The sequence below is a fragment of the Polyodon spathula genome, chromosome 2 (assembly GCF_017654505.1).
Source record: "Polyodon spathula isolate WHYD16114869_AA chromosome 2, ASM1765450v1, whole genome shotgun sequence".
In the NCBI taxonomy this organism is placed as follows: Eukaryota; Metazoa; Chordata; class Actinopteri; order Acipenseriformes; family Polyodontidae; genus Polyodon; species Polyodon spathula.
In genome coordinates this window covers 92,362,227-92,506,405 of record NC_054535.1, presented here as the reverse complement: position 1 = coordinate 92,506,405, position 144,179 = coordinate 92,362,227, and the positions used below count along the sequence as shown (strand labels likewise).

Genomic DNA, 144,179 nt, shown 5'->3' with positions numbered 1-144,179 from the left:
ACTGTGATATAAAATATTGATCAATAAATGATTCTTCTCTTGAGCTGTTTGCAAAAGGGGGTTATAAGTGTGCAAAAAAAGTGAACCTCACATTATGCGATGATTGACCTTTGACTGTTGTTAGAGGTCACGTCGCAACTGAGGACCTCCGGCCAAACTGTCTAACCATTCCAAACTTTAGGTTACTTACCGTAACCCTTGTTCCCTGAAAGAGAACATGACCACCGACATATTTATGGGCTATGCCTGCCATAGGTAGGTATTTACTGAGCATTTTATGTCACAGCTGCTGATAGACCCTTCCATTTTCTCTTTTGCATCGAACCCGTGAAGGCAACTGATGCGACCTCGTTGGTTGGTGGTCGTCTTCTCTTTCAGGGAACCGGGGTTATGGTAAGTAACCTAACGTTCCCTTTCAATACGAAGATGACCACCAACATACTTGTGGGAAAGTATACCAGAGCAGTCATGAGAGAGAAGGAACGACAGCAGATGAGGAACGCATCAGAATCGCATAACTCAAGGGTTAGCGGTGCAAGCGAGCAACCTCAAGGACTCTTGTGCCTAATGAAGGCAGGGAAGGATCTAGCACATTAAGGCGGTAGAACCTGGAGAAAGTAAGTGGCGTAGTCCAGATAGCCATAGTACAAATATCAGGCAATGAGGCCTCTGAAGAGGGCCCAAGATGTAGCCAACCCTCTGATAGAGTGCGCAGCTACCAGCCCAGGTGGGGGCAAGCCGGCATTGCCATACACATTGCCATCATTGCCGGCATTGCCATCCCAAATATGCATACAGGAGCTGTACACTGACAGCGCCTGCAGCTCACTGACCTGCTTTGTGGAGGTGATCACCAAGAGGAAGGCTGTCTTCATAGACTATATGGAGTGTATGGGCTCAAACATGGCTTTCATGAGAGCATCCAGCACAATATCAAGGTTCAATTCAGGGAGAACGTCCCTCCGTGGAGGGCATAATTGCCAAGCTCCTTTGAGAAAACGTGTCACCAAGAAATGCGCACCCAGAGATTCAGAATCAATGGGGGCATGGCACGCAGAAATGGCAGCCAGATATACCTTCAAAGTAGAAGCTGACCTGCCAGCATCCAGCAGTTCTTGTAGAAACTGCAATAACTGACATAGGGCTAAATATGGGGTCACGACCTTGTAGGACCGGTCACAGGGTGAAAAACTAAATTGTCCTCGGCCATTTGGGGGCCACTAGGAGAACTGTCGCTTTCTCTAACCGGACCTTCTCTAGGAAGGTCGGGAGAAGCGATATTGGCGGGAACTCGTAAAGGAGCGATGAACAGCTCGCAACTCCAGCACATTTATGTGCAGGGATATGCATCGGCCTCACCAGGACCCGCTGAGTCCTCTGCCGGCCTAGACTGCACCCCAACCTGAGTTGGATGTGTCCGTCATCACAACCTGATGACAGTGGATTACCCACATCCTTATACTATCGCGCATGTGAGAGACTCACCTCCACCAGTGCAGGGCTTCCCAGCATACTTGAGACAAAGGTCAGCAGACGGTGTGTGTCGCATTTGGGATGCATCCAGAAGGCATTGAGCCACGCCTGAAGCGGGCGTATATGGAGTAACCCCAGCTGGAGGGCTGATGAAGCCATAGCCATCAGACCCAGCAACTTCTGACACAACACCAAAAGTACTGTCGTCTCCTGTTGAATCAGGGAATTGCAGTCAACTCAGAAATACTCTTTCAAAAACACACGCAGTGTAGTAATACTGAAGTTTTCCTTACCTTAGGTGAGAGGCAAAATAGAAATGGTCTCCACGGGTTGAGTATTTAAAGGCATATCCCATAAGTAAATAGATTGGATATATTATAGAGTTCAATACATTATTAGAACATTTTTATTACATACACAATATATTTTGTCAACTAATCTATAACTACTGGCATATTTTATTTACTGATACAGATTATAGATGTTATACAGATCAGGAGATCAGCATTCAGCAAGAGTGGCCTCTTGTGGAAAACGTTTGGACATTTTGTTGTCTGCAAAGTATTTTACAGTCTGTATTCCTTTATAAGGAGATATTGAGAAGGTATATGTAAGTACTTACATCTTTTGTTTGTGGTGTGTGTGTGTGTTTTGTTTTTGGTTTTTTTTACTCTCGTAAGTCTCCGTTTTAGTTTTTTTACCATGACTCTTTTGTCATATTCTTTAAAAAGTGACTTCTTCAGTCTTTTCCTGCTCTTTTTAATAAAAGACTCTTCCCTCTAACATATTCCTGGTGGAATCATCTGTATCATTTAGATATGGTGAATTCAGGGGTCTGTGTTTTATATGCAAGTATTACTCTATATTCTCTTTTTACAAAGCAGAGAGTTTCAGCAAATTTGCCTTTTATTAGTGTTTGCATTACGAATTTATGGGGAATGCTAGCGTTAATGAAAGCCAGCCACTGAGAGTAGGTAAGACTACTTTACAGTGAACTGCTTGGAGTGCATATTGATCCACCAGCAACAATTACAAGTCAACGATTACATTTTAAATGTACAATTAGTCCTGCTTGTTTATTTTCAACATTACATTGTATGCATGTATTTCCAGCTCTATATTCTTACACTGGAAATTACACCAACGAATGCTTCCACATGCAATCAATAGATAAACAAATCAGCGACTAGAAAATGTATATATAATGACTCTGTTCAGTACTATTAGCTCAGTTGTGTGAGTTATCTGTACTCACTCATCTGCCTGACCACTACCACATCAATCATTATAGCTCAGAACTGTCTGTCCTTTTTGGATAAAACTGATTATCAGGGAGTTCTTTAAGAGCCATATAAATATATCCATATTAACACTGAAAAGCTAACTAAATAGTATCAACTACACTAAGGCATTGCTTCAGTAGTTTTCTGCTCATTACATATTCTGCATTTTGTACTTGCTTCTACCTAAGAATACATGTGTCCTTTAAATCCTTTCAGTATCTATTAAAAAAGATACAATTTCTTGGACAACCCAACTATAACATTATAGATATGTTCAGTAGATAAAACAACTTATAAACAATTTAATCTAAACATACATAATTGAGCAAAACACTTCTAATCAAAGCTCAAAGGGACATATTTTAATAAAGGTTTAAGGCAAGTGTTGTAAAAACAAACAAAAAAAAAACAAACATGTAAAGTGAATGTAATTTAGTGTAACATCACTGTCCCGAGTCTTGAAAAGGTGTGCTGTGGTTTCAAGATGTGTGGTTCCCAGAATATGTGGTGAGTACAGTATTGACAGAGGCATAGATTCGCTGACATCATTATTAATATTTCATACAGACAAGGCTTCAGCGCTGCTGTGCGGATGTAAATAAGCGAACAGCATATGATATTTACCCCACTATAAAACATTCAGGAGGACTGTGCTATTTAAAAAGAATACATTCAACTCTGTATTTACTATAGGTCAGCTACCAGGGTCATACATAAAAAAGGTTTCTGGTCTAATGGATAGATAACATTACACTCTAAAACAAATACTGCTTAAGCCTGGTTCAGCCTGCGACAGAGATACACCTCAGAATGATATGTAAGGTTCAGTCTTCATAGATTTTTTGTTTTTATAGAGGTTCCTATAAATACACATACTGCTAAGGAATAGATAATCCATAGCAGTTGTTCTTAAAAGCATATGAATATACCTCTGAGAATTATCTGGAAAAGACGTAACAGCATCCAGCAGACCAAAACTTACTGTGGGCAGACTGTTACTGACAACAATGCAGTTTTTAAGGTTTATGCAATAGAAACATACAAAAGAAGACTACTATTACTCCAAAGCAGCACACCTTAACTGAAATTAATATTTTAGAAGTGACACTATTTTAATTTCAGAAAAAAAAAAAAAACACTTTGCTCTCCCTTCTTAGGGTTTTCTGTTGCCCAACAGATTAGGAACAATTGATGTGAAAATTTCTCATTACAGTAAAACCGTTATTGTAAATTGTGTGAAATATATATATTTTTTTTTATTAATTTTGCATCTGTAAAACTCCTCAAATGATATAATACAACCCATTTGCCCTTTGAAAACAGTCATCGCTCATTCATATGAATTTCAAGGGATTAGCAAAAAAATGTCTTCTCAGTCATTCTTATTATGAGGAATCTAAGCCAAATGCATACTGTCAGTTTTTATTGAAGCTCCTGTCAAATTTGTATTACAGTGCAATGAAAAGTGTTATACATTTATAAGTACTGTGCAGTTTTTTAAAAAGTTAAGTTTTTAAAAGTACATTGCAAAGGATATTACATGTGTAGTACTGTACTTTTAAAGCATTCAAGCCACCCTGAGCTGCATTTGAAATATGCATGTCTCAGCTGCTGTGCTAGTTATTCAGCTTTGTGTCTTAGAATGGTCCTAGATACAGGCACATTCTGATCACAGGCATTGTTAAACCACAAAATCAAGGTGTCCTCAACATTTGTCAACCAGAGTACTATTGGAATGTACACTGGGTATATTTCGATATATCAACGCTATCATTTGGTACAAATGTACCCTGATTTCAAGTCTCATTTAATCAAACAATTTGTGCTGAGGTACACTAGTTTGTTCAGCGGCAGCCATGTTGGGAGCTATAATGTTATGTCTGAGCGGAAATGAAGGGTTTGCGGCCATTGCTATTTCTCACAAAATTTGAAAAGCAGGGTACATTTGTCTACAGGGTACAGTGTCTGAAACAAAGTCAACAAAGACCTGTGACAGTGTGCTGTTCATAGGGCTGTATTATTATATCACTTTTTTCAGAATGGTTGAAAAAGTGTTTGTGGGAATGGTGAAATCTGCAGCAATATCCTTCTTGCACGGTGGTGCATTATCCACCTCTTTCAACACCTGTACTTTTGTCTGCAAATATAATGCAAGTTTTCTCCACCGGTCACTCATTTCAGTTCTTTATGGAAATGGCACTGATGCATGAGCACTAAGGCAACTCGAAATGCATCATAGGATCAGTAGTCCCATAACAGCACTGAAATACAGAATAGAGGCGTTAATCTGTTGAAGGTAATACATTTCCCATTATATTTTACTCTCAGCTGTTTGAACTAGGGCAAGTCATTTTATATAGTTTTTTCTTCCTGGGGGGTCTCCAAAGTAATTTGCACAAACAGGAAATTTGTGTTCAGTGAATTCATATTGTAAAAAAAGAAATTTACAATAAGCAACTGCTAAATTTGGCCAGGACCATGTAGAGAATTCGTAGACTCAGGAAATTTGTGTAATCCGAGTTCTTTTAATGAGAATTGACTGCATATAACATGCAATGCAGTACAGCACTGAGATTGAGCTCCTTTTTCATGACAATGGCAGAAAAGCACAGCACGCAACGAGACAAGCTACCAAGGGTCTATTCGTATAACAGAGGTGTTTGGACAATGAGAGGTTTTATTTTGTCACACTGTTTTTTGTTACAGTAACTCATTTCTTTATCCATTGATGTATTGTGCAAAACAGTTGACTATTTTCTAAGATATTTCATAACTGAAAAAAAGCCCTCAAAAACCAAAATCAAAGCATATTAGGTTTTTAGAAAACAAGCACATTGTACTGTCACTGATACACCACACACGAACAGGCACTATAGGATATATGCATGTTTGAATGTTTTGACACAGGGGTAATGGAGGGGGGTGAAGGGCTTTCAGATTTCTTTGAGGATGTCTGTTTGAAACAGTAGAAGGTGAAGGTCGATGAGCTTCTGGTTTCTTTTGCATCAGCATTAGGAGGGTCAATGACTCCTGCTGTCCACACAAAGCATTAAAGGACCTTCTTGTTAATAGAGTAAAAAAAGGGCCCTGGTAGTATTACATCTTGATCAACAAATGACTGATAATATTCCGGCGCACATCTTTCAGGCCCCTCGTTTGAAGACAAGCACGGCCTGCATCCCACATCCATTATCAGTGCCCTCCCTCAGGCAAGAGCATCAATAAATCACGTACCTCTCGATGGATGCCGCATCCCTTTTAAGCAGACAGGACACTGTGGATAGCTGGTGGGCATTTCCATGCATTGCACGTCATTACAGCCCACCAATCTTTCATAACTTTCACTATGGACTGATGGTGGGCTTATGCTCTTTTAACCCCTTCCCCTTACTGGACCAGCAGACCTGAATGTGAATTCCAAGTGAGAGACAAGCTTCAGTTGATTCTCAATCTTAGTGTGAGGACAGTGCTGCAGGTATTGTTTTCTGTAAGTAGTCTTTGTGGACGAGACAACAATCAGCACAATCTACTGGTATGGTGTTTCTATGTCACTTTGGGTGCAATAAATGAAAGGCCATGTCTTCCTAAAGAAAGAGAACAGGAAACACCTATACACTATACCATACATACATACATACATACATACAGTACCAGTCAAAAGTTTGATTACACTTGCTGGAAACTAGGTTTTTTTCATAATTGACAATGTTTTACGTCATACACGTTTCTGTAAATACTTGAAAATGAAAACAAATGTTACAATATACAAAACAAAACATAAGGATTATCAAAGCAATGTTCAAGAAAATTGAAAATTGTCTCTAAATCTTTGATTCCTCAAAATAGCCACCCTTTGCCTTAATAACAGCCTCACAAACACAAGGCATTCGGTTAACAAGTTTCAGCAGGAAATCACCCGACATGTCTTCCCAGCTCTTCTGCAGCAATTCCCAGAGATGTAGGGCATTTGTGGGTAGCTTTGCTTTGACTATTCTGTCCAGTTCGTCCCATACAAGATCTATGGGATTGAGGTCTGGAGACTGGACAGGCCAGGTCATTAGATTGAGTTGTCCTTCACTTTCCTTCTTTGCCAGATAGTTCTTGCACAACTTTGAGGTGTGTTTCGCATCATTCTCTTGCTGAATAATGAAGGACTACCCAACTAGCCGTAATCCTGATGGAATGGCATGCATTTGAACTATGCTATGTTAGCCAGGCTGGTTGAGCTTGCCATGGACTTCGTAAAGATCACCAACTCTGTCACCAGCAAAGCAACCCCAGACCATGACACTGCCTCCTCCATGCTTGACAGTGGGAACCACACATGCAGAACTCATGCGCTCACCCTCTATGCATCTTACAAATACTCGGCGGTTGGACCCAAAAATTTCAAATTTTGACTCCTCGGTCCATAAGACCGACTTCCACTCCTCAAACGTCCAGTTTCTGTGTTTTTTTGGCCCAGGCAAGTCTCTTCCTCTTATTCTGCACTCTTAACAATGGTTTCTTTGCAGCAATTCTTCCAGTTAGACCAGCTTCACGCAATCTCCTCTGAACAGTTGATGTTGAAACATCTGTACTTCTAGTAGCATTTAGCTGAGCTTGTATTTCAGGGGCAGTTAATCGCCGGTTTCGCAGATTTGTGACTCGAATTAACTTGTTCTGTGATTCTGAGGTCACCCTTGGCCTGCCTGACCTTGTTCGGTCCTCATGAGAGCCAATTTCTTCAAATCTTTCTTGTTCTTGGCCACAGCAGTTACAGACACTTGCAAAGTTCTTGGAATTTCTCTTAAAGATTGACCTTCATTTCTTAAAGTAATCTTTGCTTAACTGAGCGTATTTTGTCATTTTCTGCTCCCTTACATTCAGGAATGACAAACTTGTACCTATGCTACCTATATTTATAGTAATCATGGACTTGAGAACATAAGAACATCAGAAAGTTTACAAACAAGAGGAGGCCATTTGGCCCATCTTGCTCGTTTGGTTGTTAGCAGCTTATTGATCCCAGAATCTCCATTTGTGACTCCTGGTCTTTGTTTCTTTTTTCAGGTCGAAAAAGTCCCTTGGGTCAACATTGTCAATACCTTTTAGAATTTTGAATGCTTGAAGTAGGTCATTGCATAGTCTTCTTTGTTCAAGACTGAATAGATTAAATTCTTTTAGCCTGTCTGCATATGACATGCCTTTTAAACCTGGAATAATTCTGGTCGCTCTTCTTTGCACTCTTTCTAGAGCAGCAATATCCTTTTTGTAGCAAAGTGACCAGAACTGAACACAATATTCAGGATGAGGTCTTACAAATGCATTGTACAGTTTTAACATTACTTCCCTTGATTTAAATTCAACACTTTTCACAATGTATCCGAGCATCTTGTTGGCCTTAATTATAGCTTCCCCACATTGTCTAGATGAAGACATTTCTGAGTCAACAAAAACTCCTAGGTCTTTTTCATAGATTCCTTCTTCAATTTCAGTATCTCCCATATGATATTCAAAATGCACATTTTTATTTCCTGCGTGCAGTACCTTACACTTTTCTCTATTAAATGTCATTTGCCATGTGTCTGCCCAGTTCTGAATCTTGTCTAGATCATTTTGAATGACCTTTGCTGCTGCAACAGTGTTTGCCACTCCTCCTGTTTTTGTGTCGTCTGCAAATTTAACAAGTTTGCTTACTATACCAGAATCTAAATCATTAATGTAGATTAGGAATAGCAGAGGACCTAATACTGATCCCTGTGGTACTCCATTGTTTACCACACTCCATTCTGAGGTTTCTCCTCTAATTAGTACTTTCTGTTTTCTACAAGTTAACCACTCCCTAATCCATGTATATGTGTTTCCTTGAATCCCTACTGCGTTCAGTTTGAGAATTAATCTTTTATGCGAGACTTTGTCAAAAGCTTTCTGGAAATCTAAATAAACCATGTCCTGTGCTTTGCAATTATCCATTATCGATGTTGCATCCTCAAAAAAATCAAACAGGTTAGTTAGACACGATCTCCCTTTCTTAAAACCATGTTGACTGTCTCCCAGGTTACTGTTACCATATAGGTAATTTTCCATTTTGGATCTTATTATAGTTTCCATGAGTTTGCATATAATAGAAGTCAGGCTTATTGGTCTGTAGTTACCTGGTTCAGTTTTGTTTCCCTTTTCGTAAATGGGTATTACATTTGCAATTTTCCAGTCTGTCGGTACAACCCCTGTGTCAAGAGTCTGTTGCATGATCTTGGTTAGTGGTTTATAAATAACTTCTTTCATTTCTTTGAGTACTACTGGGAGGATCTCATCCAGCCCAGGGGATTTGTTTATTTTAAGAGCTCCTAGTCCCTTTAACACTTCTGCCTTGGTTATGCTAAAGTTATTTAAAACTGGATAGGAACTGGATGACATGTGGGGCATGCTGTCCGTATCCTCCTTTGTAAAAACTTGTGAAAAGTAATCATTTAATATATTTGCTTTTTTTTTTCTTCATCTATGATTTTGCCATTTGTATCTCTTAGACATTTAACCTCCTCTTTGAATGTTTCCTTGCTGTTGTAATATTGGAAAAACATTTTGGAATTGGTTTTAGCCCCCTTAGCAATGTTCATTTCTATTTCTCTTTTGGCCTTTCTAACTTCCTTTTTGACTTGCGTTTGTAGTTCCGTGTACTCTTTCTGTGTACTTTGTTTTTGGTCCCTTTTTGTTTTTGAGCCCTCTCCTGTTAACAGTAATTGGTGACAAAATGTTAATTAGGAAACATGCTAGTGAACTCAGAGAACATCTAACAAAGACACTTTTATATTTAGGCCAGTGTTCTAACACTGTGTTATACACATTTCAGACTTTTAACTGACTTGGGCTTCAGACTGAAATCCCCTTGCTTTGGGTGACCATTTCATTGAAATTGACAAGATTTACATTTTCATTTAAAAATTTAATTTTTGAATAGAATTCACTTATGACTTTCAGGTTATATAAGTGCACGTATCATATAATGAAATATTAAGTGTTTACAGACAAGTTTATACAGTTTAAAGGATAGATGATCATGAAAAACCTGGTTTCAATCAGGTGTCCTCAAACTTTTGACAGTACTGTACATATTAAGGTACATGTTAAGTATAATGATCAGCGTTTGGTTTTGTTGTGATCCTAGTATTTTCTGATATGACAACTGTAATAAATGAAAACCAAATGGTGAGTTTTTTTTTTTTTTTTTTTTTGTACCATTCCCCCACTAAAACATTTTGAAGAGTTTATTTAAGTTAAAGGGGAGTTTTCACTTGCATGCGCATAAAAAAATGTCAGAAGTAAACTACAGTAGTGATATTACTTTATGAAAATGTGTCTTTTGCTGTTTTGTTTCTTGTGCAGAAATCACAATACCATGGATAAAATAAAAAGTCTACTTTTATACTGCTTCTGCCTGAAAAATATTTTTTTCTGGAATAGATCATGGTAATTAATCCACACAGAAACACAACAGAGAAGCACACAGAACATATTATTGTAAGATAAGTAAAGTACAAAATAAATAAAAGAAACAGGGATATATGTTCTAATCCAAGGCTGTTATTGTAGCATGGCCAGGTCCTGTTGTAGGTGAGGGTCTGGAAAGTATGGACCTGATTGCTGAGAATACTATGGAGCTTAAAATGGCCAAGCACATTGTTTGTCTTAGTTGTGCCTGTTACATATACATTTGAGGGGTATTTTAGCCCCTATTGTGCATTGTTTGACTATTTGACCTTTTTTGTAACTATTTTTTCATAGCACAGTTGTTTTTTTTTATATTTTTTTTTATATCATCCCTTTTTTAGGATATCTTGAAACAATTGATCAGCTAATTTTTAAGGCTTATTTTGTATTTATAAATGTATCGTGCACCAATATGTATACATTTTTTTAAAAGTATTTATTCATTGGCACTCAAATTGTCTCAATTTTTAAAATGTTTACACCCAGCTGTGCATATGAGTACCTGTACTTTTTTGTCGAGAATTTCACCCCTGCTGGTATGTAGCATACAGTATAGTCCATATTATCTATAAGTTATCTATAAGCTGTAGTGTGATCTATGTACAACTGTAATGTGCCATACTGTAGTATAGTACACCATTGAAAAATTTACAATGCTATGAAATCAAATGAATGTAATATTGTATATATCTCTTAATACTCAGCATTAGCATACTTGTGGGAACCACAGCAGGACATTATTGGATATCATTATACTGTGGTGCATGGGTGTACAGTGTGGATAAAGGACATCTAATGTAAATGGATGTAGCATAGATATATGACTTCCACTAATTGTGTGATACTGCGCCAATAAGATTATTGGTAAACTCTCCCAGTATGGGATCAACCCATTTAACAGCAGCATGTTAATAGCTGTCCAAATAACTGCAGTGATTACTTCCCCTTGTTTTCACTGTCTAAATGATGTCTTCAGCCACATGAATGTTTTAAGTGAAATATAATGCAGTTTGGCATCTTTCCAGCAAGACTTGGCTGTTGTGTTTTTGTTCTAGGACTGCATCTCATCCACGGCTTCTATTTGAACACCTATAGCAGATACACTATCTAATGGAGGTCTAATGGAGGTCTGTGGCTATAAAGTGGAGGATGGTTTTTTGTATAAGGTTTTGTTGTTAATAGCTTCATTTAACTTTTTAAATTTTCTTCATTTTTTTTTCCCCCAAGGAAAGAACTTACAGTAACACAACTTGAATTGTTCACCAGTTGATACAGTAATGAAGTATTTAAGTTCAAACAACATTGTGACTAATAAGATATATGCATGAGCAACATTTTCCAAGGGCTCCCTTTTTATTGTCATGAAAAATCTTTTTCTTAGCTTGTGTTATTTTATTTTCATTCCAGATCTTTCAATTACAGCCCTACACATCTAAGAAATTAAACTGAATCTTTATTCCAGGCTTTTATTCACTTCCTGTGCTAAAGGTCAGATGGTCTGATTGCATCTAGACGAATGGACAGAAATTGACGGATAACATGTAAAGTGATTTGGTACCCATTAGGCACAGACATTTTAAATTCTATAATATGAAAATATCCCATAATTTACAAGGCAAAATCCAAAATGCATTCAGTACTGTGTACAATGTAGTAAACTAGACATAACATTTGTTATAATCCCTTCAATACAAAGCACAGTATAAATAAAGTAATAGATTCCCTTTCAATTCAAAGACCATCACCTAAATACTTTTGGGATATGCCTGCCACAGGTTAGGTATTCACTGAGCATTTTATGTCAGAGCTGCCGATAGGCCCCTCCGGGGAGTGACGACTTTGGTCCCGCCTCCTGAGGGAACAAGTAGTCACTCCACGGAGCTCACTGCTTCTTTTGCTTCTCACCACAGGTAAGGTAAGGTACTAATCTGTCCAGTTGCTGTGACTGAATCTGTATGAAAAAACTTTCACTCAAGTTTACTGCAGTCTGACCAGCTCAGTTGGAGTCACAACGGGATATTTAAATGTTGGTGGAACTACTCCAGAACTCAATGACTCAAAGTGACTATTTGTTCCCTTGGGAGCCGGGACCAAGGAAGCCACTCCCCAGAGGGGCCTATCGGCAACTCTGACATAAAATGCTCAGTGAATACCTGACCTGTGGCAGGCATAGCCCAAAAGTACTGTTGGTGGTCGTCTTCTCTTTCAAAGAACCAGGGTTACATCTGTAACCTAACGTTTTCACATTATGGCTCAAATTGAAGGCAGATAAAATAAACATTTTAAATACAATATTATATAAATGTGTTATAGTTAGGAGTGTTTGAGTGTGTGTATTTGCTCACATTTTGTTGAATGTTTTATTTTGCATCAATGCAATCTCAATAAAATATTCATGAAAAAGGGAAAGATTACGAGACTTCTAATGGTACGCAGGGTTCTGGCTCGCTGTACATTATTGCCAGTTTTTACATGCGTTTTCCACAGATTTGAACTGACCCTTGGCAATGACCTTCTTCAATGAATAACTTGATAAATAGAGGGAATATATATTTGAATCAGTCTGGAACACAGTCGTTTAATCAGATAAGTACTTCAACGCTATCTTGAGAGGACACTGGTTATTGTCAGTGGCCTAGATTTCTTTTAGAATGAGTCTGCGCAATTAATTCATATTTAATATTACAACATGTAAGGGCCTTTATTTTTTTTTTCATGTCTGTCTCTTAATTTTCAGATGTTAAAAAGACCATTTTCATCAAAGCCAGGACGAAGGCTGAGAGCCTAATAGAAAACCTGTTTCTTATTGCTCAGTGTGTAATGAGTATACCTTCCACCACCTGAGACCACCAGGGACCCATTCAGCCTTTACTCTTGTCCAGGCCTTTCATGTCTTATTTTGCCAATGCACGTTTTGTTTTGCATTTAGTTGTGGCAGAAAATGTATATTTATTTTCCGTAGATAGGGACGACTTGAAAAAAAAAGAAACCTGTAACTCCTTTTTAAAAATGAAATAGTAAAAACAGAGAATAGGAATAGGAGATTTAAAAAGATGTCAGATTTTACAGGTGCACCTCAAAATGTTAAAACATTGTCTTTAATGTGTATTTGACTGCTGTCTTTTTTGTTTTTTTTAGGATGAGATAAGCATGTCACCTTAAGTCCTAAAACAGAACACTGTGTATGTTCGGTGGCACATAGACAGTGAGAAGGTCCCCACTGAGTTCTCTAGACATTCCAGTATCCACATACACAGCCATCCATTCCTAATGTATGGCAGGAGTATCATAAGATCACAGTTTGTCTTGTCTAACAACAGAACAGCGTCTTGTAATAACACATCCATCGCCATATATATATATATATATATATATATATATATATATATATATATATATATATTTATAATATATAATTTACCACTTTCAGCAGAGCATGCCCTTGGATTGTAGAATATCAAACAGGTGTTTTGACTCCTACTTCTTATGAAAGAACCTATTCTGTTCCAGTCATTACAGTGTGCAACAATATCTCTTGTAACATGTGCAAGTTAATTGTTTTGATATTATTCACAAGAGCTAAACCCTGGTATTTGTAAGCAACAACAACAAAAAAAGCTTCAGCTTACAACTATACTGTTGCCAGTCTTCAGTTTACCATCTTGACTTGCTCAACAGGTGAGAGGAGCTATCCTGGGTATTATGAACCCCATTGAATAATTTGACAATACTGTGTGGTCATTCATGAGCTAGTCATCGAGTGAAACTATTGTGTACAGTCATCCTCATATGTGGAATAAACATGGAGCAACCATCCTGGTGGTTCTTTACCTTTATTTAGTTAAAGGTGTATCTATGCAGTATAACACAATTATTAAGGAGGCTGTGTGGTCCAGTGGTTAAAGAAAAGGGCTTGTAACCAGGATGTCCCCAGTTCTAATCCTTGCGTACTCACAGACTCGTGTGACCCTGAGCAAGTCCGTTAACCTCCTTGTGCTTAGTCTTTCAGGTGAGACGTTGTTGTAAGTGACTCTGCAGCTGATGCATAGTTCACACACCCTAGTCTCTGTAAGTGTCCTCAGATAATGGCATCTGCTAAATAAACAGATAATAACCTGCCAATTGCCAACCATCTTTACCAATGAAATTAGATCAGATATTGTATTTATTTTAGTTCAGCGAAATATCTTATAATTTGCATGTAAAGGATAGGGGACCTAAAGTTTAAAAACCCAATTTTCTGTGGCTCTTATTCCATCATATTTTAATTGTGTGCGATAATGTTAATAAGAAGTTCCTGGAGGAAACCACCAATTGCATTAATAGATTGTTAAAAGGTAACGGTACATCGAACACTGTTCTGATAATTTTAAATACACCCCAGGCATGCTGCAGCATTGAAAATGTAGCATTTAAAATATAAAGCATACTAAAGGGGCAAACTGACACTGCGGTGCTCCATCTAAGTTTGTTGTTGTTCTTAGTCTGCTTTTTACAGCATATTTATTAACACTTCAGTTTATTTTTATATTTAAAACCCACCAGGTGAGATCTGTTATCCATTTCCAGTCACACTTTATATGCAAAGGTTGTTAGTCCTGTTTAAAGAGCAGTTTTTATTTAATTAATTAAAACCAAAATCTGTGAACTTTAAATTAGTCTGCAGTAAAAAGATCTCATTTTTTAATTTAATAATTAGCATCCAGTAAAGTAGGGATATTAATTGCATTTATTCCATGTTCCCGGGAGGTCGGAGGCTGGTAGGGTTAGTCATTTCTTGTTCCTGAAATAGAGAATCCTCTGAATATAAAGGGAATAAACTTTTTCAAGTCAGTAAATTACTATAGGGAATCCACTGGAACCTTTAATTAGCCTCGCTCTGATGTAACATTGATTGAATTGCAGCACATCAATTATTAAATGTAACAGTTTCTTTTCTTTTAATTCTTTAAGTGGAAGAGGGTATGTCGAATCACTTGGGTGTTACCTTTGAGTAAATGGTAATAATGAGACTGCTCGGGTTAGCGCAGCCTCAGCAAGCACAAACAGATGCTTTAGACTTCAGAATGAGGTACTTACATATCTGTCCAAATCATATACAGTACTGTCATATTTCATAAGTATGAGCTTTACAGACCTATGCATTGTCAGGTTCGCATTGTAATTAACTTATTTTTTAAACCCAAAAAACATAGTAATAATGGATTTCTAAATCCTCTCTTTGATGATGTATAAACTTTTTTTTTGTCTGGGAGAATTATATTTTCATTCTGGCATTTGTCACTGATAAAAATCAAGATAAAGGTTGTATATGTAGTTGGTAAAACCTTTTGGTAAAAACTGTGTAACTGATCTGGGGGAATTATAATTATAACTTGATATCTGAATATCAATTTACCTAAAATCATATATTTCTAGGTTCACATATGAAACTTTTTACTGTGTAATTTGAATACAAAACAAACTAGAAACAAATAATAATAACTAAGCTTTAATGTTTTATTAAAGTGAGAATATACAGTTACATTTTTTAACATCAGTCAGTATTGGAAAGAAATTGTCTATTTTTAATGATTCAAACGGTACTCTCTATTTAACTGAACTTGCTTTTATCAAGGTGTCATTTATTCCCCTCTGTAGTTACATCAATAAATCAATTACAATACAACATTCAGTGGACAAAAAAAAAAATATCATTACAACTTTGGAATTACCATATATACCTCAGTAGTCTCTACCTATCTAATGCCTTGAATTCTCACTAACATTGCTAGTGCAATTCAGGGTTAAGTAGTTTATTTAGGGGAAGTTGCAAAGTGAAACTAACAGCAGCCGTGATTTGGCACTTGCATGGATGGATAAAACAAAGAACCACAAGCAGATTTGAATTAATGTAAGCAGGTCAGGTGGATTCATCATCCCAAAGGTGGTGGGTCAAACATTGCATGGAGAGCGGGGCAGCTGCCAACGCCTTCCAGTAAGTGGTTAACAAACTGGCAGCAGCACGCAGCTTCTAATATAAGCTTGCCTAATTCACTAAGAAAAGTTCTAATTAGGAAAGCAATAATTATCTGTGTAATTGCTTTAAATTACCGTGCTAACAGCGAGTGTGAAGCAATAATTCCACAGAACACAGATGTTGGAGGCTGCTGACACAGTACAGTATTCCCTGATCATTGCCTTGCTCTGCTGCCACCTAGAGGTAAATTGAGAGTACTGCTCGTTTCCTATTATCTTTGACCTAGCAGTCAGTTTACTGAGATTAGTCAGTTAGAAGTAATTAGAAATGTTATTGTGGTATGTTTGAGTGAAAAAAAAAAAAAAAGTGTCTGTGTTTCTTTTAACTCTTTAATTCCTGGGTCGTGTTCTTAGTCTGACATCATTGCCGTGTTTCAAAACTGGACACAATAGCAAAAGAAAAAGTCCTGTCTATATACCACTTGGATTATGCAGCGATAAAGTAACTTACAATCAAATTCACTTCACTGTTGTTAATAACACCTAACTGGCTAGAATATTTCTAGTTATTGTCATATCACTCACTAAAACAACTGAATTCCACACCACTTAATATCATTTTGGGAGATAAAAGCATATCATTACAAGTCTTAAGATAAATAGGTTGCAATATAGCATTTATATGTTCCATATAACCGTAGGATAATACTGAATACACTGAAAATTTATACTGTATTGTATTTCTGTAAATTACTAACCAAACCCTATTGTTATCAATGGAATACCTATTGGCAATACGTAGTTTATTATCACAATTTTGCTCTGTCCCATGATAATAAAAAGGTTTTTACATGCTTCCTCAAACAAATGTTAATTAGTTTTTCTTTGATTGACATGCAGAAGCCTAGCCAGGGTTCAGTAACTGCGCAAAGAGCTGCAAAGGACACCGTTCTGAAGAGCCACGTCATGGCTGACTATATGACTTTTTGTGTTCTTAAGATCCTGGTCTTTGTGGCAGCCTGCGTTGAATGGAAAACTAATTTCAGCCTGATTAATTTTTTGGTGGGCTCTCATCCTCAGGTTACAGGGTTTCACCTTTGCCAAAAGGCCAGCAAAATATAACCCAACAGTATCCACCACTTGACACTGGCCAAGCCAGGAGAAAGGAAACAAAAGAGTCCAGTGGAGCTATTGTGTTGTCTTTTGAGTCAAGCATAGGTTATGACCTTAATTAGAAGTTATAACTTATACATGATTGTGATTCTTCTTTATGCTCATAAAATTAACAAAGCCCTTTTTGTGTTCTTGTGGATTTACTTGGCAACCAACAATTTAGTTTTATTTTAGAAGGTCATTCATTGATGTGAGCTGTGGCACTGTACTATAGAAAGGCAGATATCTTGTTCCATCAGTCTGGAACCTTTAAACAATACATCTATTTCATATGTGTTAGCTGGTTGTTGTTACACATACAATTAGATATATCGATTTTATTGTAGTTTTTATTTTTTTTAAATTTTGTTTTGTAGACCGTGATTAGCGTCATTTTAAACAAAACAGCACAAAGTTAAATAAAAACATGCTCCAGGAGAATGAAGAATAAGCATGGATCTCCACTCTTTAATGACTGTTTGGATCATTTTGCTTTAAGCCATTGGCATTGCTGCAATTGATTGTACAGGCTATGTTTGCCAAAATCTTTAAGAAATCAATTATGCATTTCCTTGTCAAATGTACTTTGTATTAAAATGTTTGGCTTACCTTTGTTTCAAGTCCACAAGATCATTTTAAAAAGTAGCTTAATATGGTAAACAGGTGATAACAATGCATTTTTAAAATATGTACAGATCTGTCGAGATTATCAGAACCAGGATGAGCTGATAAGGTTTAAAACTCTATCACAAAATACACAGTGTGCGCAGAATATGAACACCACTGTCTAATTCTACAGCTTAAAACATTTCTGTGATGTCACCCTTTGATCTTTTGGCTGATTAATTCTACTAATCTTCTAACTAAAAGTGGCTGTGTGGCTTTGAAGAGAAGTGGGTGTTACATTTAAACTCAGCTTTTCATTTCTTTCATTTAAACATTGTACAAACAACCTTACAGCCCGATTCAACACCTATCTAGGGGTTCAAATCATTTTGAAAATTGGTGCTAAACTGTGCTAAATTATCAAACCCTGACCTAATCAAGCCCCATCTCGACACGAAGGGACCTCTCCGAACGACGTGCTTTACAGCTCTTTGCAGCTGTCAGTTACTCATCCATACCTATGAATCATTCAGTAGTAGTGCATTTAGAAATATAAAGGAAACTTGTTCAAACTAGAAGTCTTTTTTAATGTCTTTAGTTACTGAAACCTGGATAGTCAGTCAATGAAAAATGGATTTACATTTGCAGATGTTTGATGAATAAGGTTCTCTATCTCTGTGCTATTTGTGTTCCACCTTATAACGAGAATGCAAATGGATTGTGGCCAACTTGGCTGAGTCATTTAAGAAATAGCTGGTTGTTAACAGTCATGTTGTTAAGCACATAAAAATACATTGTAGCTGAGGCCTTCTAGATCGCTCACCATTATGCAGCATCCACTCAAAAACTCTATTAAAGCTTTGAAGGATGTTTACACTTAGATTTGTTTCCTCCTACAAAGTCTTTTACATTAAGTAATATTTCCAGCTTCCGGACATAAGATCAGAGCATAATTGTTAAAGGCAGGCCTTTGGGCAATTAAGAAACCACTTACATCTGTTGTAAAATGCCTTGACGTTGACTGGAGTTGTCCCAGTTGAATTAATGCTAACACTCAGGTTCTACTCTAAATCTCAAAGATCAATTAAACAAGGGTCTCAAAACCTGTGCCTCAGAAGTGATTTTACATCAAGCCACCTTTGCTCTTGAAGTATCTGTGGGATATAAAATCAGGCTGAAGTCAATACTCAAAAATATATTTGTTGTTAGTCTTTAACAGCCTATTACTTTTAATCATACAAAAAAAAATCACCGAAACTGTACAAGTCATAATTCCATCTTCAGTTTCTAGTGACACTGGTCAATTAACCTATATCATGTGACCAGAACCTGTGATGCAATTAAAGCCTCTTACATCAGGTCATTAAGATATAAGGACTGCTATAACAGTTAGCAAACATAACTGCCTACCGCAATGTCACTCTTTCAAATGTACCCAATAAGAGCAACAATATTGGAATCTGAAAGCAATACATATTTCAAAAAAGAACCAGAGAAATTGAAAATGGTGGTTTGTCATGTCACCAGACCCACAGTAAGGATTACAGCAAGGATTTATGTTCATTATGTCAGCAATAACACTTCTCAGTGTGTGCATTGTAGTCTGATACACCATGCCAAATTTCTTGGGAAAAGGCAGAGAGTGTAGTGTAAAGGAGTGTTGTGTGAAGGAGTGTCAATACAAAACGACTTTCAAAGGCAACAGCTATTTATGAGTATGTTTATGACAAGTGTACCAATAATGTAGCAAACAAAAACACTGAAATAATAATAATAATAATAATAATAATAATAATAATAATCACATTTAAGTATGTTGGCATCTGATATTTTGAAGAGTGAAAAGGACAATTAACTTTTTTTTCAGGATATACAGTATTCTAGGTTTCTGGTGGGCATTAATGAAGTATTTATTGTTTTATTGTTTTTTTATATGCTATAATTCACAATTGTTATATTATACACAAAATAGTAAAATAGTCCTTGTCATTTTCATCTTTATTTTATTAGATCATTTTCAGTCAGAAATCTATGTTTCAGGTTATCAGGCTCACCTTTAGTATTATTCAAGATATAATGTCAACCACATTTACACAAGATAAAGTGTACTTACAAAATGAATGAAATGTTCACCATTACCAAATATACCGGTATGTTTTTATTAAATACGACAAGTATATTTAAAAAACCTTTCGATTCAAACCCAACTATTCTTATGAAACCAATATTTTTTTTTTTTATTATTTTTTTTTTTAAATGGTGCTCAGTAATAACAACATATTAGTTTAAGATCCTTTCTTTAGTTACTGATTAATATTCTGCAATGATAACCTTTAAAACTCAGCCTATTGACTGGCAAGACTCTTGCTCCCTCTAGTGTTCTAGTTCAGGGGATAGCCAGATACACTCAATAGACCTATGTTACTCTTTCATTGTACTAACTACCAGAAGAGATTTTCTAAGATGTGGTCCTTTTTAAATGTGTTATACAGGCTGATCAGTACCACAATAACCCTGCTAAAAAGGAAATTGGCCAAGTGTGGGCAATTGGAACATGCATTTATTAGCGTCTTACTGGACATCCAGCCACTATATAAAATTAGATAAGGGTTACAGAAAATGACTGTAGATACACCATACCTGCGGACATGTATGTATTTATGCAACATGCTTGATTAAAAACAGAAAATGGCATGGCTTGGTGCTGGAATGCACAGTCAGATTTACATTGAGTTTAGGTAGACTTACAAATCGTGACAGGCAGACAGGTTTTGGGTTATAAAGGAGATCACACAATTCATTTCATTTGGGATCTGGACAGGACCCAAAAATGATGCTGAATTATAAAACAGTGTTGGTTAGTAGAGGGGCTGGATTAGACAGATTTTACTAAATTAATGAGCACTGGTGATTTGGCCACATTATCCCACTCTGGCCCCTTGCTTGCTATATATTTTTTTTTTGTTTGCCTGAATAGATAACGATCCCTCCTTCAAATAAATACACAACATTTTAACAAATAACACACCCCACAAATGCAATGGTACCCAACACATTTTGTGTTTACTACCAATACTGAATAATTGTGTAGGACATATGCTGTAAATTGCATCCAAACATGCAAAGGGTTCTACCACTGTTACAATGTGGTGCCAGTCTAGTCTGTATATTCAAAAGTGTTGACACCATCTATTCAATGGAAAATTAGCTAATTCACATTGATATTATTAAAACTTTTTTTTATTTTTTATTAAAAAAATCTATTTACTATATTTGAAAATTGAAACAAATTTGAAATTATGATGTGACAATAAACAATGAAGTTTTCACATTCATATTTTGTTTCATAATTTTGCACAGTATTTTTTATGCAGAACACCAGGACAGTGATTTTTTCCAGCCCTGACTGTCCTCTGCCCGATGCAATGGGTAGGCTACACTGAACATCATGAAAACATTTTCCTTATTTCAAATATATATTTACATTAAGAAAAGCCAATTTTTAGTACCCCCATATACACCCAGCTCTGTAGTCTTAGTAAAGTTGTAAAGTGGAAGAAGTATGTATTATGAAATTTGCATCATTTATAGTATCTGAAGTGTAACAGCAAATATAGGAGACATACTAGGTCAGAAGTCAAGTTCAAGGCCTGCATATATGAACTCGCTATCTCAATGGTCACTAAAATATAAGCCTGTTGGCAGTGTGGAGGAGCCATAAAAGGGTTAATATTAACAATCAAATTTGACCTAGAGCTTCAGATTAAAGATTTGTATACTGGATGTGAAGCTATTGTCTAAATTGTTATCATCCAGGAATCACAAAGCTTCATGACCACACCATGGCAGGCCACAGGTCAAAGTGAAGAGTATTTTTATACTGAAAATATGGTCAGTTTCTGTTTATTAGACTGATGTATTAAGGAAGTCAAAATATGATTTACATAATCATATAAACTCCTCTGATGATAATAATAATATTAATAACATTATTATTATTATTATTATTATTAATAATAATAATAATAATAATAATAAATAATAATAATAATAATAATAATAATCTTGAATGTTTACCAGTATTAAGCACTGTATGATAAAATAATACATTACTTTTATGCCCATTAGGGGGCATTACAAACTACTTTTTTACAACGTAATTTGGGTGCAAAGAAGCTCAATTGTTTTCATAAAAATACAAATAAAATGTAAATCCATAGAACTCATTATACAGGCAGATGGTGTCATGTTAAATCCATACATCTCACAGAAACAACTACTGTATATGCACTGCAACTACTGCATATGGAATTAGTACTGTATAAATGTTTTTAAAACTAGACTACATTTCTGTTTTATTTTACTTTTACAACTCTTGTATCATTTGTCAGCTATATTTCACACTATGATACATCCGTTTTTATTATTGTTGTTACTGTTTAATTAGTAACAGTTCAATTTTATTTGGTTGTAATAAAATGCTATAGTATATGTTCCTGGTTCTCTAGAGACCAAAGCCTTTAGGAGAGTCTTGCATTGCGCAGCTGAACTTTTTAAAAGTAACAAATCAGTTTATTGCACATCTTGGACTCATCAGTTTTTTTCATCCTTTTATTCCAACATCTTAAGTGTCTTAACAAAAACACAAATGTGTTGTTTTTTTTACTTCATTAGACTGTGTGCCCTGAATCTACGTGAATGAGTGTTCCCGATGTTGACCTATTTATTGATCTAGAATTGCACTGCTAACACTGTACCATGTTGCACTGCGACTATCCATCTTTCAAACTCCCATTCAATTTGTTTGTTGGCAAAGTGAAGTCTGTTTCTGAAGGGATGCTATACAATAGTATTATTAAACTTAATATCAAAAGGTATTACCTGGTATTAAAAGTATTCATCCAGAACTGTATCAGTCATAAACTAAAACTTTAGTCTTCTCGATGGACGTTTGACAAACTTTTCAAAAGAATATTGTGTGCAATTCATTCAAGGACAGTGTTGAGGAGTAAGGCATTACTGTAATTTTCAGGTAACTGAATGTGGTAATGCATTACATGCTATGGAAAGATAACGTTACTTTTAAATACATTAAAAAAAAAAAAAAGTACCATGGCTAGTGCATAACCTGGAAATCATAAAACGATTACATGAATGCTTGTTCTATACCATCTTGGTAGAAAATGGAGCAAGAGGGAAGTGGGTTCGATAAGCTGTATTTTTTAAAAATTAAAAAAAAAAATTTAAGTTGTGTCCCTATGGATCATGGTTTTGTCTTAAATCTGTCATTCTCCATTCATAAGACCTTTTTTTCTACAAGTCAGACAAGCATGAATTCAATACACTCGAAATAAACAAGAACATTGCAATAGAGAAGTTAATTTCTGCAAATAGTTCCATTAAAGCTCAAAAACATCATCTATATATTAAATAAATGTTAGGCCATTATTTGTAGGCAATATTCCCATCTGACAGTTTCTTGTCTTTTACTGTAGTTTAAGGTTGGTTAAGCCATAGATCACTTTACAGGTGCCTGCTTAAAACAATTACCATTATTTGATCATTCAGTTTGTTTTAAGTTAGTGATAAGTCTGTGCCAAATGTCATCAACAGGGTCAACACTTGCATTACAGGAGGGTTACTGTTTCTAAATTCTAGTTACCGCATGTTCTTTAACATAAAATACTGTAAGGTGTTGCTGCTGGCAGTCATGTAGGACAGATGGAGGCTGCATTTTCATCACATTTTAACAGCACTTAGGGTTTCAGTGTCAATTGTTCACCATATTCATTCCCTCTTAAGGGAATCAATATTTTCTGAACTAGTTAGTTTGATCATATACTCTGCATATTTTTCAAACTTCAAAAAGGATAATTGCTTTAAAAATAAATTATACATTTATATATATATATATATATATATATATATATATATATATATATATATATATATATATATATATATATACACACATATATATATATACACACACACACACACACTCACAATAAAAGTATTTGATTTGTGTTTTGGGGAAGTGAAACACATTGGTGGAGCAGATTAGGTTGTTGGGCAATTGGTAGGCTAGGGTACTACTCAAAATGATGTTTGTCAGTTTTTACATACAACCCTCATTTTCCAACTGTATGATCACAGGACTTCGAATGAAAAACTTTTTTTTTGTAATTCTGGGAAGAATTGCAAGGTTTGGATCATAGAGTGCTACCTTTGCTCCAAACTAAACTTCTACATTACTACTAGAAATGTGTTTTGTATCTGTGCAGCATTGTTTTGATTTAAGGTGATGCTTTATGAGAAATATTGTTTAAAATTTCAGTCATATGTATGCCCAGTGAGTAAGGAGCCAAGCAGGCCATAAACAGCTTCTGACACATGTGCCACTAATCTCACTTAGCCAAAGACTATAAGAACATAAGAACATAAAAAGTTTACAAACCAGAGGAGGCCATTCGGCCCATCTTGCTCGTTCGGTTGTTACTAGCTTATTGATCCCAGAATCTCATCAAGCATCTTCTTGAAGGATCCCGGGGTGTCAGCTTCAACAACATTACTGGGGAGTTGATTCCAGACCCTCACAATTCTCTGTGTAAAAAAGTGCCTCCTATTTTATGTTCTGAATGCCCCTTTGTCTAATCTCCATTTGTGACCCCTGGTCCTTGTTTCTTTTTTCAGGCTGAAAAAGTCCCTTGGGTCAACACTGTCAATACCTTTTAGAATTTTGAATGCTTGAATTAGGTCGCCACGTAGTCTTCTTTGTTCAAGACTGAACAGATTCAATTCTTTTAGCCTGTCTGCATATGACATGCCTTTTAAGCCCGGAATAATTCTGGTCGCTCTTCTTTGCACTCTTTCTAGAGCAGCAATATCTTTTTTATTCTAGTGAACAAAACTGCTGCCTTTTTAAAAAAGGCTCCGAGCTCTATGAACCTGTAACAGAAAAAAAAAAAAAAAAAAAAAAAAGCCAATACAGGATGCAGCTGCCCTAGGACATTTCCTGATAAATAAGATTTATAGTACCTATAGTAACTATAGTACCATGTCCATTGTTCTTCTGGAAGGAGTATTAAAATAGAGGTTTCATTGATGAATCAAAAACATGGGATAGGCACCAATAAAAATAAATATCCAATAGTTATATCTACTGTAGCAATTGCACTAATGTTCTGTATTCTACAAGTCCATTACTCAGAGTTCATAGGCCAAGCTGTGGATTTAAACATCTACTGCAGTCAGTCAGTATGGTTTAAAACATTTACTAGAATATATAAAATAAGAGAAAGCTAAAAATCCAAAGGTGTTAATTTCAGGATATTAACAGTCAATGACTTTTATATTTAGACAAACACCCAGAAGACACCAAGGTCATGAGAATTAAAACCTTTATTAGTGTATTCATGTAGTCTGCATATGCAACACGCTTGAAGCTTATTGTCCGAGGTTCACATGTTCTACCAATACATCATTCTACTGGTAAAACAAGCTCACAAACTGTTAAATGCTTCGCCAAAAAGGAAATTTAATATATATATATATATATATATATATATATATATAATATATATATATATATATATATATATATATATATATATATATATATATATATATATATATATATATATATATATTAATATATATATAAATTAAAATCTGGCCCATTTTCTTTGCTATTTGGTATCATTTCCACACCCATTCCTTTATGGCAAATGTAACCTTCTCTTGGCCTCTATACAACCACTGTGTATTAAAAGCTATAACACTGGCCACATTTTTGTTCCCCAACACTAATCACCACTAGTTGCACTTACAAAGTACAATTACTAGTGTAATAAGATAGGAATCAACAATGAAAAGATGAAAGACATTTAAAAATCTTGCTACTGCCACAATAGGGAAAGAAACGACAGACAGCTAGATCACAAGAGTCATTAGTAAGGTGTACATAAGTTATTTTTTTACAAGTTACAGAAAAACCCCTTTCTGCAGTCTTAATATTCTTCTTCGTCCCCTAGGCAGACTGCTTGAACATCAAGATGACTCAAATTTGCTCAGTGTCTAAGGCTTCACAATGGGTACTGTATGAAGATAAAGGATCTAACAATTATTTTGAAATTGCCATTACTTTATCACAGTTCATTAAGAATCTACTTCATAAGGCAACATGCCCCATGTTTAATACACATCTAATTATCATTTATTCTGCCAAGTAATAGAATAAAAACGCAGGTCAAAGGCATGTCAAGTTAATGGAACTGTGAAAGACCTTTTTATTGCACATTATATAAAAAGAGGAGAAAAGAGAAAGCCAATTAATTCTCGGAGATGTCGGGTTGCCAGTAAGGAAAAAAAAAAAAAGTTGGCTAACTAGGCAGTATTCAATGCTACTGAAAGCACACAAAAACCCACAAGTAGGCTTATTTCAAGATGATTCATACTTGTATCATTTGTTTGCTTCCATTTCAGCAGATCCTTTTTAAAAAAACAGGATGTGGTCTAAAAACATGTTTAATAAAAAGGAAAAAATGAATTCGACTAGCTTTTATAAAGAAAAAATAGATAAAAGCATTTTGATTACAATAGAAAAGGGTAGCCTTAAGGGAACTTTACTGGGCACTGAAGGTACTTAATACAAGTTAATTGCCAGCTTTTGTGCTTACCCCAACCTAAAGGATCAATATAAATACTTAAAATTTGAAAATAACATGCCATGGCATTCAAAATGAAAAAAAGGGGCAGGGGATAATTGCTTTTTTTTTTTTTTTTTTTTTTTTTTTTTTTTTAAATATATCGCATTTGACATTTGTAACACTTTTTTTCACAACACATTTATTTGTGAAGGGGAAAAAAAAGGCTAAAAAAGGTAGACCTGAAAAGTTCATCTGGATAATTATCCATCAAGTTTACCACCTTTATTGTTTATCCATCTTAAAATTTAGATCCAAGTTATAATACAAATGTAAAAAAAAAAAAATAATAATAAATTCAATGCTATGCATGTACTAAACACGATCACCCTTGCCATGTCCACCCCAACCCAACCCCATCCTTTTAAGTAGAGTTATAATTGAGTTCTAGAGACTAAAACATTTAATATTTAGGGATTTGGGGACAGAATAAAAACAAGGTGCATAAAGCTGATGGGACATCAAGTGCCATTTCTGTTTTTAACAGTGAACAGTCTGTGGGGTCACAAACAAGTACTATGAAAGAAATTAAGCCTGTTATTTGGACTCCGTTATATTTGTCTCTGTCCAGAAAAAAGTACTAGGACATGCTTGAGCAGCGGACTGAGGGGGAGCCCATCTGTGTCAACACTTTATCCAGCCATTGCAGAGGTCCGTTTAGGTGAAGTTCAATCCAGCAAGGAGTGCTCGTCACTGTCTGTCGTCTGAAATAAAGGGTAATGTTAGACAAAAAATATCCTCATGAATGCAATGAAAGGAAGCGTCAAATCCAAGTGAAACAAGACTGCTGCAAAACTCTGCTGCAATAAAAAAAATCTTATTGCATTTATCATCATGATACAGGTTGATTTTTGTAATATATTTTCTTGACTTGTTAAATATGTATTTTATTTACATAATGTAGCTTTTTGACCACCCAAATACAGAATCAATATACTTTCATGCAAAAAAAAGTCTGCTTGAACTACGAAGTCACACTTTGGAAACTGCTTCTTTAAAATATAGTAGTGCCAGCAATTTCATTAATTAGTGTTCTACTGATATGGTCAGTGGTGAAAAATTTGAAAACAAATTGAACAGAATACAATTGTGTACCAACAATAACTTAAGTGTTTTGTCTCTAACCCAGAAACTGACGAGACAGTACCTCAATAAGACCACCATACTAAATATGCTATAAAAACATGCAACTCATTAAAAAAAAAAAATTCAAAACTGATACTGATGATATTCATTAGCTAAACACACCCAATAAAAATACAAATTCCCATATAAACAAAGTATATTTGCAGTCCATTCTTGCTTGCAGCATCGGAAATAGTGAATATAAATTTTTTCTGAATGCAATTGCCATTTAAACTCGCTATCCAGGTCAAATACTTCAGAAGATTCTACTTTGAATCTGCTCAACTTCTTACAAAATAGGTATGCATAGTATGTGCAAACATCCAGCAATTCTAACTTTAACTAAAACAAACAAAATAGATAAAATGACCTAACAGATCACTCACCTGTATTCTGCACCCCATCCTTTGACAAAACTCATCCTAATAGTGCACATCCTGGTTAATTGGTAAACTGCCTCAAATCCTTGGTTCACTGACTGAGCAAGAAGTGCAGCAAATTCTTGGTTGTTAAAGATCTTTAGGTTACACCCTGCAAAGACAAAACAATCTGTCACTTTCCGGTATATGGAAATATAACCTGGATATTAAAAGGTACACTTATCTTACCTGGTGGAATTTTACAAACAGTTGCAGGATGCCAGCCGTATCTCTGGTTGCAATTGGGACTCTGGACAAAGATAGCGCTGTCACTGAGACACTCTGCAAAAACTTCTCCGCCAATGTAATACAGTCTCACTCCTCTCCCTGAAAGTCAAGTCAGTAACCCAGGTTTAACGAAGTATCAGGTAACATATTATAAAAACACATGTAGCAGAGAAAATAATCTATCAAAAAGACAGACATATTGTTTTTTGGTCTGTTGTATTAAATTGGTGGCAAATGTTCACTGAATGCTTGTATTTAACATGTTTTCTTATATTAAAAGTGTAGGCTGTGACTGCATAAAAAACAAACACTATTAATTGTATTGTAGTAAATCAAGAACAAAGTAGTCCCATAATAATAATAATAATAATAATACAGTACACCATCACTATAACTAATCTTTGGCTATAACAAGCCTGGCCCTTGGACCAAATAAAAAAGAACATTTAACATAGACACACTGTCAACATCCCGGTCTGTACGCACAGGATGCCACCTCAGCAGTGAAGTCAACTTATAACTAATACACACGCTGCGTAACTACGCCTTTCCACACAGGTGGAAACTATATTGATCGTTGGAAAAAAAGAACTATTGCAAGCATATCTGTGACGAATATAGGTTGTCAAAAAACCCTTTTTTGGCTTGTTCAGCAACCATGCGGCAAACCAAAATTGATTAAAGAAAAAACAACAACAAAAAAACGTGAGGATCTGATGAACTTTTCATGGTCAGGTTGATTTGCAATAAAAGCTCAGTTTTTGATTCTTGCATGTTGGGTTAACATTTAGTGCACTTTGAAACAATTAGTGAGATTCATTTTGAATAAATATTCAGCTTCAATTCTGGATTCGTGCTTTTTTTGTACTGCGTTTTAATTCAACGAACAGGATAAAGCAAAGGCAGAATACTTCATACATGAGACAAACAGGTACGTGCACTTCTACTTAACTTAATCCACAGTTTAACGTTCATTTTGACTGTCCTTTTGCCATAATGAACCCCTCAATAACAAACAAAAGGCTTGTTATAGTGAGGTTGTACTGTAATAATAATAATAATAATAATAATAATAATAATAATAATAATAGCAGCTTATAGACACACATATCCAGTCACATTGCAGTTAAGATCAAATAAAAGGCTAATTGAATGCAACTTCTTACCTATGTGTCTTCTGGTCATCTCAACGGTTGCATTTCTGTTCACATTAGAGAGCAAACCAAGGCAAAATCTTTCAGAGTTGGATGGGTCTGTAAACCCATCTACAGTCAAGGAGGGTTGAGATGCATGGAAAGTTTCTCCAACTCGCTGATTTAACTCATAATATGCTATTGAACACCAAAATGCTGGTTCTGAATAAGTCACTGGCTGTAGATCTAAAAGCAAGACAAAAACAAAAAAATGATATAAAAATCTCACAAGCAGCAACTTAACATACTACAGAATAGTAAACGGCCACGAACCACTATGAAAATAAGACAAAAAATTTAAAAACATTTCTTGAAGTCTTGGAAATATGCGATTAGAAGTAGTGGTGTACTAATTCATGCAGCACTAAGTAAGGAGTGCATTTTTTGATATGCATGCTAATGTGGTGTAAGGTCCTGTTCTACCGGTATTGTTGAACAGCACTGCAATGTCTGTTCACAATGAAGTTTTTATCGGTGTGGTACAGGTATAACTATCGATACGAAACCCAGAGCATGTTTCATACCGGTACAGTTGCGATATGACTCGGAGCAGTTCCGGTGCAGACAGATGCAAGTATACTGATATAATGCAGCTTATACTGGTCTTCAAGCGAATTAGAACAAAAAGTGACATTGTAAATCAGTATATTCAAAACTGAAACAAGTTACCGGTATCGTTCGATACAAATGTAAACAGGGCTTTATATTGTTCGATTTAGGAAGCATATACAATACAGTACTTTAACATGGGTTACTGGGTCATACCAAGTACCCTCCATTTGTGAGCTGTATATAGTCATTGGAGACTTATGTAATATATATATATAAGTTGACATAGTCTGGAGTCAATGATCAATGTGTTGCTAAAATAAATACCAGAATGAGATCTTCATAACTTTTGTACTGGAAACCGAGAAGAAAAAAATGACTGTGCTGCAAGCAGACACTTAAATCACTTGATTGGCACAGAATGCACCATGTACAGTGCCTATAGAAAGTCTACACCCCCTTTCAAAATTTTCCCCTTTTATTGCCTTAAGCTTGGAATTAAAATGCATTAAAAAATAGTTGTTTTCTTCATTTATCTACACATCCTACCCCACAACTTTCAAGTGAAAAAAAAAATCCTATAAATTTGTAGAAAATTAAATAACTGAAATAGCTTGGTTGGATAAGTGACCACCCCCCCTTGTAATAACAATCCTAAATTAGCTCAGGTGTAACCAATCGCCTCCACCTGTGTTAAATTGTAGTGATTCAGCAGTTCCTGTATGTTCCCTCTGCTGGGTAGTGCATTTCAAAGCAAAGACTCAACCATGAGCACCAAGGCGCTTTCAAAAGAACTCCGGGACAAAGGCACAGATCAGGGGATGGGTATAAAAAAAAAAAAATAATAGTATCAAAGGCCTTGAATATCCCTGGGAGCACGGTCAAGACGACTATTAAGAAGTGGAAGGTGTATGACACCACCAAGACCCTGCCTAGATCAAGCTGTCCCTCCAAACTGGATGACTGAGCAAGAAGGAGACTGATCAGAGAGGCTACCAAGAGGCCAATGGCAACTTTGCAAGAGCTACAGGTTTTTATGGTCAAGCCTGGTCAAAGTGTGCATGTGACAACAATATCCCAAACACTCCAAAAATCTGGCCTATATGGTAGGGTAGTAAGAAGGACGCCATTACTCAAGAAAGCCCACCTAAAACCCTGTTTGAAGTTTCTCATCAGCAGAGACTGGGGCACATGTCAGAATAGAAGGGGAAAGGAATGGAGCAAAGTACAGAGAAGTCCTTGAGGAAAACCTGCTGCCCTCTGCAAGAAAGCTGAAACTAAGGGGTGGAAGTTCACCTTTCAGCATGACCATGACCCAAAACACACATCCAATGCTACACTGGAGTGGCTAAGGAACAAAAACGTAAATGTCCTTGAGTAGCTCAGTCAGAGCTCCAACCTAAATCCAATCAAATTTGTGGCATGACTTGAAGATTGCTGTCCATCAACGCTCCCCAAGGAACCTGACAGAGCTTGAATAGTTTTGTAAAGAAGAATGGTCAAATATTGCCAAACCTAGATGTGCAAAGTTGGTAGAGACCTATTCTAATAGACTCACAGCTGTAATTTCTGCCAAAGGCGCTTCCACCAAGTATTAACTCAGGGGGGGTGGAGACTTATCCAATTATGATCTTTCAGTTTTGTATTTAATATATACTTTAATAAAAACTATTTTCTCCTTAACCAGTGTGGAGTATTGTGTGTACATGTGGAAAAAAATTCTCATTTAAATGCATAAAACTGAGGCACTGAACAAAATGTGAAAAAAGTTCAAGGGGGTGTAGACTTTCTACAGGCACTGTACATCCTACTGGAGTAATGCAATGACACAATTATCTAATCTTTTACATTTATTTCCCTTAATTAACCTTGATTGTTTGTAATTACTTGTAAAGGGACTATATGCTGCATTCAAATGAACTGTGGTCCTTCTTTCCTGCCAGTTCAACTGTGGCACTGTGCTGTTTACTTCCATGTGGGTAAGGACTTTTAAAAGTAAAAATGGATGAGGGAATGAGATGGATTAAACTCCTGTAACAGAATGCCATCTGCTAGCATAGTACAGAAAATCACATGTATTTTTAATCTAGAATAGTTTATTTTGCAAGAAAGTTATTTCCTTTTTTCAGTTTGCATTGGTTGAACTAGCTGCCAGATCACAGTACTGTGTATATCAAATAGTTTTCATTCTAAACTTCCATCCAGTATGAAGTAAGTGGCTTGAACTTACTGGAGATATTGACAGGGATGAACTTAATGAAACAGTGTACACAGGTGACTAATTTTAACAACTATATTCACCAAGTGTTAATGAAAAATGAGACTAAAAGAAATCAATTAACTTTTAGACCTTAAATAAAAAAATAATATAACTGCTGGTAGTCAAGGTATATGAAAGTTGCACATGGTTTACTAATCCCCTAGAGGGATGCTAATAGATCTGCTAAAATCCTTGTTTGCATGAATTGTGCATAAAACAGGAGCACACAAAAAGCAGCTATTTTTTTTTAAATGTTAGCTCTTACCCATACTGTGATTGACAGGTGAAAGAGTGCTAGGCGACATTTCTGCTGGAGAACCTGAAAACAGAGGAAGAGTGTAGAAGTTATTCTATTTTTAAATAACACAAACTCTTCTATTTCTACCTTTGGTAACCCTCTTTTGGTATACAAACCTAAAACGAGCTTCCCAGCTGACAAATATTCAAATGCATTCATACAACATGAGCTACCCAGGGATTTACTTCTGGCAACCAGACTTTCCAAAGCTGCCAAGTTTTAAAATGTTCCAGTACATGTCTTCATTATGGTTAACATCTAGCACAATTAATGTTTTCTACAAACAATATTTTTGCAAATCTTTAACCTGCAAGTCTAACATGTACCTGTATCCATACTCTGGTTCATCTGCTGATCACTTGTTTCTCCATCTTCACTGATATATCCAGGAGGTGGTGTTTCTACAAACACACAAACAGAAAACACCATCTTAAACCTCCAACATCTAGTTTAAATAACTGCATACTTAATTTATGTAACAGTTCAATTTACTAATGATCATAAAAGGTTTAACCCTTTGCGGTCCATTTATTCGGCGCCTGTCAGGCACGTCAGGTTCAATTTATTTTCACGCAAGCTGTTTATTTTACATGAGCTGTTTAAAAGTAATTTTATTTAAAGTAAAACAGATTTAAAAGGCACTACACGTCAACTGGACACTCAGTACTGCATCTCCAGCCACACCAGTTGTTCGCTGTATTTATCACATATCTCTTCATAGTAGTGCATACTGATAAATCATATACTGATCACTCATTTTATCACCGAACTCCTCAATAATGCCATCCAAGTCATTATTTTATTAGTATAACATCTCAAAAAGCTTGGCAAATGTCAGCAATATTCTTTGAGTGCTGGATGCAGAAGCTGCTACCTTGTTTGTTTATGTCTGTGTTATTCTTTGAGCGCTGGATGCAGAAGCAGCTATCTTGTTTGTTTATGTCCGTGTTATGTCTGTGATATTCTTTGAGCGCTGGATGCAGAAGCAGCTACCTTGTTTGTTTATGTCTGCGTTATTCTTTGAGCGCTGGATGCAGAAGCAGCTACCTTGTTTGTTTATGTCTGTGATATTCTTTGAGCGCTGGATACAGAAGCAGCTATCTTGTTTATGTCTGTTATGTCTGTGGTATTCTTTGAGCGCTGGATACAGAAGCAGCTATCTTGTTTGTTTATGTCCGTGTTTTGTCTGTAACATTCTTTGAGCTCTGGATACAGAAGCAGCTATCTTGTTTGTTTATGTCCGTGTTATGTCTGTGATATTCTTTGAGCGCTGGATACAGAAGCAGCTATCTTGTTTGTTTATGTCTGTTATGTCTGTGATATTCTTTGAGAGCTGGATACAGAAGCAGCTATCTTGTTTGTTTATGTCCGTGTCTCTGGTGAAGGGACTATGAGTATTGCTCAGATCTGCCACCTTTTTTTTGGCTTCTCTCACCCTCACTCGGCCATTGAAAGCTTTTCTCTGCTTTTTCTGGAGGGGAAAAAAAAAACTAAAAAAAAACTAGGGACCTGTGCTTGACATCCTTTTGATCAGACCAGAAAGGAAAATTTGTAATGTCTGACCTGGTCCAACATAGGACCGCAAAGGGTTAAACTGCCCCAACACTTGCTTCACTAAGATGATATATTGTATGCCAAAGTTATTGTCTCCCTTAATTACTGTTCTATGGTACAAAAAAAATCACTTCTCTCAAAAAAAAAAAAAATAAAATAAAAAAACAACAATTACCTGGGATGTAATTGTTTGGTGGCTCAATTCCTGCTGGAAAATTAGTGTTTTCAGGTATGGAATGAGTGTAGTCATCAAGTGGAGGCAGTTCTGTTAGAATCTCTGTGTGTCTTGGCACAAGAACGGGCGGCAAAACTGAAACAAAGACATCGGTAAGGGAAAGTGCTAACTAATAAAATGTTCTTTCACAATTGCCTTTGAAAGAAATTCCTAATTTCACTGTTAAATTAACACAGGGTTAAAAGCAAGCCTACAAAAATTACATTTTCAACCCCCTCCCCTCATTAAGTGAAAACAAATTTAATAATTTATGTTCATATTCAAAGTCACAGTAAGAGATGAAAAGTAAAAATCAGAGCTTCACATAAAACACTATGTGATTATCCTTTACAACCCAGCAACATATCCGTAATTTAAAGCCACCAGGTTTTATTGGACTATTTTCTATTTCCATCATCCTATAAACCACAAATACTACAATTAGCTTCATACCTCCAAAACAAAGCTTGACAAGCACTTTACCACCAACTAAATAAAAGCAAGTGCATTACTTTAAACTAAAAAAACAGCTGTGATCAACAAAAATTAAAGTTCAGTAGAACAAATACATTTATTTAAGAATTCACTGACAGAGGGAAGCACATCATTAAATCTGTTTTGCACTGTTTTATACCTGGCGTTTCCACCCTTTGGTAGTGATAAGGGTTAACACACACTTCATCCTTTTTAAGATTAAAAGCATATTCACAGGTCTCAATTGCTCGTAGCTCGTGATGACTGTGCAGGTCTGGCCACCTCCACAATCGACAGTAGATAACATGCGGTAAACCCTTACGGTGAGATACCTGAAGTCGGCCATCAAGAGATCTGAAATTTAAAGAAAAAGGTGGAAAAATAAATAAATTGCAGAGCTTTAGTTGATTCATTCTGTTCATTAATCAGTGCAATACTGCTGTTAGAAGGAATAAAAATATATTAATATATTAAAATATTGGGACCAAGTGGTCTCCAAGTAAACAATTAATTATTCATTAAAATGACCTAATAGCATCATATTTTCATAAACATTCTTAATTACTTTAGAGCTGCATTAGCCATTACACAACTACATCTCTTACTGGCCCTTTGCTGACCAATCAGCAGCTTGCTGCCAAGGCCAGGAGGACAAATAAATAAAAGCATAAGATTAGCAAAAGGAAAAACAGTACACATTCTCCCATCTTCAGACTGAAGAGTTTGGTATTAATTCTGCTGTATAGTTTTACATTTAAGGCCGAGAAGGTATGACTGTCTGGGCTTTAACTTCTTAATCTGTGATGTTCATTAACAATTCCCTTGGGAACCTAAGGAAATACTACAGTAAATATTTTATACTTGTCTGAAATTTGTTGTAGGCAGTGAAAAAGCCAATTTTTTAATGAATTATATTGGAACTGTTTTGCTTGTCGACATGATACAGTAAAAAATGTTTTTTACAAATAGGCAACTTGAAGGAGAAGCTTAATTTTTGGTTGGAATTCTTTCATACCTTGTCGTCAGTATGTAAGTAATACTTTTTTAAATGAAGCAATATGAGAACTACCACCTTCTGTGTGATCTTTAACAGCTAAATCAAAGCTTAAGATTACATTGAATAGAGAACAGGTTGATACCTGCAGAACTTGCATTTCTCAATAAAGTTTACTTTATGCATCCCATAGTGTGAGGCTGTTCAATAGCATGTGACAGTTTAGAATATTCACCTGGTTTGGTCAGGATAGCTGTAAAGGCCTGTTGTATCCCACTGATCTATCGTATTTGGTGTACTCAGTCCCCAAATTTCAGAGCAATTGCTGTGCACAGAAATTGAAAAAAAAAAATTGATGTAAACATGGGGCATGGTTCATTCAAAAATATCATGATGAGATTATAACATGGACAAAAAAAAAAAAAAAAAAAAAAAAAAAAAAAAAAACCACACAAAAATGGCCTCTTTCATTTGAGTTTTTGGAAGGAATCTAATTTATACGGGTGAAGTACACCGTCTCACCTTTAAACAAAAAAAGTTCTCATATAAAAGAGGCCTGCAGAATGGAAAAACAAAAAACACGCAACAAAGAAATGGAAAAATGTTCAAAGCTGAAACTTTGTAATCAGTTGCATTACAGCTCTGTGGTTGAACTAGGAGACTTCAAAATGAGATGACATTTAAGTTTACATTGAGAAAAGGTAAACAAGTTACTTACATTAATATTTTAATATGAAAAAATAAAAAGTAAAACAACGTCTGTTATAGACCTCCCCATAAAATAACCCCCTAGTGCCACCAGAGCTTTTTAAAGTACTGCTAAATAACCAAGATGACGTTTATAAAACTTGAGTCCACCTTTTTTTATTTTTGATAAACTGCTCAAGATTTAACCTTAAAACTTCTCGGCTTTATTTTAGGGAAACATCAATATACTTAAGCTTTTATGATATCTTGGAAAAAACTTTCTTGTATCCCAAACTTGTCAAGATACAGAAACAGGTCGACAAATGTATGGATGTTAACTACAACTGCCAATTGACAAACAGGAGAAGTTCCAGAAACAAAATATGGAATGGAAAACAAGACTTGTGAATACTTTGATGGCTGTATGACAATATATACTGGAGGTACTTCATCAGAATCAGATATATAATGAATGAAGCCTTGCCCCCTTCCAAGATTATTTAATTGTCTACGGCACTCTGAAATGGGACTGAATTTCAATTTTTTTTTTTTTTTTTTTTTTTAAAAAAACATTTGCAGTTATTTTAATCTGGTTCATATATGACCAGTAACTTTGAGGCCAACAGTTGTGTGCCTCTCTTGTGTATTTTACAGGCCTCTATTAAAAAAACAAACATTTGAGTAACCTCAAGTTATGCACAACAAATTGCAAAATTGCAAAGCGTTAGGTTATTCTCATAACCCTCATTCCCTGAAATAGAAATGTAACCATTACCGAATGGTTATCTACCTCCTAAAGACCCAAATCCTGAATGCTTTATATAAAAGCTGCTCTTTGAGCATGTGACGCAGTCGTGACCCCATCCCCAAGGGATCAAAAGTACTGCAGTCACAGATCACAGATGCAAATAATGGACGCAGTGACCTTGATGGTTAATGGCTATATTTCTATTTCAGGAAACCAGGGTTATGATAATAACCCAACATTCCTTTCAAGTATGAAATGTAACCACTACCGTGGGTTGATTCCTGGGAGGCAAATATGTCTCTGCTCTCCTGAAACTCTCCCAGATGAGGCTCATCACCTCCACTCAGGTGCTGGGAATTCTCCTCGCGAGGTCTGCCGCCCAGTTCATCGCACCAGGAACATCAACTGCCCGCAGTGAAACCAGGTTCTCGGGCGCCCACAGCAAAAGCCTGCGGGCCACATGGAGACTGGGCCAAAGTAGGCCACCACTATTATGTTGTCTGTGTGGACAAGCCCATGTCTCCCTTGAATATCCTGCAAGAAATTCTGCAAGGCTAGGTAAACTGCCAGCAGCTCTAAAACATTAATGTGGAGACCCTTCCATGCAGGGTTCCACACACCTTCCACACCCCGGCCATTCCACATGCTTCGGTGGCGACGACCTCCCTTCTTGTGACACTACCCAATGCTATGCCTAGGCGTAGACAGGACGTCTGTTTCCATCAAGAAAGTGCCCTTAGACAGACAGACAGAGTTGGGACACTGTCAATAGGTGGTCGAGGTTCAACATGGAATGTGCATTTTGGTACATTTTTATGAACGTTTAAATGCTATGCAGTGTTTAAACAATATCTACATACACACACTCTTTATATTACATTATATACGTATACCAACAGCCTTGGTTAGTATTTTCAAAGCAAATAATGTTTTAACATTGCAAAGACTTAAAGGTTACATAGGGACCTTTTTATTTTATTGTGTTACATGGTCCCATGTGTTGCTACAACTGTTCACGTAAGGTGTGTGTATTGTTTAATTATTTTATTTTTTTTTTTTTTTTTTTACATTGACAACTTTAAAACTTTTAAATTACATTCCCTTCCTCTGGATGGCTTCCCTTGTATCCACATGGACCTCAGAACTACATTTCCCATTATCCTCCTGCTCACATGTAACTGAATAACGTCTGAGCTGTAACCGATGGTTTGTCTTTAATTTTCATACTGAAGCATTTTAATTTCAAATATTTTTTGGGTAGTCAGAAAATATGGCGGTTCTAGTGTTAAGCGATTAGTTAACATATCACACACAAAATGTGCAAAACACATAAAATGATAAATAAGCAGATTAGCAACAGGACACTTATCTGAACAAGGCTCTCCGATTGGGTCAGTCTTGAAAGGAAAAATGGCACAGAGATCTGCGACTGCAGTACTTTTGATCCCTCAGGGGCGGGGTTATGACTGTGTCACAGGCTCAAAAGAGCAGCTTTGGTATAAAGTATTCAAGATTCGGGTCTTTAGGAAGTTAATACCCATTTGGTAATGGTTACATTTCCTACTTGACATGGAACCAAACAGTTCCAATACAACTTTTTTTTTTCTTAAATTGTTTGCCATCATGAAAAGCCTCCCACATAGCCAGACCCTAAGGGAATAAATAAATAAATACAAATAAATATTCTGCCCTTGAGAAAACAATTTTACCACTAAATGTAGTCTTGCCAACTACTACTTTTGAATGTAATATTTTCTGAACTGCAACGATAGCAGTTGAAACATGGGACTTATTTTGCCCGACAGGGAAAACGGAGCTTCTGTAGGGATGACATTTCTTAACGCTGATTGACTATGGGCACTTTAATGTAAAATTACCTAGAAATTAATACAAACCCAAAGTCTGAAGTTATTCTTTGTTTAAAAGTGATGCAATGCTTTTCAGACCAAGAAGTCAAACTGGGAACAAATGTTCACTTCTCAGATCCATAGAGATGTTGTTGAAGCCGACACCCTGGGATCCTTCTTCCTTGATGAGCTTCTGGGATCAATAAGCTACTAACAACCAAACGACCAAGATGGGCTGAATGGCCTCCTCGCGTTTGTAAACTTTCTTATGTTCCCTGGATATCAGGATACATTCTGCGTTTGTGTAGGCTACTTGGTGCTGTAAATTGAACCTAAAGGGCACAAACTCACTTGTGTGAAAACAAAGTGAAAAATCCAAACATCGGAAACTTTTAGGTGTGTCCCATGGCACAATTGCCACAAGCAAAGCACCTACAGTTTAAGCAGAATTGTGTTATTTACATAAGACACTAATAAACCAAAAATAATGGCTGCGATAGTTTTTCCTCGCAGTTTATCTTTCATGTTGTGGACAGAATACTTATGCCCCTTGGCATACTGAGTGATGCTGAAAATACCATAAGCATACTGTATACAACACTGTATAAAACCTGCTTTTGATGTTTGCACAAAAAACGATATTTACTTTTTACACCACTAGTGAATTCTCTAGGTTCCAATCAATCTTACTTTTAGCGGCACTTAGGTTTTTTTTTTTTTTTTTAAAAGGATGGGTGGTTGATTCAATTCAGGTGGGGTTTCCCTGGTGCTGCAAAATTGCACCACTACATACAGTTTGGTTTACCCTAGCGGTATATGCTGATCAAATTAGCCCCTTACACAGTACTGCTAAATGTTGGTATTGGCACAGATACAATACCCATGGCAAACACAAACCTTCCCATTAAACTGCCCAGAAAGTTTTTCAACAACTCGCCAATTACTTAATTGTCTAGTGTGATTCTTTGTGGCAAAAGACGACACAATTTGGCTCTGCACTGTATATTGAGACACAGTAGGTTTCTCAGACATTTCAAAGTTATTTCTGACTCTAATCTGACTTGTCCCACCACCAGGACTATCGTGTACGGCATGGTCAATACACTGTGTAAAATGCTTGTACTGTTAACATGGCAAAACAATTAAGGTACTGACTGGTGCTTTCAACATGCTAGTTATATCCTTGGCAGTGAATATTTATTCGAGACTTACCTTATTATGGTCCTGCTTCATGTTCAAGTGAGAAATTAATTTTTTCCACTAAAAGTTTGAACAAAATATTAATCTCTAGCTGGCCAAACTGTCACTAATCATTGGATATACATTTTTCACACATCATTAACTTTGCAGTAAAGCTTGAGCTACTGCAGCTTCCCATACATATCTGTAAAAATGAGAATTAAAGTACAACCTCCCTATTTGGCACAAAAGCATACATGAAGCATGCAGGGCCTCAACAGCACTTCCTTTTGATAATTGATACACAAGGAATAATCTAGGCAACAGCAGATCATTCATGAATATCTGATAAACCACTAGCTAAAGTTATTAAACTGAATAGTGAATTAAATAATGGCTCGGTTCAATATTTACATGTGATGTAAAAAATAATAAAATTGCACCAAAACTTGTTTCTGTTGAAGTTGCTTCTAAATTCAACCTACTTTTATGGGATATTTGCACACAGACAAGCTCATCACAGAGTTGACAGATAACCACAAGCAGGAATCTGAATCACTCCTGGTATTACACCACCACCTGATCCAACACATGTGAAACATGCACTTTCAATCAAAACAGCAGAAGCAGCCTCAGTGAGGACTGCATCCCATCCCCCACACCCCCTGGGCGCCAATAGGGAAGCTACTACAAGTTGGCAGTTAAACAGTCCACCTCTGCCAACTCTTGCCTTTTTAGCAGAGTAATGAATTGTAAATTCAACATGTATTATGCAGAGGTACCATCCATTGTAAAACTTTGTTGTATAATTTAGAATGCTGAATGGTGGCAATATAGCACAGATCTCTGCTCTGCAATACATAAAACATTTTAAAAGAAAACCAAAAAAGCTTAACTCTCTACCTAGAACAAATGAACATGACTACAGTACTACATTGCACTTGCAGTAAAATACTAAGCTTATCCATACAACAAAACTTACAGCAATTACCCTAAATAAATATTCTACTTGACATTACCTTAGATTCAAAGAGCATAATCAAGCAGTATCAATAAATCCAATACAAAATTATTCTTTGCAACATCGATTTAGGTTATAGTAAGATGTACTGAATAAAAATCGCAAAAGGATCATGAAATAGTTATATAGTTTTATTTTTTTTTCACAATTAAGAGTTGTACCTATCAGGAAATCCCTCATCCATGCAGTCCTTTTTGCACTTTCCTGAATTCCCCTCAAGACAGGTTACCAAATGGCCTTTTAAGCCAATTATGTTTTCTTAAATTTAGCAAACAAATAGCTTGTCGACTGTATGCTTTGCAGACTGACAATTTCACACTTAAAATAGCTCATTTGTTATGTATTTGCTGTCACCTTGACATTGCAGTGGAGCAAGATGTTTGCTTTGTTTGGAGTTTCACAAGATTGGTCAGCTCTGATTCACATGGTAAGAGTTTGATAGAGTTGACAAGAACACCTTGATGCAAGATATCCTTAGTCTTATTCATTCACCTACAGTTAGACAGACAGTATTTTTAGGCTTAACATGGCGGCCGCACAAACAAAAAAAATTTGGCGTTTTAACAAAACAGAGCTAAAACAATTGCCTAGGCATCTATATGAAGGATGGTGGGATACTATTCTGTCATTATTGATCATGTACAAGTCAATACCATAAAAGATCATGTTGCCGGTTGTAAACATGTAGGAGAACAAAAAAGCAAAAAAGATGGCACCAACGGCAAACATTATTCTCTATGCTGAAAAATTTAGACCTAAGGTACTGCGCTCAAGGTGGGGCTTTCTCCAAAGTAAGAAAGTTAAATGAATTGCATATTTAATTATTGTTTGGTTTATTTCTTTCCACTCTACCTCCTTTTAATGATGCTATAATTACCAATGTTAAACCATGCCTGTTTTTTAATTAAACTGTATTATCTGACAATGAAGAAACAAGCTCAAAGCTATTTTTCCAGCTATATACATTTCTGTGGCAGGCTGCAAAGCCCCTGTAAGTATTTTTGTGTTTTCTGTTTTATGTGTGGGTTATGTAGCAGAAGTGATTTAAGATGCATATTTATATTTAGGCACAGGGATTGCACAATCACTTCACATGCAGATTAAAGTGGGTACTTGTATGGGGGCACAGGGAGTACAAAATTAGTTCACGTGCAGACTGTGCCGAGATTCAAGTGAATGGTTGATTAGCAATTGAGCCTCGGCACAGCTGCATAAAAGGGAGAGAACAGCAACTGCTACTCATGCTGGCTTAATACTAGTGTGATACTTGTTGTATTTAATGTTTGTTTAGTGTGCGTTTTTGTCCGTTTCGGCCAACGTGTCCGTTTGTTTTGGAAAAGTGTTTTGTTTAAACTTTTTATTTACAATAAACCAGCGCTATCACTGCACCAGACTGTGTCCATTGTCTTCCTGGTCTGACGTCACCAGCGGAGCAATCCGTGACGATTCCTTAAAGGAAATCGATCACTTGAAAAAGATGTAGTCACAACACATCGTTTGTTTCATAGACATTCTGTCTGGAGACACATATCTTGTTAAACTTAAATAACAAGAATGCAGAATTAGCAAAAAAAAACAACATTAGGAGAAATAATTGTGTTTACATTAATGGGGCATTATTTAAATAACAATTGGGTGATACACAGCAATAAACCTGTGCAGCAACGAGTCACTCAGCACGCTTTTTTTTTTTTTTTTTTTTTTATTAAAGTGTTTCATATTTTATCCTGGTTATTTTAAATGCCAGTAAAATGAAAAGCGTAATTTGTTGAGTACTGTAAATAGGATTACTCACATGATATTGCTGGATGGTTACTAAACTAATATTTTCGTTATTGTAACGTCAGCAATAAGACTACTTTCTATGGGTATATTTTGTATGTGATATTAACAAATTGCTTAAATAGTAACCCACTTATTTTTACATCAGAAACCAGAAACATTTGTTTCTCAAAAATATAAGAAACATGTACAGCACATTTAATAAAGTAGTCTCAAGGACACCCAAAATGGCTTACTTTAGGAGACCCATTATCTCACCTTTGGTCACCACAGCTGATGTCAAAACAGTAGTGTGCAACCATTCAATCACAAAAAAAAAAAAAAAAAAAAAAAACCATTCTCTTTATAAAACAGTCGAAGTACAAGGTCAGCATTAGCATAAGCCAGCCACCTACATTTTTAAATACAGGCTAAATATAGTTTTGTGTGATGAACCCATCAATTATCAACAAAACAAACACGTAGGTCTTTTAAAATACATTCTTTTAAAATAAGATTCATATTGTAATGTTTTCACTGGATTAAAAATGGCTGCTTTCACAGCTGCAGGCAGACCACAAAAAACAGAATGACCAGGAGGCGGCAAAGACAAGTACTGTCGGACAAACTAAAAAAAACCACTACCAGCAGGGTGTTCAAGTGTATTGTTAGATTTAAACAGAAATGGTTTTATTAATGTTTTGACCTAACAACTGAAAATGACAAACAAGTTACCTTTTTTACTGTTGGCGATTTATCTAAAGACTTAATTCAGCTCTGTCCTGCAAATCTTTAAACTTCGTCTGCCTGTGCACCCCACACCCCATGCCTAATAAATGTGCTCGCCCAGCGGTTCCTAACCTGTGGTCTGCAAGTAAACTCCAGGTGGTCCGCAAACAACTCACAAAATACAGTTACGCAGTTGCAAGCAACACAGACAGCTTGTGATCAGGTAAACATAACTGAAGCGTCATTCTGGGCCCATGATCAGGTAAACACGAAAAAGGCACTTAATTTCTTTGACTTGGCGAGCCACAATAATTCGCAGTACAGCTTGTTAATGCATTTCATAAGGGAGGAATATAATTTCACTTCCTGCTTTTTTTTTTTTTGTGTGTGATGTCATGGAGACAGGCTTTTCATTTTTAAAAGGGCAGAGTCATTTTCAACAGCACAGAGAAACAAAACAGGACAAGAATTTGATTACAGCTAAGAAAAAAAAAATACTACTTTTTATAAATATTAATTTTGAGAATACAGAGTAGTGTCAATAATACAGAGTATTATTGCTTATAAAAGACCCTGACAATAAACATGTATTATGTCATTCCACATGCAACATTTGCAAGACCACTATATGAGGTTAAAGTGACAGTGTAGTGTGGCTTTACAGATAACTTCTTGGACTGTTCGTTTTTGAAGAGCCATCAACAAGGGTACCTCAAACATGCACAGTCAATGCTGCACGATACCACACCATTGGTAACCAGGTGGCATCCAGCACTTTCAGGACACGATCATTTCACATCACTTTCTTTGTGAATGGCTACCTCTTTCACCGGACCTTACCCCAGCAGATTTCTAGTTATGGAGGTACGTGAAGTCATGCATGTACCGAGGGAACCCTCGCACAATTCCAGACCTCAAGGATGCCACTGTCCGAGAGGTGGCCAGCATACCTGATGAGATGCGTAATGCTGCCGTAATGTCCTTTGTCACACAAATGCAATTTATTCTCTCGTACGTGGTTCAGAAATAAGTCTGGCAGCATTTAAAATATCCAGCACTACTTAAGCGATAGAGCCCGTCGATGTGGGCTCTACCGTGTGGTAGATGACCGCGACTGGAGTTATGCGTCCCGAGCCGTAGGCGAGGGCACTAACGAAAGTCAAGGTCATCTACCACATGGTAGAGCCCACATCGAGAGGGCTCTATCGCTATTTCTTTATTTTCACTTTAAAACAAAACTTTAAAACCTATATTTACCTTGAACTTCTGATATTTCGCCAGGTAACATTTTGCTGAGGAAAATAGTCCCTAACATAATTAGACTAGAAAAACAAAATCCACGTAGAGAAAATGTTATTAAAATTATTATTGCTAACATTTATTTATTGGGGTCTTACTCTTTCTTATTATAGATTTATCTGGACATGTACAATAGTTGAGTAGTCCGTGTAGTATTGAGTGACTTGAAACTTGTTGGAGGCGGGGCGTCATTCAAGCAGGAAGGGAGTGGATTGGCTGGTGCGGAAAGAACTGAAACAAGGTTGGGAGTTTGACTGGCTGGTTTTGAGGGAGGGTTGGATCCAGCCGATGACAGAATTGTGGACCAATCATGTCTTCCCTGTTGATTTGCTATACAGGAGCTGCGAATTGAGCCTTCTACACAGAATACGGCTCATAGTGCTTGCATCACTGACACTTATACATATTTAGGAACTTGTTAAATAACTCAAATTATCAATTTTGAATGTGACAACACTTTTTCTGCTTGAATAAATATTAATGTTTAAAATTGTCAAATATCTTGAAATGACTATTTTCAGAACATGAGAAGCCATGAAATGTGAAAAATACAGCCCTACCCATCAGGTTTTTAAACAGTTGTTTATGTTTGGGAAGCAGTCAGCAAGAAAGCCTAATTGAATTTCAGCATACAACCGTGAACAGGTGGTCAACGTGAAAAGGGTGCAACTCAGTATAGTGTTCAGTCCGCTCCGCTCCAAGATGTACTGGGTCCATGTTTTCCAGTGGAACTGCAACACAGAGTATGAGCCTGCCAACATTCTGAGACTTGCACCTCACAATGCAGCTGTATTACCTGCGCATCTGACACAGGCAGCCCGCATCTCGGGGACACAGACAACTACAAACCTGAGAGTCTCAGCAAACCATGCGAGTGCCCTCCCCCCCCCCAAATAAATGTACAGATTATCGAAAAGCTTAAAACAGGCCTATCCTTAAAAAGGCAGTCATTTTAACTGCATGAAAAAAGGTAAATAACATATCCTGGCAAGGATAACTCATTACTACAAGTATCACTACCATGAAAGGCACCATGACCTACATCTTTGTAGAAAAAGTATATTATGTCATAGCTTCATCAAAACCACACAGGTAAGCAGGAATAAATAGACTCCAATAAGACATCAGTTATTTAAATGCCTTATAAAAAGAAAATTAAAACACTGAAAATGAAAGCTTTATGAAATTTAGAAACATTGGTGGTCATTTTTTTTCTTCTTCCAGACAGTTACAGGGCGACTGATGTCCAGGTAGAACTGACCCACATGGAACGGACAGATCATCAATACCAGTACATTATTTTTTAATCAGCACTAACAAATACCAAAATTAAAAGCACAACTTCCCTGGCGTAACACCAAGTTTCCCCATGCCCGTAAGAACAAATCCTCAAATTTTAAGTCTTGCTGAACCCTGGCATCCAGACACTTTTGCCCATGTAAACAATTATGGGTTCAAATAAAAATAGGGCAGTTTTCATATGCAGACCGTCAAATGTTTTGGTCTGTATTGAGGTCAACATAATAAATTTGATGGAAAAACCAGGTCATAGAACTAGGTTTTAATTAAAACAAAGTTACAATAAGTAAATCATACTCTGTATTTTTAGTGCTTCTGTCATGTAGTTTATTCAGTAAATTGTATGCTTTTTGTAACTTATAGTAGTATTAAAGTGTTTTAAATCAACACAGATAATCACTGAAATAGTGTCTACACCAGTTTTTCAAAGTTGAATTAGTTAACGACAAACACAATTTCAAATTGTATACTTATGTACGTCCCCCTACTTGATTTGAATACTTCAGTTCATTTAGGTGATATACAGTTAATGATAAAACGTTTTATTTCTGTGTGGTGATGACACAGCTGACATTTCACTACTGTTTTTAAAAGTATATTTGAATTAAAAACTTAAGCTTTTGCAATTCTATTGTTTATTATAGTTGTTGCAAATAGTTGAATGCTTACCGATTTTGAATAATTACTATAGAAGTATTCTGAAAACTATGATAAAATAAATCAGCTTTAGAGCCCAAGATTAATAAAAAGTACTAGATTTGTAATTTGCCATTAAAAAAAATTAAGATGATAACTTAGGATGGGACAGTGTACAGGGTTAGTATGTGGCATTTGCTTTTATGTGAAATACCAAGCGTGCTTCAGTTGTACAAGACACTCATGTACTGTGGTTTAACTTCTGGAACCCCCCCCATGCTAAATTATCCAGTAAAAGACTGTGCTGCACATACTTTTACCATCTTTCTCATCCATCATTCCATTGTGTCTACATAGCAGCAGACAGGGACAGTACAGCAGAGCATGTTTGCCTGCAAAAAAGTTAATGAATCCATGTATGCCTCATTCCACACTGCTACTGCAGGCTGCATGCACACATAGTAGTTAAAAAAATAACACACAACACTATCCATACCGTAATGTTAAGAACTACCGTAGTTAATGCCTCCATCTAAAGGTGCTAGAATTTGACACCAACAGTAACACAGATACCACACCATGGCTACAAAATGAAAGCCATCATTTTTTTATTGCACTTATATAGTGCTTTCTATACAAAAGAATCACAAAGCACTGTACATGGGCAATTCCAGCATTATGGATGACATTTGCACACAAAACGTAACTGCTACCATAAAGAAGGACTCCTTTAATGAATTAAAGAAACATCAGACTATTTAGAAGAGCTTTTTAACCCTTTGCAGTCCATTTATTCAGCGCTTGACAGGCGTGTCAGGTCCAATTTATTTTCCCCTGCCCAGTTTAAAATTCCCCCCTCCCCCAGAGTAAAACATGTTTAAAAGGCATTGAATCGCAAAAGGACACTCAGTACTGTATCTCCAACCAAGCCCCACCCCTTGTACACTATTTTTCACATGCCTCTTTATAGACGCATAGATAAATCCTCTCCTGATCACTCGTTTTATCACCAAACTCCTCAATAATGTGATCCAAGTCATTATTTTATTACTATAACATCTCAAAAAGCTCTGCAAATATCTGTGATATTCTTTGAGCGCTGGATGCAGAAGCAGCTATCTCCTTTACGTCCGTGTTCTCTCTGTAGTGCATGGGGCTACAAGATACCCCCTATCGATCTCACTCGGACAGTCAAAGGCTTTCTCCGGAGAAAAAAAAATAATGACTAGAGACCTGTGCTTTACGTCTTTTTGATGATGTCAAGACTGGAAGGGGAAAATTGTAATATCGGACCTGGTCCAACATAGGACCGCAAAGGGTTAAACTGTGTCCTGTTAAATTCCATGGTTCAAAGTCTTAAAAAAAAAAAAATAATAATAATTGTTGCCCAAAGAAACTGATGTTATGGATGCGGGAGAAATGTTCAAGCTCAAAAGTCTAATTTGTAGAACCTCCATCCAAAACATTTAAAGCAATTTTGTATGAAAAACTTGGCTGCTCCCCAAAATCATATTAATTAATACTTCAGGTATTTTACATTTTAATAGCACAACCTGAAGTCCAGCGTTATGGATGTAACGGTGTCTGAAGTGTAATCAAGAAATTAATTACAATCTTGTTTAAAAATAAAACTTTAAAATTGACATTTGTCCAAAATCTAACATACTATATTATTTGCATTTTTCTATTCTGATGCATTATGAGAATCAACAATTTTCTACTATTATGTGTTGCAATAAGAATACAACTTAAGAAAGGGGAACAAGACTAAAAGGCTAAAATATGCACAAGCACAGAAATGGGACTATGGAACAATGGTCAGAGGTGTTTTGGACTGTTCATGGATGGACAACGTAAAGAAATAATTTTAAAAAAAAAAGACTTCTTGAAGTGCAATCTGAATTGTTATAGTAACGCAATGCAAAATGAAAAGTGAAATCCAAGTTCTTTATATTAAGCAATTAAACAAACACCCTGATGTCACTTCAGTTTAAAGCTGTGTGTGCTTGGGCACTCTTAAAATCAATGAAAAGTATAGTACATTTAAAAGTAAACCTTGTGTGTAGTATACATGTGTTTTTAGCACATTGCCACTACCTTTGTCAATTTAACTAGCAGCACTGCAAGCTGCTAAAAATTTCTGAAGGAGCAGCGTTAACATGAACAGAAAAATCTAAGGTCAGCAGATAAAAGAAAACACTTTAATCCCCATTAAAATGACCGACACGATTGTTTTGGTATTGTGATCTGTTTATATAGTCTCATGTCAATGCGCTATGGTGCCCTTTAGTGATTACAATTCATATTTTGCTTGTGCATGATAACATGTGATTTATTTGCAATATCATCAAGCTTATTACCAGTCACATTCATAATGCTAATTTGGGCACTTACTATTCCATAACAAACTTTTTAAAGTTAGCTTTGCAGAGAAAGTTTGAAAAAAATATAATGTAATATACAAATTTTATAAAAACTTTACCAAGGAATTGCTATGGATGTGGCATTTGGTTTTATTTAAACACCATTATTTATAATATTATAAAATGTTCCAAGGAAATTAGTAACTTGGTATTACATATCCAGTCAAAACGTGACACTTACAAAATATGTAACAAACATTTGCCCTACCATTGATGCCTACAATGTATGGAGGTCAGACTTCTGAAAACAGCTTTTTTTTTTTTTAACAGTAACTTTAAATGGCCGTAAAGTAAAGGCAGAAACTGAACAAATACAGCATGCATAAATATACACCCATTACTAAAAATAGAAGATGACATGTTTTGATACATGCAGCACCTTTTTTTCATGGCCATGGTCACTTGACCATGGAATTGCCCAAGTAGCAGAAAAAAAATTATATAACACAATACATTTGTACAGCATGTCATACATACAACTGCCACAAACAGACCATTTAAATAACAAATTTAAAACAGTATACACAACACAAAAGCAGAAATTTGAAAGTTAATTAAAACCCTTTATTTAAAAAATAAAGCCATTTTATAAAAGTACGTTTTTAGTCTTGACTTAAACTGTAATGGTCCCAGCTTCCCTGACAAATGAAGGCAGAGCATTCCATAATTTAAGAGCTCTATAAGAAAAAGCCCTCCCTGCCTCCCGTGTTGCTTGTTGACCCTAGGCAATAACCAGCAGCCTCGAATCCTGTGATCCCAGAGTACGGTTTGGAAGATACATGGTCAGTAACTCCTGGAAATAACTAGGTACTAATCCATTCAGGGCCTTGTAAGTTAACAGCAAAATCTTAATCAATTCTACACTGCACAGGGAGCCAGTGTAAAGAGGCCAAAACAGGGGTAGTTTACTTTTCCTGGTTTTAGTCAGAATTCTCAAAATGCTGCAAAAGGGACACCACACTTTTTGGGACACCAGAAAAAAGTGCATACGATAATCAATTCTAGATGAACAGTAAACTTTTTTTTTTTTTTTTTTTTTAAATACACCATTATGATCAACATTCAGTGCACACACATGTACAAATGCAAGTCTAAAAACACACCTAGATGCCTCCTCATACCCCCAGAATCCAGACTGAATTATTTAAAAACATACTTGGACAAGTGGTTCTTTAGAAATGTTACTTCTACCAACAGTCTTCTTACCCCTGAGCTTCTGATACTTAATTGCTATAAAAATACAGATTGTCCTTAGAAAGTTTCAGCACAGTTGATAACATACACCTCTATTATATTCCTGTTGACAAAGACATGGGCATCCTCAGCAGGAAGACAGTTACATTCAATTCAACAGCTTAAGCAAAGATTAGCAAAGGTTAATAGTTTACTCTACATTTAACTTTGCTTGTTCATAACTGCACTTCCAGCAACGGATGCTCTTTCCTATGGCTGAGAAAGTACACACAAAAAAGGAACATGCACAGCCAAATCTCTACAAAACAAGTCTTGCACAACATTTTCCATGACATTAAGGATATATTTCAGTGTTGTAAGTGCAATCACAACACATAATGCAACAGGCTTGTCGTGGCAGACAGTAAAGATTTGTCAGCTGCTATGTAAAATGATGCAACGGCATCTCATCTCCACTCGTAGTAAATATATTGATCAGCTACAAATAATGCTATCCATGTGTTTTTAGAAATGCATCAAACCTGTACTGAAGACCACTGGTCTGACCATTCTGACGAATCCCTGTTGAGACAAGAGATCATCGACCTCTAAACATCCCTATTAGATTGTTATTAACACTCAGTTAACATACTGGGACCACAACAAACAAAGTTGACGCATTTTACTATTAGCGCCCATTTCTATATTTTGGAAACCTGTTTCCCCTACTTCCATTAACATTACTTCAACAAAATAGATTGTTCAGGTTAAAGTTTTACTTGCTGCATAAATCGAATTAACTGCCATATTATATAATCATAGGAATGTTTATAGTTCCAGTGCTCATGAGATATTAAATACATTTGGGATTCACTCTGGCATTAATGCAAATGTTTTACTTTGAGACAGCACATATGATATGGTAGAACACATGACAAAAACAACTTCTATACTGTTCTTAAAGATACTGCTGAAAAGATATGCAAGGTAGCTCCCCGAGATTAACACAGCTAGCCTACACCTATTACACAATGACCACTGACATATAGTAACAGCAGAGCACAGAATAAAAACTAGAAAATATCAATAAACTCAGTCAGTGTGCCATTACGGCCCACGTTCCGGATTGTCATTGGATAAATCAAAACGCGAGTGGTGTGAAAGAAGTAAAATGTAAGCTGCCCAGTTAAGATTTTTCAGGTTTTGTAAAATGCTACTTTGTTGCCATTCACAATTAAACCAGAACCCCTCCCTGGAATGAAACTTCATTAATTTCCATTGCAGTACCCCTTACAGCCTGTATTCCAATCCTCCTTACCTTGGTATGGTAACACACTTGGTATTACAATTCTGAGTGGTGATGGCCTTCTCCAGTTCATCTAACTGTCCTGTTTTCTTGAGCTTCTTAACCAAACTCTTTACTGCTTTCTCACACCACTTCTCTTCCTGTCCATTTTGTTCTCCACCACCAGCTCCCCCTGACCCGCTGGCAGACTTCTTCCACCCCAACAAGCGCTTCACAACCGGTGGGGTGAATGGCAGGATTGAGGACATTGTATATCCAAGGCACACAACCACAAACTGGTAAAGCCTGCCTTCGGGCAACCTAAGGGGGAAAGAATAAGAATTACAAAATCAAAAAGACCTATAACTCTTTGAGAAGCGCTTTCATTTGCTCATGTTCTAGCACACATAGCATTTGCATAATGCACAACTCCTATTACTTGCTTACTTTTTTTCCCATCTTTAAACTTGAGTCAAGAAAGGCATGAAGCATACAAGTAGTACACTGCATCTTACCGCAACAAACTTTAAAACTAGCGAGTTGTAAATCAACACCATTTGGTATTCTTAGGAATTACGTTGATTTACAGATTGCTCTATCTGATCCCATCACGGAATAAGTCTTCATGGATGTTACTTTAATTATCTAAGAAATCTGGGTACAACTTCCTTATCTTCTGAATTATTGACCCTATGTCTAAATGGTTGCCTTGCAGTATTGAAATAAGATAAAATAAAATATTTAAGCCTCAAAAGTCTTAACTACAGACATTAAACCATTTTTTTATACTTTGGGGGGATGGTGGCACGTTCAAATGTAACAGAAAAGGGAAATGCTCTATTGCCCAACAAACGCCCTCGCACAAAAGTGGAAAACGAGTTTTGTTTTCTTAAATAGACAATTACTGTTATAATGAAAACCTTAAGAATTGAGCTACCTGACTAGAACGGTGACTAATCCTTAGAATGAAAATAAAGAAAATTAATTCGTTTAATATCGCCGATGCAGTTTAAAAGCTTGATGAAATGACTATTAAAACACACTCCAGTTTTAATAATTCAAAAATGAAATATAAAATGCTACTAAAATAAAAACAACCCGCATTCCTCTCGAATATGGCTACACGTATTTCGTGTTATATTAAACAGAAACCATAACAATTGTTCATGTTGGCGTTTTCTGGCTTGTGTTTACGCTGTGGTTTAATGAAAACGTCAAATCGTTTTCGGAGCCACATTACTGCAAACGGTAAAGACAACTTTACATGTACAGTACGTAACGTTACCCAAAACGCAACAAAATAACACCGACCATGGAAGAAATCTCATGATTGAAGTTACCTATACATCAAACTCAACACAACTACATACAAAACAATTGAAAAAAAACTGTATGAAGACTAGGCAAGCATGCATAACACTGTTAAGGCCAGGCCACTGATGAATAAAAAAATTAAAAAAAAGAATTAAAAAATTCACAATAACACGTAGATAAATAAGAAAACACACTTACCTCAGACGACTAGCAAATAACCCTGATAAACAGAAGTTCCTGATGCATAAATTATATTGTAAAAAATGATTTTCACTTAGCAGTTCCTGTCGGGCTCTCCTGTCCTGCTGCTTAAGGAGCGACAATGCAACAATAAATCCGTGCGATAAAACACATAACCACCCCAGATATTACAGCATACAATTTTAAAGCAATTAAAAACAAAACAAACAAAAACAAACAAAACAGCAATAACCCCAACAATCCGACTGCGTGTAATATTATTTAAAAATGACCAAAAATATATATTGTTATGCTACTTTCTATCGGAAAAAAGGTTAAGAAATATTTAAAATAACACTATACTTCCAAGCAAAAACGCCCAGGAAAAAATGTTACATGCAAAAGTCGAAAAGATGGAAACTTTTCTGGCTGGGGAAATTTAAATAATTTCAACGAGATTTCATTTGATTTCTTTTTTTTTTTTTTTTTTTTTTTTTTTTTTTTTTTTTTCTGTCGCCCCAACACACTCTCAGACGAACAGCCTCTACACATCAACCTACCTTGCCCAAGCTGACGACGCCACACTTTCCCGAACTTAATCCCGCCTCCTACTTTTCTATTGGTGATTTTGGGCTTTCAATGTTGGGCGCTGTGGATCTGACCTGCGTCTGATTGGTGTACTTTGAAGGTCAATCAAAATCTGGCAATGCCAACAAATTTCACTGTCTACCCCGCCCATCCTATAAGACGATTGGTAGGAATGGACTATCAATAAAGTTTAACCAGTCAAAATCAGGATGCGATTCGTGAACATAACTGTCTGTCAGGTGACTTCATAATAGACTCGGCTCACTCGGGGGCAGGGACAGAAGGACAGTGGGTTAAGTTGAACCGTCTCAAAACATTTGTGTTGCAGCACACCCGTGTCCTTCCGCAAGAAACAATATAGGCCCTTCAGGAAATCTTAGTTTGATGAAAAAAGGGGTGCTCGTTCGATACTGCTGAGCAAAAAGAAACACGCCTTCAATTTTCAGAACTAAAACTAATATAACAAACAGTAATTATTTGCTAAATACGATTTCAGTTAGTTATGTAACACCTTATGTAGCTCGCCTAACGTGAACGGTGAACTAAAACCACGCTTGTTATGCCATTGTTTAGGATATTAATGTAGGTCACGTTTTAGTCGTACACGAAAGGATTACTTTGCCAAAATGAATATTGTTGAATTAAACTTTTTATTTTATTTTCCGAATTCCTGTTGAATCTTCGCCGTCTCAATGTGAATGTTCTCAGTTGAATCTCACTGGCGTATGCTTTTTATTGTGAGGAATAGGTAAAGCATACAGTACCAGGACCACCTGCAACGTTGACAAGCGAGCGCGGGGGGCACGATAAGATCAGAATGCTCAGTCAGTCTCTTATATTACTAAAATACTATATTATAGATGGGGAGGTGATGCTTTATTTTTATTTTCAGTATTTCCAATTACTTTATCTCGAATATAATTATACATAGCTATGTAAAGCATTGTTCTTGCTATAGTCACCTTATCAAACAAAAGTGACTGGTCAATGACACTGCAACTGACCAGCATGAATTGGAAATAGGATCACGTGTACATATTTCTGATTGCATGTCCAGCAGGTATATACAATCACAGTATAGGTTTATATAAATTGTGTGCTGTTACTATTGTAGGCAACAACCAGAGTAGCAACTAAGACATAGACCAGTGCTGGAATTTACAGGCTTTTGTAACCCTATAAATACTGTCAGGAGTTTGATTCTGGTATGACTTATATTTATAAATACAAGCATGCCAATTTAATAGTTTTATCATTATTCCCCTTTATTAAGTTATAGTAATAGCATACTGTAACTTTTATACAAATTATTATACATAGATAGGTATTCAAATACACATTTTTTTCCATAGTTAGCATAATTTTAACAGCAAGAAACCCATTCCCGTAATCCTGACTGTAGTTTTTGTTTTGTTATTGTGAACCAATGGGTACTGTTGTTGACGGATCTTAAAGCCCGTAGTATATTATCCATCTGTTGTCTTAAATCATAACTTGGCCAGAGAGGGTGTGGGTGTGTGTAAGGGGGACCAGCTGTCCTGGATTAATCTGAAGGGGCTTTCCAAGGGGCTTTCCTGTTCTGTATACAGCAAATACACTAGACGCTTCCAGCTGAATGGTTAATTGAGGTAACACCATTTTAAATGCAGACTGAACACAGGCTTAATCAGTCCAGTGACAGAGTATAATAAGAAACAAAACCAAACCCCCACCCATGGTTGACCGTTCGCTTTCTTTCTGCTTTAGGTCATCTTTCCAGACTCTCAGCTGTTACATACGAAAAGACAAATAGATGACTGGCACTCAAAGACAAGCTCAAAATAAATTTTATTATGTGTAAAGGTATAATGTTTACCTAAATAATGATCCATAACTACAAAATAATGGTACACCAAATCTTTATTTGTTTCTAGTTGTTTAGTATTTTCATTTTGTGATGCATTAATTCCATCTACAAGGTGTGCAAGCAGCATTCTTAGTATTTTTATTACATTTTTTTAAAATGTATTTTGCACAACCACATTTTCAGTTTATTGATTAGCTAAGTTGTTCAGGTCTGTCTGTCTGTCTAGATGTATTTAGCCAAAGTTACTGAAAAAGTTAAAAACCTAACAAAAAGCCCTTCCCATGATGCCGACACTGGCTGCAATGGTATGGGTCACTCTAGTGACCACAGTAGAGTTCTATACTCTAGTGTAGGGTTTCCCAATTATGGTCCTGGGGACCCACTGCGTCTTCTGTTTTTCATTCCCACTGAGCTCTCAATTACTGAGATAATGCATAATTCAATTAAGGATCCAATTAAGTAATTGATGACTCAGAATGAAAACCAGAAGACAGAGTGGATCCCCAGGACCAGGACTGGGAAACTTGCTCTAGTTTGATATTGACCGACAGCCTTGTTCGTAGTCCTGCAGATGGACTGCGGGGCGTTGTTAGGCTCTTGGTCTATATCACTCCTCCAGTCTGCCTTATATGCAAATTAGACCAGGACCGTGAAATACTTGTGGGGGGAGGGTGCCAATGTTTGAGTGAGGCTGGAAAACTCCATCCATCCATCCATGTGTCGTTTTACTAACAAAATAGTGTGTATTTTACTATTCAGACATGTAGATGCAGACAAAAGTATTGGCACCCTACTCTTAATTTAAGATAATTCAAGAACACATGTTAAATACTGACACAGTAATAAAGCTGCATTATAAATTCAATAGCCAGAAAAAGAGGCAATTATCTGTTGAAGAAGAGTGTTTGGCAACACAGCAGATGATGGTCAAGACACAGAGGTTGGATTCATGTTTAAAAAGAGCCTTCGTAGCAAACTACAACAAAGAAAATGGCTACAGAACATTATCACAGAAATATGGAATACCAAAATCTGCAATCAGAGCAATAATCAAGAAGTGGCACAGAACAAATTCAAATGAAACACTTGAAAAAAGTGGACATCTAAAGAAGATTACAGGTACTGCAGATAGGACAATCGTCCGAGCAGCTAAAAATAATCAGGGACAACAGTACACAAAATAACTATATAAAGGCACCTGAACACACAACAGCTCTAAAACAAACCGTCTAAAATTTGCAAAGAAATATGAAGAGGAATCGGAAGCCTCAACAAAATTATCTGGTCCAATGACACTACAATATAACTTTTCCCTCAAAATGCACCACAGTATGTTTGGAGAAAAGGGGAAAAGTGTAAAAAGGGAAAGTCTAAAGGGAAAGCGTTCAATGAAGAAAAACTTGTACCTATAGTTAAACATAAAGGTGGTCCGACCATGATATCGGGGTGCTTTAGCAGTTCAGGGACTGGAAGCATTCATGTGATTGAAGATCGTACAAATGCAGCCGTGCAGCAAAACATTCTACTAAGTACAATGATACCATCTGCTCATAGGTTGATTGGCAGACTATTTATCTTCCAAAAAGACAACAACCAAAGCATACAGCTAAGTCAACTCTGGAGTTCTTGAAGAAACCGAAGATAAATGTTCTGGCCTTCTCAACACATGATCGCAATGCAATAGAAATGCTTTGGACTGATCTGAAAAAGCTGCAGCCAAGCCTACAGTTTTAAAATCTTCTCCGATAATAAGTAATTGACATTAAATATATATTTTTAACTATCAAACAAAACTAACAAGTCATACTGTACAGTTTTTATAGTTTATTATAATTGTATATCCATAAATACAATAAACTAAATAAACATTTTTTAAAAAATCATCATATTAGCACAGCATGCTAAAATGATAAATACATAAATCCAACATAAAGTTTCTTTCTAATGGAACCAACCAATACATGGGCTATTTTGTACAGCTAATCACTGTTGATGTTAGTAAACCATAGATTTTATTTCTGGGTTTTTCACTAATGATTGAATAATATATATCTAATATATCTATATGATATATATATATATATATAATATATATAATCTATTTGATAATTTAATGTATATTACAAATATTACATTATACAGGGAAACATAGATACACTGTATAATATATAATACATGCAGTTTCCTACACTGCAGTAACATCGAAGGCTTTATCCATTATCAAATCCCTTTGACCACTCCCCTTAACTATGAACTGCCTACAAATAACTTCCTTTCAAAAGAGAATACTTTATTTGTTTTATTCCTGTTGACATTTTTTTGTAGTTTTCCAGGCTTTGGTGTTTAAAAATAAATGCATAAAAAAAAAAAAATGATTTGACAACCTTTTTTATAATGTAAATAAAGTTTGCAAAACAAACATTAGTCATAGCACAGGAACAGCCAAAGAGCAGTGAAAGGATAAACAATAGGGATCCACTGCCAACCAATTCTTTATTCACATATTACAGATATGCATTAGGGACCATTACGTGTCTGGTTATGTTTATTCAATACCACGACAATAATTATGCACCTCTGGGAACTGGAAATACAAGTGGTTATTGTAGTAGTGACACAATGTACTTAGTGACAAAGGCAGTGGAGTACATTACAGTGGTCCATCACAAGATTTTTTGTATCATTTTCCTCTATTGCTCTGTCTAACTGGCTGTCATGTGCCTGTGGTTCCAACTTTCTTGCAATAGTTTGTGATTATGAGACATTTGAATCCTGTTGGTTCCATTTGCTTTGGAGTAAAGCATAGAAGTAGGTGGAGCCCGTATACATGTTGACTATAGTAAAAACATGTCAAATTGTGGAAGCATAAAGCATAGATAACAATATGTAAATCCCAGAGCAGTATCGTAAAGCATATAAAAAACATGGTAAACTATTGTAAATGTCTTTTATAACCATGGAAAAATGTACAGTGGTCAACTTTTTGTTACTGTAAATTCAGTGATAAAGGCACAATCAATCATTACCTCTTTAAGCTTTGGCGCCGGTTAAATTAAGACCCACCCCCACCCCACCCCCCCCCCCCCCCCCCCCCCCCCCCCAAAAAAAATATTGCATTTAAAAAATCAATCAGTTATATTTTTTAAAGTGTTGGTGTTGAAAATTGTTCTGTCTACAACATATGATACAAAAAATAAATCAAAGAAATTGTGCTTCCAATGACACAGGCGCCATCTGCAGGGTAAACGTGTTTTTAAAAACTCATTCTTTGTATTTCACATGTTAAAATCTTTCTGCTTTGAGGCTTCTATGTTGATAGCATCTGCCGTTTTAGTAAGATCCCAGCTGCTCCTTTTCAATGGCTTTATTGCATTGGTGAGATGGGATGTGGTTCTTTCCTTGTTTTTCAGAAAGTTTACAAATTAAGGTGTCAAAAAAACCTTGCAATCTCTGCAAAAATATTTGCAATTAAGTAAAATATATATTTAGTAACACAAATAAACATATTCCTAAATGTACACTTTTCCCAGTTATACCTATAAGTACTAGCAAGGAGACCCTACTTTCAAGGTTAGACTACTCAAGGTTAACTATGGCAGTCTTCAGCATTACATTATCAACAAAATGTTATCAACCTGACCTTCTGTCAAAACAGCTCAATAAATTCCCAAAGTGTCCCTCTGGACAAAGACTAGTTCTTCCCCCCACCCGAGTGGCATCTTACAGGTCTTTTTTTAAAAAAAACATTTTTAAAAAATATCCACATCCCAATGATCACAAAAAAAGTTTTTTTGTAAAAATTCAGTATGAAAAAGGTTTAAAATAATATAATTATATTTAATATTAATATATATATATATATATATATATATATATATATATATATATATATATATATATAGAATTTTTGGAATAGTGCAATAATGTTCAACATGTATGTACAATTGTCTTCATGTGAGAATAGCTCAAATCTTCCTTGTTTGTTTGCCCAAAGTGGTTATCAATATTTCTGTCACCTTAAAATCTTGTTTAAGAATTAGACTTACTGAAAGGACAGTGCTAATGTTGTTAATGTTAATTTTAATTCAGAATGTGTGCTGTTAAGGGTCAGACTGCATTGCACTTTGTTGTAATTGCTAGTCCAGTCATTTTGAAAATGTACTGTTCCCACTCCAAGCAAGACATGATGGCAAACACTACTTTCAAAGCCATTTGAAAAACAACACCATTCAAGAAACGTTCATTCTTCCAAAAAGGTGACGATCACTGTCCTGCTTTGAAATTTCTATTTTTCTACCTTTTATAAGCTGTAGTAACATTATCGTTGCTGTTATGAAATATGAGGCTCTTTGTTTGCCTTTTTAAAGATATGTAGGCTTTGATACTGGCAGACCAATAGCAGGTGTTTGGTTAGCAGGTGGTTCTAAATCTAAGACTGTACAAATCAGATATCTGATGGCTTCAGATACCCATAACAGCTCCAGTTCATGCAGGTTAAGAATCACTACAGGATCTTTCTGTTCACAATACTAATGAGGGGCTAAACTGCTAAAAAAAAACAAGAAACATCATGATTTTAATTGACTGTAACATACTTTTAACATGTGACCTAAATTTAAAAGGTAACATTATAAGACTGATGGCTTCTAGATTTCAGTAACATCTTTTTCCTATTGGAATATTTGTATTGGCCTAAAGACCCAATTAAACAATTTTCCACTTGGAATCAGTTCACACCTGAATATTCTGCACTGTGTTTTAATATCAAGTGAGAGAAGGTTTGTAAGAATGCCTTGGCCTATCTGTGTCACTTGCTTATTTCTTTGACATTTTATTTTATTAGCACTTCTTTTATTACCACAGATATGAAAGATGTGCACTTCTTATTAGAGGCTTTGGTTCAAAATGTTACTTCTATGGTTACAGACTAAATAAAGTCACTGTATGCTATCCTGCACCATTTGATATACATCCAAACTAGAGTAAATGTTTTATAGTGTGCTGCACTGCACAGCCTTGTCCATTCCCTGGTTTTACAGTGTGCACACCACTACAGTCCAGCATTTTGGTTTGTGAGATGCCACACATGGGAAGGCTGTAACATGAAGGTTGTTAAATGTAGGCAACCAGCAGAGGTCAGTGCCAGAACACCAGTGCTGTATGAGGATAAAATGAAGCTTTTTAAATGATATTTAGAATGTTGTTCTTTTATAGTCTGTTTGATTAAGTTTCATTTATTGTAAACTATCAGGTCACAGTATAACTGTACTAAACATGTAGTTCCCCTCTGCCCACTAATTTACTGCCTTCTGTATTTCATGATTTTGATAAATTATATAGAGGAAAACTAAGGATGTACTGCAGGTATATTTTGTGTTAAAAAAGGCACATCAAAAGGTAAAACCTGCACATAGAAGACGAATTCAAACGCATTTGTATGCATGCTGAGGAAACAAAAAAACCCAGTCCGCAGTGTCTGCTGAAGCAAGCACCATTATTCATTCATTAAGGACAAGGACACACATAAAAGAATTTAATAATAATAAAAAATAGCATTTACAGATCAGTAAGGGAATCTACATTTTTATTAAAAAGAACAGACATTTTTTGTTAGCCCCGAACACACCCATACTTTTTGAACGTTGTTGTTGTTTTGTGAATTTTGATATTAATTATATATATTCTCTCTCTCGTTCTCTCTCTCTCTCTCTCTCTCTCTATATATATATATATATATATATATATATATATATATATATATATATATTTGGGTTGGAATAGTTTACTAAAACTCCAATGTATTTCTTTGTAACCGTGATTCACGTTCAAACGATAAAGTGCATAATAGGTATGCCACAAACCGCTGTCCTGCCAGCCAATAGGAATTGCAATATATGAAAAGAATCTAGCTACTATTCAGAATTTAAAGCAATTAGTGCAAGTCAAGTAAAACAATTTGTTCCACAAAATATAAGACATTAGTTTGTAGGCCACAGTTATTATGAGCAAGCTAAAAAAAAAAAAAAACTGTTGCAATTATAAAACACACCCACACCCACCCACATCTATCTCTATATATATATATTATCATATATATATATATATATATTAATTATATATATATATTATATATATATATATATTAGATAGATAGATAGATAGATAGATAGATAGATAGATAGATAGATAAAAAAGGAAAAGCTGTGCATTTTGAATCCCTACACACTCACATATAGATAGGTAGATAGATAGCTGAAACTATAGTAACTGATAATTATCAAATAAAATCTTCTGTTTATCGTGTCATTGTAAAACTAGGAACAGGAGCTGATCAGCAGCAAGTAGGACCCATTAGGATAATAGAGGGAAAACTCGACTGTTTCAGACACAGTATTAACAGGTCTTCCCTCTTCCAGGGATATTTGTTTTCTTGCTTCAAGAAATATCCCACTGCAACCTGAAAACAAACTAGATTGCAAAACCAAACTATGTCCCAAAAAATACAAATTACAAAAAAATAGAACAGTACTCCTTGTTGCTGATTCATTTTTGTCTGATGCAACTACCTCTTTACTCTGATGGTAAAAAAAAGGATTAAGAATACCATAATTATATAACTACTGAGGTGCTGATGCCACCAGTGGAATGTGGTTCTTCTCACAAATTCATGACCTATTGTTTCTCAGTGTAAAAACTTACATATATTGTACATTGATGTCTTAATTTTACTGTTTCATTTTTTTTTTTCTAATATATGAAGTAGGTGCTGTTGTTTTAAGTCATATAACTGTGGCCTATAAAAACAATACAAAATTAAGAAGGTAAAATATTAAGATCTCCTTCACTGAATTACTGTACCAAACCATTAAAGACCAGGGGAAGTCAGCCCTAACTCTTAAGGTCTCCACACACCGGACGTGATGTGATTTGTCTGGCAATAAAATTGTATTTTCGCTGCGACACTACCTTTACACCAGTGGCGATGTCTTGGCAAATTTCAAACATGGTAAACAAACCACACACCAGCTATAGCCAATTCCCTGGGAATGGACCCAGATGTTCTCCCCCACTGCCGTGTCTTTATCATTTTTGTGTCCTTTATTGTACAGCTCTGTGTATTTTGATACTGCAAGAATTATTTTTTCTTCAGCCATTGTTTACTGAAGGCACACAAGGAAAGCTGTTCCTCACTGGTTAGTTCCCTAACTGCTGCGTGACAAAATCGCAAAGTTAGACACCAATCCTATTTTGTTCGCATCGCTTCTGTGTTTCAGCGTCACCCGTTTCAGTGTCACCCGCTTGTCATGGTGTGGTGTGTCGTACGACACATTCGCTTGTCGCTTCGCGACTGGTGTGTGGAGACCTTTATGGTCAGTACCCAGGACAATCCAAACAACGTAAGACTGTTCAAGTTTACATTTGAACTTGCATGGAACAGAGATCAAAACACAGGTCCCAGACCCATTCGACTCTCCCAAGTGTTTGGGAAATTGTAAAAATTCTAACATTAAAATATAGGAAATGCAAATTCAAATATTCATAAATATCTAGAAATGTCATCCATATATAGTTGAACAAACAAGGCCAATACAGGTCAAAAATAACAACAAATTAAAAAAAAAACAGGGCTGACAATCACCCCTTTTTTGTTACCGAGACAAACTTGTGGAAGTAATTTTCTAAACTTCGTTCTGTAATGAGTGCTCCTTAAAGTTACATATTCTTTAATTACACTTGTCCATATTTATGCATGTAGATTTAAGGGCTACACGTTTACCCCTCTGTGCACAATATACAAAACATAGTATTGGGTAATGTTATTTCTTTTTTCATGATGCATTTTGCAAAACTGAATCCCTGGTAAAATGCCACTCAAGGCCACATAGTTCAAGAAAGGAAACACTTAAAGTAAGACAAGGACTTACAAATTTGTAACTAAAACCTGCTGGTCACCAGAAAAGGTTACAAGAATCAGCTCAGACACTTGAACAGTGCTAACCACTCGTGTGTGCCTTCCCTGACCAGAAGGCGGGATTGTGGGATGTGCAACACTTCAGCATCTGTACACAGAATCAATGTGCTCCAGTTTCAAATCCTCATTAAAATCAAGAAAAATAGCTGTGAAGCAGATGGCTCTAAAAGGATTAGTTTGATACACTGACTTAAAGACAAATGCTGAGTGCATTTTCGAGTACTCCACATTATCTCTTTAAATAATTATATAAAAAGGCAAAACATACTTTATCAGTTTATTTGAAAGTTTTATTTTTTTCTTTACCACATAACCTATTTTTTGTAGGGTGGTGTGTGTGCGTGTTTTCAGCATGACATTTCTTGATTTTGAATGTGGCCTTGTGGTACAGCAGTAGTCATTGGCTGTTTACTGTGTGACCCTGGGGTGGCAGTTACCTGCTAAAAATGAATTGGACTGAAAACAAAGCAGGCTGTTAAAGTGAAGGGATTCAAGTTTACAATACATGAGTTTGGATGGTCTGTACTGCACAAGTTCAGTCAAACCTAACATAAAACATAGCCATCCATTTGAAGTGTACAAGTGCTAGGCAAAAAGGTTCAGAAGCACATTATACAACAGAACCAATGCTTAAGGTCCAGCAAACAAAGTTGTGCTGGATACTTAGTGAAGTTTACAAAACATAATAGCTTCCAGAACTTAAAATGTATAGTTTTTACAAGCCTTTAAAAAAATTAAACTGTATCATTAGAAAACCTATTTTTTGACACAAGTTACATGCCCCAATAAAATTTTTACATATGCCCAAGTAAATGCAAACAAATCTGCATGAATATTTGCACGTGGGTGCCCAGGGCAAAGTTCCTTTCAGATGGCCAAGCAAATAAACAATTGTCTTCATTATGCTTCACAATTAGAAACATGTTTGTGTGAAAACGTACACTGCTACCCAACAAAACAAATAAGGTTCTAAAATAATGTTGGCTAGTTGCTGGTAAGTATCAGTGGTACAAACACTTTTTGCCTCGCACCAATAAACCCCAAATCACTCAATCAAGTGGGGCTATCAGGAATCAGATCTGCAAGTCCATGTTTTGGTTTTCCCCTTTTCATGTATGTGTATATTTATTATCATTTTTTTTAGTTACTGGCTTCTGGTATGGAAGAAGTGTGTCCAAGCCTTATGCCCCACGGGTCAGTAACGGAGAAGAAGGGGCGATGTGGGAGGCTATCTTCGTGGGCCAGAGCAAAAGTGAAGACCCCTCGGTTCCGCTCTGCTTCCAGCACGTGCTTCCTTTCAGAAAGCTTGACCTCCGAACTCTCTATGCTATTGTCCAAATCCTCTACACTGAAGCTCAAACCATTCCTGCTGCTGCTGCTGTGACACCGTTCTTCCAAGAAGTATTTGTCAGCAGGGCCTGCGATATCCATGTCAAGGGTCAGGGGGAGGTGCCTGCCTCCGGTCTGCTGCTCCTTCTGGAGAGGTCTGTTATTGTTGCGGGCACTCTGAGCATAGAGCGAGCTAGCAGAGCGCCAGGCAGCAGGTTTGCGGCCTCGTCGGGGGCGTGAGACTTGACAGCTCTCCCTCTTGATGTGGCGGTGCAGGTGGTCGGAGCGGGTGAAGCTCTTGTAGCAGTGTTCACACTGGTAGGGCCGCATGCCAGTGTGAATACGCAAGTGGTTCTTCAGGTCGTAGTTGTGCACGAAGTTGGAGTTACAGTGGATGCAGCTATACGGCCGCTCTCCTGTGTGCTTCCGCATGTGAATCTTCAGTTTGTCTTGCCTAAAGGAGAAAAAAAAAAAAGTCAATGTGGCCTTGTGACAGAGAGCGAATAAATCCTGGTCAACAATCTCCCTCCCGACCTGTGAGGGTGCTGAATAACAGGAACAGTGTGCCCCGTACTGGATGGTTTGGCAGTTCATTCCAGGGTCAGTCGGAAGCCAGCCATACAGGAAGGGGGTGGAGTCACAATGCCCAAGGTCATCGCCCTAATGCGGTAAGCGATGTGTCAGTCATGGATTGGAGGATATGTGATTGAACTAGCTATCGAAGGGGGCTTCGATATTTCAGGGGATGTGATGATGCAATCTGTTCCTTTGTTATGGATGTCGTAAGGACCAGTAAAGGAAACAGAGTGTTGAAAAGTATCGTGAGTGTTAAGTGTTCTGTTTGTTGCTAACTGTCTGTGTTTGTCGTTGTTAGACGGCTAACACGAACTGGGAGCTGTCACTACAGGCCAGCACCAAGCCCAGACTACACTGCTCCACTGTCACTATTATTGCCTTGCACTGCACCTGCACTAAGAGTCAGGAGAAGTGACTGTGCCTGTGTTGTGTGTTATTCTTGTTGCAGTATTTCGGGACTGAACCCCTGTGTAGAGCCAGTACTATTATTTAATAGTTTTAAACTGTGAACAGCAATAAAAGAACTGTTTGAATCGTGATCTTTGTGTCTGTCGTTGTTTGGAGCACGTGTATCACCTGTATACCTGTGCACTGTATACCTTGTTTACAGGCCTTCATAAGTGTTTGCTGTACAGGATCTTTGCATTAATCTCATAAAGTAAAACCTGTCCAATCCGACGTCGATTGGGACCAGAAAATTGTGCCAGATTAGACAGTGTGCAGGAATTACTGTAAAAAAAGCCCCCTTACATAAAAAAGATGTAAATGATAACTATATGAACACGATAGCTATATATATATATATATATATATATATATATATATATATATATATATATATATATATATATATATATATATATCTATATATATATATATATATATATATAGTGTATAGAATCATATATAAATATCATATATATATTAATATATATATATATATATATATATATATATATATATATATATATGCTTCTACCTGCAAAAGGTTTTCTGCTGGCATTCAGGTTTTCTCTGTGTTTCTTTTAAGTAGGCTTCTTTTCTTTTCAGAATGTCTGAAATTGTTTGCCTTGTGATTTTGAATTCTTCACTTAGATTTTTTTTATGTTGGTTTTGTCCTTCAGCCTTTTTAATATGTGCAAATGTTCTTTCAAAAGATAACTCATCTTATCTGTTAGACATTTAATATGCTGTTCAACTGAACAATTCAGAATGCCGCCAGCAGGACTTGTGAGTATATAGTAAAATACATATATGTAAAACATACACAACACCTTGCTTTTTTATACTAGTTTTAAACTTAGAAAAGAAAAATTGAGCTGGATTGCAGTCAGATTTACACTGATTTTAGATAGAGACTAAAAATCATGCTGGATTCCAGAATAGACATTTTCACAATTGTAGAGGGTATCACACCATTCATTTCAATAGGGATTTGGGAAGGACACAAAAATCGTGACGAATTATACAGAAAGCCTATTTGTAGATCGGCTGGGTTAGAGAGGTTTTACTGTATACAATAGAAAGATGAAATTGAAAACTGAAATTAAACTGATTTACCATTTATGATTTAAAAAAAAAAAAGCTTGACATTCATGAAACTTCTGGACAAATCCCTTTGGGCCTCATTCACTAAACAGCGCTAATGTGTTTTGCACACAGTAAAGGGGCTTACTGTACACCTGCTGTATTCACTAACTAGTGGCAGACAACCTAGCGAAGGGAAAAAGGTGCGTGGAAAAAGTACTGCATTTGAATCATACTGAATGATGCTAATGTGTGAAAATGTATACAAAATCACAAAATACCGCGAGGGAGGTATTTGATATGCAAACCATATTCACTTAAGGGCGCTCACTTTACTAGGTGCCTCAGCGTGTGTTAAAAGTACTGCTTATTGAAACCAGGCGCAGTCACAGAATCAGCTGAAGAGCTGCACAGGAGAGTGAGAAGAAGGGTCAGGGAGAGAGTATTTCAGACCAGGCAGACATTACTAGGGCTGTGTGAGGAGGAGGTAATAACTAGATACAGATTGAGCACAGATCATACTAGCCTTATATGTAGGGCCCTGGAAAATTTAGAGAGAGAGAGAGAGAGAGAGAGAGAGAGAGAGAGAGAGAGAGAGAGAGAGAGAGAGAGAGAATAAAAAGAAACAACATTAAAAACAGCAATTGCTGTTTGTGCTGGAAACACTAGCAAGATACTTACTTGTTTGGTTGAGTGGTTGTTTTGTTTTGTTTGTTCAGTGTTTGTCTAGTTATTTTGTAATAAACAATTGTAGAGGGTATCACACCATGTACTTGTGATATTTAAGTAGGCTATGCTTAAAACAGCTTTAAAATATACAAAAGAAACTGTAAATGTCCAATAAATGAACGTACACAGAGTGCGAGTTGAGGTGCAGTCATAAATACAAGCAATCAAACAGCATCAAATGTTAAAAAAGTGACGTTTCACCAAACACCTTTTGAAATGTAAACAGTGAACTTTTAATTGTCTGAGCAAGTACTTTGCTGACTTTTGATTAATATTACAAAATAAATCCGAGGGAGACCAGATTGAGAAAAACAAATATTTATTTGATTTGCAGAGTTAAACATCTCTGCTTTGACTGTCTCGCAGGACGCTGTGATTTGGGACAGGACCCCCGCCCTCCTCCTCCTGAGTGCATCTGTTTTGTCCTTAATGTTTCATTGAAGTTAATGTTCTCGCTGATTCTGCACCAAAAAGCCTTTCATAATTCCCCACCACTTCTTCTACTTATATATACAACATAAACCAACTGGGTGGTAAACAAAGTGTGGAGATAATGTTTTAAATTAGAATTTTAACAAATGAATGTAAAACTGTTATCACAGGTTGATTTAAGAGGTTGGGTTTAAAAAAAGAAGCAATGTTATGTTTGGTTGGAAAAAGGGTATTATGTCAGAAAGGGCTTTGGCGGCATTAAGACCCTGGGGAACATATTGATGTCAGGAATTATGTCCAATGTGGCTTAGTTGTTTAATTGTGTAATTGTCTGGCAGATAAAAGTGGTAAGGTTGAGAAGGTAGGGGGAAGGAAAACGTGAGGCGGACTTGCTGAGAGCCTGAGTGGAGTTGCTTGTGTACAAAGAAAAGAAAGAAAGAAAAAAAAGGAAATAAGTTACCTGTGTGTGTAATTTGGGGAAAACATGAGTAGCCTGTCCCCGTTTAGAGAGGGAAAACCTTAACTGTTTAATTAGACCCAAAAAAGGGTTTAGGCTTTACTTTTGTTTTTGTTTGCATGAACAGTGCAGTTGTTTTGCTTTCAAATTAAGCCATGCCCCGGCGTGTTTCATTCTAAGTACTGTTTTGCTTGGAATTATTCTTATATATTACACCACACAAGGTCATTATCCAGAAAGACGGCAGCAAATTCATTACAATATCTCTCTCTCTCTCTCTCGATATATATATATATATATATATATATATACACACACACACACACACACACACACTATAATACAGCATGTGTGAACCTCATGCACAATTCCACGAGTTGAACTTGCATGCAGAAGTTCTCTTTATTTGTGCATATAATTAGCTTAGTGAATAGAGCTACCGCTGGTTCATTTTTGTGCACGGTGTGGCTTCCCACTGCCACATGATAATTCTGGTAATTTACCACAGTTTAGAGGTCCTTTGTATGTTGGTGGCCTTTTGACCACTAGCTTTCAAAATCCGGAGGCCAAGTGAAGTTTTATTCTGAGCAAATAATGCCAGGGAACTATATGCATTAAACATCAGGGTTGTATATGATAATCTTGGTTCCCTGAAATAGAAATGTTATCCATTAGCAATTAAGATATACCTCTGTGTAGCCTGATTTACCTGAGTATGTATGTCAACACTGCTCAAGAGCTCTCTTTGTGTCAGAGGAGTCCCAACCCCCAAGAGGATAAAGTGCTGCGAGCAGAAGGGATCAGGGCCAATTTTCTATTCAAGCCCTGGATAACATTTCTATTTCAGGGAACCAGGGTTATGATATATAACCTAGCGTTCCCTTTCAAGTAGCAAATGTAATTCCATTAACCGACTGGTTGCCCAAATGTAAGATTTAATAAAGAAAAAATAGCGAGAGCTAGTCCCACTAAAAAAAAACACCCCGCTCTACAGTAACTATGTTTTGGGATCAACATCCCCTAAACTGACCTACTTCTGGGCTCCCAGAGTCCCAGCATTCTCTTCAAAACGGCCTCAGCTGGGCAATGCCTTCAAGAGCACCGTGTTGGAGTGGAAGGGTTTCATGCAGTAGTTCCTGCACAGCAGACGTTCTCCTCCTTGATTTAAACAAACACATGCTTTCGCTCATCGTCCGTCTGTAGCAATGGCCATGCAGCAGCCTCAGTGCTGGGTGAGCCTAACTGCCCAATTGGTTGCCCAGCAACGCGTCTCAGCTGAACACGCTTGCGGAGGAACCAGCAACAGGGCTCTCCCTGTCACAGGATCTAAGACATTCAGTCTACAGAATCTAGTGAAAGTATGGGAGGATCACCCACACTGAAGTACTGCATATGTCCCAGACAGGTGTACCCTGGAATAATGGTTGTGAGGCCTCTTGTGGTATGACCAGTAACTGTCTGTGGTGGGGGCAGGTTGGCTAGATCAATGGTTTTCAACCTTTTCATCTCCAGTACCAGTGTTTCCAGCAGGGACCACCAGTTGTACCAGTAACTATGTGCAATCTTAAACGGCTGTTGTAAAACCGAGACCTACCCCATTACAACCAGGTTTGCTGTGACTGTACTTTGTTGCCTCATTCTGCTGAGTGGTTAATTTATGCAGCTGATGACTGCAGTTAACTCAGCATGTTTATATTTTAAATATTTTGCAAGTGCTGTGTATGGAATTGGTGACAGCATCTTTAATTGTGTTCAGTTGTAATATGGAAATAGCAAGCTGCAGCTCCCATGCTCAGTGTTAGTGAAGTCCTGATCTGACAGCATGTAACACAGACAGCTCTTATGACTACATGTTACCATTTATTTTTCAGTAAAAACAAGTTTCAAGTGCAGTGAGTTTGTTCTGCTATACTTAGGATATTAAATACACCACAGCGAGCACATTATAATTTATTTTAGATATTTTCCTTAGCATAATCTGAAAGCTAAATTTAGTGAATGGTGTTTTTTTTTTTTTATTGCAATGAAGTATGCTGCAGTACATTTAATTTTTGATTCCCTTCATTTTTTTTTTCTCAGCCGTACACTTCCTAATTACAGTCCCATGTATTTCTGTGCATTCTGCTTTCACATTTCTTAAAATGGTCAGTATGAGAAATAAGCATTGTTTTCCTTGCAAAAGCTGACCCTGCTTTAGTACAAAACTCACACTACAGTACTGTTTTTCATTATGATAACGTGCCTGCTTCTTTGGCTGAAGAGATATTATCAACTCATCATCTAACTGGGAAATCTGCTGCTCAATTAAATGATCATTAAACTCCTGATGGTAGTCAGTGTAACTAAATCTATTCTATCTGGGATGCAAGATGCAACAGACAAAAAAATCAGTTCATGTTGACTCAAAACTTAATTTAGGTTTCCAGAGTATTTTGTTAATGGCATGTGTGCAACACACAAACCCTAAGTATTAGTTTATTTTAGTTTTTCGCTGTTCTTCTACATTACTTGAATGCAACTGTTCATTTTAAGCATTTTGACACAGCAGCACTCACATGTTTTGTCAGCATCCCAACTGTTGCAAGAAACTGGGGTTCCCGTATTCCTCTGGTGTGAATACAGCACCTCTCTGCACTTACAACATTTGTATTCGATTAAATTGTTTTTATCCATGATTCAGTGGTACAAACAGATTGATACATTAGGATGGTGCGATTAAGGAAGTATTGTGGTTGAGGAATTGCGCTGTCATAAAGAATAACTGCCAGTACGTACCAGCTGCAAGCCGTTCGTGTACCAGTACTGGCACGTGTACCACAGGTGTAAAACCACTTGGCTAGTTCATAGGCAATCCAGACAGTGTCGGCAATCCACTTTGACAGCCGTTGTTTGGACAGGGCTTGTCCATGGAACAGACCCATAGCAGATAAAGAGCTGCTCTGTTTGATGCCAACCCCGAGTCTGGTCAACCTAGTATGTGAACTGGGCAGAGTGTGTGAAGCTTCCTCTCCCTGTCAGATTGGAAAGTTGGTGGATGAAAGCACTGGGCATCCAAGTCTTCAGAGGCTGCGAGGGACAAGATGTCCTCATGAGCCAGCTCAAACCCATGCGTGGCCATCTGCACCCTCGGGGGGGGGGGGCCAATATCCTCCGCTGGAATATTGCTCTTGTATAAAACGCAGGCATGGTGCAGACAGCTGTATACAGAACAGTAGTTCAGTGAATGTGGAAACATTTGAAGTGTGCATATATTTAGATGTATACGGTGACTGAAATTTGAAGTTCATGCGTATTTAGGTATATATGGCACTTGCCCCACTGTGCACTGCTGTACAGTACACACGGTACAGCAGAGCTCTTCAGGTGCTGATCAAGCTCTCCAGCTGCCGATCAAGTCACGCAGCTGGAACTAGGGGCTGTCTGTGCACACAGGCTCCGTAGCCTAGCAACAGGGAAACAGGCCACTTCTGCACTGAAGCACTCTCCCTTTAACGAAAGAAATGAGGAAAAGAAAAAACTATTTACTTTTCTGTCCTAACGTTAGTAACACAAATATTACTCTCTCTCGCTTTTGGCACTAAAGGGAGAGAAAAAGAATAGAAGAAAAGGCTCCAGAGGAGCAGAGAAGCAAGGAGCGGGAGCACTAAGTTAACCCAGAGGAGGGATCTGGATCCTGGGGAAGGAGCGAGGAAACCTGCCGGTTTCCAGCGCTGCACAAGGCCGTGGTGGAAAGTAACCAGAAGCAAGGGCTAAAGGTGCACACATGTAAATATGATTTATAGTAGAAGTGTGAATACATTTCCCGAAGGAAGAGGGAGATCTGACACAGTGCTCTTCTCAGACAAGGCTGAAAAGAAAATGGCGATGATCCCTTCTGCTCGTGGCACGTTATTCCTTCGGGGACAGGGACACTGGGCCTGATGCAGAGAGGGCTCTGTCAAGCAGCTTTGACATACGTACTCTGGTAAATCGGGCTACACAGAGGTATATCCCAATCGGTAATGGAATAACATTTTGTGCTTGAAAGGAACTATATATGTAAATAAAATGAAACAGACGCATTTCTTTATTTTTCAGTTACTGCCATATTTGCTTTTGTTTTGATTCCAAAAATGCCAGGTAAACAACACAAAATCTGATTCCTAAAAAAAAAAAAAAAAATACAATGCAAAATGTATACCAGGTTTTACTTCAGCTCACTTTGCTTGAAATTTAAATTGACCTGATTATTTTTAAATCATCCCCTCACTCGAGTCTCAACTACTCTTGTTCTTCTCCCCCCAAAACCTACAGTAGCTACTATCTCCAACTGCAAAAAGAAAATGGATGTTTTTTACATTTCTCATGCCGTCTTAGCTGATCGATCTGCCCAGTACGAATTGCCATGGATCAGGGAAAATTAGGGCTCTATTTTTCCATGGTACAGATTGATTTATTTCACTGCATTTTGATGTCTATAAATAGATATTTCAAGATATTTCACAATTAAGCTTCAAATTTATTAAAGCAGAAAAAATGTATAATTTTCCTAAATATTTAAATGCTTACCCGAAAAACAATACATTCTATTTTATTTTAGTATTTTGTTTATGTCCACCTTTCAAAGACATTCTATTTTCACCACCAGTGAATCATCAAACAAAATAAAAATATAAATAAAAGGTAAACATAACAACAGACAGGTGAAATGTCCTCTCGTTGTACTGGATCTACAGAGTGATCTTTAGCAGACGTATTTACAATCTTTCATGAAGCTGGTGTCTTTTTGTTTGAAGAAATTTTAAAGAAATCGTGCTGCTCTATGCAGTGTGCCAATCATTAAACCAGGAGCAAACTGAACCGGCTGCCTGGTTCCTAAATGCAGAGTAACAGGTAGTGCGTCAACAAGACAATTATTTGCTGTTTTTATTTTTACAATATTCTTTCAGAAATGAGAATTGACAGAGGTAACTACACAATACATGGCTATCAGTAAATAACAGTAAAAAAAATAATGGTGTGGCTCTCCAGCAGCAGGTGGAAATTTTAAAAAGCTGTCCCACTATTTAGAATCCCTTGTCTGGGCCATATGGATACACAGACACCTCAACACTCCCTTTGCCCCTTGTTGGGACCACAAATTCTATTTACTTTGGCAATAGTAGGCAATAGCTGTCTCTTCCGAACTGCAGACAAAGCAGAATGAATTCAGAACGATCATTTCTGCTGTTCTATCCTAACTTGACTGGCTGGTGCGCATTACTATGGAAACAAGATAAGGAGGTTGGTTTCACAAGTTCAAAAGGATTAGGTAGGAAAGATCAAAAGGGGTGGTGCAGAATCTGCCAGTTTTGAAGCAGAAAGCCTTTTATTTTAGAGCCAGAGTTCTGTTGTATATAGAGTGAATGCTTAGGTCGCCAATGTGGCGCATTTACAGTAAAATCTACTCACCATATTTAAATTGAAGTTAACTTTTTTGCGACCTCATTTGACACACTTTGTCTGGACTGTTAGCCTACAATGATCTAGAATGGTTTAATCAATATCTAACTTAACTTGGTCCACTAAAACATACTTAAAAAATTGCCAGCTACATTTCTGTGGCAAGTATAGGGCCACAGAAATGTAGCTGGCATAGAGTAGTAACGTTGGGTTATGTTATTTCTCAAAAATGGTAATAACGAGGTATGGCAGAAGGAATCTAAAGGTATGGTAAAGCATTTTAAAAGTGCATTATAACACACTAGAATGGCAATAAACTAAATCTATTTTTTACAGACTGCTCATTTTACAACACAGTGATTTATGTACTTGATTGCTGGTCACTTTATATACAATTTAAGGATCTGAAATATTATCACAGTGTGTGTATGTTTGCATGTGTGGGTGTATATGGGTGATGGTTTTTTTAAACAATATAAGTCTCTCAGCACCGCAATGTAGCAGAATGTTTCAACCCACCTGGTAAAGCGGACCTCGCAAATATTGCACATGTATGGCTTTTCTCCGGTGTGAGTCCTCATGTGGCGGGGCAGTTTCCCTGCCCCTTGGATCACTTTGTTGCAGATGGGACACTGCTGAGATGCCTTGGGCTTCATCTTCCTGTCCTCGTCCAGCTGCCAAGGGGGGAAGAGTCCTCCGAGGTGGGAGGCACCTAAGAAGTTCAGGTAGGAACTAAAGTCTGTTTCCTCTTTGAAGTTCCCCAGCTGACTCTTGGCTCCGATGCCCATGATATCCTTCAAGAAGTCGCTAGGGAACCCACTGGCGGGAAGATCTTCCTTGAGCTCCTCCTTAATATTTTCCTTTTTGATGACCAAATTCAAAGGTCCGTTCTCAACCTCTTGGTGGTTGTGATGGTGGTCCAAGATCTGGGGCAGCCCTGGGAACTCCTCAGCCCACATAGGTGGAACGAATCCGGGTATAAGTGGGGAAAAAGTCAACCTTCTGTCTTGGGCGGCCAGTTTTGGATAAAGCCCTTCTTGAAGCAAGGATTCAATTGAGAAGTTCCTTAAAGGCCCAGATGTTCCACCCTCTAGGCTTTCTGATTCCTTTCGTCTCTGTGTGAACTGTTTTATACTTTCAGAGTCCCTTGGTGTTTGTCTGAAGAGACCCTCTGTATGTTCAGGTTTCAAGGTGCTTGGTGGGCAATCCTGGACGTTGTTTGCCTTCTGTGGTTCCTGCTTTTCTGAAGCCTTTATTGCATTCTCTTCTTCATCATCTTCTTCTTCATCATCTTCTTCTTCTTCTTCTTCTTCTTCTTCTTCATCATCTTCTTTTTCTTCTTCTTTTTCTTCATCAGCCTCTCTGTTGATGTCCATTATCTCAAGGCACACATTAATGACACACTCGATCTCCAGCATCTGAGCAGCACTAAGGATGTCCTTGACTTTGGCAGTGGTGATGGTTAGCGTGGAGGTGTAAGCAAATTCCAGGATGGCAGCCAGGGATTCTGGGGTGACAAAGTCAATCTCGTAAATGCTGTGCTGCTCTTCTGCAGTGCTCACCGTAAAGAGCTTCTTAAAGTACTGGCTGCAGGCGGCCAGCACTGACCGGTGGGTGCGATACTCCTGGTCCTTCACAATCAGGATGACGTCACAGAGCAGTCCGTCGTGCCGCTGCTCATTCAGGCTGCAAAGCACCTCATTGCTGTGGTTGGGGAAGGGGATCCCAATGAGGTCATCATCTCCAATGGCCATATTTTCATCAAAAGCTCTGCAAAATAAAACACATACAAAAATGTAGCAAGCAAAACTAATATTAGTTTAACAATGCTTTCAATAAAAATGCTACACTTTTTTACTGCAGTGAAGTGAGCATTTAATTATATTAAATTACACATATATAATGAAAGGTGTATTGGAAAGTGACACAGGTGACCTAATGAAAAATGGGTCTCTACTGAAGAGGCCAACCTCATTGCTGAACTAGGGAGTAGCCACCGATATAATATTTCTACATTCCTAGTGAAAAAAAGATTGTCTTTGGTGTTTCTACAATAAATGCTCAACTACTTTATGGGTTATCCTTACTACATTACTACAAGAAAATTATATATGTAAAGTTTTAATTTGTCTCAACACTGGGCATGTAATTAAAAAAAAGATTAATAGCAGACTTTCACTCTTTAAAAGAACTAGAAATCCACATGATTTATTCTATCAGTACCTTAATGATCTCTGGGACTTTAGCAATCTGATAAGACCCAATATCTAGCACAATAGGTCAGGTTGTTTGTGTAGTTTTTAGTTACTACTGAAACAATTTCATAACAACAGTGACATATTTCCTTTTGAGTCTGGGTGTATGCCCTACAAATCAAGGGCAGCGGTCTACCAAGACTGAATCACCCACTGAATGCTCGTGTCACTAGCTGATTTAGCAGAAGTAAAACACAAACAAACCCTTCAGCTATTTCAGGCTGCACACCTGGAGTTAGACTGAGTTTGCATGGAGCAAAGCAGAGGGGGAGTTTGCTGGAGATCACATTTAGGTGCCAGGTAACATGTGAGAAGCCTGAACAAGGTACAGGCTGTCTCTGAGCAGACTGAAGAGAGAGTTAAATCAGTACCTTTAGGTCTTTGTCAAAATTTGAAACATTATTAAATGGAAATCACTCTGTTAAATGTTACAAATCTATAACAAACAACTTACAGCTATGGCCAAAAGTTTTGCACCACCCTATAACATTAACTGATTTCGCTTCATAAAGTCAAACTAAACCTCCTGAATAATGTTATGTTAACATATTGAATTACATACCGATTTGCAGTTTTCCATACACTAAACGAAAAACTTATTGTCCCAATCCTAAAATAGCTGTCGAGTCTTTAATTGACATTTTGAGAAGCTCCCAATGCTAACTTAGGTAAAGTAGACCAAGACAAGTGTTAATTTAGGTCTATGAAACCAGCTGAATGCATTGTAATAATTTAATTTAAAAAAGATATATTACTGCAAGCAAAATACAACAAAGATACATACCAAAGGAAAGCTGCACTAATCCATTCAGTTCTCAAAGTAAAAAAGATGCTACCATCCTCTGTACCACTATTACAAATATGTTTCGTGTGTGTGTGTGTGTTTGTGTCACAGTGCCTGTCTATGCAGTTCTACTAGTATTTAAGAACAATGTAATCTGCAAAAAAAGTTTAAAAAATGCTTCTGTCTTACACTCCCTCTGCCTCCGTTTTTCCATTGTCAACATATCATTAACTTTGCCCATTGAAAAAGTCAGTTAATCCTAATTCTTTGCATATGACAAACCCTGTTTATCAATTACCTTTTTACAGTTGATCGGAAACAGCAGTACACATGTACGAAACAATATGTTGGAAAAACATCACCTGGCCTATTTTTGTTGCCAAGAGATACCAAATCCAGTTCTTTGGCTTGGCAGAAACCGTGAAAATATTCAGTCACATATTATGTCAAAGCCTCTGTTCTTTTCATAGCCCCCACAATTTGGTTGTTTAAGTTTTTTTTTTTTTTTTTTTTTTTTTTTTTTAGGTTTTAGAGTGTGTTACTGTTTCAGTGTGTATGAAATGTATTGCACCTGTGTTGATCGAGCCCTCACGTATGGCCCCTTTTATAATACACATCTTTTAAGATATAACCTGTACCTCATGTGTATTTCCCTAGCAAAAACAGTCCTACTGTGTATTTTTAAGACTATAACCGGAAGTTTCATAAAAACAAGTACATGAAAAATAAGTACTGTACTTGTTTTGTCCTTCTACTCAGATAAATCTGCATACTTGTTATGGATACGTGTTTATTGTAATTTCTTGCACGACCAACAATCTATACCATTTCTATTTGTGTTTAATTGTATTAATCCTATTGGAACATATGACTGTCATTTACACTTATAATTTAATCTTATATACTTATACTAAGGATGGCTTTAAGAAATACTAGATAACACAAAATAAATGAAAGTATTACCATAATTTTAAAGCTGCTATAAGGATAGCAACACTAGAATTACATTGAAATCACAGCCTAATCCCATGTCAAAATGTGTTCCATTCATTTGTCAAAACCTACATAGGGGAACCAGAGATTTACTGTTCTATACCTTTCTTACCACTGTGGTTGAAAGGGCTGGATGACCTTGTGGAGCTACGTGCTCCTAGCCCACCCTCTCACAGTCGCTAGCGATGAGGGCACTGAAGGAGTGGGCCAAGCAAGGCCATGGGAAAGTCAGCTCTCATGCATGGCACTGCAGCTGCAGCAGTAGGGAAACACCTACAGCAACCACCATCTGCAAAATCCAGACTCACTTTGCAGCTTCAAACAAAAACAAGTCGACTCGCAACAACTACTCAAACAGCCTGCGATACTGTACATATAACCAAGCATGAAAAGCACAAGCAAAATGTATCATGAAGTTGAATAAGCACTGCTAACACAGCATTTATAACCATGTTGTGACTATACCGAGACTGGGAGGTTGAACATACTAACCAGTAGTCACAGTGGCTATGAAGCTTTTCCGACTGTAGGGGAGGGTTTTTGTGGCAGGGTTTTAACTTTCCGACTGTTTCGTGATCCGAGCAAAAATCAAAAATGGCCATGAAGGATGAGAACAGTCGCAAAACCTCAATTTCGACAGTATGAGGGATGTTATGCAAATATAGTGGTACCTAATTAACATACTCCCCGTCCAAAAATCAAAAGGGTTGATGTGGTTGGATTGAGAGTATTTTCCATTTAAAATGGTTCTGCCTGTTTAATAGAGTCCTAAGGAGGTAGGAACATATTTTAAACAGACTCCGGTTCAAAAACTTCAGCACCGGGTCGTTACCGGGTCGGTTCAGTACCGGTTCAGTGACTTCAGTACCAGATCAATTCAGTTACTTTAGCACCGGGTCAGTACTGGGACAGAACCAGGTCAGTTCGGTGGCTTTAGCATCGGGTCAGTACTGGAACAGTACCAGGTCAGTTCGGTGACTTTAGCATCGGGTCAGTACTGGGACAGTACCAGGTCAGTTCAGTGTTTTTAGCATCGGGTCAGTACTGGGACAGTACCAGGTCAGTTCTGTGGCTTTAGCATTGGATCAGTACTGGGTCGGAACCAAGTCTGTATGTGGTTGGTTCAGTACTAGGTTGGTACCGGTTCAGTGACTGTAGCACCAGGTCAGTACCGGCTCAGAAAGGGATAAAAAATTTGTGTATTTACCGTGAATATAAAATAACATTATGTACAAGTTTATACTATTACATTATAGCACCTAATAGGGCTTTACGTTTAAAAATAAGCAAAGTGCTGTACTTTGCATTTGATTTTTCCATTATACTCCATTTATATTTTTATACTGATTTGGCATTTCATTTTTAAGTTATACAGTACAGAAATTTTATTTCATATGCAGGATATTTGCTGTAGTGTTCAATAAATATAATCGGGAAACACATTTTATATCATTATGTACACTTTGTTTTAATTATGCACAGATATTTCCTTGTCCCCACTGGAGACTGACTTTCACTGAATCAAATTCATCAAGTGGGTAATTATGCTGATTAAAAGCACTGTCAACTGCACTAGGCCTGTTGTCTGAATTCTCACTAATTTTGAAACTGATGTGCCTAAACAACTCTAATGTGCAACGCTTAGTTGCCTCCTGATTGCATTTCAATGAATAAAAAGAGCTGTCCAGAATGATTTTAAGAGAAAACATCCATCTTCTAATTGATATTCCTTAACAGCCACCTGACCTATCACCTTGAGAGAGAAATACTTCCAGAGAAAATATTCACATGAAAAAGATCTAGTATGCAGAATAGCTTTTTATAACGAATTCCCTTGCAAAGTTTCCTCAAGTTTGGGTTCTGAATACATAGCCTTCATTGGCCTACTATTTATATAACTGAAAGGCAGGGTGCCTAGATTTTGATAGCCTAGATTGATAGTGTTAAGGAATTCAAATATCAAGATTGATCATAAATGGACAGGCAAGTCTCCTGACATAGCCTTATGGTATGTGAGACATGAGTGAGGACAGGGGTTTATTGAATTGATCTGAATCTGAGGTGGGCCCTTCCAGACCAGCTCTTTGATCCAACCATGTTCTACATTGTTTAACTGAACCAATGAAACCTCATTCAAGGCTGTAAAGTAGTTTATTATTTTATAGTACCTGTTAAACCTGGAGGGGACTGGTCCTCTAAATACCTCTGTGTTTTAACTCACTCTCTGGTGCTTTACATATTTCTTTACAGATAGAAATGTCCTAAAGGAGTTTTTACAGCCTTGGCACTCAAATGTTAATTATTTCAGAGGTGGATGATCTGCCACAGTATATGCAGACAGTCATACGGGTACCAGAAATACAAGTTATTCATCCACTTTAGGGAGAATTATGCTTTTTTTTTATTTTATTTTTCTATGAGCAACTGTACCAGATCATCAATTAAAATTGAATATCCTTCCTGTCATTAATTGTGCAGATAAATTATACAAGATGGTCCATCAAACATTAACAATAGCTTTTCATGTGAGTTCTGAAAAAAACAGAGGAAGGAAAAAGGCGTCAACTACAAGTTTCCACTCTTCTAGTGATAAAATCTATGCATTGACGTGATTCTCTCCTGTATGTATAGGATGGGAGTTGGGCTTCAGCAAAGTTGTGAGTGTCTTACTTAAGGTAATCAGTAAAGTTATTATGGTCTTAATATAAACATGAGTTTTGATAACTTGATTTTCAAAATAAGTAGTCCAACTTCTGGAATGGCTGTGGTTCTGGTTGAGGACCACATTTATTATAATCTCCAGGGATACTACTTTATGTAATGGCTATACAGGTGTTGGGCAAAAGACACCTTCCATAATACTGCAAATAAGGAGTATAGGACCACGATGGGCAAATCAGGACAGCTGTAATTTGTAGTGCCTAGTCTGTACTGTCTTCAGAGAACTGCAGCAAAATCTATTATGTGACATTCCTTTTTAGATTTGTGTTCCTTGTGCCACAGCGGTAATTTGTGCAGCATGGGATACAGAAGCACATGTCAACTGAGCACCTACTATGAGCTCTGTCAGGATTTGCCATATTTGCTGTCTTACCTGTGCTTACTGAAACTGACTGGCAAAAGAGAGGCAGGTTTTATATATTACAGTTTTTTGAGGATTGCACAACAAAATTAATTAGTCACATTAGGGACAGCCCACTTACACAAAGGTTACACTTACATTCAGTGGCGGCTCGTGTATAAGGGCGCAAAGGGCACCGTCCCACCAGTTTAAATTAATAAGTAATAATAATGATCTAATGGAAGCTACTATTATCAACATTACGATAATTGTTACCTGCATTACAAAGCATTATTTCTCACCCCTGCTGCACACAGTAATGGGGTGGGAGGAACAGATCAGAAGCCTGCGTTTCCAATTGGTTCTGGGGTGCTGAAGCCTTTCGCCCCAGGAGCATATGCGCAGTAGTGATTTCTGAGCTCTTAGTGGGTAGAAGCAATGCAAGTTTTCAATGAGCTCTGGGGTGCTGAACCCAGCGCCTGTGATAGTTATGAAAGTGTATAGCTGTCATGACTACAGTATGATATTCTAAACAATCAAGCCACTTTTAAAATAGGTGAAACATGTTTTAATATCCTAACTACAGTATGTTCCTGCAGAAAAGAAAGTAAAATAAATCGCAGAGATTCGTCAATCTATTGTTTGATTAAACCTGATACCCTACATTTGTTTTCCCTCTGCACTAAAAGTAATACTTAAGCATAGGGCGATATGGTTATTCATACTGTATTTATATCAAATGCTAGTTATTTACATGGCCTGCTACTTCTGTAGGAATATTTATTTGAATATACAGAAATCAGTAGCCTAGTATCTCTGCTCATTTATATCACAGGCTTTCGTTTCAGTAATGTAATGCAATAGCAATTACGGGAGGATAACTGAAGTTCAATGCAGTACAAATAGTATGCAACGTTTTTATATGTGTAATTGGGAGAGGTGAAATACGGGGGATATGGCTGGGGGATAAAATAAGAGTTGGTTCTTCAATGCCCCATCCCTCTCAAAGTTCACCAGCCATCACTGCTTATATTTTTCATCTTTTGTCTAATTCCATTTGAATTCAAAGGTTGCACAGTGCTATTAAGCAATATGTAGGAGTTCTGTGATATCTGTAAATCCTGAACATATTTCCTCAGCTAAAGGTTAATTGTGAGGTGATCCCTAACCCATCTGTCCAGTACACAGCAGCAGCCCTGGTGTGAGCTAATAGGGTCAGGGGTGTAGAAAGTAACTTAGCATCAGGTAGTAGGCAGTGTTTCCATGAAAACCTGATTCATGAATTTTCTAAACCTTCAGGCCCGTGTAGCAGGGCGGTACAGAGCCCTGCACATTATTAAAAAGGGGCAGGGCAAAGCTCTGCTATAAAATGTTTTTATATGTGGAGGACGAGCAAGGTGCTGTCTGCCTCGTTTTTGTATTGTTTTGATTTTGTATTTATGTTTAGAACGGGGTCTCCCCCTCCGCCCCTGTGTTATTTTGTATTTATGTATTATGATTTATTTATTGTTATGTGTAAAAATGATGGCGACAGCCATGTTATTGTTTTGATGGCGTAGCTATATGTTTTGTTTTGTATTTATGTTACAGCGTGGATGGGAAGCCCGTCCACATTAATAATTTAAAAAACCTGTGCAGATGGTGGCCATCTCCCGAATTAATTCGGTGATTAATTTGTTGCTAATCGGGAGCTAGTCACCTGCATAAATACCTGCAGCTCTTTGGGTGTTCGAAAGGCGGAACGAGAGCGAGCAAGGAGAGAGAAATTTAAAACAAAAAACGTCTAGGAACAATGAAGGCGATTTGCCCAGCCTGACCTGGAGTTATTATTTTCTTTCAGTGTTCGTGATTATTTTGTGTAAAGCTTTTATTTTCTGTGCTCTGTGAGCATTTATTTTTGTTAAAACCTTTTATTTATTTTTGTTTAAATAAACGGTGCACCACGCGCCTTTGAACTGCAGTATTGCCTATTTGTTTTGCTTCCTGCATCTGGCCTGACGTCACCACTCACGTCCATCCTGTCACAGCACGTCTAAGTAGAGGATACTGCTTTCGTAAACAACTGGATGGTGTTAGACGCAACTGAAATGGAAAATGATATCTGTGATTGTTTTCAGTGGCTTAGAGAGTAAAAGTAGGACTGGAATGGTATTTCCTCATGATTCATTAATAAGACATGTTCACATGCTGAGGCAGAGTTTCCCTTACTGGGGGGTTTCCCTCTTACAAAATGTAACATGGTAATTTTTCAACTTATAATGCTTTTTACAGGCTTATACCATCATGCATTTACAACAGTTGCAATTATTTACATTTTCTCTTTTATGATTGCCTATGTTTGACAATGCTTTCACAGTGCTCTATGTCACTTTTTTAACATGACATACTGTATTAAACACATCTAGGCCAACAAAATCAGCATTTTTAATGTTTCACAGAGCTGGAAGGGCTAAGACACTTCTGTAGTTTAGTTTCTCTGAAAACTGAATTAAATGGTTTTCAGCAACAATAAATACTTTAGATTTCTACAGAATATTTTTTTTTTGCGTCAACATTTGTTTTTACATGAATTGACTAAACTTGCTAGTACAGTTCAAACATAGACAAAATATATACTTGAATATAATTGTTTAATTATTTGATATAGTTCTGCTAAATTAGTGTTGTATCTAGAGTTGATCATGGCTTATCTCAATGCAGAAACAGCTGATTCAACAACAACTACATTTGTGTGCTGAAGAACAGCTAAGGCTGGATTTACAAAGCAGCAGTACACCCATAGCTTTGAAGTCTTCTGGCAGAAATTCAATTCTTTATGAATATAGTCATAGGTGCACAACATGTTCATTAACTTTTTATTGCTAGATGCTGTGACTTACATTTGTTTGCTTGTAAATGCCACTGTATGTAACTGAAAGAAGGCAAAGACAGTGCGCCTGTAAAATTGTTTCAGACACTAATACAGGTGCAGATACTTTCAGACTGTTCCCCCAAAAGCTGCTGTATAAGAACAACATAGGGTTCATAATCTAGGACTGATTTTACCTTCAACTGACAGTTGCGAATTCACCGTTCATAGACAATATCAATTTCATGCTTGCCCATAGCTCTACTCTGTATCAATGTACTTGAAACTTGGCTGGGCAATCTAATATCGTTTATATAAGAAAAACAGTATAACTTTGATCTGGGTCTGTTACTGTTTAGATTGTTAAAATAGACCCCTACTGTGTGTAACTCTGCATTTAAGTATTTTGCGCTTCAAGATCACACATTGCTATGTTAGCACTCGTGTTACTATACTCACATATCAAATGATTGCAGAAGCTTGAAATCATATCCCTATGTGAAAGTTGCCATGTCTCAAAATCATGCTCAGTTTTATTCCAAAACACGATTTCTTGGCTCAGAAAACTTCAGTTTAACAAGCTGATCGTCCTGTTTGTTTAGCAAAGGTAGTTTTTGTTTCATTTCTTACCTCTTGCAGGTACATCACTCTGTGAGCCAAATAGGTGTGATCCTGCTATGACTACCCTCACAGAGACACCTCCCACACCCTCATCTACCTTGCAGCTTCATACAGAATCACACAATTTTTATATTTTGGAATAATATATAAAAATATGTCCCACCATGGTTGTACATACAAAAACCTGAGCTATCATAAAGTGTATGAATATGTAAAAATGTAAATGTTGCATATTGACAGAGGGGTACATCCAGTCTGGACTATACATATAAATGCTTTACAAAGAATAATTAAAATAACATGTATGTTCACCATGGACTTATAAGGTATGGTGACAAGTTTTCTAAAACACAATATCAGACATTAAAGGGAAAGAAGAGAAACCAGAGATTTCCCTTTACAACCAGTTCAGTAAACATGAGGCTGGTTGCACTCCCGGTCCCCACACCCATGGCAAAACCACAGCCAACTCAAACATTGGTGGGCTGAAATAACAACCTTGATAACAGAGATCTACATTGCTGAAAACTCTTACCCGCCCTTAAAAGGCATAGCACTGTATTTGTTTAAAGCAACTCTTCTTAATTGTAATGCGAGGAGGATCTGAGGAAGATGTGCCACATAGCCAAGGAGAGGTCTTTTCTACCACAGTCCTGTTTTGTAGCTCCCATACCTTTAGAACTCTAAATCCCCAGTCCTACCACAGATAATGTGATTAAACATATAAATTATGTTTTATCTTTTGGAAGTTGGTTCGTAGCAGGATGTATGATGTACAGTATTTCATAAACCTGCAGCTCTCCAAACTGGGCCCAGTGAAGTGGATTAAATGTACATTTTCTTTTATCATGGGTATTGCTAGGATTTACCAGTGGCCATTTATTAATACTTTACCACACTGTACATGTTTACTGCCCACAAAACCTGCCAATACTCATACTTGCTGTCATCAGTTAAATAACTATTGTTGTCACTTAGAAGTCAATAGTCAACATGTTATTGCTCACCAACATCTCTTGCATAATAAAAAAATATATTGTAAAACTTGATATATAATGCTTTACTAAAATAAAAACAATGTGTATTGACTCGAGTTGAGACATTCAGTGTGAAACATTTGCCCCTTGTTTAAAAAAGTCACAACCTACAATCAGACTTTTTCAAACCTTGGGGAAATTTCCACTTAAGCCTCAGCTCAATATATGTACATTAGGAAGACATTATAGAAGGGAGAAGGGACATTATACCAAGGGAGAACAAAATTGGCTATTGTAGTCTAGCGCTTTGTTTTACATATTTAATTACTAAATTGAACCAATACAACCTCTGACCAGAGCCTAAAGTATTAATGGCCCTACTTAAATTGTCCACAACCTGCGCTGGACTCTAGTCACATTTCACAAAAGGAGGACTACTACACTTTCTATAGGGGTGGGGAGGGGACGGGGGACAGGACCAGTGCTTAAACTGCAGCTTTCCAGCCTCTGAGTCTCCTTCCTGCCGGAAGCAGCTTGAGCCACAGTGCTACCCTGCCACAGTATTACACACACAAAAAAAGCATGGTTCACAAGGTCTTTTACGATTTTTTTATAAGAAATGTTGGTTAAGCTCTTCTTTCATGATGAACAAATTAATAGTTATCCGTTTCTAAAAATGGTTCATACCACAATGGGGTAGTGTAGATGTTTTAGAAACCATAACACAATTAGGCAGGCCTTCAGTTCACAAATGCGCCCTTGTCAATTAACTCTAAAAAGGCCTCGCTTGGAAATAACATGGTTGAGAAATTTATTTGTTGGCACTGAAGTGGAGAGCTACACCAAGACCAACAACAAAACAATACTTTGTGAAAACAAAAGTAAAACCACACAGGACTTCACAACAAATTGCAAATGTGACGTACATGTTTGAGCACTGTAACTCTTTTCATACCTCTTTGTGCTGTTGACCTTGTGTTCTTGTTGCATCCACCCCCACACTAATTCTGCTCAATTGATTATATTGAACAAAGATCAGTGTTATACCAAGGTGTCTTGTGTGCATGATGTTGAAAGAAATACTGGCCTGAATTGAGTTGAACTGTTAGAAATGAAAATAATGATTATTTCTGTGATGTGCTCAGACCTGAGCTGAAGCTAACAAAATGCACTGCTGAACCAACCACATCATGCTTTAGTGTCAGGCAGAGCTTTTTATCTATAGAGCGACTTATTATGAAGTACACCACACCTAAAATGTTAACAAGAACAGATAACATTGAGCAGAAAGCTTTTTTTAGTCTTTCCCGCCCCACTCCCATTCATCAACGCAGTACACATACAATTACCAGAGTGAAAGTAAGATAGAGAAAATCTTTTTGTATATTTCTCAATACAATATTTTTAAGGAAAAAAAAAAACACTTAATCGTGCCTGTTTATCAAAGCTATTGAAAGCAGGGTGTCTCGTATTATTTTCAAAATAGTCCACACTGGTTTTGTAATTTTACAACACTAGTGGGAAACTACTTGACATTGTATGAATTTCTGATTCCTTAAAATCAAAGTTTAATCTCCCCTTCACAAAGATGCTGTAAACTGCATACTGGAGTACAACAAAATGTTCTATATAGGGGTCAATGCAGGCGTGTTTTGCTTGGCTAAAATATTGGACATGGAAATGTACAATATATTGCTTATTTGAAATCCAAACTATAGTTCTGTACAACAAACACTCAGTAACGGTACTCAGTATGTATTTTCGTGATCTTAAATAAATGCTGCATTTTAATTTTCTTGAGACGCTGTCTGTGTTACTGCCCAGATACTTCTGTGAGCCACTATAATACTGTTTTTTTGTGAACACATGCTGCTCTGCTGTAATTCTATTTCAAAGCATTGAAACACAAAGAACAAAATCCTGCTGCACAGCGACCTGTGTCCCTTCAGATCAACCATGAGCAGGCTGGCTAATTCGTTGTTAAAAACACCACCCACCTTTTAAATGTTCAAGTTTCTCCCTGAGGCAAGAAGTAGATGCAATGTGACCTTTCTCATCTCTACATCAGACAACAGAGAAGCCAGCTTTGCATTCACAACTGAAATTCTTCATACACCAATTAAAAATGGAAAAAAAAAAATGGAATATCCAGGTAAAAAATAAATTAGATGCAATTCCCTTTAAAATAGCCTGGAGGGGAATATAGAGGCAAGAATGCAGCCTGTGTACCACAGCAGGGAGGAAAGTAAGAGCACTGCAATGCTGAGATGTCGCGCCACCAGTTTTTATAGCAGGGTGGGTAGCTGAAAGATAATAACACCCCATCCTCCTCCACAAAACAAGTTAAGCACAGTATGTAATAATCTCATGGCTCAGACACCCTTTGATTTAGGTCAGACAAAATGAATTTTTAGTTTTCTGTTAAAATGACTTTGGCAGGAGGAGGCAAAAAAGAAAGTTCACAATACTGTAAATTTGGCCCCAACCCAAACTGGAACCCTGTAATATTTCTTTCTAGAAGTAGGAAAGGGGGGGGGGGGGGGCATGTAGATTATTATTATTAATATTATTATGCAATGTATATCTTTACAACCACTGATTCTGGTTTGCAAATGGAGACTATTTTCAGACTTTTTTGCCACAGAATACTGTGTCATTTTAAACCAACTTAAGTAATATGACCCTCTGTTTCTGTTGATTTGCTTTTTTGCAGCACGTTTGCTTTTGGGGGGTTACTTATTGCTTTTGTTGAATTTTTTCATTCATCTTTGGTATTGTACTTATCATCAACTACCGGTAATGGAAAATAACAGGACAGGAAACCAGACAGTGAGAAAGTTCAAGAGGCCTATTTACCAATCTCACTAACATCAGTCCACTGAGTACACACACTACTTCACAATGAAGGTCATTTTTTAAAGATGTAGCATCCCATATATTTTTTCAAATACATTTAAGCAACATATTCCCCTTTTTAAATGTGACTTTCTGCAGTTAAAATGACCTGTATTTAACATAAACTAAACAGGTGTAGTACAGTGCATTGAAGACTAAACTATGTAAAAATATACTAAACATCCATAAAGAAAGCTATATTTTAAATGTAACATTTAACCTGGGATAAATGTTACCTAAATAAATGTTGCATTCAGCAATAAATCATAACACAGTGGAAGCCATCACTAGCATATCATGCCTTGCAAATCCCTATAACCAAACAATCATTATAGGTCCATAAAAATATGGATTTTAATTTACATTATTTTGTGGTAGTGTAGGGGATCGTGGCATTGATATAATCACTTATCACACTAACGAGAGAGACTGGAGTTATGTGTTTCAGCGTTGTGCTTTCAAAACTGACAAGGAGATTTGCCCAACAGTAAACCGTAACGACAGTTTCTCACAGCACATGTCATTTAAGGGGCCTGCAAACATGAGGCATAAACCTAAAACTAACACAATCATCAGGCCAGTATCAACACTAACCAATAATATGAAACCAGAGATTTCAAAGTCAAAACATCAAAATGAGATTGATTTGAAAATAAAATAGCTGTTCGGTTTTTGAATACTATATCAAAATTCATTGACTTTCCTTTCTTTTACTAGAAGAGTGAGGCCACTTTAAATATGGAGGAAAAGGTATCTCCTAAAACGAGTGAGTTGTACTTCAAATAAGTGAGTTCCGGTAAATCTGGGAATGCTAGGATTGTATTTCCGGTTCTCATATTCACATTTTATATTAGATACCTGCATGTTGGAGCTTTCCAATATTTTCACAATGGTTTTGTAAAGTAACAATTGTCAGAATGTAAAGATATATGTTTTAGAATCATACAGACCATCCAGTCTTGTCAAGAATGCTTTTGTGTAAAATAGAAGCATTGTACAATTTCTCTTTTAGCTGTGGAACATGTTCTTTAGGGGGTTACTTTGGGTAAAATGCAATATATTGTTGACTTTGTTTTTGTTAAACCGAAACTATTAAATAGCTTGAGCAGCCGCGTAACTGGAAAAAAAAGCTTATAGGTAATTATCTGGGATTTGAACACGTAGACTAGTCTCAAGTGCAATTAAGGCCAAAGGGTGTATAACAGTGGGTATATTCTCCACCCTGAAGCCACACTGAGACCACTGTCTACACAGATTGGAGGGTAATGCAGTCTTGTTGCTTATTCAACCGACAGCCCCTATCGAGCAAAAGCTACTCATTACTCTAAATGAGTGCCAATTTAAGACAGTTGTCTGACATAACCATGAAGGACTTGACTGAGAGCACCTGAATTCAGTCGATATGAGGCCACAAGAGAACAGGTGTCAGATCAAAATAACTTAGCAGCCAAATTCAATGCAATTTTCCCCCTAGAATCCTGCCTTTTATAGTTTCTAAAGTAGCTTCTGTATTCTTGAAAGCACATTTTCCTTCAGTTCAGTCTCTAACCAACAGGACTGACAGTGAACCATCACAGACAGAAACAAATAGTTTGCACTTGTACAACGCTATTATTACAATTTCTATGGAACTGCATCTATCAGCATAGACTCCTAAAGGTGTGAACACTTATTTAAAAAAGGGCTTCACACTCCTGTGCTTCAGTGATGAAAAAAAACATCCAGCTGCTCTGGTAGATACAGCTGGCTCAACATTGAAAAACTTCTAATAGCCAACTGCTCCAGATCTAATGCATAGTCAATCACAGACCACATGGTTTAGTTCCTTTGCATAACATCTGCATTCTGTACCACTGGAGAATTACAGACTCCAAGTGAAACAGTCAGACTCCAGGTGGTGCTAAAAAACAATTCATAATAAAAAATAAAAAATAAACTAAAAAGTAATACCTGCAGGCAAGATTCCCTAGCTACTAGAATCATTTTAATAACATTGCAATAACAATCATTTTCCAATGGTCTTACACCACAGCTATAAAAACTAAAACTAAACAAAACTAAAAACAGGAACTTCTGTACAACACAGCTGTTCCAAGGGAAACTCTATGAATAAGAGAGTATTCATATACACTTAAATTTAGAAAGGGGAAGATGCACCTGATACCGGGCAAGTTGATTCCTTTGCTACAGCTGTAAATACAAAAAGAGCGATCTGTATCGTAAAAAAGTAGATCATCATCTACATCCCTAAGATATGAAAATGTAAATGTGACATACATAATATCTACAGACAGATGGGAAGGAAGCTCCATATATCCGCAGATGATCCTCCACGCTTCACAAGTGGATAAACATGTATGTACAGACTACCAGGCACTTCCACAGCCAGAGCTTTGTAAGCACACAGCTATAAAACACTTAACAGTACAATATGCATTAATGCTAAAACATTATTTGACAAACATCAAATTACCTAAAACTCATGTAACCATTGAAGAATATTCTTGGGAGTATATTAGAGACTTTTATTTATTTATTTTTTCTCAAAGCTTATTCCATTAGGTATTGGGATTTACCTACCAATAGTTTTCCTTTTCAACTACCTTCTCAAGCACAACAATGTATTGTACACAGTATTATAAGTGAACTAAAGCATGATCAAACCCACACTTTTGTCTGTATGCAACCTTACATTCTGTTGTTGTTTTTTTTTTTTTTTTTTAATTACCTCTTCTCAGTGGCGAGATGCTGATAACAGTGGAGTCCACACAGTTACCTCAATGATTGCTACAGGAGTGAAGTATCATCATCATCATCTACAATCACCTGAGAAGCCACTGTTTTACACATACACATGTAAAGAGAAAAGCTGTTCAGATAAAAAGCAGATAAAATAAACTACATCGGTCAGAGGATTCTTAGTCAAACATTTCATAGGAGAAAGCTAAAGTCAGTACTGCTGCAGATTTTGTCTCGATCGAAGCTCTGATAATTAGAAATAGAGCAACTGCAACGTATCAAACCAGCAAGAAAAAACAGTTTTTAACTAGTTTTATACAGTTCATTTAAGGTCTTGCCCTTCCAATGGCACAGGAGGTACTCCACTAGCACAATCTACTGTTAAGCTCCTGCTTTCAGGCCAGTTCACTGGGGTGTGTGTAACATTCTGACTGACTGTCCCTTCAGGATCTGAAGTTACAGAATTTATCCACAAAGCACGTGCTATGCAAAAATCCCATCAGAAGTAAAGGTAAAATGGTTAGTTATTTTGACCACAACAGTGTTCCCTGTTTTTTCGTTACCTGACTTAGACATACAATTGTGAAACAACAGTGAATTCGTGAAGGGCCTTTATACAGTCAGAATTACAGGGAAAGCATTTTGCACAAACATTAGAACAGCTGTTAGCAGAAGTGGATTCAGCACCCACCAACTACAAAAAAAAGTGGTGCACTGACACCTTTGAACAATGGGACTGGGGGGGTAGGAGAGGGGGTTATATTGTTAGGATTATATGAAAAACTCTTATGTCTGTTATCCAGAATCCTCAGTTTAAAAGTTTCCTTGTCAAGTCTCAGCTCTCAACATCAAAAGCAAGTATATTGTATTAAGAATAATTCCTTACTACTGAAGTTGGAAAGCTTTACCCAGTTTTAGAAAGCAGCCTTTGGTTTAGGATGTTGTAAATCCCGTACAGCACAGCAAGGCAGCACTTAATAGCACAAGCTTTAAACTGTCCCATGACACCAGCAAGAAAGGCTCAGGCATTATTTGAAAAGATAAAACCCAGCAAGCAGAAGGCTGCGGCAATTAATATGGACTGTTAGTCAATCAGGCCTGAAATTCTGGCTGGGGCTGTAAGAACAACCCCCAACCCCTTCCAAAATCATACCCTCAGAGACAGACAAATACAGGCTTTCTTGACCAGAACCCTCTCTCGTTATAATGGTGAGAAAGCAAACAAATGGAAAATTAACTGAAACAAAGGACAACAATTAAGTATTTAAAAAAAAAAAATCTGTTAGCTCTGACTTTTACCTAATGTCTGACTTTGTGGGGTTTAATATATTGATATTTATTATTTTTGATGCCCTAAGAACTGCCCAGCACTGATCATGCATATTCATGTGATTTGTCAATGTGCCACTGAAGAACATTTCTGGTGTTGGAATAGTTCAATTTATTCCCCAGGGAAGGACAATTAGCTTGCCTGAAATAAGCAAAACTTTCATCTGTAGTATTTGAAATAAAAACATGGATGTGTCCAGTGGAAATGCTGCATTTGTTCTCTGGTCGTCACAAAAGCACACACAGCTGCTCCTGCCTCCTGTCTGGAGAAGGGCACTGCAAAATGGCTGGCATACTGACTAAACAATCCTTTAGCTATGGTTATGGTAGCATCCTGGTGCCATAATTAAAATATGATTATTTCATTCCACTGTCATTCAACTGTTATTCTTTATCCAGTATTCCATTTTTGTCTTTACCTGCCAGGTATAGTATAGTAGGACCAAGAAGCTAATTTTTTGCGAGCTTTTACTGGAATGAAGCTACTGGATAATAACACTAGATTTCACTAGGAGGTACCAAACGCCCTTAAAAAACTTTATTTTACTGTATACCATGATAACTGCAGAGCAAAGTATTATAAAGTATAGTCAACGCAAAAATGTGTGAGTATTATATATATATGTAGTAAGGCCCTGCAGGGTGTCCGTATACTGGAACCTTGCTCGACCAATCACTTTGCTTGTCTCAGGTTCTATTGCCAGCCCTGGATTACTTATATATATATATATATATATATATATATATATATATATATATATATGGTATATATATGGTTTACCATTCATAAATGTTAATGTCACATGACTACAATATGGTAGGAATAAGTCACAGGATTTTGACCAAGAAGATTCTTTTATTTTTTATTTTTTTTGTGTTAATAAACTGTATGCAGATACATAATGTGCCCGTTCATAGAACCTCATGTACTCAAACCAGGGAGCCAAGTTCGTATACTTCTATCAGTTCTGAATGCTCAATGTAGGTCAGATGAAAACTGTACCACGTTGATTTTAAAAAAGCTTTAACATTTGTTCTGGGTAACTGTTTGATAGCATCATGGTGCTTTGTCAAGTTCATAGAGACATGGACGTGTCCATCCCACCGTCACACCCCCCCTATATTATTGTGCTCAGCCAGTTTTAAATATATGGGCTAAATGCAGTAACTAATAATTATGGGACTCTCACAGTTGAGGATAAATCAATTGTTCCAAGTTAAACTACTCCAACGTATGCTCTCTCTTTTGATTTCTATATTTGTATTTGTTTATTAATACACAGATCTAATGATTTGATAAATTGTTTGAGGTGTGGGATCCTGTAATTAAACTCTATTGCATGTTTCTGTAACTCATTTGGCCAGTCCCATAGGAGTCTTAACCAAGACCACAAGCTTCTTCCTGGCTGTACACAAGGTAAATAAACACAAAACCCACTAAATACTGACTGGCAAAACAGCCATCGCTCTTGATTGCTTCTTAAGTCTGGAACTCAGACCTGCTGCAGGGCTACCCTCTGATAGGACTGTGAAGATCCTCGAGTTCTGAAAAGCACACTTGGCTCCTGGACAGAGCTGGGCACAGACACAAGGTAGGCTCAGGGGAAACCTTTACCTGGACACAGGTATTAAACCTCAGTGTTGCGTTTCAGAGTTGGTCGATAAAACATTAAACCAATTGAGGCTGGTGGCTTCAACTGAGCCCCTGTGGACCTCACCAAACAGAATCATCACACAATTCAGTATAACTTTTCACAATTTTCAGTTTCTGCTTAAAAGGACACTCAGATCAGGTTGGAGATATAGCCGAGAACTAAAAATGAATAGTCAATACACCTGGTGTACCTCAATAACAGCTATTTGGAAATAGAAGTTAGGTAATCTTTGTACAACAGCACTTTATCCTCATATTATCTGTAGGCATTTGTCAAACAGAGCTGAGACTGCAAATTAATCCATTGATTTGTGGAATAATTTAACACAGCTTTTGCATAATTTGGACTAATCTTTAATTCATAGAAATACAAAAAAAAATTAAATAAATAGTACAATCTTGGACAAACATTTAGATGAGTCTTTATCAATGTCTTTCTGAAACACTGTTTAAAGTTATGACCGAATTTAGATGCCTTGTTTCTTGTATGAGCTTAACAAAACCAAAATGAAATAAAGAGACGACGACCAAAGGCATTAAAAGAGGAGAAATTAATAATTTACAACAGGAAAATAAAAACGTGTGAGGAAATGTCTTTCAACTAATCACATCATCCGCTTCAGACACAAAACCCTTTTCCTTTTCTTGTTAGTTTGGTAAATATTCATTTTGACACATTTAGCTTGTCCTTTCCAACGTGTTAGTTTGGCAGAGAACTACCGTTTTGAAACAGGCTGGTTGTGATTGGTGTGTTTGCAAAAGGAAGCACTACCTGCTGCTCACATGTGTTACTCCTGTTTGGATGTCCGTCTCTCGTTTCTGCACAGCAGCCAGTTTTCTTGTCTAATTGAGGCAGTTCTTTCTGTAACAGGAAAAGGAGAAAAAAGAGTAAAAACTGTGGAATCCCTCTATAACAGCCAGCAAAGGGACGGAGTACAATATTCTGAAAAAGAGTGACATAGTAGGGTGGTCTTGATGGTGAGCTGGTCTTTATATTGTGATCTGGCTGGTCACAATGATTCATTTTATTTTAACTCACCCATAACTAAACACAAAAGTACATGCCAATAGTAATAGTTAGTGTGTGTGTGTGTGTGTGTGTGTGTGTGTGTGTGTGTGTGTGTGTGTGTGTGTGTGTGTGTGTGTGTGTGTGAGTGTGAGTGTCTGTGTGTGTGTGTGTATGCTCTATTCCTTGTGAATGCTGGGTGGTATTCACAGTAATTGTGTCCTCATTGCCCCCATTGTTTTAGTACACAAATGAGATATGATTTAGTTTTCTCAAATTATTCCCTTGCGTAGAATTTACTCTAATGTTGTGAATTCTACATCTGGTATAGATATACTACAAGACACCTGCCAATTCTGAGATAAGAATTGTGGACACAGACTTGCACAGACTCCATAGGCCACAAACAAACCAAATAAGCCTGTGTGGAGCAGGTGGACAGTTCCCCATTCATCATCCCAGCATGCCCAGTAAGTACCTTGCCAGAAAAAGTAGGACGGAGTGAAATTGAACTTTTTTTTTGCGTTGGAATCTTGTTGTAGGATGTAGCAAAAAAAAAACTATATATATATATATATATATATATATATATATATATATATATATATATATATATATAAGGTACCAGGGAGGGGGTTAAAATCCTTCCCTGCTAAAAACCTTGTGAGAATGCACATTTGGGTGTTATGGGGTTTAATTGTGTAATTGTTTTAATGATTTAGTTAATCCTCGGCACCTGGTCGTAATTATAAATTAGAGACAGGTGCAGGGTATTTGAGAGGCAGCCAGACTGATCGGGGCGGCTGAGTGAAGAGCCCGACTGCGTGTGTGTCCAGTCGTATTGAAGGTGAAGGGCTGAGTGAAGAGCCCGACTGCGTGTGTGTCCAGTCGTATTGAAGGTGAAGTGCTGAGTGAAGAGCCCGACTGCGTGTGTGTCCAGTCGTATTGAAGGTGAAGTGCTGAGTGAAGAGCCCGACTGCGTGTGTGTCCAGTCGTATTGAAGAGAGTGCTGAGAGAAGCCCGTTTTGGTGTTTGTCAGGTAAACGGCTTAGCCGTCCTGTGGTTTAGTGAGGAACCAGTCTATGTTTAGTCAGAGCTCCAAGAGGGAGCTAGGCGTTTGTTTTGTTTTCATTTCTGTGTTTATTAAAAAGTGCGCGTCAGCGCCGTAAAAAATCAATTTTTGTGTCCTGGGTCTATTTTAAAGGGGCAACGAACTCCGTGAGTGCGAGGATCGTTTACAATATATATATATATATATATATATATATATATATATATATATATATATATATATATATATATATATATATATATATATATATATATATATATATATAATCAAAAAACAAAACTACTACTACTAATTACATTCATCGTGTAATTGGTGAGGCTTTTATATTTTACTTGAAAGTTCGCCTTCTGGAAAGAATAACTATAGCTCTCATTTTCCCATTTACTCTAAGGTAAAGCAGGAACAGTTCTCTTCAGCCCTAAAAAAATATCCTTCCTTTGGGCAGAGCTGGCACAGTTCTTAACTAAGCTAAGTGCATCACCCAGGCAACAATTGTTTGCAGCAATTCCACAGCCACAAGCATATTATGTTAAAATATAATATTATATATATATATATATATATATATATATATATATATATATGCTAATAATTTATTCATTTTCAGGAAACATTCTGTAATATAACATCTTTCCTCCTTTCAGTCAAAAAATGGAAATAAATATAATAATGCATTTAGTGCTGCAGCTGTAATATTTTATATATAAATGGTACGTCTGTGTAAATATCAACGAAATTGTTGGTTTTAGCAGCTTCCACATGCTTAAAAATTAACTCTTGATTGGCCAAAAGTAAAATGTACTCTGGAAAAACGTGATTCCTTGTTTCTGAAACTTCCTGCACACATGTGGAAACATAGGGACAACTACACACTGAGATAATCCAGTAACACACTGCACACTGAGATAATCCAGAAACACACTGCACATCGAGATAATCCAGAAACACACAGCACACCGAGACAATCCAGAAACACACAGCACACTGAGATAATCCAGAAACACACTGAAATGTGTCTTAAATTTCTTACAATCTACATTTGTAAATTCACCCCAACCTCAATAAGAAAGCATTTTCAGGAAAATCCACCTTTCTTGAACTCCTTCAACAAGGAGAAAAAGATGTAGCCAATTTCTCTACAACTAGCACATACTTAAAATAATTTGTGCAAATAAAAGGAGAGTGGAATAAAGTTAGGTCCTGTTCTTAAAGTCACAGTTATTCTCCTCTTTTACTACACATTTTATTCCAAAATAACATGAGTAACTACTTTGCCTCAATATTGACTGTCCAGTTGTTACTCACAGCCAACTTTATGGGAATACCATAGGACAACTTTATTCCAAACATTTGACTGTCATTCTACTTCTGTTTCGGTACAGATCTAGACATGTCAATGGTACACGACCACCAGATAGCCATCTCTTTTTTTGTCTCTCTTGTCGTGCTACTGCCTGACTAGATTTGGAAAAGGCATCACCAGAATAGAGTTCAATTTTCCCAGAATTTAGCTGGCTTTGTCTTGAAACCATCCCCCGGTAGTCGCAAGACCTTATACCCAGGTTTTCTTTCTTACAAAATGCAACAAATCAAGACATCTGAGCAAATGTACAAAAACAGCCATATTAAAAAAGGGACCAGCCATTAAAAGATGTCTATGGAAACACGGCACCCACTTTTTATTAATGTTGCTAGTAGTTCCTGTTGAATTATTTTGTTCCTTCATAAATTGACTGTATAGTAAAAAAAAGTTTTTGTACTGGACCACATAGGGCTGCTTGAAAATAAGCCACCGCTGCAGGGGGCAGACATCACATTTCTTTAGCCCTCTACAGATTAGAACCGAATTTCTGGTGACAATCTGTGAGGGTCAAAATACAAATTTAATCCATACCTCCCACCCAGAACCATCCTGTCAGGTGTGTGGGTAATTAAACCACTATTCATAAGTTAAAGCTTACAATAAACAACTCAGGTGACTCATTTAAGAAATCAAAAACAGTTTAAGAACTACTTTTTTTTAACATCTCTACCCAACAAGAGTTTCAGTTGGAGGTGTCTAGTTTGCTCATAGAATATGGTCCTTACAATGTACAATTAAGCCTGCCTGTGAAAAGATGAGGTAGTACTTTAAACACATATTTTTTAGAGGTGAGAGGGGGAGAATTATTTGGGTCTCAACCTCTATACACAACAATGGTTTATAATGTTTCTTAATCTGTGATACCAGTTCAGCCAATGTGTGGCAGGACTCATACTTTACAAAAAATCATCATTAAAAAAAGTCTAGTGACACAAAATATGCAGGACAGTATGTGAAAGAGCTCACTCCTGGAAAGCACCCCCCAGTACTTGGAAACAGTCTATGTTACTTTGTATTCAGCCTTCTTTCCATACTGGCACCAAAGTTGATCGTTTGCACCTTTTGTTCAAGAAGGGACTCCTCCCCACCTCCAATAGCCTGTAGTACATTATGCAAAGGTAGTGTTGGATGGGAATTATTGGAAATCTCTGGGCTCCTCAACGTCAATGTCTACCATTGCTCACTTCTGGTTCAGGAGCAACAGCAGTAGCAAACTCCTTGACTCTCAAGATGCGTATGTATGCACAATTCACTATCTCCCTTCCCTCATACAGAAAGCCTTGTGTTCACTAATTCAAGGCCAACACCCACACCCCCGCAGCTCTCAATCTGCAGTTGCTGAGAGGTCACTGCATGAACATACTAGAGAGAGAAATGCTTTGTGCTGACATTTTAAAATCGCCAGTTTTATTCCAATTGAAGGGGATATGTGTGTGGGATTCTGAGGGTGACTCAGCTCATAAAAACCACTAGGGAATTTGGGTCCCACTTTATTTTGGTATTGTAAGCTGCAACCACTTTCTAGGATACAAGTCCTGTACGGTTTTAGTTTAAACTTCTGTGCTGTTACAGGAGTGCTAACCAAAGCTTTAAAAGTGTTCACGTCTTTTTTTATTTAGAGATGCATGCAATTATTTAAAATACAACGCTACATAATCTGCTGCATCATGTTACCATTGCTTTAGGTCACATGGTCTGATTACAAGAAGACCATTAGCTAGAATGAGTTTACCACTGACATAAACATATATGCAAATTCCAAATGTAAGTATAAAATACAAGAAATGTTCAGCCGAAGGAAATGGGACCAGCGATAACTTTAGTTAATGCATTATGTACTGCATAATATTCTTCTTTATTTTATTTTGTTATTACAGTTATGAACATATGATATTGAATTAAATTGCATTACCATTATAAAAGTTTACCATGACATTTTTGCACTTTTACATGCGTTTACCCTGGTTTTACATGTTTTTAAATATGCTTTAGCAACTTCTCTGTGCTTTACCATGTTTTCACTGTACTTTAGTACACTTTGCTATGCTTTTATAAAGGTATCAGACTTTTAAAACAACAGAAATTATAATTTCACTGCAGTTTCCGTGGTAGCAACTTGTTTCTTGAAGAATACCTTCAGTAGGAATTTATATATTTACAATTTAAAATCCTGAATGCTGAATAAGGACACTTTTTTCGGTGCTAAAGGGTCATTCATAAGCTGGCAGTTTGTTCAGACGCTGCACAGCTAGACCTAAATTTCAGCAGCCTGCCACCTCTGCTTCCCCTCAGGCTTTCTAGCACTAATTAATACGAGCCAACCTGGAAGGGCAGAGAGACCATTGGGCCGTCAATCACCCAGACCTAACAAGCTTGGGCAACAGAGACAGTGACAGGGCACGGCAGATGCAGAAAATTGATTCGTACATTATATGCTGCAACACAGGCATTTCGCAGTACCCAGCATTTAGATATGAGTGTTTGAGGTATGAAAGTCGGCTACAAATAATGGTTTCCAAAACATTAACATGATGTGTCCCAGTTGATCAAGCAACAAAAGCAATTTATTCCAACTTGTAATTAAGGTACCAAACCAGAAATAAAGAACTCAAAGTGTTAATTTAGGGGCTTGTGAGCAGCCTTAAACTATTACTTAATAATTTAAGAATCATAATAGGTGGGCAATGGTAGGTAATCAAGTCAATACTGTACAAAATGAAAAACAACACAACCAACAGACCCGGTTGCTCTACAACCCAATCATTTTTTAGGAATAACTGTGTTGACTTTTAGCAGAAACTTTGCCAGAAACAGATGTTCTTTAAATGGTTGCCAGTGAGGGGTATAGATTAATTGGTGCTGCACATCCTTGCTTTCTAAGGCAGATTGTGACTCCTGTGCCATAAATTGAAGGACACTGCTTTCATTACATTTACTGTACCAAAACAGTAGGCATATACCCTTATAAGCACTTTAAAAAAGAGAAAAAAAAAAACATATATAATTTTTTCTTAGACAGTCAATGGTCATAGTAAGCAATTTTAGTAAAATATTTGTCACAAAACAAAACAACTGTGGTATAATACAGCATGTTATTGCAATACATAGTAAACATGGTCCTCTGGTTCACTGTAATGAGTGTAGGGCAATTATTCACAAAACCATGAAAACTATACTAGCCACTAATGATCGTTTAGGACACTTAATTATGCATCATTCTCATAAATCATATGAAACTAATATGGTAATCACGCTGTTGTGGCTTATTGCCTAACAGAAACACATAGTGTAAAGGAATGCAATCTCTTGAAATATCACAAATATACCTTTAAATGTTATTTATAATTACCTCCTGTGTTAAAGGCGATTAGAAAATATGTATGAAATCTATTATAAAGAAAGAAAGAAAGAAAGAAAAGAAAAAGGGTTTGGCAAAAACACTCCTCCCACCCCCTCACCTTCTCAAAAAACGTGCCCCTCCCTATAGTCATCCAACCCCGAAGCATGTATATATATATAAAAAAAAAAAAAAAAAAAAATGGGCACAATTCATACTCACCAAACCTGTACTGTAGAGTAGCTATGGAGCAAAACCACAAATAAACACACAAGCCCAGTTGGACACCTGCGAGTTCACTGCAAAGCATTATTAGAAGGATATGGAAATGCCAGCCAAAGATTAATTTAAAGTTAGATTTAATTGCAAAACAATGTAAACAATGTAAACAATGTTTTGTTGCGATTCCCTCAGACCACTTGCTTATTAAATATGCTGATATTTCTGACCAGACAATCAACTGCTCTACAAAATACAAAGCCAGGCCAGCAGGGCAGAGAGGCCATGATTGTAAACCATCCTCTTAAAAAGGTTGTTACAGTGTTTTTCAAACACACAACTATTTCTTTTTTTAAATACTGAATTCTGGACAGGATTTCAGAAACAGCAGCTGCCTGATAGCTAAAAAATTATATTGCATTAATTATATTGCATGAAAGATGATCTCTAAAATGTCTACCATACATTCACAAGTATGTCACTAACACACACACCCAGCCACAGCTGTAAATTAGAGCTATCAGTATGACAAAAAAGTTGATGAACACATCATATATCAACAGTATATATACATGTACAAAACAGGACACGTAAAACAAGTTTCAAGACAATTTGTTAGGGGATTATCTAGACATAAGGAAAATGTAAGTATGGCTTACTACAGAGGTAGGCGGGGTACGGAGAGAGAGATACCCCTCTTGAAGGTTACAGAAACTATGTCTAAGCAAATCTCTATCTTACAGGCAAAACGTTTTAAGTTAAAGTTCAATATACCTTTACAAAATAAATAATTCTATAAACAAAAAACATTGTCAACAAACAGAAAATACTGTCAGATGCCTATAGGTTTTTATTTTTTCTCTCCCTCGGTCTGTTGTCAGGGAATATTATTGTATCCAGCATTAAGTAAAGATTATCATAAGGTTGCCATAATACTTTTGCCATAATACACTCTGTTTCTGTATATTAAAATATGATTAAGTTCAACTGTGTTGCAACACTCCTAATCAATTAAAGCACATTACTGTAAAATGTTTAATCCTCCACTGTCTTCATAATTCAGACAACTGATTATACATCTCAAGGTGAAGCATATACAAACTGGATCTAATGGAACAGAAATATCAGTAACCCTTTCCTGTGTGTGTACACACACACACACATATGTGTATAATTATATATATATATATATATATATATATATATATATATATATATATAGAGAGAGAGAGAGAGAGAGAGAGAGAGAGAGAGAGAGAGAGAGAGAGAGAGAGAGAGAGAGAAAGAGACATAAAGGATAACAATAAACACAGAAAGTTTTCAATTCAATTAGTCATATACCGGACCATACAAGGCAATTTACACAAATATAAATTAATTAAATCTGCTGAGCAAGCATGAGCAAGCATGATCCACCCTACAAATAATAATTTTGCAACCCAAGCTCTGTGATTCTACATAGACAGCTGTACAGTAAATTTAAGATCACTGGCACTGTATTACGGTCGAGCGAGTCTCTAGCTCACAGGCAAAACCCTTTAAGTTAAAGTACAGCATAGCTTTAAAAAATATAATATATAAACAAAAAACATTGCCAACAAAAAATTAAACAGTGCTAACCTTTTATCAGAGGCCTGTCGGTTTCTATCTTCTCTCTTTCCGTCTGTTGTCAGGCAATATTGTTGTATCCTTCACAGCATGAAAGGGAAGTGCTTAACTTTGTGCTTGAGGTACTACATTGTCACTGATTCATGTGAGGAAAATTCCTTGAGAGGTATATAAAAATTCACACCCACCCCTCCCTCGAAACCAAAAGTATTTGGCACAAATCCTCATAAGTCCACCTGTGCTGTTGAACAGTTAATAACACTCAGGCAAGTTAGGTTTTAAACCTGCAGCTCACACACTGACTTGGTAGTGTTGGAATGTGGGAAGACTTTCGTGGTCAGACCAAGATATTAGCGTCACAGTGCTATAAAATAATTTTAAAAAGACAACTTAAAATTATGTTTATTTGCAAGTTTTCGGGGTGCGTACATAAGCCAACTTGTTTGACTCGTGTTAAATACAAGTATAAAATGACTAAATATTTGAGGAAGAAAAAAGTAATTTACTAATTTAGTGATTGCTTGTATTAGTGCTAGAACTGAAACTTGTATATGGTTAAAATCAAGCCACTGTTGTGATGTAAAAAAGTCCTAATTCTGATCTCACAAAAAAAAAAAGTGACATGAGAGGCCAAAATAATGATGACAAAAGTAAGGTTGTTTAAATATACGTATATTTAAATGTATAAATGTACTCTTATAAGGGAAAACTTTGTATGCCTGTGTGTGTGTGTCTGCTCAGTATGTTGGTTTAATAGAGTGTGTGCAGCATGTCAATAATGGGGGCGTTTGCATCATTGATTAGAATTGCAGAGCAACAGGTGGGGCTTTGGAGTCATTGTGAATATTAAGGGTGTGGGGATGAACTAAGTATGAAAAAAAATACATTTCAATACCTTCTGCCATGATGAGGGGAACATTTTTCATAAAAAAATGTACATACACAACCTTTTGAGCATTCCAAAAAAAAATGGCAAAACAAACAAAAAACATCAAAACATGAAGTAATTGGAGGCAAAACGTGTGTGTAAAGCTTTGGATCCACAAATAAAAAGAAAACTATGAGCCACATAGTTATGGGAAAACCAGTTGCTGAGTCCGGCTCTCCAACACATTCACAGGCCAAGAGAAACAGAAATTCTAAGGCATGCACCGATATTAACTATATATTCCTGATATCAGTAATCATTTTTGTTGATGTCAGTATTGCAATCAAATACATCATAAGGTACGGAATACTGTTGGTATCAGAAACGTAGTCATATTAAAACGTATTTTGTTATTATGAAAACAGATTTCCCTAAGGACGCAACTCGGTAAACTGGGCTTTGCTGTAGACATTGTTTACAAATACTGAAAACATTTTTGTTTTTAAGTTTGTGGTTGTTAAAATATCTTAAGCACTACTAAACATGTTAATTGCTGGATTATTGGCTAATTGGGATTTTTCCTGTTTTCTACTTCTAATGATTTGTAAAGCTTAGATGTAAAACTTATGTAAATATTAGAGACATAAGTCAATAATTACCATTTGCATGCACTTTAAAAAATAACAGAAACCCAAACTAGACCCTTTTTTGGAAAAGAAACGCTGGCTATTTTTCCTTATCAACTGGTGGATTTAAATCCACCCCACGTAGCAGACAGACTGTATTTTGATAGTTTTTAAGTGGCCAGCTGGTAAATAACTGAACTGATGGGCTGTGATTTTCAAGTGCTTTTTGGCAAATTGCTTGTTTTTCTTAATGGCAATATTTACTCCTTCAGAAAGTGTTGAATGCCAGAAATAAGACCTTGTTAATATTGTGAGAGTTTCCTCTTAATTGGCAGCATCTTTACAATAAGTATTCAGTTATCGCCCTATTATTATTATTATTATTTTTTTAAGTATGTTTGGATTATTATAATATACTTTTAAGTGCACATATTTTAACACAGGCACTGTACTGTACAGACCCCCTGATGTGTCTTCATTTGTAGGAGTCGAGGAAACATTGACATTTTTTTTTTTTTTTGGAATAAAAGAAATAGTCCAGATGGAATCTAGTCATGCCAGAAAATGTTTGCCATGCAATCGACTTCAGCTAGGACACTGGGGGCAACACCACAGCTCTCAAGGTTTCAATTCCAGCCACTTTATGAGCTGTTTTCTTGTGTGGAGACACTGAAGCTACTGTAACCACAGCCTATACGGTGGACAAAACATACACACACTTTGTCATTCAAATTTTTTAAACAGCAATTTACAAAAAACTACAGTAGTATACGGTGGTTACATTTGATGTTTATAAGGTTTTTAATTAACATGCAAGTCTATTGCAACATTAGTGATCTGATGTTAATTCCAAACATTAGTTGTGCTAAAGGTTGTTTTTTTTTTTTCTCAAAGCCTGATCCTGTTGTACAGATGACATTTGTTCTGGCATATTAAATACTGAAAGCTGAGATAGCTATATTGACACAATTTACCTTGCTAATATATACAGGGTAATCTTCAAGGCTGTTAGTCCCTTTATAATGCAGCTCTGGTGGAAAAAAATTCACAGCAGAGTAATGGGACTTACTGTATCAGGTGGAAGCCCCAGCACAATGGATAATGTATTTAGGAGCATAATATTTTAACAGGTTTATCCAGGACGATGGTCCAGTTACTGTACAAGTTTTCAAAAATGACTTTCAAACCATGACAAACATTGTCTTTGTATGCTTTCCTGAAAACTGTAAGGTGCCCTCATAGCAGGCATATTAACCTAAAAGCATCACCTTGGCACAGAGACAATTTGCGATGAGGCGAGGCGAGGCGAGTCAGCCCATTTGCTGAAGGGGGAGGTGTGACTGTGTGGGTTGTCCTGATAAATAGCCCAGAAAATAATTGAGAGGAGTGCAAGCAATAACACCAGTGAATAAATAATTCAAGGGTTTGGTGTGTAAAGCCCAACTACAGGTCCTGTCCTGAACCCCCTCATAGAGTTCTACCTGATAAGCAGGCAGTTTAGCAACACCAGGGACCAAGTGCTGCTTTTAGAAAGAGCGTGTTACAAGAATTAACATTTAGGTCTCGTTCCACTAACATCTTTGAAGCTGTGCAAGTTAGGGAAGAAATGGAAAAACCAGCTTCACGTGTTACCCTGACTCTTTTCCCTCCAAATGTTTAAACTTGAAGGAAATCAAATTAATGGAAGCTAATAGTGTAAATTAAAGTTATGTACTCATATTTATTTTTCTCACTCACTCAAACTGCAATTTATTTATGACTTGGACCTACATAATCTCTTGCTGTGGGTTCCTATTGGTAACATGAGTGGAATTGATTACTCCCCCTGCAAATGAAAACAATATCAGAGCTCAAAAGTTAAGTGGGGATGGCCTTCAACCTTCAGCACATGGATGGAAGCTTCAGGTTGAGGTTTTCTAAACCTGTGGCCATTTTCAAAGCAACCATGTATCTTCTCCCATTTTTAGAAAGCACAAAAACATTTACAAGTCAATACAGCATGTATTTAATTAAAGCCCTTTGCTACTTAGCTTGTACAGTAAACATGGGTCAGTTTTGTAGTGTTCTAGCACTGATGAGCAAACCTATGACTTAAATATATTCTGTTCCAGCTTTGCCATAGATTCATTAATATAGCCAGTACTTGAATGCAGAAAGAACAAAACTCTATATATTGATGTAGTGGAGACTAACACGTACAAACAAGTAAGGGGCTGAGCACCCTCCCACACATTTATAAGCTACATTGAGCAAGATGATGAGTGAAAATTGACTTTATGCATGTTTCTCATACCCAAGGAGGAGTGCCTGGCTTTAGACAAGCTCTAGTGTTGGGAAAATGCTGAAAAAAAAAACTTGCCAGGGTTCACACTTATATCGAATTCAAGTGACACGTCACTTTATTTCCACTGTAGTTTTCTTACTAGTTCTTTCTTCATCGAGTCCAACTGTGTAACACCATGGTTCTGGGTCACCTCAGGACAGACCACACCTCACTGAGTGCAAGTGACTCATATAAGAACACTGGGTTTGTGCAGGCAAAATCCAGACTGGCTCTCAGATAGTTCCAAAGCCACAGTGAACTTCATGCTCCAAGTTAAATGTGTTCAGTCTTTTTGCAGAAGCAGGTACAAACTCTGAACAAACTCTACTGTTACCAGGACCTTAGTAGTGGTAGGCCCTTATCTCGGTTTTAGCATACTTGGGAGAGAACCGAGGGAAACACCCACCAACTCTGTGCGTTTACAAATCAGACGTTTTTATTAGAGTTATTAAGCATATCAATTGTTATGAGTCTTTGTAAAGCTGATTCCTTTTTAAAAGATTTCCTTATTTTCAGTTGCTCAGGAAATTATTTTGTTTCCTAATGACTGGGTAAGCAGTTTCCAATGTTGTTCAGATCAGCTCTATTATAAATCCCAGGACAAACCAGCTGGCTTATCAATCCATTTGCTCAAATAAATAAAATGTGTATTTCCACAAACACACTTTCACTACCTTAAATACCTTTTTTTAATTTAAAGTTTGAATGGGATATATAACTACTGCTTTGTAACAGAAGTAACAGATCTTAAGGTCAGAAAGATGGAGACATTTTATTCAATTTTGACATTTCAGTAGTAATACTAATACTAATAGACACGATAAATGTTGATGCACTATATCTCAGTCCCAGATGGTACAGTTACTGAGTTATGCCATTTCTCAAATGATTTTGAATATCCCTACACCCTCTCAGTATCATCTGACTTGCACTAAATACAGAAACTTAGATCCCGTTCACACCTGCGGTTTATGCCAACCCAGGGCCACCTTATCTCATGTGTGAACGCTCGATGCGGCCTAAAGTACCAGCGGTGTACTACGGTGTAACCAGCGGTGTACCACAGGGATCAGTATTAGGTCCTCTGCTATTCCTAATCTACATTAATGATTTAGATTCTGGTATAGTAAGCAAACTTGTTAAATTTGCAGACGACACAAAAGTAGGAGGAGTGGCAAACACTGTTGCAGCAGCAAAGGTCATTCAAAATGATCTAGACAAGATTCAGAACTGGGCAGATACATGGCAAATGACATTTAATAGAGAAAAGTGTAAGGTACTGCACGCAGGAAATAAAAATGTACATTATAAATATCATATGGGAGATATTGAAATTGGAGAAGGAATCTATGAAAAAGACCTAGGAGTTTTTGTTGACTCAGAAATGTCTTCATCTAGGCAATGTGGGGAAGCTATAAAAAAGGCTAACAAGATACTCGGATACATTGTGAAAAGTGTTGAATTTAAATCAAGGGAAGTAATGTTAAAACTGTACAATGCACTTGTAAGACCTCATCTTGAATATTGTGTGCAGTTCTGGTCACCTCGCTATAAAAAAGATATTGCTGCTCTAGAAAGAGTGCAAAGAAGAGTGACCAGAATTATTCCGGGCTTAAAAGGCATGTCATATGCAGACAGGCTAAAAGAATTGAATCTGTTCAGTCTTGAACAAAGAAGACTACGTGGCGACCTAATTCAAGCATTCAAAATTCTAAAAGGTATTGACAGTGTCGACGCAAGGGACTTTTTCAGCCTGAAAAAAGAAACAAGGACCAGGGGTCACAAATGGAGTTTAGAAAAAGGGGCATTCAGAACAGAAAATAGGAGACACTTTTTTACACAGAGAATTGTGAGGGTCTGGAATCAACTCCCCAGTAATGTTGTTGAAGCTGACACCCTGGGATCCTTCAAGAAGCTGCTTGATGAGATTTTGGGATCAATAAGCTACTAACAACCAAACGAGCAAGATGGGCCGAATGGCCTCCTCTCGTTTGTAAACTTTCTTATGTTCTTATGTTCTTATGTACCAATGCTGCCTTAACGCGTCAATGAGGTGACCTACCTCAAACCACTCCCCTACTAGGTCGAGCATAGTAGATCAAACAATGTCAGTTTTAAGAGGTAGCAACTGGGATGATGCAGAAATTAACCCTTAGCGATCCATTTATTCAGCGCTTGTCAGGCGTGTCAGGTCCAATGTATTTTCACACACGCTGATGCACGCTGTTTTTAATTTTTTTTTTTCAGAGTAAAACAGCTTTAAAAGGTATTGAACTGCAAAAAGACACTCAGTCCTGCATCTCCAGCCAAGTCCCAGCCCTTGTTCACTGTATTTTTCACATACCTCTTTATAGTCGTGCATACTGATAAATCCTCTCCTGATCACTCGTTTTATCAACAAACTCATCAATAATGCAATACAAGTCATTATTTTATTACTGCAACATCTCAAAAAGCTCTGCAACTGTCCGTGATATTCTTTGACTGCTTGATGCAAAAGCAGCTATCTCCTTTATGTCTGTGTTATCTCTGTGGTGCAAGGTGCTATCAGATACGCCCTTTTGAGTGGAGTTCAGAGAAAAACCTGCAAGTTTTTCCGAGAACTCTCGGAAATACTGAGCAGCAGGCCAGAGATAAAACACACCACGGATCTTAGATTTTATGGGACCTACAGCGATCTCCAGCCTGGAAAATAGCAATGGGGAATGCACTGAATACACTGACACGTTTGACGATGATGATGCTGGGTCAGTCATGAATGGTAAGTATTTTTTCATCGTACAGCTTTCATTAAAATGATAAAACTATATATATATATATATATATATATATATATATATATATATATATATATACGCACACACACATATTTCAGACTGTAGCTAAGACAGTAAATCTCAATATTGATAAATAATGCATATGACGTTGCATATTCAGTCACCATTAATATAATAATCTGTCTTGTGACTAATGTAATGTTTTCATCCTTGTTTACTGCATTTACACATGATCCAACGCAACCGCTTCATTCCAGTAACTGACTGCACTGTCAACACACGCCTTTATCTTATACAATAAGTACAGTACTAACAAAAAATAAATACAAATATTTTTTGCAACATTAAGATGGTCATATTTATGTTTGCAAATTTCCCAGCTCAATCTCTTATGTTGACTTCCGGGAATGCTGTGTTTACGTCACTGTTTACATTCCCGACAAGCACTTCGCCACAATTTAGGCTTCCTTTTCAGCCACATATGTGAAAGTATTTAGGCCTCCTAAAACCTCAACTGTGAACGGAAATTTGAGGCGGCCCAGAGACAGCTCAAGGCCGGCTCAGTAAGTGTGAACGGGGTCTTATTCTAATATTCTGGAATGAAACCCCACCTTGGTTGTTGATGTCATTAAGCATATACAGTAACTATACCCTTATTGCACTTGCTTTTGTCACAGATCAAAAGGTTATCTTTCCTGCATCCACCTAACAGGTTCATCCAGGGACAGGGTGGCCCCTGGCATTGGCCACCTGTCCTTCCTGCTGGTATGAATGTTGCCCCATTTGTTTTGTTGACTTTAAAAGAGTTGAAACTCTGGCTCCATAGGATTAGGACACGACCAAATAAGCCTATTTAACAAAAGCAAAATACATTGAATGTCAGGTATTCTTTCAAATTACTGGTGGGTGTTGTATTTCTGAACAGCAATGTCAGAAATAACGCAGTATTGCTGACTAATAGTTTAGGTAGCGTTAGGATGAACATGGATTTTTCAACTTGAAACATTCTTTCCCAAATTTTTTTGGATTAGCTGGAAAACACATATTTAATTCACATCACACTACATTAAAAATCTGGTAAAAAAAACAAAAAAAACTGGTAACCCATCAAATTAACTGTTAATGAAACAAGAGTACACACATGAGTGTAGAATGTATATTATTTATTTCAGACGCCATGTATGCATGTTTCCTTTGCATATCTTTTTCATACACAATTATGCTATATGAACAAATACAAACATGGTCATTTTTATTAAACACACGCAACAGCTAGGGGGCTCTATCCCACCCTGACACCAAATGTGGCAGGACCGCACTGTGGCCCAAGATGTTACTGGCAGGAATTAGACTCAGAGACAGAAAGCTGCAGTTTAAGCACTGTTGCACACATTAAATAAACACAAACACAAAGACAAAGGCCAAAACAAAAGGTTTACACAACACAATATAGGCTAGGCATTCACCTCCACTATAAAGGTCACTAACAGAACACAGTTACAGTCACCTAATTCCCCTCTCCACAAACAAAGGATTTCTCCCCTTTAATAAGGTGGCCATTCTCCAATTAGCACCCAATTACCCAATTTATGGAATGGCCACACCTATGATTGTTGGCAGGGACAGATGTAACCCCATCCCTGCATTACCCCCCACACACTATTTACATTTGCAGGGTTTTTCCCCAGCCACAGTCTGTAACAGGGGTATTCTGTTATGATTGTGGGTATCCGCTGATAGACGAGAGAGAGGCATGGAGGTTGACGTTGAAACGCTGCTCAGGAACCTTCTCCCTGCACAAACTAAAATACACAGTTTAAAATCCCCTAAATCAGGGTTTCCCAATCCTGGTCCTGGGGGAGCGCTGTGGCTGCTGGTTTTCATTCCAACTGAGTTCTCAGTTACTTAATTGAACCATTTACTAGCTTAATTAAACATTTTTAATTGTTTTCAGCTTTTAAACAGCTGGAGATTTCAAGTTAACTATACCATTTTAGAAGTAACCTGAAATCTGCAACTTTTTAGTTAAACTGAGAACAATAAAAAAGGTCTAATTAAGCACATTATTAGTTCAATTAAGGGTTTAATTAAGTAACTGAGAACTTAGTTGCAATGAAAACCAGCAGACACAGGAGTCCCCATGGACCAGGATTGGGAAACCCTGCCCTAAAGGAATCCCTTTTCTGAGAACTCGGATCCCGGTTAACACATGATTGGTTGCTAGTTTGCTCACCCTGATTCAAACATGCAGTCATCAGGATTCCCAGCTAATTCACCTCCAGCTTGCTAACAAAGAACAGCAAAAATGGAGTACCAAGAACAAGGACTGGCTTTTCAGACCCTTTTTAAAGGCATGTGGCCAGGGTTAATTGATAATCAATTAGTCAGTCAACACCTGGCCATGTGTTGCACATGTAGTTCAATTAGGCAGGGAGAGAATTCTAACTTCCCAGCCCTGCCACATTTAACACAAACTTGATTTGTAAAATTAAACACATTTTATTTATAATCTAATCCTTTCTGAAAAAAAGTATCTTCAACTTTCAGGTTATTGTATTTTTTAAAACACTCATGGAGGCAGGCCCAAGCCAAGAGAGGGTTAAAACAATTCCCCAGAAGTTTATTATAGGTTGTGAGGGGGTGTTCGAGAAGTGCCAGTGGTTCTCAGTGAGGCACTGCCAAGATAACGCCCCTTTCGCTGTCAAGCTGGTTTGGACAAGCTCTCCCCACCTCTCTTGTCTCTGCCAGCCCTTATAGCCCATTGCATGAGAAGACAGAATTAGGAATGTGATCTAACCAAGCACTCCAAGATATTACCTCACCTCCCTGCCCCCTCCCCTGTAACAATCTCTCTGCCTGTGCCAGAATGTTTTTCTTAGCCTCTCCTACACATTTTCACACAGCTCATCCTTAACACACTACCCACCCAGGTTAGGGGAGGGGGTGCAGCTCCAACATGTTAGTTAGTTAACCCTTCACTGCTGGCTTTACTTGCTTTTTTATGTTTTATTTATTTTAAATGAATTCCATCTTTATTTTCAGACTACACTGCCAGCTGTAGCGTAAAGAAAAACTTGGTATGGGTGATCAATATCAGAGTTATCTTAACTAGTGTATCGCTCTTGTTCTTTAGAGTCACTTTGTATCATTTTGTGTTTCAGTGATCACATCCTGGTGACGTTTTTAAATTATCAAATACATCAGGTGTAACCTAAGTGTAGCCTGTCCCCCTGAACCTATGTGTTTCTTCTAAATAATGTACTTACATATACTAGAGACAGAGTTGAAGGTCGAGAGGTTAACATTTACCCTTGGGTGTACCAGATTCCAAGAGCTTGAGTACACCTGGATGTGCTAACTGAAACAGTGAATCTAAACAAAAAAAGTACACATTAGTCAAGTTAGCTCTGATATTCCCAACCATATAAAGTTCTCCTTGAAGCTTCCTTAATTCTGTCCAACAGTGGACATCCTAAATGGGGGTTTATTTTCTATTTAAAAGTATTTCTTAATATATTTTTTTAATTAACACCTATTCTGTTGCATGTGACCCTCTGCTTCTGTCCTATACTTCCTGCAACCTCCATTGTACTGAAGTTCTAAAGTGGTTGTGGCCAAGTAGAGGTTCCCTACCAATGAAATAGGTCCAGGCTTCTTGACAACGTCCTGTTTCTGCAACTCTCAGCTTGCAAAGCTTGTGAAGGTAAATGAGACAGACATAATATTTTGTATCTGAATTTATTGTTCGCTAAGACCGTAAATGTTAGCCAGACATGTCCAGATAATAGTAAGTGTCTTTCTGAGGATACTTATGTACTACAGACGAGTTGCAAGATGTCTGTTTGTAACGCAGTCAGCACAGGTGCCAATTAGTGGTATAGAGTGTAGGAATGTGGATACCTGTTCCCAGGGGCACTGGAGCCGGGGGGCTGGGGAGGCCACGCCCCCTCACTTTTTGATACAAGGAACATGTGCCCAGCACACAATGTTTAGTCACGGTTATACCCTGTGTAAACTTTGTGAGATTTTTGTTTGAAATAAAAGTGCATTTTTAAAAGGATATTTTCATTTATTCCTGAAAACCGTTGCTGTCTTTAACGACTGCTGTGAAGTCAGAGCTCTCCAACCTCATTGACTGATTTTGTTGCTGCCCATACCTGTGGAAAGTTTACAACTCAATGCTGTCTATACAGATTGTATGTTTGACCAATATGCACAAATGTTTTAGCTTTTTTTTTCTCTCTCTCTTTTGATTATGGAATTTTCCTACACACAGGAAGTGGGCAAATTGTTCTTTTTGATATCAAATTCTTTTAAAGTTTACAGTTGTCTTTATCTACAGTATGTCAAGACTGAGTCCTACTAAAGCTGTGGTTTTGCAAAGAAACAGCAGTTAAATGTTTTTTTTTTTATCTCCCCAACAAAAAATTTCCCTAGTTAGAAAACATTAAAAGAATTCTTCATCAAACAAACTGTTTTGAAAGCACTTTCCCCATAACTACAGGGTTTTGTAGGAATAGACTTTTATTGCAGTAACTGTCAGAGAAATGTAAAATAAGCTACAACACATACAGGATGGAAGCTTATCAGCGATTTATATTTCATACAGGCCTTAACAATAACGGTAGAAGGAGGTGAATTTCACTTAGTTCCTTTATTTCAACATCACAAAAAGCACCAACCAACGAACAACAAAGCAGTATTTCCTCAAGCAGATCACAAAAGGGGATATTGCACAAACAAATTAAGTTGCAGACCTTATAGATTTACTCCAAATGTTTTTTATATATGTCATACATTACTTTATATTTATTTTTTTATTTTTTTAATTTTAATTGTCGCCAATAGTTTTTACTATTCCCCAATTTGGAATGCCCAATTATAATTGCTATCCCGGTTCACCCCCCGACGACTCGCAGAACAGAGGCTGAAACACACATCCTCTGAAACATGTTTCTGCTAATCCATCACTTTTTCACACTGCGGATCCACAGCGAAGTCACCAGACCTATAGTGCCGGAGGACAAACTATCTCAAACTATCTCCTTCCCAAAATTCAGCTTTTAGAAGTCTTTTCAGAGGCAGTGGTTAAAAAGGACATTAGTTAGTAAGCACCACTAAAAATAAGTATAATTGCAATCTAAGTTGAAATCAAAGTTAAAATAATTGGATCCTTTATTCCTTTTGACACTTCTCAAAGTTAAAAGCAAAAAACACAGTTCACCTTTTCATCAGGAGAAAATAACACAGCAATTAGTGGCATTCCCCTTGCGTAGTGTTTGAAATGCTTTGTTTGTGCTCACAGTAACCAACATTTCTAATTTTAAATCTCTTTTAACTGCATTGTATTTTATCACATTGTACTAACATTATTCAAATATTATTCACATTGCTATCTGATGTATGTAGTTAATCTCATGGTTTTGCTTTTTGTTTTGTAATTCTTACTGAATTTACTATATACTACATATAGTAATCCGTCGTGTACCCACCCATCACATATCCGCCCTTACCGTTTATCCACCATATTCAAGCTCTTCAGTAAAGTTTATTATTGAACAGAGAAGATTAGTTCAGAGACTGTAGATCCTACCAAAGTTTTCGTACACTGTTGCATGTACTCTATAATCTGCCATTGCTGGTAGCATCACGAGAGCTGTTCAGTGTGTTGATATGTAAATAAATCCTGTTCACCTGTGGGCTGTATCAACTTCAACCTCTGTCTCGATCTCCTGCCTGTCACTCAGCAGCGAATGCATGCAACCCCACGCCAGACAGCTTCCTTGTCACACGCATTTATACTCTGTATCTTTTTAAATAAAAGATCTAGGGGAGCGCCCTAATAAAAGCTGAATCTCAAAACAATAATTGTGTGAATATAGTAATTGTTACAGCTGCGTATAATGGTGTTCAAAACAGGATTCATTTATCCAACTTTTTACATACCCCTTATCTGGTCCCACCGCAGTCACGCGACAGATTACTGTGATGTAATACTTCTATTTTTTTATGTGTCTACTTAATATTGTAAAAACTTCAACTTAACAAGGGTGCAAAAATGTGATTTGATGGATTTATTGATGTTAGTCTGTCTACTGCTGAATGAATGTCTGATATCCAGTCTTTCTATCACTAGAAGCAGGTTGAGCAAATTATATTCCTGCTGATTTCTCAACTCATATCTCCATCTCATGTTTTTCTTTCCTCTATTTCCCATTCCTGTCTCTTTCATGCCAGGCTGTGATTAGTCATTTTCATTATTCATCATTTCTTGTTCTTTTTTCACAAAGTGTTCAGCTTCACAGCAAGGAAATGCCAGTACACATGAATGCCCCTGTATTCTTTACTTACTTAGAACATATCAAAACCAAAGTGTGCAGTACCTTAGTAAAAGTCAACCTGAGCTAGCAAATTCAATCTCAGAATGCCAGACAATCTGCATCTTTCTGCAGAGTGAGATTATTGATGAATGTAAAACTTCAGCTGGTATGCCCTTAGTAGCGCGTTGTACTCAAATTAGCTTTGTTTTTTTTCTGAATACTTTTTTAAACACCCTAATTGTTAATTACTGGAAGACTGTATTTTGTACTATTAATTGTGAAATACTGTTTAATCCCCAGAAGATAATGGTTTATTTAATTATTTATATTAAAGATTTTTGCTTGAAAAGGCACTGTTAAAAAAAAACAACTCACATTTATGTTAGAGAAGGCTGCTGTTAACAAAAGTCTACAAGAAAGTGTCAAGAATACAAAACCAAAATTAATTTAATAAACAAACAGAGTTTCTGTATTCATAAAGCAAAAATGTAAGACTACTATGCACATTTTCTCAAGTTACCTGGCATGAATAAATAGATTGGTAAAAAAATATGCGTAGGAAAGTAGCTTTGAAAATTCTGTACAAACCACAGATATTATGAACCCTTCAATTCGTTGAGTATTTAAATTCTGAAAGCAATTTAAGGAAAGCTTAAGAAATATGCTCCCAATTAATGTATTGCACACCTTGTTTTTGGTCTAAATGACAGACTGAACACTGAATTAAAACTAGTTATAAATATAACCTTACAGCAGTTCAGTTAATATTACTAACCTTTGTCCTACAACAGTGTATTAAAAATAGGCAACTGTCCTATTATTTGAATGTATTACTTATTATCTGGCTACCCTGCTAGAGATGAATCTAATACAAGAAAAGTGTGGTCAAATGCAGGGGGAAAAATGAATAACATGTATTTTTATGGCCATTTCATAATGTTACGTCTGATTAATCTTGTGGTATATTTATGCAAGTCTTTGTTCAGTCCAAAAGGAAAATGTGGTTGAGGATACCAACATAAATAGCCCCCGTACAAGCAGTAGATGAAACACCACTCATAGCAAATTAAAACGTGAAGCACAAATGCTGGTGTGAGTAACATTTCTTTCATATTAAATTGCATATCATACAATCCACACTTTTTTTTCACTGCATATTCAGCACTTGAGGGGGAAGATAATACAAAAACTGCCACTACTTGGGCCAACAGCCTTACTCATAAATAAAGTAATTCCGAGATCGGTACTCTACAAAATGCAAAGGCAGAGACATCTAAATCCAGTAGTATGCTTGACAGAAAAAAGAAGCTAGTGGCCTAATTACTGGAACACAGTGACACATTTAGAAAAGAAGCTAACCAAAATGGCAGAGGAAAAAGGGAGTGATGCCTTGGAAACATATGACTGGACTGGATCTTCAAATTCTGACCACAGAGCAAGGGTGCAGCTATTTTGGAATCTAGCACCCTCATTATTTGTCATGGATGTAGCTTCTGTACAGTGTCCTACAGTTTTTTAATTGATATTGAGATGTACGGCTGTGGTATAGGTTTTCTATTTCAGAATTAAAAAAAAAAAAAAAAAAAAAAATCATCATAAATTGCTGTATCACACTGAAATGCATATCTAAGGTAAGAGTTGGTCAAAGCCATTATTACTGTGCTAAACTGCATGTGTTGCCACGGTTATTTTACAGACTTTACAATGCTTCTATTAATGTTTAATCATACCTAGCCCTGTTGCCTCAAGCTTAACTATTTTTTTTGTTCAACTAGGGATGATAACTTATTTTTGATGTGTTGGTTACTGATAACATGAATGTGTACTTGTTTTCACACTTTATAACTTTTTTATTCTGATGTAAATTTTTCAGTATCCAAAGATTTTGTTAAAATGTATCTTGTGAATCTTCTACAGAGTACTGTAGCAGTGACTCGGTAAACTAATTTAAACAAAAGCTTTGAACTTTAACATGAATAAAAGATTATGTATCAGTTAATAAAATGATTCATAAGGGAGTTCCTATTTTATTTAACGCCCTAGGAAAATATCTTATCTTTAAAAGATTGATCTATTTCTGATGGTTAAGTTAATGGAAAGCCACCAAAATGGTGGTATCTGTCTTTTTTTTAAAGAAAGAAACATTCACTAAAACCCCAAACTAAAAATAAAACACATTCTGTGGTCATACCAGACAAATCTGGTACTGTCATTTCCGTTTTACTGTTTTAAAATATAAATGTCAATATTTGCTGTGTGCCATAAACTAGCCACAAGCAACATTTTGAGCTTCAAGCATCTGTAGCATCTTTGCTGAAGCTGAATTTAAACTAAACCGGTTCTTCCAATTTCTATTTCCCACAGTTTGTCGAACTGCTTCTCAGACATGCGCCACAATATTGAATACTCTCACGTTCCAAAAAACTACAGTTTGAGTGCTTGTGGTGGTTGATTGTGTTTAATCTATACTGGGTTGGCCTATCATTGAGAAACAGCTATAGACAAAAGTTTTGTATCACCCTGTAGCATTAACACATTCTGCTTCTTACAGTCGAATGAAACCTGCTGAATAACACTGTGTAACAATTTTTTTTTTTTGTTCCTGGGTAGTAAGTGTTATTTCCTAATTGCTTATGCCTCAAAAGTAAAGAAAATGGCTATTAGTCCCCACAAACTTTGCTTTTGTGACCAGGACAGTGATATTTCAAAATATCACTATTTCCAATGGGAAAACGGGCAAATGCATGTCTTTTCGTTCACATAAAGTCAGAAAAAAACAACATATGAATCCAAATTAACATGTATTTATACTAAAGTAATACAAAAATGACTAAAAAAGATTTAGAAGTTTGGAACTTCTCATTTGTTAACACGTTCTTGAAAGGTGACAATGGGAAGTCTGTGCAAATACATCTAAATACTCATAAACCCATGAACACAACACCCTGTTCTGGAAAGCCAGGGAACAGGGGGGTTTGCATTAGTAACTTTATTTCAGGGGAGACTGTCAAATATTGCGTGTTAATCGATTTTCAAGATGGCCTGAGTCAAATTTAAAATGAATATCCTGCACTCAGACAGTCTTCAGAGTAATGGAGTGCTTGTTATAAAACAACTATACAATGTGGCACAATTGACACTGGGCAGACTGGAAGAGACAGGAGTATGATACAGTAGGACTGCTTCTTCCACCCCCTGAGAGTGTTCTTAAGGATTACTCAAATATGGGGAAGCTCCTGTCAAATTTTCCTCAGTTGCAAATGTTATTTTGTCAATTAATCATTTGTATGGGAGTGTACCAAAATGTTTCTTTTTTTTTGGGGGGGGGGGGGGGGGGGGGGGGGGGGGGGGGGTTCAAATTCACGCAGCTTGGTACACATATCCAGAAAAGACTGACACTCCATCAAATATTAACATTTGCACTTACTGCGCAGTCCCAAAAAATTTAACTATATTAAGATGAAATATGTCTAATGTATGAAATGTTTTCTATTACAGTTCAACATGGGTGCTGATTTAGTCAAGACTCCACCATAGCTGTTTTGCAGGGCATTGAGAGTGCTGTATATGATATAAGCAATTTCTTTGTGCCTTGAGGTTGAATCAACATTTGCTGTCCCAATCTTTGTTGGAGAGTAGTATACTGTGAAAATGATAAACATCTGTGTGTTTTTTAATGAAGCAGGTCAAGAGAAATGTAGGGTGATTGAATTTCCTGTGGTTTAAGAGCAGCAGGTTATATCAAAGATTAAACACATTCTGGTGGATTCCCCCTGAGATCTCTTTGATATCTGCTGCAACAAAACGCAGAACATGTACCTTGCAGTTTCAAGCAAGCTCCTACCCAGGGTACTGAAAGTGCCGGTAGCATGAAACACATACTGTAACACCCACTAAACATTCCTCTACATGTCTCTATACCAAACTTCATTGGGGACACAACGGTAACGGGACCCGATGAGCCCACAGTACAACACACCCACTAGTTAAATTCCACTTTACTGAAAACCAAATTAAAAATCAACATTGGCTGTGCATCACTTTCCATTATTCAGTTGTACTAAACATAGTTGTGATTCAAGATGTGTATATTATATCACCATTATATGCTAGTACTTTTTTTTTTTTTTATGTAATGCACTTTAAAAGAGGAACTTGGGTGTGAAATATCATGACTAACCTTTGAGCACATCTGGTATAACACAGTGCAACCATTAAACCACCCCCTGCAACACTCCTTCTACAGAGTGCAACAATTAAACCACCCCCTGAACACTCCCTCTACAGAGTGCAACCATTAAAGCACCCCCTGCAACACTCCCTCTAGTGGATGTAAGAAAAATCACGTAGAACTGATGTGGTATTTCTTGCATCCACTCGGATCAAGAGCATTGCAGGAGTGAATCATAACATGCTGGAGTACCAGCTGTACTCAGAGATTAGACCTGATTCTGGGAGCTCTATTGAAACCATAGGGTGACCTTCAAACTTTTGAAAATGCACCAGGATGTCTCAAACAAAAAATTATATAAAACAAATCTAAATAACCTAAAATATGTATTAGTTAATGTAACTTGGTAAATCAAATGAATTGTATTCAAATAAATACTTATTTCATTAGGAATGTCTGATGCAATGTTTATGACCAGATTTTTGTTTGTATTGATATTGAATTGTGCTGTTCCCAGGAAATGAAAAGGTGAATTTGTAGTTTCATATATTATAACCTGTACAGCTATAAATAAGATTTGAATTAACACCTATTAAGAATTAAATAACAATGCTTAAACTAATACTAAAATGACTCAGTTTTCAAAGTACAAAACTAGCAAGAATAACAGTAACAGGAAGGAGTACTTGCCTTTTTTGCATTTCATAAGGACCCAAAACCATTTTCCAATGAGCAAACAAGAAGTGTGTAAAACAGTGAATCACAGCAGTTTCTTTAAAAGTCATCAATGGTTTTCTTTCTTTTAGGAAAAACTGAAATATTCAGACTTGCATAGCTCTGGTTGCAAAGATGACAATAATTTTACTGTTAAATGACCCACATACATATTTCCTCTGTAATGGTTACAAATGTCACAGACATTATCATTATTTGAATACATGGAGAGGTAAAGTAGCCTGGTTTGTAAGATGTAGTTTTAAATAATTTCTTAAAAATGTCAATGCTCTTTGAATAATTTGCAGTCAATCATTCCCCAAGAAAGCTATAATTTTGTTGCCTTATTTTCCTAGACCACATGGGCATAAAAAGAAATGAACACATGCTACAATCTGGGTACTTCAATACTTTTTAACAAGGTATGAAAAATAGTTGTTAGTTTAATAAATGACAGTAACCCATTAAGAGAGATTCTAATCCAGATCATCGTAGTGACAGGATATTTGGAGGAGGCATTTTTCGGGACCTCATCGCACACTTTTCTGCACGTAAACAGTTCATATTAACATCCCTTAATAATTTTAATGTAGTAACATGAATCAAAAGTTATGATAAAAGCTTACCTGACCGACTCTGACTGCTCTCAGCAGGGATAACCGCAGCTGCATACTGTACTTAGTCTTCGTGTTCAGGTTTGTTGATGAAAGGTGCTGGTGCTAGTACTCACAGGTATACGGTAACACTTGGCCTGGGTACCCTAACCTAAACCTTTTGTTAAAAAAATTTAATCTAAAGACGTGAAAAGCTGAAGCTGAAAGTTTGAGTAAAAAGAATAAAAGACTGGGGTCTGTCACGTTTGTGTTCATTTATTCTTTGAAGACCTAATAAAAGATAAAAAAACAAATTATGCTAAACTGACTAAAACAGCCTAACACCAAAGTATCAAAAGAAAAGAAAATGTAAGTTGTGGTCCCGAACCATTATGAAACTGTAGAAGAAGAGAGAGGGATACTGCGGACAAATATCTGGAAGATGCTTTAAATTAAACACTTCTGCGAAATTAATAAAAAATAAAAACTGAAATTGTTTGGTTGGATAAATGTCGACCCCCCTTCTAATAGCAATCCTAAATTAGCTCAGGTGTAATCAATCGCCTTCAAAATCACACACCAAGTTAAGTGGCCTCCACCTGTGTTAAACTGTAGTGATTCACATGATTTCAGGATAAATTCAGCAGTTTCTGTAGGTTCCCTCTGCTGGGTAGTGCATTTCAAAGCAAAGACTCAACCATGAGCACCAAGGCGCTTTCAAAAGAACTCCGGGACAAAGTTGTTGAAAGGCACAGATCAGGAGATGGGTATAAAAAATATCAAAGGCCTTGAAGTACGGTCAAGACAATTATTAAGAAGTGGAAGGTGTATGGCACCACCAAGACCCTGCCTAGATCAGGCCGTCCCTCCAAACTGGATGACCAAGCAAGAAGGAGACTGATCAGAGAGGCTACAAAGAGGCCAATGGCAACTTTGCAAGAGCTACAGGCTTTTATAGCCAAGACTGGTCAAAGTGTGCATTTGACAACAATTTTCCCAAGGACTCCACAAATCTGGCCTGAATGGTAGGGTGGCAAGAAGGAAGCCATTACTCAAGAAAGCCCACCTTGAATCCCGTCTGAAGTATACAAAAAACACTCAGGAGATTCTGTAGCCATGTGGCAAAAAGTTTTGTGGCCTGACGAAACTAAAATGGAACTTTTGGCATAAATGCAAAGCGTTATGTTTGGCGCAAAAACAACACAGCGCATCACCCAAAGAACACCATCCCTACTGTGAAGCATGGTGGTGGCAGCATCATGTTATGGGGATGTTTCTCATTGGCAGGGACTAGGGCACACAGGATAGAAGGGAAAATGAATGGAGCAAGTACAGAGAAGTCCTTGAGGATAACCTGCTGCCTTCTACAAGAAAGCTGTAACTGGGACGGAAGTTCACTTTTCAGCATGACAACAACCGAAAGCTCACAGCCAAAGCTACACTGGAGTTGCTAAGGAACAAAAAGGGAAATGTCCATGAGTGGCCCAGTCACAGCCCCGACCTAAATCCAATCAAAAATTTGTGGTATGACTTGGATATTGCTGTCCATCAATGCTGCCCAAGGAACTTGACAGAGCTGAACAGTTTTGTAAAGAAGAATGGTAAAATATTGCCAAATCTAGGTGTGCAAAGTTGGTAGAGACCTATCCCAACAGATGTAATTGCTGCCAAAGGTGCTTCCACCAACTATTAACTCAGGGGGGTGGAGACTTATCTAATTATAATCTTTTAGTTTTGTATTTTTAATATATCATTTTTTTTCCAATAAAAACTTTTTTTTCCCCTTAAGTGTGGAGTATGGTGTGTAGATAAGTGGAAAAAAATCATCATTTAATTGCATGAAACTCTGGGGCACTGAAACAACAAAATGTGAAAAAAGTTTAAGGGGGTGTAGAATTTCTATAGGCACTGTACATCCCCATTTGAACAAGTCAGCTTACTGAACTAATTTTTGCAGTAGCAAGAACAAAGGGCATTTTTGACATAATTTTCCAAAAATGATTTTCCATTCTGACAGCTTTCTCTGCAGTATTCCCAACCCCTTCCCCTGCTTGCACAGCATTGTGCCAGTGAACACCAATCACACACCATCTACAGCAATCCTGCACTTCTTTTTGGTTTCTGCTTGTTTACTGACATTCAGAAACTGACATTTCTCACTAACATTAGGGGAGGTACAACCTCATCAGTGCACGACAAGCTGAGATGCACTCTACCACATTTCTGGAGCTGATTAACGGAGAATCAGAAGTCCCTTCAGGCCAGGCTTCAGACATTCTCCAGAGGTATTCTCATATTGCCACAGTTTATGATATCCCCGATGCAGCACAAAAATGAATTAAAAAATAAAGATATAAAAAAGTAAACTGAATGGATCAACTACTAAAGCTATCAAACCTTAACTTTATTTTCAGCAAGAGAGGAATTATCTGGTTGATTCTGTCTCCTAGCACTGTGACGGGGTGCATCAGCAAGGAGACTCAGAGAGGACAAACGCTGCAGTGAAGTGCTTACAACAGCACCATTCCTTCACCGTCCTAACTAACATCTGTGATCACCCTATTTATATATTGGTGGCTGGAGCCTTAGTTAATCATTTAATCACTGTGACAGAAATAGAATGATCTTTGGTGGTAAATCTCCCTCCCGACCTGTGAGGGTGCTAAGTAATGGGAACAGGGTGCCCTGGACTGTTTGGCCTGACAATTAATTCCCAGTGTTAAAAGGAAGTCAGTCATCTAGAAAGGGGGCAGCGTTTCGATGCGCTAACTCATCGACCCGGAATGGAAATGGCTGCAATTGTTTACCAAGGGGTCATGTGTGACGGTACAAAAGGGGACGAAGCGACGTGATCTGTTCCATTTTCTATGGTTACGGAAACGACCCGGATGTGTTTGTGTATTGTGCGTGTACTATTGACTGTGTTTATTATTTGTGAATGCAACCTGTTTATTTATTCCAGTGCATTACACATTGTTGTGTATTTGCCTGGAATTATTGTTTGGTCACCAGACCAGGATTATAATGTTCATTGTGGATTACAATTGTCTGTTTCCTAATTACACACTGCATCACTCCTGGACCTGTACACTGCAACCACTTTGCCACAATCACTTACTTAATTCATGGCTCCAGACACATCCCCACATGTTTTTGCAGGGAGGAATTTAACCCCACCCTTGCCACCTAATACACTCCCCCCCCCCACCACATATACACACACACACACACACACACACATGCACTGGCTTTCACCCTGCCACACCACCCACACTGTCCCTGGCTCACACAGCTGCTCTCACTTAGGTAACTCGCAGCTACCAGTGGTTTACACTTTTTCTTTTTCCAGTTTTCAATATCTGTTCCAGCATGCAGAAAAGGGCACAGACGGCCATGGCTGAGGTTGAATCAAAAGCTGGTTTTCACAAGCCAGCCACTGTCACACAACAAGGTTTATTCCCAATACAATAGTATTCTGTGTTGGCTGAGAATATTGCATCACCTTTTTCTTTACTCTATTAATAATAAGTTATGCTACCTTCTAAATTGAAAACAACGGCAACAGTTGGTAATGGTAAATCATAATGTAGCTGCCTTAGTAAATGTAATAAATGGAAAAATCATGTTAAAAGAAAAGTTAATGCCACTAATTGCTTCAGTATGTCCCTTGGACTTCACTGCTTGGCGCTGCTTTGGTATGGAAGTAAAATGGGTTTAGATAGTCTCAGGTAGCCAGGTCCCATGTCATACCCAAATATAAGTTTAATGAAGATTACTTGGTACATTGTAACTGTGCAGTCCTGTGCAGGTGATCGATATTTTGTTGTAACAGAAATAGGTTCAGAATGACAGAATGTATTCATGGTCACTACTGAAATATACCCTTGTTTTTGTTTTACATTTCAAGTAACTTCACAATATTACTGCATCTAATTTACAAGGGAAATTTCTTCTGTAACATGTGGGCTATTGACTCATCCTTTAACGAGGGCCAATACCGGTGTTACTGAGAAAGAAAGGAAACTGCCCACCCTTTTAAAAAATATCTTCTACAGAACATTTCGAACAATAGTGGCCCAGAACTCGACACCCTAGATGTGCCAACGGCAGGTTATTTCCTGTTCTTCCTGTGAGTGAACACAGGAAGCTCATTTTTATGTGCTCCACGTGAACTGAATCCGTTTCAACCCTACTCCCTGTCCCTAATCTTTGATTAGTTCCTAAATTAATACAGCCATTTATTAACAAAACTCCCCCACTTAAAAGTCCCCCAAAACTCCAACGCACCTTTGCAACTGTTTCATCTTGCCCGTTCTCATATCTCTGTGCACTATCCTCGACATGGGAAAAAGAAAAAAAAAACGTGAAAGTGGAACTCTGACCTTATATGAATGCAGACCAGTTGCCCTTCTCAGAATATCAGACCTCTGCCTTATAAGTGGTACTAGCCCACGTTGCTTTTTTGAAATTTACTGTACAGAATTCAATGCTAGAACTCCCCCAGGTGGGTTGTTATTAGGCAGGGTTGAGTGCTTAGTGAAGATGAGAGGTAGATGTTGCAAGACATGCTTCTTGCCGTACCAGTAATGTGCTGTATTTCTAATTGCTGCAGCATAATCTGAACACAGAATTAAGTGGCAGGAGGACAGTGGTACTGAACTTGTTCTACTGCCAAAGATGCCATCTTAAGGCGTACCAGGCATTTATTTAACCAAATTTAAAACATAATAATTTAAAGCTAAAAAAATAGAATTTTCTTCCTACACAAACATGATAGTTTACAACATTTAACCGCATTAGCTGTATTCACAGGGGATGTGAGGAACAGTTCTCACACTTAAACCTTTTCACTAAAACCAGGAAACAACAGTACGTTATAGGAAGTGTTAGGTGTCTATGCTGTAACTAGTAGAACAGGCAGGATACACAGCCTTAAAAGGGATACTGCCCCATTACTGTACAAAAGAGAAAGCTAAGAGAGTGCTCACCTCAGTGCAGACCTGAATTCAGAAACATCCACTCCTTCAGGCATTCAGTCCATTAATTGACACGTAGGCAAATGACGTTCAACGGCCACTGACTCAAAACATGGTTATTTAGTGGTTGAGATGCAAAACTTCATCTAACAAAGTATTAGGGTGGAGCTAGGCTTAGCTTTAAAATGTACTGAGAGCTTCATCCTTAAAGCTATATATCTCTTTCTATTCTGTGTGCAAGATTGGGGAGGGGTTCTGACTATCTGATACAAACACGAGTAAAATCTCAGGCATGATGGTTATGTACAGTGTGATCCGGGCATGATCCTAGATCATTTAACCTGACCATAACTGCTCAGATACAGTAGTTAAGTAGTTTTTTTTTTTAGGAAGTATCTTTAAAGAATAATCTGTGGAAGTCTTGCAGAATCTCTACTCGCGTATATCTATCCGAGTGTCTATTTAGGATTGCATTTGCTCTGATGTTAGTCTCAAAAGGAGAGGCCAAGAGTGAACTACTACCAGAGGAAGTGTCAGTGTGGGGAGGTTTACAGTGTTCAGGTTTAAATAAATAAACCCCACACCCCATTTCTATACACACTCATTTTGGAGATGACATCAAAGGGGTGGTACTGTATACACACCCAATGTGATGTAAGAATTGTTATGACTTGTTCAAATCTAAATACTAAACCTGTAAAGTTTAGGGTTTTTTTGTTTTGCTTTTGTTTTGTTTTGGGTTTTTTTTTTTTTTTTTGAGGTGTGCAAAATAAATCTATTTTACATTTTTGGTTCAGTCAGCAGACCTTTTTCAAAGCACTGTAATAAAATATGCTCATTTACTTCAATAGGGTGCTATTTAACAAAAGCATGTGGGTAAGTACAAGGCTTTGTAATAGGCTTTGTCTTCTTAAAAATTAATCTGTTTTGTGGAGGAACCGAAGACAATATGCATGCCACTCATCACAGGTAAAGTAACACTGGACTCTGTCTTCGATTTGAACGGCACATTCATTTTATTTTTAAATGGTTACCAAAAGCCTAAGTAATTACCCATAGGGGAAAAGTGTGACAACAGTCACCTCAACCGCTTTGCTCATCTAACAGGTCTGTTAAAGTGTCAGATCTGTAAAACCAGATTTTCTTTTCCAACCTCATAATGCACCACCCTTTTAATAATTTGCCTACTAGATGAAAGATATGGGCAGAGTCACTTCAATGTTTTACTTAAACTGTAGGACTGTCACACTAATATTAGTCCCAATGATTACTCCTGGTAAAACAGAGGAAGATTTTTTTTTTTTTTTTTGTGATGGAAGCTTTCCATCAGAAATTGAAGTGTATATGTATTAGCAAATGGTTCTAAATTTTGAAATTGGTAAAAAAAAAAAAAAAAAAAAATACATTTTAAAAAATGGTATTTCCAAAGCTAAATCCTTTAACAGTCAAATGTGTTTGCTTTATACTTTTTATTGATTGTGCTCATAGAATGTACTGAACCATCACTATCCTCTTGCAATAGGACCAGCTGGATGGCAAAACAGTGCTAGTAGTACCTCAAAAGTAATTGGAATCAAAAAATAACTATTGACCATGCCCAAAGAGTTGAAAAGGAAAGTTTTGAGTGAGGAAAAGAAGGGTTCAATTCTGGCTTTACCGGCAGAGGGATACAGTGAGCGTCGGGTTGCTTCCATCCTTAAAATTTCAAAGACGGTGGTTCATAAGAACAAGGTCAAGCAGCACACATTGGGGACAACAAAGCCACAGACCAGCAGAGGGCAAAAACGACTCACCACTGACTGGGATGACCGCCAAATCATTCAAATGTCACTCAGCAACCATAGGATGACATCAAGTGACCTACAAAAAGAATGACAAACGGCAGCTGGGGTGAAGTGCACAGCGAGGACGGTTCGAAACAGGCTCCTAGGGGCAGGGCTGAAGTCTTGCAAAGCTAGAAAAAAGCCCTTCATCAGTGAGAAGAGCCAGGCTGAGGTTTGCAAAAGACCATAAGGATTGGACCGTAGAGGACTGGAGTAAGGTCATCTTCTCTGATGAGTCCAATTTTCAGGTTTGCCCAACACCTGGTCATCTAATGGTTAGACAGAGACCTGGAGAGGCCTACAAGCCACAGTGTCTCACACCCACTGTGAAATGTGGTGGAGGATCGGTGATGATCTGGGGGTGCTTCAGCAAGGCTGGAATCAGGCAGATTTGTCTTTGTGAAGGACGCATGAATCAAGCCAAGTACAAGGTTGTCCTGGAAGAACACTTGCTTCTTTCTGCTCTGACAATGTTCCCCAACTCTGAGGATTGGTTTTTCCAGCAGGACAATGCTGTATGCCACACAGCCAGGTCAATCAAGGTGTGGATGGAGGATCACCAGATCAAGACCCTGTCATGACCAGCCCAGTCTCCAGACCTGAACCCCGTTGAAAACCTCTGGAATGTGATCAAGAGGAAGATGGATGGTCACAAGCCATCAAACAAAGCTGAGATCTTTAATTTTTGCGCCAGGAGTGGCATAAAGTCACACAACATCAATGTGAAAGACTGGTGGAGCGCATGCCAAGACACATGAAAGCTGTGATTGAACATCAGGGTTATTCCACCAAATATTGATTTCTGAACTCTTCCTAAGTTAAAACATTAGTATTGTGTTGTTTAAAAATGAATATGAACTTATTTTCTTTGCATTATTCGAGGTCTGACAACACTGTATCTTTTTTGTTATTTTGACCAGTTGTCATTTTCTGCAAATAAATGCTCTAAATGACAATATTTTTATTTGGAATTTGGGAGAAATGTTGTCAGTAGTTTATAGAATAAAACAAAAATGTTCATTTTGCCCAAACACATACCTATAAATAGTAAAACCAGAGAAACTGATAATTTTGCAGTGGTCTCTTAATTTTTTCCAGAGCTGTATGTGTACCACTCACTAAACCACCACTTTGTAACTGTGCCCCAACAAGTCCTTCTATTACCTCTCATCACTTACAACATCTAACAACCATTTCTCTTTCCAGAACAAAATGGTGCCAATTAAACTATGGAGAAAATGGCTTTCTGAACTTCCCCCAAACAGTACCATTGATAACTTTAGGAAATTATTCTCTTCTCCTTCATGCATATATGCAAAATAATATATTATTATGAAAACTAATTCTTTACTCAGAAGGGAAGCTACTGTTTTCGAATGAATATTTTTACTTTTTTAAATGGACCTATGTATAATACACAAAAGTACAAATATTCCTTTAATGAATTATTTCACAACCCATAATGTTATACAATGTTCAAAGCTATATATACCACAAGTTATGGTAAACAGTTCTATTATAGCTGTCCTGGTAACATGAATAACTTTACACCATATATCTTCATACATTCATGCAGATAAAACAAGCCTCTTAGGAGTCAGTCATACAGTTTGTTTTGATGCATTTTAGCACTAATTAGGACTTTTAATCAGGGGCCTTTTGGAATGCAGTAATCCACTCCATTCAAGTTGTTACAACATGCTGGCTTCCTACCAGTACAGGGAATAAAAACTTTTATTTGAGGGGATGCGTGTTGGAAAGAAGCAAACCACATAAGAAACTAGAGGTTTTTCACAGTACTGTGAAAATGTTCATTTTAATTGTTTAATTCTAGCTGGGACCCCTCATACTGAGGGAGAAAGGGGTAGGAACTCGGCATGCCCTTGTTCACTGTTATCACTAAACAATACACACTATAATCTTGCACTACATTATGTATAGCTGTATACTAGATATATACTTACAGCTGAGGAACTACTTCGGCCAGGCTTCTGTGGACACCAATTACAGGTTGTGTTGTTTGCCTAAAAACAAATATAAATGTTACTATAATATTTTGCAGTTGGTAAGTATTTGTTAAAACCCATTGGTTTTTAAACTCTGTGGCTTTGGAAGGTAATGCAAGAATGCAAGAAGTCAATAAGTCCGTTTCCATATCACAAGTATTCATAATCATATCAGAAATAATCCGAACGCTCTGTATACATGCATGCAGAATTCTCTTACTCCTTTCATAGTCTGCGTTTACATGTTTACATGGTTAACGGAATATTCCTTTTATGCCATTAATGCATGCGTACCTTGCTGCCCACTGCAAACCATTGTAGTTGTACTGATTGTAGTAGAATAGTTTGTGTTTATTGTGATAAGCTGGCAGTGTGGGCATATTTATTTCTATTATTTGTTTTTTCAGATATGGAATCTGATATTTTGAGATTGTTGCAGATGCTTGTGGGTCTTAATTCGGTGCAACGTGTTCACACAGACATGCACGAGTTGCCCTTGTTTAGCCAAGCACATAATCAACAGAGCCTACAGTAAACAAATGACAAATGTACAATAGAATAATAACCATAGTAAATAAAGAAAACATATACTGTGCGTGTGCGTGTGCGTGTGCGTGTGTGTGTGCGTATATATATTGTAAGGTGGCAGGGGGAGGGTCAGATTCCTCCCTGTCTAAAAACTTGTGAAAATGCACGTCTTGTTTGATTTAATTGCTTTTGTATAATTTGTTTGATTAATTGTATTTGTTAATTGTTTAATTATCACCTGCACCTGGCAATTATTAAAAACTAGAGCCAGGTGCAGGATATAGAGCCCGACTGGAAGTTGTAAGGTCTGTTTAAAACCTGTTTGGTTTTATAAAAGTTAGTGTCTTGTTTTCACGTTATATGTCAGGTAAACAGCTTAGCAGTCCTGCGTCTTAGTCAGGGACCTGCATATGTTTAGTGAGTGCTCCGAGGGAGCTAGGTGTTTGTTTGTTTGATTTATATTTGAATAAAAGTTTGCCAAAGCGCTTTAAAAATCAAAGTTTTTATCTCTGGGTCACATTTTTAAAGGGGCACGAACCCAAATATACGGCCAGATTAAATCTTCTATATATATATATATATATATATATATATATATATATATATATATATATATATATATATATATATATATATTATATATATATATATGCATAGTTGCTTTTTCAATCCGCATTTGTTATCGAGAGCTGTAATTTTATATAAATAAATTAAATGTATGTGGTTTTTAAATTTAGATACCGTTATATATTTGCAGATCTAGAATGTATTGATCTATTTTGTACTCAAATTGTAAGAGCATTTTATACTGTATCTATACTGTCCCCCAGTACCTACTGGTGAGCAGCACTTTAGACATTTTGAAAAACAAATAGATAGATAATATGTGTGTGATAGCTAATACATTGTAATGTGGTGACATGCTGAAAGAATTAGTTTCCTTCAGTCAGCTGGTTAGGATAATTCTTCTTCAAACCCGACGTCACCACGCCGGTGCAAAAGTGCACCCCTTACACAATAAATACATTTTCCTTTCTGTTCTGTAATTTCTGCTACTTCCTAGTTATATACAGCGCTATACTTAATAAAACATTTAATTCAACCCCTAGTTTTTATAAATGTATTGTCAATTTTGTAATGTGAATAAACACACCTACAGCAAAAGTAGAGATGTGGGGAAAAGCTTTCAAAGAGGACAATGTACAACATGTGCTTGTTTCTTCTAGTTTTAAAGATTTTTTTCCATCATCTCCCCTTACATCGCATGATGTGCACGTTAAAGCAGGCTGCTGCACTCATGGGATGCACACAAAGGGCGATTACCCAGTATGGCATGCATAAGGTAGAAGTAAGGAAAAATTGATAGCTTCACCCCACTTTTGTTCTGTGTGGGGTTTTTTTGCGCTTTATAGTACTGTGCTTTAAAATATTACATCGATGATGAACTTGACCCACAGTTCTCTCAAATCCCCCTTTATGATTATTTCCGCCATCCTTTTAAACACTTCTGCACATCTGTTTCTTGTCATTAAGCTGTTTTAAGACTTTAAAACCCTTAACAAAAGTGATGTCTCCCTATCAGACCAAAAGTAGCTGTGTTTTCTCGCACATGCAGTCATGTTTACTGCTGTCAGTGTTTGTTATTGTGAGGGTCTGTGTGGGTTACTCTTCACAGTCGGAATATGCTGTTATGTTCCACTAGTATTCTGCATATTAGTGGAATATATCACCTCCAATATTACGAATATGTGAAATATTCCTCTTCATATTCCAAATGTGCTGTTTACATGGTGGAATATATATTTGGATTATTCAGCATTCCGAACACTAGTGAAATATTACTGTCCATGTAAACGCATTAACTGACAACAGTAACACACTGACCTGTTTAGATTACTATATTAGATGGCTCTTTTGTTTAAAGATTCAAGTCTAGGACATAAACCAATGTGGTCATCATAATTAGCAAGTTGGGCCTCCTCCTTCAGCTCCTGTATAGCTGATTAGACAAGTATGTGAATAAGTTGTACATGAAAGAATGGAACAACATCTTGAACTTAAATAGCACCTTTCACAGCCGTCTCAGAGGTTTACACAGCAAACTCCTAATAGGCTTATTCAATAAAAACACAAATCTAAAAATGCTATGTTTTTAAAACGGGAATGTGACAGGACGGAAACCCTGCTGATGTAAATAGGTGTACGTTTCCAATCCAATCGCAGGTGTGGCCATTCACTAATTAGGTAACCAGTGCTAATTGTATTCTTTTGTTTAACCTTTTATTTTGGCCCTCGGATCATTTGTTTGTTTCTGTTTTTGGTAATAAACGTGTGCATTTAGCGCTTCACTGCAGCTTCCCTGTTTCTGAGTTTCTCTCTTGTCAGCAACATCTTGGGTCGCAGGGCTACCCTACCATAGCGGACCTTTAGCCTAGATTTGAAAAAGTCCACTGAAACAAGAGTCGCTAACAGAGACAGAAAGTGTGTTCTAGTCTAGCAGCATAGAAACTGCAATCCCTATCTTGAGAGTTCAGAGGGATCAGGTAATTCAGAGGACCAGACCAAGTACAGTTTATAAGAGAACAGCAATATCTTGAAATCAATTTGGAGGCTAACTGGCAACCAATGCAAGGATATGCAAAGTCTGGTGTTACAGTATGTGTTCTGTTTTTAGTCCTGTTCAAAATCCTGATGGCAATACATTCTGCAGCCTGGCTGTGGCCTGTACCGAGGCACCCCGGGATAAAATTGAAAGTTCATAATCCTAAAACAAAGACAGGGTGTAGTAGTACAGGCTGAGATTACCTGTTCTGGAGAATTTTAACTTCTGTTATGCAAATGGACAGGACAAGATTACAAGATAGTCCTACTGTATAACTGTATAAAAGGGAGGAGACATCTGTTGTGTGGGAAGAAGGGAGTTTGAGGAGTCTCTAATTCTTGCTGGTAACATCTTGGCCCGTGACACTATCCTGTCGCGCCTGCCATGGCTTTGTTACCGCTGCTTCTGACAACACTCATATTCCTGTTCATCCTGAACACATGACAAAAGCTACTGTATGTGTGCTAGATCTAATCTCAAGCTTTGTAAAGTGTGTGCATTTCCCTATTCAGAGACTGGCATTACAATTGGCTTTGAGTGAAGCTGTTATACTGACCATTCCATCACCATGAAAAGGGGGGGGGGGGGGGGTTGAATTTAAATAATAGGATAGAACAGTTTGCTTGTGTGTGGGTATATTTCATAATCATTTCTACTCTAGCTGACAAACAAATAAACAGTATTAAACAGCTTATCTTGCCTGTTGTCTCATTTGGGAAACCACTTACATTGTTTTACATCACTTTTAAACACATTGCCAACAAGCAAATGTAATTTTAAATGAGTTAATAAAAGTTGATCCCAGACCTAACTTGGCTCTGTTTTAAGTCACAGGCAAAAGGAATGAATTGATTACAGCACTGTATCACTCAAACACAGCAGAGAAATTACAAAAAATAAATATCAACATATCCAAGTTTTGAGAAAAGAACAACATTAAAGAGAACTCTGTCAGTATCCTGAGTAACACAACACTAAGTGGGAGTCTTTCCATACCTGTATCTGAACATCTTCCATGTCCATGGGCCTGTGTCAGAGTTTACAGACCCAGAAATTATGATTTCATAAATGCTTATGTTGTCCAATTATAGTTGTGTACTAACTAGAGCAGTACATGAAAATAATGTCACAGCAATGGCAGATGGCATAACTTCTGATCATTTAAAACCAACTGTTGATTGACAGAGAAAAATCACATTGTGGTATTCAACACAATAACCCAGACACTGAATGCAGCTCATGAGAAAGCTGTCTTGAAGAATCCCAGGGTGTCAGCTTCAACAACATTACTGGGGAGCTGGTTCCAGACCCTCACAATTCTCTATGTAAAAAAGTGCCTCCTATTTTCTGTTCTGAATGCCCCTTTGTATAATCTCCATTTGTAACCCCTGGTTTCTTTTTTCAGGTCGAAAAAGTCCCTAGGGTTGACAATACCTCAATAATAATAATGTCAATACATTTTAGAATTTTGAATGCTTAAATCAGGTCGCCGCATAGTCTTCTTTGTTCAAGACTGAATAGATTCAATTCTTTTAGCCTTTCTGCATATGACATGCCCTTTAAACCCGGAATATTCTGGTCGCTCTTTTTTGCACTCTTTCTAGAGCAGCAATATCCTTTTTGCAGTGAGGTGAACAAAACTGAACACAGTATTCAAGATGAGGTCTTACTAATGCATTGTACAGTTTTAACATTACTTCCCTTGATTTAAATTCAACACTTTTCACAATGTATCCCGAGTAGGGATGGGACGGTATAAAATATGCATGGTATGATAACCGTTAAAAAAAATACTGTGGTAACCTTAATATCACAGTATACAATACATCACCCAAGTTATTAAATAGAGGCTTAAAAAAGAAGAAAGACTAATGTAACTCAGTTAAATTACTGTAATTCACAAAAACAAAACCAACAAATCACACTTCCTTTCATGGAATGATTTAAACATTTGATATTTCGTATTTTACTATGCCAATAACTTGGTACGTTTCTTTTTTTATAAAGACAATCAGAATAAATAAATAAATAAATAACACTAAAGTTGTACACTCTCAATGTTATACTACAACAGTATTGATATCTATTATATGTTCAAAATGACATGGTGCTGTAGTTTGTTAAAACATTTTAACATATAAAATAAAATAAATAAATAAATACTTTGTTTAGCTGATGGTAAATAGATGTATTGCTTAAAGACAAACATGTACCACGGGTTATTATTTAAGAGCAGAGATTAGTTGTTTATTTTTTCAACTGGATAAAGAAAATATGTACAGCAACAAAAAAAGTATTTTAATACTAAAACTTCTTATTCGATTTACAGCTACATGTCACGACATTGCACAAGTAAGCTTCCAATGATTATTGCACATGCGGAGTTTGTAAAAAAAGATTTCTTCACTTACCTAAAAAAATTGGAATACTGTTATAACTTGTTTAAACAAAACTACGTTGATAATAAGTAGGCTATCCTGCTGCAGTCTGTGCTAGTTTTGTTAGAGACATTGGTCGTGTTCTTATAGCGCAGATTTCCACAGTTCTGCACAGTGCTGCACAGAATCACGGAGATGCGCTGTAGACGTCACTCAACACGCACAGAAATCTGTTCAGATTCTGCACAGCCCAGCGCAGCTTTGAAATGTTACCCTACGGGAGGCTGGCTGCGGCTGTGAACCAAAGGGACGATGCAAAGATCACGAGTGACCTGCTAATCGTAATACAAATAACCATTACATTATACAATAAAGCCGTGAACAGCCTTGTCAACATTATACTAAATAACTAAATAAATAATTTAAACAAACATAATGTACTAAACACGTGATAAGTGACCCATATCGTTTTACAATAGTTAATGTTAATAAATTACATTAAACTGATTGTTGATAATCCAGACAAATGTAAATATAGCAGGCAGAAAATGTGAGCTCTGCTGCAAGGTTTGGAGAAAGCATTTCTCTAAAAAAAACTGCATGCGACGTCAGAAAGACAGCAGTCAAGAGCAGCCGGCGCAGCAAGCTCTCTGCAGCAATTGAAATGTGTATTCTGTGTCGTTTGCTTCAAACCCATTAGCAAAATACAGTACCAGTTCACAAAAAGATCTTCCTCAAATGCTTTGCTGAGGCTGCAAGTACTATCGCTTGATTTAGAAGAAGCGTGTTTGCAGTTGAAGAAATGCGTTAACCGTTGTATAAAGGAATTACCATAATTGCGGTGTAGAATAAAAGGAATGGTATTAACCCTTTGCAGTCTATTTATCCTGCAGCTATCAGGCTGGTTAGGTCCAATTGTTTGTGAGCAAAATTTAATTTCAGACCACTTGCTGTTCAAATTGAAATAAAGTGACTTTATTTGCTTAAAACAAGTAACAAAGCAGACCAAAGGGTACCTTATACACAGACAACAGTACCAACATTTTGAACAAACATGTTTTTTGTTATATATATCAGGCGAACATTGGGGAAAAAAAGGAACAAAATGTCACAAAATTGCTTGATTAGAATAACCAGACAGATATAAAACTTTTTTACAAATCAATTCCACACTACTACAAACAAAAAAACAAACAAAAAATGAACTAAAAACTATTTTTCATCAATGTTATAACTATTTGCACCAGGCGAGGTTTGCAAACAAAAAAGGCATTTACACTGACAGAAATTTGTGTCCATGGTATGGTATCTTTCAAAACAGTCACCTGGGTGTAACCCTGGCTACCTTGAGCAGGTTTTGCAGAACCATACAGTCTCTCTCCTCCCCCCTTTTGTCTTTCTGTCACTGCACACTGCACAGTCTTTGGTGATCTTTGATTCATTTTTGGAAATTAAATTTGGCTTTCCATTCAGCCTTTCTTCTCTGTCTGTTGATGACGGGCGATCGCGTTTTCTTGGGCCAGGGTTGCGCACATCTCCCACCAGGTGTATCAGTAAGGCTTTCCTGAAGGTTTCATGACGAACAGGTAGCTGTCCTGATTCCACCTTCATCAAATTGAACAGGATAGCACTGTTCACAATTGCTACTTCCAGCAGCCAAAAGAACATCTTCCTCCACCACTTCAGAGACTTTCCTCTGAAAGCATAGCTGGCACAGTAGTGATCTGCCCTGTCCACTGCACCCATCCTGCTGGTGTAATCACAGATAACTGAAGGCTTGTCCAGCTCTTCAACTGCTCCTCTCTTGATGGTGCGCTGTACCTTCTCACAGTCACTGCCATGTAATGTGCTCATCATGAGCACTAGTCTTTTGTCTTTCCATCTGTGACAAAGAGTGAATGAATCTGGATCTCCCTCTCGACCTGTGAGAGCACTGCACAGCAGGAATTACGTGCCCTGTACTGAATGGTTTGGCAGTTCATTCCGGGGGGAGTCGGAAGCTGGCCATTCAGGAAAGGGACAATGTCACGGTACCAGGAGTCATCGCCCTAGTACGGTGAGGGAAGTTTCATTCATGAATTGGAGGAGATGTGATTGAACTAGCTGTCGGAGGGGGCGGGGCTATGGGTACTTTAGGGGACGTGACGTTGTGATCAGTTCCTTTGTTGTGGTTGATGGGAGGAAACGAGGACTGTGTTTTAACAGATGGAGCTAAGTGGGTGTTTGTTTTTCAACCATGTGTGTTTTCTGTCACCAGACTGATCGAGCACAGAGCTGGGAGCTGCAGCCTTGGGGCCAGCGATTCACTTGAACTTCACTGCACTTGTACTTAGCCGACATCACCGCATCTACACCAAGAGCACTGTCCGAAGACGTGTCTGTTTGTGTTTTCTTTATTATTATTTCGGGAATGTAAACGCTTGTTTTTGCGATGGCGATACCCATTGTTAGGTAGAGCCAACTTTATTACTTCTGAATGGTGAAAGTGGTTGGAGGAATTAAACCGTGAACCATGAACTTTGTGTCTGTCCTTGCACAGCAAACCACACGTTCACACCATCCTAGCACCATGACCTGTTGTCCTTGCTGAATGAGACTGTCTCTTTTTTTGTTTTTGTTTGAGGCCTTGCTTCACTGGTACTGGCAATCCTCTTCTGTTGGCCATTACCCTTCCAGTAAGGTGGATTTTTATTTTTAGCAGTTCCATGGCCAGATCATAACCTGTGTAAAATCTGACTGTAAACAAATGAAAGCCATGTCCATTTGTTGTCTGCAGCAATGTTTCACACAGGTGAAAAACAATTCTTGATGAAAATGGTCAGGTCTCAACAGGGAGTATGTTGTTGGTCTACCAAAGTAAGGAACAATGGCAGAGACATAACCAGTTTCACAGCCAGCTAAAACAAACACATGCATCCCCCATTTGGTAGGCTTCTGAGGATTGTAGTACTTGAAGGTAATCCTTCCTTTGAAACCAACGGTGCTCTCATCAATGCAAATGTCACTGCTAACAAAAACAGCCTGAGGCAACTGGGTGGGGGGGAGGGCAAAGGTGTAGCATCCAAAAGATCTGCAAGAAACGTGATCTCTTGAATAAAGCTTTGAAAAACTGCATTCTTTTGGCCCATTCCTCTGAGAAAATATTCTTTTATGTCCGTTTTTACATTCAGTCCCATATTTAACAGAACATCAAAAAATACCTTCACCTCTGGTAACGTAACAGGCTTCCAGGAGTTCCAAATAGAATTATGACGCAGCGGTCCTGTTAGTTTTACACTCATATGTCTATTGGTTTCATTTACAATTTCAGTAAACAAAGCGTTCATCAGAAAAAGTTGAAAAAACTTCAGTGCAGTCCTCAAAGTAGTACTCCCTTGATATCCCTTATTTACCACAGTAAATGGGAGTTTTGTGAAAGCATCTGCACTTACCGATGCGCGTCCATTCGACCTCCTTCTGCGCGTCTGGTTCGTGGTCACTTTCCTCAGATTCCTCATATTCCTCAGTAAGTGAAATATGCATTTCCTTGTCACTAGACTGATTAAAATCATCATCCAGACCTGCTTTCGTCTGTACTTTCTGCCTCATCCGTCATCTGTGCAAGTTCTTCAGGCTGCCTTGACTTTCTCTGCCTTCTCTGCGCCAATTCTCACTCTGTGCGATTAGGGAACACCTCGTCTCAGCTTTTTTTTGGCTTAATGCAATGTGTTAGATCATGGTTTTCGGCAATGTCGGACAGAGTCCGACAATGGACCGGAAAGGGATTTTCGCGAATAGGACCAGGTCCGAAATAAGACCACAAAGGGTTAATACCGTAATGTACCTAAACCACAATAAACCGAAAAAAATCGGTATACCATCCCTATATCCGAGCATCTTGTTATAGCTTCCCCACATTGTCTAGATTAAGACATTTCTGAGTCAACATAAACTCCAAGGTCTTTTTCATAGATTCCTTCTTCAATTTCAGTATCTCCCATGTGATATTTATAACGCACACTTGTATTGCCTGCATGCAGTACCTTACACTTTTTTCTATTAAATGTTATTTGCCATGTGTCCATGCATGTGCCCAGTTCTGAATCTTGTCTAGATCATTCTGAATGACCTTTGCCACTGCAACAGTGTTTGCAACAGTGTTTGTTAACAAGTTTGCTTACTATACCAGAATCTAAGTCATTAGTGTAGATTAGGAATAGCAGAGGACCTAATACTGATCCCTGTGGTACTCCACTAGTTACCTCGCTCCATTTTGAGCTTTGTCCTTGAATCAGTTGTTTCTGTTTTCTACATATTAACCATTCTCTAATCCATTTCCTTGAATTCCTGCTGCATTCAGTTTGAGAATTCATCTTTTATGCAGGACTTTGTCAAAAGCTTTCTGGAAATCTAAATAAACCATGTCATATGCTTGGCAATTATCCATTATCGATGTTGTATCCTCAATAAATCAAGCAGGTTTGACACGATCTCCCTTTCCTAAAACCATGTTGACTGTCTCCAAAGATACTGTTACCATATAGGTAATTTTCCTTTTTGGATCTTATTACAATTTCCATAAGTTTACATATAATAGAAGTCAGGCTTATTGGTCTGTAGTTACCTGGCCTGGTTTTGTTTCCCTTTTTGTGGATCGGTATTACGTTTGCAATTCTCCAGTCTGTCAGTACAACCCCTGTGTCAAGATACTGTTGCATGATCTTCATTAGTGATTTGTAAATAACTTCTTTCATTTCTTTTAGTACTATTAGGAGGATCTCATCCGGCCCATGGGATTTGTTTATTTTAAGAGCTCCTAGTCCCTTTAACACTTCTGCCTCGATTATGCTAGTTATTGAAGTTATTTAAAACTAGACATGTGGAGCATGTTGTCCGTATCTTCCTTTGTAAAAACTTGTGAAAAGTAATCATTTAATATATTTGCTATCTTAGGCATTTAACCTCCTCTTTGAATGTTCTCTTGTTGTTGTAACATTGGAAAAACATTTTGGAATTGGTTTTAGCCCCATTAGCAATGTTCATTTCTATCTCTCTCTTGGCCTTTCTAACTTCCTTTTTGACTTGTGTTTGCACCTCTTGTGTACTTTGTTTTTGGTCCCTTTTTAACGCTCTGTAAAGTGCCTTTTTTCGCTGAATTTTTTTTTTTTTAATTGATCTATTAAACCATTTTGGCAATTTTGTTTTAGATTTATCTACTTTTGGGATGTAATTGTTTTGCACCTCTAGTACTACATTTAAAAAGAAAAACAACCATCTTTTTTCTGTGGATGTTTTCTCTATTTTACTCTAATCTACTTCTGTTAGACTGTGTTTCATATCTTCAGTTTGCCTTTCTAAAATTGTAATCTTTAGCTTTAGTCATTACTTTTGGGGTTTTAAAAATCATTTCAAATGAGAGCATGTTGTGGTCTGAGTTTGCCAGTGGTTCTTTAACATCTATTTTAGTTATTCTGTCTTTGTTATTTGAAAAGACTAAATCAAGGCTCTAGTCTGTGCCTTGACAAATTGTGTTAGGAAACAGTCATTTGTCATTTCCACCATTTCAATTTCGTCCATCGTGCTCCCCACCAGGTTTTTCCATTTTATATGGCGGAAGTTGAAATCCATTAGTTTGGCTTAACAGATTATTTTGCTTGGCGTCTGAATTTGGCAGTCTATAGCATGCTCCTATTATTATGCCCTTTGAAATTTTGTCCATTATTCTGACCCATATTGATTCAGCGTTGTTTTCTTCGTCCAAATTTAACACCTGGGCTTCAAGACTGTTTCGTATGTATAGCGCTACACCTCTGCCTCTTCTGTCATGTCTGTCTTTCCTATAAAGTGCACACCCACAAATATTATATTCGTCTCCACCACCACCCTCAAGACAGAAAGAGGGCAGACAGAAAGATACGTTATTGTGAGCGAGTGAAACTTAGCAGGAGAAAAGAACTGGCAATCAGAGTGCATGCAGATGACCATGAGTGGCAACAGCAGTGAGAGCTGGTGTTTGATGGAAATACTGAACAGGCCGTTCTGCCGTGGTTATCACCAAGAAGGAATCTGTTCAAACAGCTAAATTCGTGTCCGCTACAATCAGCTTTTTTTGAGACTGTAATCACAATGGGTATGAGATTCTGCAGATAATTAAAAAAAAAAAGAAAATAGTTCTTTCTCAGCTGCATAAGTTAAATGTCAGTCAAATGTTACGTTGTTAACATGCTTTCTAAAATTCAAATGTCTGGAAATTCAAACTCTCTTATCTAACACTTTCCACTCTGGGCTTTGCCCCACTTACACCTCTCATAAGAGTGCAGTTGCTGTGATATTTCAGTGTATAAAACAGCAGTTAGACGTTTGTATGTAGCCCCCCTCTAACCATCAATTACAATTTTTGATGTGTCAAACAAAGAGCCTTCACAGACAGATTTGTACAGCTCTTTGAGGTGGTGAAACTGTAACCAGCAGATCTTACTTCTAAAGAGCACCCTGTTGTAGCTGCAGTGGTTTCCATGTAGGAAACAGTTGTGGTAATTTGTGGTATACAAGCTGCACTGTTTTACAGATTTTTTTCTTTTATACTCTTGTGGTAGGGCAGGAGTTTATATTGTATATATTGTAAATAGCTGTGCGGCGTGTCAGCAACTACTGCTCTGTGTCTGACTCCTTATTTTTCACTGATGACCCACGCCGGTAACATCCCTATAGACACATTTGTATTGAATAAAACAGCTTTATAACAAATCTGACCCCTGACCTCTTTTTTTGTAATATAATAGTGCAGATTAAACAGAGTGGATTGTTGGGGAGAAAAAAAAAGAAATTACAAAAAGTCAACCAGTTGCATATAGGTGTGAGTGGGTTACCAAAGATTTCAGTATTATCATTTATGTATAACTGTTTATACGAACTGCAAAAACTGGATTTAGGTTTTTTTGTACTTTCTTGTACTGTGCCTTTACATCCCATGTAGTATTTCATATGGTAATATGTTTTTATGCCACCGTAGGCAGTGTAGCCTAGTAGTTTGAGCTAAGAATTGAGATTCTGGATTAGAATCTCAGCTAATCTTGTTCACACTTGTATCGGAACGATACTGGTAAAATTTGTTTCGGTTTAGGATATATCGATTTGGTACCACTTTCTGAGCTTATATATAATAATTTTACAAACCTTTCGATCGGAACAATATTTTTTATACGCAATATAAACACGCGAAGAACTGCATAACATTTCACAACAGATAAGTTTAATATGGAAATCAGTGTTATTTCTCCTTCGTTAAAGTGAAAGATCTGAGTCTTAGTCATTCACGCAAGCCTTTCATGTCTCACAGACCACCAGGTCTTGCACAAAGTGACGAAACCAGGAAGCGTCAGGTTGTGTCAGGGTCTTTTCTTTTGTCATTTCCATATTCAGTATTACGTTTGTGTATTTCATTTTTGTATTCAATATTGTGGCAGTGTGTTAGTCTGCCTAACAAAATGAAAAAAGGACTTGCGAACCACTATGTGTGAGCTAAGAACGACTGAATCACTTGGCAGTTCTGCACGTTCAAAAGAATCTTGCTGATTCATTACTGTGTACCTTATTATTGTATTTTGAGTTACTCTGTCAATGCTGCTGCTTTAAAAACCACTCTATCAGAGTTATTGTTTATACACGATCAGACTGCAAGTGACTTGAATCTGCCTGCTCTTCCAGAAATTAAAACCGGTTTAATTTAAAAGCATGTTTGTGTGCTCATAGACAGCGGCCACAGCAGCAACACAGAAAACTTTCAGTTTACCTGGAAACTGCTCAGGGCCTTACATAAGAAGCAGAGCAGAGGTTTTTGTTTTAATATTCTAAATTGTATGAAAATAAAACACAATTAAATCCAATCTCTGTCTTCTTGTTATTATTATTAAATGTTAGTCTTCTGGTATAAATAGAATAAATGACAAATCCCCATTGAATATGGAAAATACACCACAAAGTGCAGAAGGATCAAATAACCCACTTAACTTTGCTTTTGTGGGTGACAGATCCATCCACTTTGTTGGATAAATATGGCCTTTGTATGGTAAATAACAAAATTAAATAAAAGGTTTAAACAAACAAACACAAAATAAAAGGGCACAAGGGACAAACAAACAAACAAACGATAAACAAGTATCGTGCTGGCATTGTATCCAGCACCTCTAGCAATTGTTTACTTTTTTTTTGTTTCTCCTCTCTCTCTCTCTCGTTCTCCATTTACAAACGCTCCATGAGAGCAGAGAGTGGCAAGTTTTTATATTCGTGACCGAGGGATTAACTAAGTATCAACTATTCAA

The 144,179-nt window shown here is 37.1% G+C and overlaps 2 protein-coding genes and 1 pseudogene across 9 annotated transcripts; all 3 read right to left on the bottom strand.

Moving 5' to 3' along the window:
• Positions 1-26,746: 26,746 nt before the first annotated feature.
• Positions 26,747-54,131, bottom strand: LOC121303852 (mothers against decapentaplegic homolog 2). Of its 3 annotated transcripts, none has more exons than XM_041234691.1 (11): positions 54,097-54,131; positions 52,076-52,363; positions 36,191-36,280; positions 35,122-35,315; positions 34,449-34,583; positions 33,046-33,120; positions 32,687-32,740; positions 29,586-29,798; positions 28,381-28,518; positions 28,159-28,303; positions 26,747-27,351 (listed from the first exon to the last, which is right to left on the bottom strand). In XM_041234691.1, exons 2-11 carry the CDS (start codon positions 52,309-52,311, stop codon positions 27,228-27,230), a joined length of 1,404 nt encoding a protein of 467 aa, XP_041090625.1. In that variant the 5' UTR covers positions 52,312-52,363; positions 54,097-54,131; the 3' UTR covers positions 26,747-27,227. The 3 variants fall into 3 exon arrangements, with proteins under 3 accessions (XP_041090625.1, XP_041090617.1, XP_041090635.1); XM_041234683.1 differs by lacking the exon at positions 54,097-54,131 and adding an exon at positions 53,555-54,051; XM_041234701.1 differs by lacking the exons at positions 36,191-36,280; positions 54,097-54,131 and adding an exon at positions 53,555-54,052.
• Positions 54,132-62,157: 8,026 nt separating this feature from the next.
• On the bottom strand, positions 62,158-130,400 carry LOC121303821 (zinc finger and BTB domain-containing protein 7C-like). Of its 6 annotated transcripts, none has more exons than XM_041234646.1 (4): positions 130,330-130,400; positions 95,342-95,431; positions 74,933-76,183; positions 62,158-65,725 (listed from the first exon to the last, which is right to left on the bottom strand). In XM_041234646.1, the coding sequence occupies exons 3-4, from the start codon at positions 76,165-76,167 to the stop codon at positions 65,083-65,085; spliced, it is 1,878 nt and encodes a 625-aa protein (XP_041090580.1). In that variant the 5' UTR covers positions 76,168-76,183; positions 95,342-95,431; positions 130,330-130,400; the 3' UTR covers positions 62,158-65,082. The 6 variants fall into 6 exon arrangements, with proteins under 6 accessions (XP_041090580.1, XP_041090571.1, XP_041090587.1 ...); XM_041234637.1 differs by lacking the exon at positions 130,330-130,400 and adding an exon at positions 126,555-126,655; XM_041234653.1 differs by lacking the exon at positions 130,330-130,400 and adding an exon at positions 103,187-103,328 and having other exon boundaries at positions 95,353-95,431.
• Positions 130,401-137,040: 6,640 nt separating this feature from the next.
• Positions 137,041-138,994, bottom strand: LOC121327175 (annotated as a pseudogene).
• Positions 138,995-144,179: the final 5,185 nt, after the last annotated feature.

Coding starts and splice junctions, on each gene's coding strand:
- LOC121303852 (XM_041234691.1), bottom strand. CDS start 52,311: ATGTCCTCAATCCTGCCATTCACCCCACCGGTTGTGAAGCGCTTGTTG. Junction 36,281..52,075: donor AAGTGTGTTACCATACCAAG/GTAAGGAGGATT, acceptor TTCTGTGCACAG/CAATTGCTCTGAAATTTGGG. Junction 28,519..29,585: donor GATGACCAGAAGACACATAG/GTAAGAAGTTGC, acceptor CTTGACTTTCAG/GGAGAGGAGTGAGACTGTAT.
- LOC121303821 (XM_041234646.1), bottom strand. CDS start 76,167: ATGGCCATTGGAGATGATGACCTCATTGGGATCCCCTTCCCCAACCAC. Junction 65,726..74,932: donor TGCGAGGTCCGCTTTACCAG/GTGGGTTGAAAC, acceptor TTTCTCCTTTAG/GCAAGACAAACTGAAGATTC.